Source organism: Xiphias gladius, chromosome 21 (assembly GCF_016859285.1).
Source record: "Xiphias gladius isolate SHS-SW01 ecotype Sanya breed wild chromosome 21, ASM1685928v1, whole genome shotgun sequence".
In the NCBI taxonomy this organism is placed as follows: Eukaryota; Metazoa; Chordata; class Actinopteri; order Istiophoriformes; family Xiphiidae; genus Xiphias; species Xiphias gladius.
In genome coordinates, this window is record NC_053420.1 from 8,066,470 (window position 1) to 8,210,648 (window position 144,179).

General features: G+C 41.6%; 4 protein-coding genes and 1 long non-coding RNA gene across 9 annotated transcripts in view; 2 read left to right on the forward strand and 3 right to left on the reverse strand.

Annotated features, from left to right (window-relative positions):
• The first annotated feature begins 2,826 nt into the window (after positions 1 to 2,826).
• Positions 2,827 to 66,036, forward strand: LOC120783194 (plexin-A2-like). Its single transcript, XM_040115993.1, has 31 exons — positions 2,827 to 4,175; positions 6,859 to 7,041; positions 21,191 to 21,325; positions 28,989 to 29,089; positions 31,809 to 31,932; positions 33,029 to 33,182; positions 33,731 to 33,827; positions 36,466 to 36,580; positions 37,959 to 38,159; positions 38,902 to 38,998; positions 39,832 to 40,031; positions 41,848 to 41,999; positions 43,054 to 43,171; positions 43,610 to 43,746; positions 44,302 to 44,469; positions 46,723 to 46,816; positions 49,198 to 49,437; positions 50,522 to 50,665; positions 51,115 to 51,349; positions 51,912 to 52,054; positions 53,199 to 53,467; positions 55,148 to 55,214; positions 55,623 to 55,769; positions 57,493 to 57,652; positions 58,485 to 58,588; positions 60,255 to 60,351; positions 61,388 to 61,587; positions 61,862 to 62,031; positions 62,604 to 62,816; positions 63,972 to 64,122; positions 65,941 to 66,036. The coding sequence occupies exons 1-31, from the start codon at positions 2,952 to 2,954 to the stop codon at positions 66,034 to 66,036; spliced, it is 5,736 nt and encodes a 1,911-aa protein (XP_039971927.1). The 5' UTR covers positions 2,827 to 2,951.
• Positions 66,037 to 76,645: 10,609 nt separating this feature from the next.
• Positions 76,646 to 95,989, forward strand: si:ch211-286o17.1 (hematopoietic progenitor cell antigen CD34). The gene is made up of 8 exons (XM_040115994.1): positions 76,646 to 76,844; positions 87,770 to 87,877; positions 88,259 to 88,533; positions 89,475 to 89,567; positions 91,328 to 91,448; positions 91,825 to 91,877; positions 93,256 to 93,405; positions 94,457 to 95,989. The coding sequence occupies exons 1-8, from the start codon at positions 76,760 to 76,762 to the stop codon at positions 94,637 to 94,639; spliced, it is 1,068 nt and encodes a 355-aa protein (XP_039971928.1). The 5' UTR covers positions 76,646 to 76,759; the 3' UTR covers positions 94,640 to 95,989.
• On the reverse strand, positions 81,414 to 100,916 carry LOC120783196. The gene is made up of 4 exons (XR_005706310.1): positions 100,811 to 100,916; positions 82,536 to 82,651; positions 82,091 to 82,325; positions 81,414 to 81,852 (listed from the first exon to the last, which is right to left on the reverse strand). It is a non-coding gene; the product is annotated as an uncharacterized LOC120783196 (long non-coding RNA).
• A 14,219-nt stretch (positions 100,917 to 115,135) lies between these two features.
• Positions 115,136 to 122,878, reverse strand: im:7151449 (complement decay-accelerating factor). 4 transcript variants are annotated; one of them, XM_040116560.1, is made up of 13 exons: positions 122,670 to 122,876; positions 121,352 to 121,537; positions 121,086 to 121,185; positions 120,479 to 120,549; positions 120,097 to 120,279; positions 118,992 to 119,057; positions 118,683 to 118,772; positions 118,418 to 118,489; positions 117,083 to 117,121; positions 116,958 to 116,999; positions 116,809 to 116,860; positions 115,865 to 115,940; positions 115,136 to 115,644 (listed from the first exon to the last, which is right to left on the reverse strand). In XM_040116560.1, the coding sequence occupies exons 1-12, from the start codon at positions 122,743 to 122,745 to the stop codon at positions 115,883 to 115,885; spliced, it is 1,035 nt and encodes a 344-aa protein (XP_039972494.1). In that variant the 5' UTR covers positions 122,746 to 122,876; the 3' UTR covers positions 115,136 to 115,644; positions 115,865 to 115,882. The 4 variants fall into 4 exon arrangements, with proteins under 4 accessions (XP_039972494.1, XP_039972492.1, XP_039972495.1 ...); XM_040116558.1 differs by having other exon boundaries at positions 118,683 to 118,775; XM_040116561.1 differs by lacking the exon at positions 115,865 to 115,940 and having other exon boundaries at positions 118,683 to 118,775; positions 122,670 to 122,878.
• A 6,017-nt stretch (positions 122,879 to 128,895) lies between these two features.
• LOC120783464 (membrane-associated guanylate kinase, WW and PDZ domain-containing protein 3) overlaps positions 128,896 to 144,179 on the reverse strand; it is a 127,459-nt gene continuing 112,175 nt past the window's right edge. The window contains exons 9-22 of one of the 2 annotated variants that reach the window (XM_040116510.1): positions 143,348 to 143,539; positions 141,822 to 142,469; positions 139,817 to 139,848; positions 138,918 to 139,083; positions 138,725 to 138,819; positions 138,311 to 138,518; positions 137,423 to 137,605; positions 136,701 to 136,886; positions 136,237 to 136,333; positions 135,535 to 135,640; positions 134,753 to 134,890; positions 132,851 to 132,989; positions 131,317 to 131,406; positions 131,091 to 131,169 (exon numbers count right to left, since the gene is read on the reverse strand). In XM_040116510.1, the coding sequence (XP_039972444.1) occupies positions 131,357 to 131,406; positions 132,851 to 132,989; positions 134,753 to 134,890; positions 135,535 to 135,640; positions 136,237 to 136,333; positions 136,701 to 136,886; positions 137,423 to 137,605; positions 138,311 to 138,518; positions 138,725 to 138,819; positions 138,918 to 139,083; positions 139,817 to 139,848; positions 141,822 to 142,469; positions 143,348 to 143,539 (2,240 nt within the window). In that variant the 3' untranslated portion in view covers positions 131,091 to 131,169; positions 131,317 to 131,356. Of the gene's footprint in view, positions 131,170 to 131,316; positions 131,407 to 132,850; positions 132,990 to 134,752; positions 134,891 to 135,534; positions 135,641 to 136,236; positions 136,334 to 136,700; positions 136,887 to 137,422; positions 137,606 to 138,310; positions 138,519 to 138,724; positions 138,820 to 138,917; positions 139,084 to 139,816; positions 139,849 to 141,821; positions 142,470 to 143,347; positions 143,540 to 144,179 lie in introns of both variants that reach the window. The other variant, XM_040116509.1, reaches the window with a different exon arrangement.

Consider the following 144,179-nt stretch of genomic DNA (forward strand, 5'->3'; position numbering starts at 1 on the left):
TGTCTGAGTGGCGAGGCGGAGAATTCAGCAGGGAGGACTGCGCAGGGCGAAGAGCTGTCTCTATAATCCAGGGTAAACACTGAGCAGCATGACTGCACGCCTTAGACGTGACCAAAGCCGGCAGAACAGAAATGAATGAAACGATGAGGCTTCTGCTTGCCTGCATGCCTGCCCAACTCCGTTTGCCACCAGCACTTCCTATTTTCTCTTCTTGTTTTTCTCCTGTCTTCTGTAATTCCTCTGAGGGTTTTGACTGGAGACTCTCAACACTGAATTAACCTCTGGGTGGCACTGCTGGTGTCTGTTGTTTAAGGTCATGCCAGACTCAAGCCTGCCTTCCCAAATATCATTTGTTCTGCTGTTTGCTGTCGGACCTCAAGAAAACTCTCTTATCTACTATTTCTAGATGGGAAAAAGGAAAGTGCTTGAGGTTCTGATAAGAGTGCGATACAAACTGCACCAATGGTTTTCACCTGGAAACTTTTAGTGTGATTTCAACAAGAAAAATTCTAATTAATTATATTCTGTAGGATGCCATAAAGTAGAGACAACCCTAGTTGATTTGGTTAACACAAAATCACTGCTCTGCTTGTTTTTGTGGCAGCTCAAGAATATGCACAAAGGATTGAGTCATATTTCTGTGTTCTATCACGCCCACTTTCAAACAGCTCTTGACTGAATTATATCCCATTCCAGCATCCCCTTTCACACTAAAACAGCCTACATCAAAAAGCAGAAGAAAGACTTAGAAAAAGGTTTGCACTCCAGAGAGTAAAGGTTTCCATTGACCACTGGTTTAGGCTATTTGTTTTACTGAAAACAAGCATATGAATGCTGCAATCGAAGTATGGAAATGTCCTCTGAAAACATTTCAAAATGCCTGAATACCCTTTCCCGTGGGTTTTCACTTCAAAAGGACAAAAGAATAATAATTGTGGTAATATCAACACAGAAACTGGTTCAGGGACTCATCAGCTTGCAAAGCAAATGATTTGAGGGATTTTCAGAAGGAATTTGTTGGACACCGTTTTGCCCAAAGTAAAGAATCTGTAAATTTTAGTGCCAGCATGTCCTGCCAAATCTTCGCTTTCTGGGAACTAATAAAAGCAAACACAGTTTTTTGTGTCCAGTCAGGAAAAAAGCTCAAGAAAATAAAAAGAAAGAAGCAGTTGTGAAATAGTGAAAAGCAGAGCTGACTAAGATTGATTCTCATAGGTCTGTGGAAATGTTGAGTAGTATAACAAAGAAAGGAAAACACTGAACTTCAGATTTAAATGCAGAAATACAGTGTGTGAAAGATATTACTCTTCGGTGGCTAATTACTGCTGGAGCTGCTCACACTGAGCCTGCCAAATTGAGCAGAGTATGTCGAGCCACTCGAGTGACTTCTCCCCCGGTGTGACTGTGGTGGGGACAGATGGACAGGAGATGCTGGAGTGGAGCTGGAGTCGACCCAGCCAGCTCAGTGTCAGTCCATCCGCTCCATCCCTGGCTCCAACTCAACTCAGCCGGCCGTCCCGTTAGTCAGCCAATGGAGAGCACCCACCGCGTCCTGACCCCTGCATTAGGATCTGACATGGCTGTCTCCATTTAACTTTTACTTATACCAGGAAGTCTCGCTGAGAAAACACCCTGTTTAGGTTAGCTCCAGCCAAAAACGACAGTTGCCTTTGAGCTAAAGCTGTCTAGCATTTGTCGGGATATATATAAAGGACAGTTAGAGCCACTTCACCGAGGCAGATAGACAGATTTTCAAAAAAGTATTATTAGGAGAGTGTGAAGGGGTTTTTGGCGTGGGGAGGACAAAGGGGGGGTGGGACCAACCTTTGGGAGCCAGATTGGAGAGGCTTCTAGTGGCAGACAGACAGGATTTAGGATGATGTAGGTGTCTTAATTTATGGTCTGTCCTCCTATACAGGCAATTTTATTACTCCATTAATGGGCTTCGATGAAGTGAGAGTGTAGGTGAAGTCACTTTATCTACAATGCTCGTGTTGCCATCTGTCTTTATTTTGAGATAACGTGTTTGTTGTTCCAAATGAGCTTATTTTGTCTCATCTACGTGAAAAGCACCTTGTATCCGACTAAAACATACATCTCACAGCAGTTTTGGCAAAGGAAATAAAAACTGTAAATCTATCACACATCCTTTGCCATGTGTCTAACTCATCCATCCTCCAGTCCATCATGTGTTTGAGAGACATAGTTCGTCCCCTGGAAATATCTACATAAAATATGTTAATGAAATTAAACTGGGAAGTGTGAGGGTTGATGCTGCCTGGCTCTGAATCCATAATGACTCCCCGCCATCCTTGGAAAAAGCCTGATTAATTTAGGAATGTCGGCCGCAGTGGAGAGTGATTAATTCTTCTTGGATTCAACCATTTAAACGGACAAGGCAGAGGGGTGAAAGGGAAACAGGGAGCGAAAATATGGACGCATAATTAATACATTTGGATCATTTAATTAGCCACCCAAACTGAGGGAAGGCACAGCTACAGGGTGTCACTGCTTTGTTCAAGTAATAAGCCACAGTTAGTTCTTTCTTAAAGAGAGGCGAGTTATATAATGAGCCCCCCTGTTGATAGGGGAATATTAGACCATCTCTTGGGCTAGTAAATATAGGGAGACAGTTTGAACAAATGATTACTTGTTTCTCTGATGTCTCGTGTGTCTGACTACACAGAGATTGAGGGGAAAACAAGCACATATATTTCAAGGATTTTAGATGAAGTGTCTAATGATACCCTGAAAGCACTTTTTCACTCTTGAAAGAATCAAGGATCTTTTGAGTTTAAAACAAATGTCGCTCTTTTGTCTTTCAGAAGGATGTGAAGATCAGTTACACAGGACGAGACCACAATTCAGCTCATCTTTTTCAGTGCAATCCTGCTGATACACAATCCCAGGTGTTTGTTCTGAGCTCTGTAATTTTTTGGATCCCTGTGGGAATGGGAATGTGCTTGGATAAAGGATGGACTTATTCCGGCCTCACTAAACGTCACGGCCCGCTAAAGGTCATGTCATGGCCCCTGGCACTGTGGCTATTGACTCTAATCTCTGTGAATCAAAAGTCAACGGATGCACAGACTCTGAACACCTTCCAATCAGAGAAGAGGGAGTGGGCGCTGAACCACCTGACTGTGCATCAGTCCACTGGTGCGCTGTACGTTGGAGCTGTCAACCGAATCTACAAGTTGTCGGCTAATCTCACCCTCCTGGTGTCCCATGACACGGGGCCAGAGTATGACAACAAAGCATGTTACCCTCCACTGATTGTCCAGCCCTGCTCAGAGACTTTGGCCTCTACTGACAATGTTAACAAACTGTTGCTCATCGACTATTCTCACAACCGCCTGCTGGCCTGTGGCAGCCTCTACCAGGGCGTCTGCAAGCTGATGAGGCTGGACGACTTGTTCATCCTCGTGGAGCCCACACATAAGAAAGAACACTACCTGTCCAGTGACAACCAGACAGGGACAATGTATGGGGTTGTTGTGCCATCGCAGGGTCAGGATGCCACTCTGTACATTGGCACAGCTGTTGGAGGCAAGCAGGACTACTTCCCAACTATCTCCAGCCGCAAGCTGCCTCGTGACCCAGAATCCTCCGCCATGCTGGACTATGAGCTTCACACTGACTTTGTTTCATCTCTCATCAAAATCCCCTCAGACACACTGGCTCTTGTCCCACACTTTGACATCTACTACATCTATGGCTTTGCTAGTGGCAGCTTCGTCTATTTCATGACTGTCCAGCCGGAGACTCCAGAGAATGGGATGGCTGCAGGCGGGTCCCCTGGCGACCTGTTTTACACCTCTCGCATCATCCGCCTCTGCAAAGGTGATACAAAGTTCCACTCGTATGTGTCACTTCCTTTGGGGTGCGTACACAGAGGCGAGGAGTACCGTCTGCTGCAGGCAGCTTACCTGACCAAGGCCGGCAGGACTCTGGCAAAGTCGCTCAACATCAGCGCTCAGGAGGACGTGCTCTTTGCTGTGTTTTCCAAGGGACAGAAGCAGTACCACGACCCCCCAGATCACTCCGCTCTCTGCGTCTTCACCATCCAAGCCATCAACACACGCATCAAGGAGCGGCTGCAGTCCTGCTATCAGGGAGAGGGAAACCTTGAACTGCACTGGTTGCTGGGAAAGGACGTTCAGTGCACCAAGGCGGTAGGTAGACTGTAGAGAGAGAAAGGCAGACAGAGAATGATGCTCACATCATCATTTTGGGGCTTGTCTGACTTTGCCTCGCAAAGTTTTGGACATACACTTTGCACACAGATGTTTAGACCAACTATAAAACCCACATGGTGGTGAGCAGCTCTGATATAGATTTACTAAAAGTTGGCTATTCAACTATCCACAACCATGATTGCTGCCTAAATAGCTGATAGGCCGGCAGCCAATGCTGTGGTGAAGACACCATTCAGGTTTCAGGATCCCACGAGAGCAGGGGAGCTGGGGGAGATTATTTCCACAATGCTAATCAGAGAGTTTTGTATGGAGCTTTGATTTCATTCAGGGGTTTGGGCACTGACTCCCGCCTTCCTCTCCTCCCCTTTCTCTCCCTCTCTCTCTCCACCTCCATCCTTTTGCTCTAGTCGCTGTCAGCAGTATTTGAACCCTCTGAGACCTCTTCTTGATCTTGAGAAAAGGGCTTACTTGTAAATGCCCAAGTCTATGCCTTTGTTCAAGCTATAATTCTGCATAATGAGTGGCTTTCATGGAAACAAGTTGAAAGCAAACCATGAAAACAATGATATCCATCACATCCACCGCTCTGGTGGTTCCCAACATGTACTTTCATTCCACCGTTCCATCAAACAAATAAGATGTAATGTTATTCATAAGAGCAACTGAAGGAGGATAGAGATACATAATAATTCTGTAATTAACTCTCACTGCGAGGTTAACCAAAGAGCTTTCTATCTAAAATCGACTGTAAATGAAACGCTATGGTTCAGTTTTGTTAAGATGTCATTAGATACTCTTTGGTGACATGATTAATTACGCCATGTGAAAGATCAACAGCCAAATGGTTCTAGAGAGGCATCAATATGGTTTTTTGAGAGCAAGACTGATATCAGAAATGTTCCTACCTGTTCCTACCTCAAGATTTTAGACGTGCCCGATCATTGCTTGATACTACCAAGATGGTTTTATTCTGTTGCTTTACAGACACAGAAAAAGTGACAAAAAAGCCAATTTCACAATATGTCAATCACTGGGGTAATGAGAGAGTCTACAGTGACTCTGTTAAGCTGTAAGTAGGCACAGGGGGGCTTTAAGCTGAACACATGCTAACATGCTCACAATGAAAATGCTAACATGTCGATGTACTGTATAGCAGGTATCATCTGGGAACCATGAATATCATCCAATAGTTGTTGAAACATTTCACTGAAAACCAAAAATGTAGACCTGATGTCTGTCCACGTGTTTGTGTGCAAATCCATTTTGTAGACGTTGAGAAAATTCACTCGATAAGTGAAAACTTTGACCTGCTGGTGGTGCTAGATGAAAAGTCAGTGGATCAGTAAAGTCATCATGATTCATCCTCTAGACACCATGAATATCCAAATTAATTTTCACGACGGCCTATCCTAATGTTGTGGCAACATTTCAAAAAAACAAAAAAAACCAAATTCAACCTAATGGTGACACAACAGCAGACGTCAGTGCATTACCAAAGTCCTAACGATTAATCTACTGGTGAGCATGAAACAAAATTACATGGCAAGCTAACCAATACTTATTGAGAAGTGGTGGACCATCTGACCAACAAACCAACACTGCCACCCCTAGAGCAAGTTTAAAAGCAATATTATTTCAGCACTAATAAATAGAGAAAACCCTTATAGTTTCTGATGCTCCTTTCCAGAGGTTATTATGTACTACTTATATATACTGCCGTGTGCAATATTTAGTTTCAAGAGAAAAGAGTTAAAAGACTACACTTACTAGTCAGACAGAAATGGCTCATTTGTATTTTCTTTTCCAAGATTGGAGGTCAGGCGCAAGAAGATAAAGAGAAGGGTGTGGTGGGATACGAAGTTTGTTTACACTGAGTTCACTTCACTGATCACATTCAGTAAAGCTCATGAACATCGCTTGATGAAAGAAAAAGCACAGTAGGGCTTAATATGTGCATAAGAAGTAGGGGATGTGAAATAAGAAATTAGCTGCCCTAAAGAGGTAGATATATATACTGAGTGACAGGCAATTAGCAAAGGTTTGAGGTGCATTTTAGTAGATGTAACAGGACTGCTTAGCATGCAGCTCTCTTTGATGCTTAATCAAAACCTGACATCTCTTGTGCTGTGTGTTTGTATGATGTCAGATCAAGCGATCTAAAAATCACAGAAACGGGCACAAAACACACAGTGTTTCTTGTGTTTGCCATCAGCAATTAGTCTGCTCCGCAAAATTCGCCTGCTCGGAGGCATGTCGATAAATGCAGCAGCCCAAACCCTTTTGAAGTAACCATTTCTAACGCTGAAAATTGTGCACTTAATGCGTGTTAGGCTTACCAAAAGTCAGTTTGAGTTCTCTTCTTATATTTGCATGTGTCTACAGTGATCTCAGTCATTATACTGGCTCCCACTTACAATCTTCCCTCTCTCTCATTCCCTCCATCTCCCCTCCTTGTATCTGTCATCCTCAATCCTCATTCCTTGGACTCTCACCTTTTCTATCTCTCCTTCCTTTCTCCTCTTCTCCTGATCTCTTCCCACAATTTTCTTAAAAAAAACAAAACAAACAAAAAAAAAAAACACCCATCCGCTTTCTTACTCATAATGCTTTCTTCATCTTCAACCCCACACCCATCTCACCCCTCCCCCTCTCAATGCAGCCTGTTCCCATCGATGATCACTTCTGTGGCCTGGATATAAACCAACCCCTGGGGGGTTCTCAGCTGGTGTCGGGTCGAACAGTGTTCACTGAGAGCAGGGACAGGCTGACCTCTGTCACCTCGTACATCTACAACGGACACAGTGTGGTCTTCCTGGGCACCAGAAGTGGACGGTTGAAGAAGGTGAGAACAGTACACTGACAGTCACTGGCAAGCATGAGAAGCTTTACGCTGTTGTTTTTCTAAACTGAAATCAGACAATCAGGGATTGCCTGGTTGTTTTCAGGGCATTGCGGACTCTCGAGAGAATCAACCAGACTCTTGATGACAAATCACATCCCTTACCTCTTCAAAATATAACAATGATTTCCCGAGGCTGCTGTTGGTGACCCGTTGGCATCTCTGCCCCCTCTGATGGTTGTCTCCCTGTTTTAGGTTTTGAATGCCAATGCAAAATGTAGCCTGGTCCCAGGCCTCTGAAATGCTGCCCACATCTCAGATTTGCGCAGCGGGTCAAAGAGGTCTGATGTTGTGCCCATTGACAGCTTTATGTGCTGCTTGGCGAAACAATCAACTAATCAGAGTTTAGTAGGCTGGATTCAGAGTACGAACGTCATCTTCCGACAAAGCTAGCGAGCTAAGCTCATAGAATACAGGGGCAGAAAAAATGGCCACACGTGTGGCCAAGTACAAGATGTTGTAAGTCAATGGACAGAAATAACAACTCTTAAATTGACAATTTTTTTGAATAATAAATGTGAAAAATGTTAACTGCTCATAGCAACTGTTACCGCAGCTTCCACATTAACTGAAAATGATATCTGTGGAGAGATACATGACTTGATACTGTATGATTAGAGCAAAACAAATCAAAACCCCTTCCCATTAACACAATGTCAGGCTGAACGAATTAAATAAAACAAAATGACAATTCAGTTTGATTACCAGACCACGTGACATGATAAATCCAGAGATAATCTGTTGCTCGTTGATTCCGAAGGATTGAAAACAAAACCTGATATTCAACATTAAAAGAGTAATCCAGCTATTTAGTTCTGCACTTCCATAAAGTCTGGGGACCTGTGAGAGTAAGACTACAAAAAGAATAGTCAAAATAAATGCTGCAGAGACTGAGATATCTTAAATTTTAGTTCCTGGTATGTGGAGTCATGCTCCGAAAATAGTAAAAACCTACATTTCCGTTGATGCAACTTAAAGCATGTTTTTGTCAGACCCTTCCTGTCTTGTAAATACGCATGCCTTTTTAAACTCCACCTCCACAGCTTTCCTTTGAAAAGCTGGCCCGAAGGCCCCAAGCTCAAGCCAAAATAACCCCAATGACATCACTATGAGATGATCACAGTTATTTTCTCAGACTTAACAAATCTGATCCAGAGCCACACCGGAAATTATACAACTGTTTTCACGAGCTGCATAGCACTCCCTGTGACACATAAACTGAACATGAAGTGTAAAATTGGTGGAGTTCCCCTTTGACGTCTTACATCATTTTAAAGGTTTCTGCCGCCAAACTCCACGGAGCCTAATTCATCAGTTGTCCATGAGAAATACACCACCGAGATACATAATCCATAGCTATTTTTGTGTCTCACCACCATGGCACATTTACGTAACAATGATCTTTAATCCATTAACACTAATTAACGGAACAATCTGCCCAATTAATGATCTAATTAGCATAACTGGTTATGTATAATATATCATGATGATTATGGCGGGGCATTGTGCAGCTGAACAAAGGTGAAGTTATCATGCAGCAGAGTGCTCTTAGACCAGAACAAATCTCGTGTAAATCTCCATCCATGACCACTTGAGCCAAAACTGAAGCACTTGCGTGTTACTTCAATTCTTTTCTATTAGCTGAAAGAACAGGACATTATGCGGATCTAGTGCCTCTTGTTTAACAGTGTCCTGGTGGATTTTGGGTTGACTGTATTTTAGCATATAAAGCACTTAAAGGGCCACTTCACTGTACTCGAACGTTATGTCTGTATACTTGACATGAATTTTTTAAATGTTCATAAACATCATTAGACATATGAGTGTTCTCTGTACCATGTAGGCTGATTCAAGTCATTGCCATAAATCTTTTACCTGCTCACGCACAAGAAATTACTATGATTTCCTAAGATAATTTACTTTTTTAAAATATCTTCAAATTCTATCTCATGCTCTGTTAGTTTCTTTTTCTTGGTTTCAAGGTTTCAAAATCTAACTTAAGTTTTCTTTTATTCAAGGGATAGGTCTGGAGATATTCTACAGATTTTTTTTATTGTTAACAAATCCAATGAAAAGACTAAAACAAACCATGCATTTATACTATCAATATTGCCTGTGTACCCAGTGTCTGATATAGCCTATTCTTCTGTGCCACTGATGTCCATTGTTATCCAAAATCTATTAAAAACATATCCGTGAGCATATCACACTGTCGCACTGGGTGAAATGTTCCTTCATTACAATGAACATGGGCACTGTAGTTTATTTTGAGTCAGTCCCACATGCAGTGTTTTGCTGCCTCACGTACCCACCACAGGAAGTTGGTTGACCTGTTTAAAAAAAAAAAGATCCCATCTATGTGTGACCCACTTTTAAAGATTTCTGTCTTCAGGAGGAACAAATGAGTTTAGGGCTGAGAACCACAGACGGGCTGGGAAATTCCATAACTATTAAGAGATTGACTCGCACATTGCTGGTCTTTTCATTGGATTTGTTGACAATAAGACAAATAGAGAATATCGCCAGCCTTTTCCATTATAATCTGATTTTAGTATTCCCTTTTTTAAAGTCTATATTATACTTCCTTTTGTTCCATTTGTATGTTTGCTTTCTCCTGGTTTTAAATATAACTTATTCTGTTTAAGGGATGGTTTAGAGTCTTTTTCTGCTGCTCGACCTGTGTCAACAAGTATGGGGACTGAGGATGAATACAGGGTACTGACAAATGTAAACATACCAGTATGTATGATGCACTTCCCAACCAGTGAAAAGTAGAGGCACAACTGTTTACAGCTGCTCTGAAGAGCCACACTAGGAGGCAGAGCGAAAAGCCTGCTGTCATAGAGAGGCGCGACGCAATACATGTTCAAATGGGGATGATTGTGGACACGCTTTTTAAAAACATTTGTGTTGCTGCACTTGTTTGCACATTCAAAAACTGATGAAGTAGCAGAGTGAAGAATGAAAAATCGAGAGCTTGGGAAAGAAGTTCGAATCTTGAGTACTCAAGCGATATAACTAATAATTATTTTCAGTATTGATTCATCTGTTCATTATTTTCTCAATTAACGGATTAACAGTTCTGGCTGTAAAATGTCAGAAAATAGTGGAAAAATTGCTCCAAAAATGCCATTTGTATCCAATCAGCAGTACAAAACCCAGAGATATTCAGTTTACTATCATGTATGAAAAATAAAAGCCCTAAATCCTTTCATCTGACAAGCTAAAATCAGAGAATGTTAGTATTTTTTGCTTGGACTGAAACAATTAATTGATTATCAAAATAATTACTAATTAATCTCCTGGTCTTGACCAATCATTTCAGCTGTAGACTGCCTTCTCTCCTGCACACACCTGGTCAATCACCGAGTGAAGTGAGTGCGCCGTTCAGAGAGTCACTTACATAAAAGGTACAAAATTGTCGGCCACCCAGTTTCAGCATTAGAAAGGTGTGTGGGGGAGGGGGTTTCAGACACCGTTTTAAAATCTGACAGACACTTCGTTTGAAGCATGCTGACCCCGTAATTGTCTACGCCATGCCTAAGTCTGCTGTATTGAGATAGGTTTGAAACTCCGAAGAGCAACTATAATGTGATAAATTAGGCAAGCAGAGCAAATGCCAGGCCCAGAAAACATAAAATTACCTCTTTTTGAGAGGTTCATGAAGTTGATTCGGCTCTTTGTCCATCCCGTTTCATTTCAAACGCAAACTGTAATGATACGTTGTAATCGAGTTCCTATGTGGGTCATTCTTTAATTTAACTGGATTGACTTGGTAGCACTGTGGGCTCTGTCTACTGCACAGTTGTACAGCATGCAGCTGACTGAGGAAATGTGTGATAGGACTGTTGTGACATTAGCCTGGGGGCGTCGGTCTTACGAAGAGCAAGCTGTTTGATGCACAACACACACACACACACACACACACATACACATACACAAACACGGGTCCAGACTGGGGGCAGAGATAGCATCACTGCAGCTCTTTTATTGGATGAGCCATCAGGGAAAAAGATAAGATAGCCGGACAGAAAGAGAGAGAGAGAAAAAGAGAAACTGACACAGTGTGAGACAAAGACAGAAGAATGGCCAAGGGAAGAGAGAAACAACAGATACAGAGGTAGAAATACAAAGATGTTAAAAGAGAAAAAGAAAGAGGGACAGATTTAGAAAGAAAGAAAAGAAAGGTAGACCAAAAAAAATACCACAGAGGAAAAAGAATATTTTGCATGTGTTCAGGAAATGAGGAGTAAGTTTTGGTGAGCAGAGCGAAAAATCCATCATTATGTGCTAAGTACTGAGTGTCTAATGGCCAGAGTTTGTCATTACACTGACAGAACACACAGCCATGAATCAGACTCCCAGGAGCCTCCGAGGAGCATGGGGTCACCTCTCCAATCCTATTCCATCACCCCCAAATGGACAGGCCGAGAGGAAATGGGGCATGACAATAAATGCCATCAGCGGATCACTCCAGCAGCAGGGCCACTGCAAAGGTCAAGCCTGCCACAGAAAGGGTGTAACCAGGGTGAAAGGTCACAGGGATAACCAACAGTCTCACCATCCAGGCTCCATGCAGCATATGGATGTGTCCATCAACAGCTCTCGATTAGGCTACTCCTGTTCTAGGTGTAAGAGGACATTTCTATCATCATCTGCCACAGTTTTGTTGCCTTAAGTGGTTGATTTTAGCCGGGTAAGATGATCCTGTGGGTAACTCTGAATACAAAAGGAGCTTTTACAGTTTGCATGATATACGCTAATGATGTGAATCCAGGTAAAAGTCATTATCTCTCACTGATCCTTATTAAAATCTATTCCAGTCTCAAGGCAGGAGGTGCAGATACTGTAGAAACAACTTTCAGTGGCACTGACGACACAGGTGCCATTTTTTAGCAAAATGCTACAACGCTAGTGGGAACCAGTGAGGGCGAGATTAGCATTTCAGTCAGTCCAGTCCCATCAAGGTTTTAACCATTTACTGCAACCGTAATGTGCATTTGAGTTTGGCGGAATGGCTCTGCTCATGTGATAGTCTGGTGATGCTCATTTAAATATACTTGCAACATAATGCATGTAAATTTAAAGGGGCATCAACTCATATTGAAAGAAACATTCAAATTCACATAAAGATAAATTCTCAGACAGAGGTAGAGAGAGTAACGTTTAATCTATTAAAGTTACATACAAATCATAAACACTGACGTCTTAAGATGGACTGAACGTACTGAATAATCGCCACTGATCAAATCGGTTGGTTTTCTCACGGCTCTCTCATCTATACAGACTGTATCTTACTTTCCTCATAAAAGCTTACTAGAATGGTAAATGGTAAATGAACTGCACTTGTATAGCGCTTCTCTAGTCTTATCAACCGCTCAAAGTGCTTTACACTACAGGCCACATTCAACCATTCACACAAACGTTCAAACATCGGATTCACACATACTGATGGCACAACCATCAGGGGCAATTTGGGGTTCAGTATCTTGCCCAAGGACACTTGGACACCAACGAGATGTGGAATGAAGGAGCCGGGGATCAAACCTCCCGAGCCACAGCCGCTGAGCTAAAAGACTGCAAACGACACAGAAACAATCATGATACAATAACTCCATAGAAGACAGGCAGCTGCTGAGCAATTATCCTTAAATACAGTACTTATCTATGGCTAGTTTTGTACTGAACTGAAAGAAACTTGAAACAGAAAGAGACTGATGTTATTACTGAACTGCAGACAAAGCCTATGAACTGAATGAACTGAACAACACTATTCAAATCAACAAAGATATTCATAATTTACAAAAATAAGAATGAATAGCAAGTGGTGCAGCATCAAGGACGCAGTGCTTGTTTTAAAGCTGGATTTATACCCACATAAGTGGTTAACAAGAATCCCGTCGTAGATGCCCGTGGCATAGGTTTTGATTTTTATAGCTCATTGTCAGATTTCACCTGTTGATAGCACCCCCGCAACATTAAACAGATGTACATGATCAAGCTGTATTGTATTATATTCCTGACAGTAATAGTTTACAATCCTCCTCTGTTTTTAATTTTTCATCCGCTTTGTGCATTAGAGCAACCTCGCGAAGGTTCACCATGTGTAATTAATGAGTAGGAGACTAACTGCCATGCAGTTACCGCGTACAAATTCTTTCATTCACTCTGATAGAGAGCGACGATCACAGTAATCAGAAGGTATGCAGTGGAAATGGTTTTTGACAGAAAACCAGAAGATTACTGAGGTATCTCAGCAATAGAGGTAGGCTGGTCATATGTGAGTAGAGGGTGTATGGAACTTGCACTTTGATTATAAGACTAATTCTGTGCCTGCCAGAACTGCTGTGACGCTCTGTTTACATCATCCCAGACTATTTTATTTGACTATGAAAAGAATTACTTTTGTACATGACTTTAGATTTGTATATCTAATGATCAGTGGGTATTACCAAGCCAGCTCCAAAAACTATAGTACAACAAACACTGGTCCTGATTTCCCCAGGTGTTGTATTCTATTTCTCTTTCTGTAGTAAAGACAGCAGATTTTTGTCCGTATGCTACTGTGGCCTAGCAAGTAAGTATGCAGCAAACACAGTGTAAAATGACTTTATGTCTTTGCTTACCTTGTGGCAGCCTCAAACACATAACAGGTGTTGAGTGGAATTGATTTTCTGTGGAAATGTTTCTGCAGAGCACGGTAATGCTCAAAAGGACTACAATGGCACACGGAGTGAAACCTGATGCTTCTCTAACATAGTGAGTGTATTAAGAAGATTGTGCAGCTCTATGCCAAGATTTTCCTAGTTTCTGGTTGTATTAGTGTTTCGTGTATATCCCAATTCAGAGGGAAATCAAGGGTATCATAGCTGCCAGAGAGAAATTGCAGAAATATTTTTAATATATGATTAATCCTTTAATTCGTGCCAGAAGACTTCACCTGAGGTCGTGAATGCTTTCGACTGCCTGGAAGGCTTGGGTAGTGGTTTTAGAGACTGTCCTTTAAGTGAAGCATCAGAAACTTGAGCTGCCTCAATACTGCTCTTGAGCAAGCCACTGATGCCTTTACTATTTGATCATTGTAAGAGAACTATCTCAGTGCTGGTAAATATATTTTGGTGGATACACATGCTGTAATATGAAGGGGGTGCAGTGCTGAGCGAAATAAACATGGACCAGCACATTGCCTCAGTGGCTGCAGTTACTCAGTGGTAGTATTTCCCCAGAAATGGTTGAAAATGTTAAGCTCATGGCAAATAAAGCCTTAGTCAAATACTCTCATGTGCAAATAGTGGATTCATTAAAGCTTATTGAGAGTTGACCGGTTGGGGAAATTCTCCAGTGCGTGGATAAATGACTTGGACTTTTCAAAGTCACAGTTTCTAAGGGGGGCCAAGAAGGGGAGATTTGGTGATTGAAATCATTAGAAATTGAGTTTCAGAGGAGGGGAGGGACACTGGCAGAATAGGTGTGTTTGAAAGGCTAAATTGAAAAGATTTTCATAACTGCATGAAGGCTGCTGGGCCTAAGGGGTAAAAGTCTTCAGAGGGATCGCTATTAGATGTCTTAGTACAGCTGAAATAGTAAATGGTATTAAGAGAATTTTGTCATAACTCGTAAAGGTGTTCAACTTCTTGCCTTTCCTGACTAGAGCTTTATTTAGCAGCTCCATCTCTTTTTCCGACGGCCTTTGTCCTCACTTTCTTTTCTTTCTCCTGCTCGGTCACACAAATGGTAACACGCGAGAGGACTGTGACTGCATTGCGGTCAGGAAAATGAAGACCATACGGGTGCCATGAATTGTTCCACTGTCCCCCTCCCACTGCTTTTGTTGGTGGGCCATGGGAACCTGACAAACAATGGGAATGGTTGGAGGAATGGGGGCCGTATGGAGGAGGACAGGAAACAGAGAACAGGAAACCATGTCCTCGAGGAGAGAGAAAAGAAGTGAATATGAAGAGACTCAGAGGAGACTGTGGTCGAGTTGTAGAAAATGTGGTATGGAGACCTGGAAGCTGGCCATGCAGCTGAAGGTTAGCGTGAACTAAATATTTGGCTGCTGCAACTGGAAGGCTTTAAATAATAACCCTGAAAAACACACATGCACGGACACACACACATTCTCAGACACCGTGACCTCTCCTCTGACCCAGCTGGTAATCACATTTAGGTATGGGCACTTGCCAGCATACAGCTTATCTAGTGTCTGTGATCAATTTGCCGCTCTTTGCGACTGTAGTTAATGTCATGGCTGAAGGATTTGTCGTGTCCTGTAATACCCATCACCACCTCGGTGACCCCTCGTCCCCTGAATGCTCTTCGTTTTCATTAGCCGCTGCGGCTCGGCTCTACCCTGAGCTTTGTCTCATTAGCATTCACAGAGCCGTGATGGATATATGGGCTAATCAATGCCCGCTCTCCTCGGCTGTCATCCACGATTGGACCATATGCACGGCCACTCAACCCTAAAGGTGGCCAGTTGTCTGGACCTTATGTCGCTGCATGCCCCTTGTCACAATATTGAGCAAAGCCTGGGAGCATCCACTGTGAATTCTTTGCCAAAATCTGTCTTGCTTACAGTCTGTGTACTTTAGATCTAGTCTTGCGTGTATTTTCATTCTGTGCCCTTTTCCAGTGTAATGGAGGATTTATGTGTGGTTTCCTGCCAAATTTTAACTTCTTTACTTTTGGTGGTTTTATGTATTTATCTTTTTTTAATTATTTTTTTGGCATTTCTGCTTTATTGGATAGCGACAGTAGAGAGAGACAGGATTTTTAAGTGGATTTGAACCCGGGCACTGTAGTAATGACTCAGCCTTGAAGTATGGTGCTCTACCAGGTTAGCTACGGCGGCAACCAACTTTTGGTGATTTTATATCAAAAACAATACTTTACTGTAAATCAGATGTTTGCTTGCAGCAGGACACATCGATTTCCAGCAAAATGACAAGACGAAGAGAAGTCTGTTGTAGAAGAAATAAACCAACCTCCTTGTGTCTGGTTCAAGTTGGACAGACTGGTCTTCAGGGACAGACAAAACCTTGTCCGAGTGACAGATTGGGAATGATTGGTTGAACAGAGTGCTCCATGCCTCCTGGCTCATCATCCATATGTTTAAGTTAGTTGGGTGAATTTGGAGGGCACAGACCAGCTGGCCACATATGGACACAGTTTTTTAAGCTTGGATAGCCATTGCCGCATAAACATAACAATCATCTACTTACAAGGTTTCCCAATCCGCAGCAGAAAATCTGAGGTTCAGGGACATTTACATGTATGCTTCCTCTCAGCATGAATAAAATCATCTCCTGAAATGACTCTTTATTAATCCCATATGTTGATACTCACAGGAGAGACATTTTGGTGAGTTTATTCCTCGTGCAAGTTCTGGCAGCTTGGCAACGACGCCAACCCGGCTCAAGCCAAGTGACATCTTAGAAGTCTGAGGTTTTTTGTTTTCTTTTGCTTTCACAGGATGAGAGTGCAGCTAAGCACTTAAGATGCAAACCGAGCCACGAGGAAGGGAGGCTGTTTTTTTTTTAAGAGCACATGGGCTAAGGTTGCATATCTGTTTGTGGAAGCCATACTAAGCTTGGTTGTTTATATCCATCGCAGGTTCTGCAAGGGAATTTCAGCAGCAGCGAGGATATTGCTGTTATCTTCTTAAATATTTTTCATGGGTTAAATATATATCCTCATCAGCTGTGACACACTGGGAAGAGGGAATGAAATGAGAAGCTAACTGAGGTCATATGAACATGTGGTATTAATGGCAAATCAGTTCAGTTCTTCTGTTATGTGACATAGACCACACAGGGAGAATCTGCTTTAATTTTAAAAGGAGGTTTACTGAAGTTTTTTGGAAAATATGCAGTCCTTGATACTGACCTTAAAGTGATATTTTAACTACTTAAATATGACCTAATTTACATTCAGTCACTTCTTCCATCTTGGGCAGGATCAGATAGATTTTTTTGATATCAGATAGCTAAGCGCAAATGCAACCGTCAAGTACTCGAGGTGGATTGAAATCTCGTTGCCGCATTCTTGCTCGATGTTGGAGTGCAACTACAGAAATGCTCTGTGGAAATACCTACTAAAAGTCTGTCTCCTGTGACCGCAGCACCTGAAGTGACACTGAAAGACTAAATTTAGCCGTTTTCCCCCCCTAAAAGTGATTTCCCACTCAAGATTGTACAAAAGGCGCGCTGAGCTTTTGTAACATATACATGACATATATATCACAGACTGTAAAGGCCAGATGATACAATTTTCTTCTTGCTGTAGTTCATGACTTTTTATTTATAAATTCTAGCTAGTAAGCTTAACTGTTATCGTTGTAATTAAGCTGCTAAACTGCAGAAGCTATTCCTCTTTTGGTGTTTTTGGTATTTACCAAGTAGCTTCAGGTACATTACCCCCACCCTCTGGACTGGAGGAGGTCCAACCCTGGTCAGCATTTGCATGGGAAAACCAGGATAGTGCTATCATACTTATGATCTGGACAATGGAAATGCATACATGCGGCAAAGTTTAAACAAAAATGTATTCAATCTCATCTGACTTCTGATAGTTAAAGGGACAAGTGCAAATGGGGCCTAACATTGCACCATATGGATTGTTGCATATTGGGTGCGTGTTCCTGATCTGACAAAACCAATGGTAGTGCAATGATCGAACAAGTGATCATGCACAAAACTACAACTACAAATTTAATGAGAGCAAGCAACAAAAGAGTGAGTGCTCAGTGTGTAAGTGTGTTTGTATACAAGTTACAATCACTTGTCATTTTATTAGGTACACCTAGCTAAAACTAACTGACAACTGAGTGCGTATGTGTCTTTGTTTTCCTGCCTGTGTGCCTAAGTGAGTGAGTGAGTGTGTGTTTGCAACATTGTGTGTCATCTCCTACAAGCAGGCTGATTATAAAACCAATTAAACCCGCCTTACTCTCATTATGGAGCTGTGGGGCTTAAGGAGAGATTGAGAACCTGTTGTTCTCCTGGGGGGGTTCTGCCTGGTCAGCCCTGTTTTAAATGATAAAACCACTTTTAAATCCACAGAAATCAAGCACCAAAAATTGGTCACGATGGGTCAGCTTTTGAGAATCTGAGTTCATCCCTGCTCCCCTGGCCCTAGGTCAGCTTCATCATACATTGATATTTACAAATGGTTTCACCACAGAAAGGCTTACGTGCTCTGGTTTCTATCTGTGCTATTTATGAAATGAGTATTGTGGGAAAAAAATCATGTAAACTGGCTCCATTACTGCGTGGGACTGTGGTACAAGAGGAGCAAAAGGACAAGGAGGAGGAGGAGGAGGAGGAGGAAGAGTAGGAGCAAGAGAGAAGATGGGGCAAGAGAAAGAAAACAGACAATGGGCGAGAGAGAAAGAAGCTTAGCTCCGAGATAAATCGGTTTATGAAATAACTATTTAAAGGATAGGATTTTGCACGGTGTCGAGGTAATGACAGTCTGACCGGTGAGAGGCAAACTGTGTCTTTTTGTGATCTGGAATCAACAGGCACACATCCCATGCAACTATTGTGCTTGTTACTTTGGTTGTTTTTATATGTGGAAGATGACACCCCACCCTCCTCGTAACCCCACACTATTTACCCTCCCACCCACATAAGCCAACACACACACACACACACACACACACACACACACACACACACACACACACACACACACTCACACACACATGTATGCACAGATTTTTTCCCTCCCTTCTTCATTCTTGGCAGGCAATGCTGACGGTTGGAGAGGCACAGCTGCCTGGAAGGTGGAGGCGTGATTGATTGATGAAGTTTTGGTGCCCATGGGATCCAATCATGCAATCAGTTTGTATTGATTGACTGTCCTGATTGAGAGACTGCTGAGGCTCTGCCACCATGTGTGGAAGCTAGACCTGGCACTCATTCAAAATCTTCTGCAGTCAAATTTGATTTGGGTGGCGAGTCTGGTGGCGAGGATGCATGCAGGGACAACTGGTATAATCGCACTGCAGATGTTTCGCAACACTTACACAAATCTCTGCTCCGATTCCTAATTATCCTGCATTTATTTTAATTATTATGATTGAAAAATTAATTCAGCATTACTGTAATTGCATCACATGGTTAATGATCCAATCTCCCTGGAATTTAAATAGGGCTTCGACCTGGGTTTGCAAAAGCTAATGAGGATTTTTTTCTCTAGCTATCATGCTTTATTCAGGCTTTGCTCTCTCATTTCACACTTCTGACTTAGATTTCAAGTGTCACGTTATCATTACTGTATGATGCAATCCCCGTCATTCCTGCACCAATGGTAAAAGATGGGTTTTATGAATACAAATAAAGGTACTTTTTTGAAAGAAAAAACTGAAGAAGCACTGCCTAGTTTTTTTTTGTGTGGTGAAAAACACATTTTGCAATGGTTGTGCAATCTAAACCAAACAAATGAGGTTTGTCTTTGTGGCTAGTAAAAGAAAGTTAAAACACTTTCATTATGTAGGGAGTACTACAAACGGGTAGTTTATATTGGCAATAACAAAGGGTTTTCGTGCTTTCTCACCATTTCATATTTTTCCATGCATTTCCACGTCTTCACAAGGCTGCCTTTAAACAGCTCTAACATCAGTAAGCCACTTACTACAAAGACAGACCTGCTTATTTGTTTGCTTCACTGCAACAGCACATCTTGTTTGTAGGCAGAGGTGGGAGAAGAGAACTAAAAAAACCCTTCACCAGTGGGCATCTGTTCTCCATGCTTGCATTTAATGAGCCCCCAAAAATTGCTGCCTGAAAGTCATTCCAAAGTCAAATTAAGGCCGAGCTCACTGAACATGTTTCAAAACTCATCTGCGTCATGGCTGGAACCTCGGGGGTGGATTTGGGTCAGAGTTGCACTGGCCAACTGGGCGACTGAATGAGGAGCAGCAGATCAATCTTTATTTCCTTTTCTCAGCCTCACCTTTACAATGAATTTACTGTTTTTGGGTGGCACTAATGAAGATACTTTTGGAGCTACTGCAACAGCACCACAAGTCAAGAATGTGGCTGGATGCAAAACGTGTCGTGAAATGAAAAGAAGTCAAAGCAACTATACACTTATCTCCAACGCCAACACGCACACCCAGTTTACTGTGTACGCTTTCAGTCTCACAGACCTTCATCGGAGTACACAAGAGTAAAATATAATATAATAAAAAACAGCACATACAGTACTAGGAAACCACAGGAAACTCGAGTGAAAAAACCAAATGATAACTAACTTCCTTTTTTTGGTGGAGGCTAGCAGTTCCCCCTGCTTTCAGACTTTGTGCTAAGCTAGGCTAAACAAATCTTGGATCTCTGTACTGGACACAGAGATGAAATTGATAATGATCTATTTATTTACTATACCTCCTAGTAAAACACTAAGTACATTCCCTAAACAATGTTGATTGTTGAAAGTTTTTCTTAACCCGCTTTTTATATACCTGTATATAATGTATGAAGTTGTAGCTGTGAAGTTCTGTTTCCAAGTACTTCTGCTTCATATACAAATGAAAACGCTGTTTTGTGGTTCATTCCACATACTGTAAGCAGCTTCTCCGTTAATTAGCTAATGTTCTGATTGATTGCCATACCTAAGAGAGTATATTTAAAGCTGGTAAGTTATTTTAGGATATGTCTATTTCTCACAATAGAACAAAATGTAAGTGGCATGAGCAAGTGAATGTTTTGTACTGTTGGGATTTCTGGAGAAATTGCCTGACTACTGTGTATAGACTTCTTGTGCTTTTTGATTCCCAAAATACTGAACTCAATGTTATGCAATTGTGAAAACATACCAAACTTTACAAAATAAAAGTAAAATGGCTGGTCATTCGGCTGAAAACATTTTTTTTTTTTTTTTACTTATATCTTATTAGGTTGACAATAAAAGAAAATTTCCTCATAACACCAGTGTTTTGGAGGAACAGTGGAAGTTTCCACAAAGCATAAAGATATACAGTAGAGGACACATACGACTCGACAAATGTACAGTAACCATTCAGTCACTGTGTCCTGCAGCACGGAAGTCACTGTCACTGTCCCTGTGTTTTTCTGTGTGTCTGTAGATCAGGGTGGACGGCACTCTGGAGGGAGGAGTGCTGTACGAGACAGTGACTGTGATGAAGGATAGCGGCGCCATCCTCCGGGACATGGCCTTCTCCCTGGACAGGAACTCTCTCTATGTCATGTCTGACAATCAGGTGAGGAAACGCACTCATTTCGCAGCTGCTGTCAGGAGAAAGGCTAAGCGGTGGGCTGATGTAGTGAGTAGTGAGACCGTCCTTCAGCTGGAAGCCTGGGGGCTCGAGGCCCCGTGACAGCGAGTGTTCGCCATGCTGACACGTCCGTGAGTGAGATACCGTATGTGTGGCATGAAATTTGGAGTCAAAAGTTTTACTTGACATGAAAAGGGAATATTTTTGCCATCGGGTCAGCGGAAACTGTGCTGAACAAACAGAAAAATTTGCATTTATGCACAAAACTATTAAGTACTTTTTATTTATATAGGATTTGTTTTGATCTTATTTATCAGGATATTGCAAAAAGAACTGTTTCGCTTTGGTCTGCACAGATACCAGCATTACTGTTAGCGTTAGCATTAATAAATATACTTTGGGAATTAGCAGCGAAACAGTTTTGAATCAAAAACATTAATTTATGATAAATGCTAAATTAATGCTATTTATTTGGAATCCTACCAGATGATTATGACTTATCCCGAAGCCCAATGTGGCGTCTCTCTACCATTCACAAACTGTATGTCTACAGGAGGGATTGTTAAATATGCAGGCTGTGTGTGAACAGGGATGGACCACTGTTCTAATTACTTAGCCATGCGAATCGACTTACAGTGCATGCATCTTTTGTACGTAACCCCCCATATCTGCTCCTCACTTGGCCCGGCATCACAGAGGCGAGCAGTTGTTGTTGTTGTTGGACGATATTCTCTGCACTCATTGCAGATAAGAGTGAACAGTGGTAATCACTTTCAACTCCCGTCAAGTGATTATTTTGGCGTGGCTGCATGGCACTGTGAAATGGGATTATGTTTCAGCGTGGCCAAAAACAACACAAAACAAAAAACAAAACAAAAAAAAACCCTATCGTAGCTCTCGGTTGTCTTCCGACTGCTGGAATGTATTGAGCCAGAGTCACAGGACAGAGAGGCAAAGGGCAATGGGACAACTGCAGTCGTGTCATTTATTTCAGAGTGGCCCCAAACTCTTTTCTGGGAGCGGGAAAAACAGCCTGAAAACCTATAAAAGCACCAAGTTTAGGAGAACAAGGGATGTCATCTGAGGAAGCGAGGGAGAATAGAGACACACTTGTGTTGGGTACTGTCTTCTAAAACAAATCAAGGCAGCTCTTCCATCTGTCTGATGGACTGGAAGAGACAGGGCATCACTTATTGATGAGCTCTGGTTGTTCAAGGAGAGACACATGCTTCCTTCAAGGAGAGGCCAGCTACTCTCTTCACTCCGCCTCCAGTGACACATAATAACCGAGCAAAAAACCAAACCCAGCTTAGCCAGGCATTTTCTCTCAATATTAGAACAGCTCTGGCTCTGTAGCCCTCAGGAGCTCGGAGGAGAGTAAAAGCTTCCTCTGTCTGTCTCCCTCTCCGTCTTTGCTCAGCTTTCCCCTTCACACTTTGACGCAGCTCGAGTAAGGAATCCCCCAGGGAGAGGGCTTCACTCACAGATTTCCCACATTTCCAGTAGATCCCAAAGATGAGAGATTTCGCGAATTCCTGGGAGCCAAACAATGAGGGAATGATGTGGAATGAGGAACGAGGCACAGACAGATTTGACTGAGATCAGCCGACCTTTGTGGAATAACAATGAGCCTCTCTGTCTCCTGCCGAGTGAAACACGCAGGGTTAGCATGATGATGAAGAGTGAGGAGAGAAGAGAGGGAATCGGTGTGCATGTGTGAGGATATGTGGGTTTTTCTCTGACTGTGTACGCAACAAAACATAATTTGGGAACCATTATTGATATGAAAAAAAAAAAAGCCTCCACAGCAGTTAATCGTTTTTTCTCACTGTGTCCCTCTAGTTATATCATTTCTAAGAATAGAAATGTTCAGTTTCCAAACAGACAACAACCTCACTGAATGGCAGTCGTCTGTCTGTGAAGTTATGGCTAAGGCTTTAAACCTTAGAGAAGGAGGGGGAAACTGCTGCAGGGTTTTTCCAGGGCAATCTCTCAAAGCGCTACTCTGGTAATCATTGGTTGAAATCCCACCCATCCACTTCTTTGTGTCTCTCTACCTAAGTCTTTTCTGTCTGTCTGTCTATCTCCCCTACCTGACCTGTATGTGGGTATACTGTAAAACAGTGCTCCCCCCGCAACCACACACACACACACACACACACACACACACACACACACACACACACACACACACACACAGCTCTAACAGATGAGCTAAAGTACCTCTTTACTAACACCCTCCATCATGTTCCAAACAAGGCCGGGCTACTGACCGGGAAAAAAGGGCAACTGTCCAGGGGCCCCAAAAGCCCCAGGTTTACTCCACATCATTTGGTCTACATAACTTGATTAATCTTAAATTTGTAAGAAATTTGCACCACTGAATTACAATAGGCAATCAGTTGTGACTACTCCTACTACTACAATTATTTTCTTTATGTATCAATTGATTGTCCATTGTATAACATGTCAGAAAATAGTGCAAAACAAGATAATAATGTACTCAAATTGCTTGTTTTGAAAGAAAGCTGTTGCGTTTACCATAATAGAAAAAAGGGAAAACTGGTAAATATTTACTTTTGAGTCAATTTTTTTGTCAATCAACTATTTGATTAATCATCTAATTATTTCAGCTCTACAGCACTGGCTGGTTTCTGGTTGCCGGGGGAAATAAAGAAACTGCTGTGTACAGTGGGGGTCAACTGGGGCCCAACAACACATTTTTTTCCCAGGGGCCCCCTAGAAGGTTAATCCGGCCGTGGTTCCAAATGTGTTCTTCTGCAAGGATTTTAAACTGGATGTTATTCAGCACCGTTCATCATGTAAAACTGGATATAATTACAATATTTGTTTTCATACAAGACATATTAATCCTGGAATTGTTGATCTTTATGATTGGTTTTTAAGGCAATTTTTAAAGACTTTATTATAGACCACGGAGATTCCTTTAAATTAGCTGCAATGGATGTTGCACTACAATATCCATTTGTAGTGACTACAGCATTATTAAACTTTTTGATGGTAATGTTTCGGCACTCACAGCACTCGGTTAAGGTTAGGGAAAGATTATGGTCTGGTTTATCAATGTGTTTTTTTACATTTAACCAAAACCACAGTCTTTCCCTAACCGCAACCAAAGTGTTTTCGTTACCTAAACCTAACCACAGATATGACTGTGGATGCGGGGCCCCGGTCTCTTCTGTGACAGTCATGCGCTTTGTTCACTTGCCATCCACTCCAACCACCTCCTGGCAACTACATGTAGTGCTTCATTCATTCGTTCTTTCATTTAAAAAAAAACAAGAAAAAACAAAAAACAAAAAGTCCAGCTAGAGATTATGTTGCCACCACAACATAATTGGGAAAACAGTTTAGTAGTATATGACTGTAATTTCTCAGTGGTACTTGTTATCATAAAATTAAAGAATTAATTCCTAAAATGTCACAAAACCTTTTTTTTAACTTGTGCACTACGCTTCACAAATTCAAGTCGAAGCAGAATGAAAGTCCACACAATGCGAAATTCAACATAAACAGCAATCTGTGTTATATCTCATCTAGCCTTTAAAAATGTTAATGTTCAGTAAACCCAGACATCCTATACAATGAAATTAGGTCTGGAAGCAAAACATAAATAATAATTGGGTGATATAACAGTTTATTTTTCTTGTCTTGATGAGTCCTAAAAACAAAATCCTGGATATGACCTGATATATCCAGCCACCACGTGATACAAACAATCATGTGATGGGTGTGGATTTTCCAGAGGATATAGGATGACAGCAGCGCAGATGTCTAAAAGCCTGTATGCTCATCTGACGGCATTCGCAAAGTTTCAGTAAATCTGGATGAAAATGTCAAAGTGATAGAGCAAACTGGTAAGATGATAAGGGTGAGCATTAGTGTAAGGGGCTTCCCAGATGTTTCGAAAAGATAAAGGCTGGAAAAGTGGACATGATCATGATCCTGAAATGCAGAAACACATCCAAAACCGGCCAGAGTGAGATCTCACCTCTGTGGTACGAAGGATTTTCATTTGTTTGTTCTTTGTTTGCTCTAAATGATCAGTTTCTCCAGAAGAAATGATCTCGGAGAAGACAAGGCTAACAAAAGCTTGATAAGAAAAATACTAAATGCAGCATCTGGTCATGAATGATTTATGAGGCATCTACAGCACATTGAACATGAACTGAGTATGAAGGCTTAATTCACTGGTCCAACAGTCATATAAGGTAGACACGGTATAGGTATTGTACTGTGGAGTATGGTCATCACTGAAATATGAACTTTCAGTGAAATATACCACTATTTTGAATTTAAATGCAATACAGTTTAGAGGTATTCATATAAACCATTATCGTCACAACATGTAGATGATACCACAATCCTTCAGTTGAGATTGGACCATTCAAGTTTAAATGTAAAGATCACCCCTGTATCATTACAATTATATAATGGTGACTTTCATTGGGCTGGACACAATAACACCTGCATTATTTTATACAATTCAATACAGAGCTGAAGTCCCAACATCACCCCTGGGCTAGCTGCTGTTCTGTCCAATATATTTTAAGATAAATTACCATCCAGTACGGCACTTGCTATTATAAGCTGAACCCTTTGTGATCTGAACAAAGTTTATTTGTTAGCATTCAAAGGAAATTCAGGAAAATGTATCAGTGCAGCAGCGCAGGTGTTTATCTCATCGCAAGTGTTGGCGTTTCCTTTGTCAGTAATATTCACGAGCGCTAAGTAAAGTCTAATGTCATTTTTTAATGTCAGCTTTTTAACTGTTATCTATACACTGTTCAGCCCCGCATGTCCATCCGCTGTCAAAGCCAAGTCTGCACTAGCGACCGTCTCTTGACATGCCTCATTCTGTTAAGATGCTGACAATTAAGCCACGATAATACTTTATTATATTGTTAGTCTTTTTGTTAGAATTTACTGTACCGTCATTTTGAAGAGATATGGAGGAGCCACACAGCATGCTGTTGAGCAAGGCTGTGCTCCAAAGCTGGATTTTTAGTATTTTGTGTTTTTACATTGAACTCGAATGAGGTTTCCTTATTTCTGCAACACAACCTGGAATTTCCAGTTTCACTTCGACTCTCTGTAGTCCTGCAACAAATTGCTACCGTTTTTTCTTATGGCCGTCAGAGGGGATGTGATTCAACCCAAATTTTTCAGGTTATACTTTTTCATGTTTAGCATTTTATCAGGGTGTGTGTACAAAATAACAGGAACTGGGGTGTCCTGGTGGCCCAGTGATTAGGACACGTGCCATATTAATGGCCATTGTGCGACCTTAGCCGGGGATCATTGTTGCATCGTCGTACCTGTCTCCCTCTCTGTCTCCCCATATGTAGTGCCTGTATCTTAACTGTCGGTATCCAGTTAAGGGGAAATGCAAAAAAAAAAAGATCTTAAGACAAAACAACATGAACACCCTACAATGTAATTTACAGAGAGAGAGAGACGAGATCAGCTAATCCACATGCTCAGCATCCCTCTCTATATTTTAGTATCCTGGGGGCATAAAACCCAAGTACATGACTTTTTAACTTATCTGGATTCAACATGGTGTGTTCCTGCTTAGGTCAGTTCCACTAAACAAATCAACTCTGATGTGCAGCGCGAGCTTCACATTTGATTCTTCGCCTGGTAGCAGAAAGCAGAAGATCCATAGCTCTTCCCTTGTAAAGGTCATGCTGCCTAACGGCCACAGACCAGCTTTGTTAGTTTAGATGAGCTCCCGTCCACAACAATTCATGGATTATTCCTACTGCTTCAGATATGGACTTAGAGCCCTCAGCCCCTCCCGTACTACAAAATCATTTTGCTAATGGAATGCACCGAGTGGGTTCTGAACTGCTGGAAAAAAAAAGGGAGAAAGTTATTTCGTGGGGAGCAGCAGATAATCCATTTTGCCAACAGAGACCTTAGAGAGCACCCACTTATGCTATCAAGAACACCGGAGACACTCTAATCCATAATCCACTCTTCATTTGTGATTGCTTACATCAGGAAATTGCTTGCATCATACGCCCAGACCTAGAATAATAACAAAGTCTAAAATAGCCACGCTCAGGCTGCAGCCCCAACCTGGTTTTGTATGCACGGGTGGTGCTGGCTGTGCGACAGCAGCGACTCTCAAGCAGCTAATGGAGAGCTTATGCTTTGCCAGATGTTCACACATGGCAGCGGCAGGACTAGTAGAGTGTGTGGTTGTCTGTCTGTCACTTTGACTGTATACTTTTGCTTGTGTGTGTTCCCGCGTGTGGAAAAATAGCAACATCAACATATACCGTATCCTCACAAGTACTATTGCAGGAGTTCGCACATGCTTTAGCAGTGCCAGATCCTTTATCAAATGTTACAAAGAAAAGTTCAATAAGAATATTCTTGCAAAAAGAAAAAAAAAAAAAAAAGCTTTTCAAATAGCTGTTGTGTCATTTCATGTGCTTTTTGCCATCTGAGAAAATCAGAAAAAAAAAAAAAATCAGATAATTCCTCATGAGGGCAGAACCACAATACTGAATGTTGCAAATATGTGTCAGCAGCAAGAAGCAGAAAAAAGGTGTTGTTTTCCTCAGGGATATTCGACAGTGTGTACTGTGATGACACTTCCATATACTGCAAAATAGACAAAATGATGAACCCGGCTTTGGTCTCTCTTCATCAGAACCGCTTATTATTTAACCAGAATGCTTTGGTTGCGCGCCTTCGTTGACCTTATTTCCAGTCCATAGCACCCACTTTTAACTTCTGTCACACAAAGAGTTGGAAACTTTAATCAAAAGAAATTACATTAACACAAAAGTAGGGTTGCAGTCTTCTGCACAGCAGTGGAAATGAAACGTGTGCAGGTCAAACAAAGTGAAATTGAGTTTTTCTTTATCCAGTTCTCTATGCACAGGTGTATGTTTTGGATGAATTGTATATTATTCTGTATATGTATATAGCCTCCAAACTGTCTCTTCTGAATGACATGTACATCTGATGTTTTTTTTCAGGATGTGACTGTAAATTTACTGCAGTTTTTAAGATGTCACACTGTGTGAACAATGTAATTATAATTCCGTTTCAGTACAAAATCATGTATTTATAGCTAGTGGTCACATAATTTGAGTTCTATGTATCGGACCTGGGATCTGCGATCCTAATTGCCAAGACAGCCTAATGAAGAAGCAGCTCTACGTGTTGCTCACTCTTCCACTTGCGAGAAAACAAGCTTTAACTAGATCGGGAGCTGAGTTTTCTGGCATGGGTCAAGCACCTTCTTCACTGATAAAACTAGTGATATTTTAGAAACAATACAAGGAATTCAGTCTCTCCTTACTAATTCACTCCTTACTAACTACCTAGATTAAGTACAGGTAGCTGCAAAAACCCTAATACTTTGTATTCAAACTGAAAGAACAATCGGATCTATTTATTTTTGATATGTTATCAGAGGGGAATTTGTGAAATGCCAAATGTTTGCATATTCCTTTAAGACTGAATAGGGCGTCCTGGTGGCCTGGTAGTTTCTCTTTGAAAACCTTTGAACTTTTTGCACTTACTGTCTTTGATAATGTACCTGTGTATCTTTATTTAGCGTGTGTTACTACAGATTTTGAGCCTCCCTGTCATTTTTCTGCTTTAGGTGGCCCAGGTCCCTGTGGAGGCCTGTGAGCAGTATGGTACATGTGCCGAGTGCCTGAGCTCCGGTGACCCCCACTGTGGCTGGTGTGTCCTGTATAACATGTGAGTCTGCTCCCTTTATCTTGTCCCATTCTCGCATACACACATCGCAGCTGGGATTAGAGGGATTAAAACCACATTAATGTTTACTAAACAGTTCATAGAAAGTTATAAATAAAGCTAAGCATGTGGTCATATGATCTGTGCAGTTTGGATTTCAGCCTTTCAACAGCTGGTGGGACAAATGGAAAAAAAAAAAAAAGGAAGAAAGTGTTGGACAGTGTGATCCCTCTTAAATAGCGCTATTTAGGACAGCACAAATTGCATTCCCACCAAATTTTATATTGTCTCTCAGGCGAGAAAACGACTGGCATTAATGGAGGAGGGAGGGATTAGCCTGGCAGCCACAGCAGGTGTGCAAACTGGACCTCTACATACCCGGGGAACATTTTAGACCTGACGGAGCAAGCTTATCTCTTCCATCTTAATTATATGACCCCCCAGGTTAGCTTGCATAATACCTCGATATGGAGCAAAGGGGATTGAGGAGATTAAAACCCTGTGTTTCTGAACCAGCCGCTGTGTTTGAAGCTGACCTCAGCCAGGGATTTACCCCCGTTTCATCATCTGACGTCTGCATTTCAGCGAGCAGTATCTTGATGATGATCAGCATTCTTCAAATTGCAGCTCTCACTGTTATCAAATTGCCATTGAAGTGAGAAGAAAAAATAATGTTTTGTTTTAATCTAAATTACCTCATTAAACAGTTGTTTTTCCTTTTTCCCTGAGTGCCGACTTTGTCTCCAAGTCCCATTACACTGTTTATTTAAATTAATGTCTTACACTTATCAGTGAATAGATAGGCTGCTGTTCCCTCAAGTAACCCAAAGTGAATCATGATCCCTCAAACTGCTGAATGAGGCTACTTTATTTTTCTGTCCATTAAATCCAGATTGGGGTCTTTCTCTAGTCCCTGAATGACTCTCACAGAGTGTCATGTACATCGCTTTCAGGATCTTACTTTCCCACCCCTGGCACGGTGCACCCAAGCACCTATCTGAAAGAGTGTGTGTGTGTGTGTGTGTGTGTGTGTGTGTGTGTGTATGTGGGGGCGGGGGGTGTAGCTGAACATGTAAAAAGCCTGAAGGAAAAGAGAACAAATGGCTCCATCAGACAAAACGCGGTGAATAAAAGAGGCAAAATAAAAGGCAATGAAAGACAGTCTGAGATGAAAGGCGACTTTTTTATTCCAAGGCACTTCAGCTGATGAGTGGTCAAAAGGTGACTGTCTATACTCCTGTGGCTCTGGTCCGCCTCAAGGAGCCGAGCCAGCAACAGCTGTCACCGCGTTTCCATTCCGCCTTTATATTGTGTTGTAATTACAGCAGAAGGCCTTGGTACTCTCTGAGCTCTCTCAAGAGGTGCCACCCCCACAGCCGCATCTGAGAGTGTATTAAGAACTGTCTCCCCTCGCTGTCAGCATTACACTTTTAAAAGAACAGCTAGAATATTGCGCAACTTGTACAGTTACAATTTAACTCTACAGCTGAGCGGCTCTTTCGTTTTTAATGCAGTGTTTATTTTTAAGCCTGCCTGTTGCTTCCGAGCCTGCAGCGAATTCCTATACAGCCTCTTTCAAAGAAATCTGTATTAATACAACGACATTAAAAGCTATCTCAACAACAGCCCCGAATTCTAAAACTGGACAAATTGCTAAAAGTTTTTAAAATCCTATCTACCCCTTGCCATAACTTTAAATGGACTTTTACTTTGCACTTTCTGTCTTACAAGATTATTGTAAAGGTCACACTATACTGCTCGTCCTTTCACTTCTTAATTTTAATTGCGTGTTGGGACCTAGAAGTTTGACTTTATTCTACCGTTGCACTCAGTCTAATTTGCTCTGCAGAAAAGCACAGTAAAAATGTAAAAATGTAAAGAGACTGATCAAACCAAGCATCTGACAGCTGTGCTCAAGAGAATGACAATGTTCATTTACGTATTTGAGATATACATTATCTGTCCATATTTTATCATACGATTCATGGCGCAGTTATGCGTGACTACAGGTTTCACCTGAAGTTTGATTCAGACATGACATTCACCTTTAGCTTTATTGGCAGGCTGTCTTTGTATCTATGATGTAACAAGACTCTCTATAGCCATGCTAGCAGCTCTGTGAAGCTGCACTAACAAGTTCTCCAGTCTGAAGGACCATATAGGTTGTTTGTCTCTACCCTCTGATATCACCCGTAGACGTGGCTCCTGAAGTGGCACTTTTTGCTAATGCTAATGTCAGCATGCTAGCAATGACAACGCTAACAAGGTGATTTTTAGCAGATATTCTATTTACTATATTCACCATCTTGGTTTAGCATTAGCTTGCTAACATTAGCTAGTTAGCATTAAGCACAAAGTACAGGTGGGGCTCATGGGAATGCCATTAGTTTTATTCCTGAGGGGGACATGAAAGCCTGTAAGAATTTTCCTAGCAATCCATCCAATAATTGTTGAGGCATTGCGTGCAAAACCACAAGGGTCAGCCTCTTGGCAGCTGGAAAAGTCGGGATTCATCCTCTGGGAACCATGAATGTCTGTGCTAGATTTCATGGCAATATGTCCAGGCGGTGTTGAGATATCTGAGTCAGGACCAACAGACACTGCCATATAGAGCCATGCAGCTAGCGTAAAAATTTGCAGAGAGTTTGCCGGCCATATTTCATCACTAAACTTGCTGCACTATTTTATACATTTTTAATTATGTGTCCCTTTTGGTCGACAGGTGCTCGAGGAAGGATCGGTGTCAGAGGGCAGAAGAGACCTTCCGCTTCGCCACTGACATTGATCGCTGTGTGAAAGTTATCGCTCACCCTGACAGCATTGCTGTATCAGCACATAGTGTCCCTGTGAGTGTGCATATCATTCCACCCATTACTGCACTGCCATGCCACTCCCGATGCTGATGTTTATGAGCAATCACTGTGAGTAGCGTTGTAAAGCCTCGTGTACAGTAAGTATAAGCTCAGGAGAAAAGATTATTTTTGGGGGAGGTGAAGGGAGAGAGAGAGAGAGGTTATTCTCCCTGTATGGGATCCACTCTATTTATTTTGGTTTAAACATATGTACAGTGGGATGGGAGAGAAATGTGAAGAAAAAATTAGGTGGGAGTGGCAATGTCATAGCAATGAGCTACTCTATCTGCATCTCTGATGCATCTGCCAAAAGGTTGATTACATTTCCTAAACGTTTAATATAATTGTTTTTCTACGGCAGCCAAGAGAACGGCGGAGTGAAGTACAGTGGGAATTAAGGAACATAATCTTAAGAAAATAGTTTAACATTTTGGAAAAGACACTTTAATTTATTTAAATGTTAAATACAAAGCTGGAGCCAGGAGATGGTTGTTTTAGCACAAAGACTGGAAACAGGGGAAACAACTAGCCTGACCCTCTATGAATGTAACAAAAACTGCCTAACAACACCACTGGAGCTCACTAATTAATATTTTATATCTCATTTGTTTAATCTGTACAAAAACAGAAGTTTAAAAACAACATATCACAGTTTTACAGGGAGCTTATTTGCAGGACTCTATTTCTTGGCCAGGAACATAAGCTTCCTGGAGTTATTTGTCTTTTTTTCACTTCAGCGTGTGTATGGATTATGAACAAACGAGATATTATGTGTTAATTGGTGAGCTTAGAGGTGCTGAAAGTAGACTTTGCTATCCTGAGATAGACAGAGCCAGGCTAGCTGCTTCCCTTTGTTTCCAGTCTTTGTGTCAAGCTAAGCTAACCGACTCTTGGCTGTAGCTTCATATTTGAGAGTGGTATCAAACTTCTCATCTAATTAATCAGATTTCCTAAAATGTCAAACTATTCTCCTAACTCAGTTATTTGAAAATACGGTAGAGCATGTTGTGTATTACTGGCAAAGCCCTGTCACATTCCTCACCACTGTAACCTCAGTACGTTACAGTCTTCTCCCTTTTCTTTCACTTAGCTTCTGCTGGAGGTGAATAATGTTCCGGACCTTTCTGCTGGAATCACCTGTTCATTCGGCAAGCAAGCCCAAGTGGAAGGTCACGTCAAAGGGAACAGGGTTATGTGTCTGTCCCCGGCCGGGAAGGAGGTCCCTCAGATACCAGAGGGACAAGGTGAGCTCAGATATCAGGTCTCAAAGAAAAACGAAAAATAAAATGTTACACGTTGCCAATGACAGGTGAAAAACATAAATCAGTATTCCAGACACACTAACAAAAAAACAGCCTTCTTTTCAGATCGACCACCCTGTATTTTTAGTTTACCCAAAGAGTTTGATAAGTACCAAGGAGCTGCAGAGTTTCCTCTGAGCATTTACTGTACAGTAATCTTTCAACTGAAGTTTCCGACTGAAGGTTTTCTCACGACAACAGCAATATGCCCTTGCAGAGACGCAGACACCAGGTGGCTCTTTACAGGATTGTGATAAAAGTATTAACATTTTTCTCATTTTGACCTCCTCTTTTCGCTCATTGTTTTCGTTCTTTCCCTCATCCTTTTTTGTCTCACTCTCCCTGTCTCTCAACTTTTTTCATGCCGTTCTCCCTCTCACATATTTTTTCATTCCCTCGCTCCCTCCTTTTACTCATTATGCTCACTCTGCCCCCCCGCCCTGTCTCTCTCTCTCTCTCTCTCTCTCTCTCTCTCTCTCACTCTCTCTCAGACTGGGCTGGCGTAGAGCTTCGTCTAAACTCCAAGGAGACTGGTCAAATGGTCGCCAGCACGGAGGTGAAATTCTACAACTGCAGCACACACCATACGTGAGTCAAGCTGCCGCTGCCCCTCCCTCTTTCCCCCCCGCCTTTGATTTGTTCAATAGATTGTAGAGCACAACTTAACTTAGGGCAATGATGCACTGACACTCACAACCTCACTTAAGACTGGGCTGTTAGATAACCTCTGAGTTCAATTTATCTGTCAGGTTTCATTTGGATTAACATGATGCATTGGCCATGGCCTTTTTGTTTTGAGTGTGCTTAAATTTGCAGTTTGTGAGCTTGCTGCGTACAGCTTTAAATTCAACTAAGCTACAGTTTTTCTGTCAGTTTATTCTACCCCCACCCCACATGACCATTGTTTTTTATTCAATAACATTTTGAAAAGCACCAATGTACATATTCACACCTGGAGGGCTATCCGGGAAGAACCTCAGTATTCATGAATCAGCATCTCAACTGGGTGTGCTTCGCTGTAGGCGGGCGGTCCCTTAGGACCCCTATGCAGATAACCATTAGACTTACACACCCCCTTTTAACTTGACTTTGTCCCAAGGGGCCTTGCCAGAGAGTTGTGTTTGTTGTCAGACATAAGACATATGACTTTTTAGATTTATAGCCTTGCTGTAATGCCTTGACGGTAGATAAAATAATGTAAATTAAAAAGGATTTCATTTTAATGCTCATCTGTTTTACTTTGCCAATATAAGCTTCCTCACTAAGGAGGGAAGCTGCTTTGACTTTGATCCATTATGCTAATGTCAACTGTATTTACCGTAACAGTAAACTTGATTGTTTCTATCTGAATAACAATTACAAACACTGCTACAAAGGTGGATCTTATTAGGATGAATGCCAATTAGCAGCATTTGTCAGCTTTCAAAGAAGTCTGCAAATCAGCAACTTTATGAGTTTTCACGCAACATGAGACAATAAAACTCCAAACAAGCCAAATCCCACAGTGTGGAATATTTACTTCAAGGATGTTTATCATGAAATATATCCTTTTTTTCTATGAGTGGTACAGTAACAGTTAAGAGTAGGAAAGTAATATTTCCTTTCTTTTTGAGGTGTTATTGAGATTTGGACTGACAACCTTACATGCGCACCTTGCTGACCTTTAACTGTGCTGTTAATTACACTGCACCATGATTGCACCAAAGCTTGATTCAGGGATAAACAATAAGTTCACTCCGGGAGAGAACATTTGACTGATGGAGTATTCAAATCCAAACCCAGGAAATTAGTCCACATTGAATACACATGCCATCTATTCAAAATGCTCTTTGACTGCGACATGAATGCCCCAGTATAACCATATTAAGCCATTAGCGAGAAACAGTCGGAAGCTCGTCACATCCGCCCCACACCAGTACAGCCTCCATTAGCAGCGGGGTGACCTGGTGCACTCCTGTGATTAATATTTCAGGCCAAACAAACTCCTAACCCAGCACCTCTTCCTCCACCTTCCTCACCACCACCATCACCTCAGCATCACATCACCCTCCATAATTAATTATCCAATGTTTGCAGCAACCTGCCAGTGGTTCCCGACCCCCCAAATTTCTTTCTCACAAACAAGTGCACATTTTTATGTCCATACTGGAATTAATATCAAAATTTTGTGGTCCAGCACTACATTTATTGTCATTTGTATCTTGCTATGAGCTGCAATATTGGAGCGCTGCTAGTGGTTTTATAGTTTCCTCATGGTTCCAACTTATTGCATGGCCACATTCAGGAGAACAGACTCTGATAGCATGGATCTGTTTTCTGCACAGCGGTACACTTCTATTATTCGCAGCAAAGTCCATGCCCCCCTGCCACAGGAAAATAGGACATGATCAATTTTCAGCTCTACAATTGCTCTCTTTGGTATATCAACAGCTGTGCACCATCAATCTCTATTCTCTCATCTCTTCATCTCTCAATTCTTCTACCAAAGTTGTATCACCACCACCTCCCTGTTTGTTGACCAAAACGTGATTAAATCCAGTCCGACAGGGTTGTCTCAGCTCAACTTTAATCCATGACTGACCGCTGCAGTTGACTAAATCAGAGCCAAAGATGTTGTGCGATTCTACCCATCAAATATTCATTTGTCACTTTCATTCCAGGGTTTGTTATGATCCAGAATTGCACGGTTGACTTCAAAAATGCACTGTTTTCATTACAGTCACAAATTAGAAACAAAATGTGAGGGGCTATAAAAAAATTATGAAATTTAAGACCGTACATCTAACAAAGATACTACGTCCCTGATGGATATACAACATGCTTTTATATAACACTGTTACATGTGTTTAAAAGTGCTTTAAGTGACTGACACTTGAATACTTACTTTCCTGCCAAGATCTCATCCTTAGAGTCATTTATTGTCATCTACGATAAAAAGGCTACCATTCATGCTGACTGCATAGAAACTGGGGACGTCTGATCTTTCCATGAAACAGACTGACAAGATAAATTCAGCAGAAAGCTATAATCCTTTATCAGTCTCCCCATTTCAATCCTTTTACCCAGGAGAGGAAGATGTAGATGATGGATAGAAAGTAAAGAAGGATTCATCTTTAACAAATTACTTACTGTGTAAATACAAAGCAACTCATTATACAAGCAGTGCTATTAAAATTTTGCAGGCTTAATGTACACTATGTAGTAATGCATTCATTTCATCCCGCAGGTGTCTGTCCTGTGTAAACAGCACTTTTCGCTGCCACTGGTGTAAATACCGCAACCTGTGCACCCACGACCCAAGCAGCTGTTCTTTCCAGGAGGGCAGAGTCAATGCCTCAGAGGTACATTAACATAGAGACACTGCAGAGTTACAGTTTCATTAGCTAATTAAATTGTAGCTTTCAAGATCACCATTTGTCTGTTCCAGTGTGACACTTTTACCTTGAGGACACAATCTACAATTTAAACTTTAATCTATAGCCCAGACTAAATGTCAACAGCCATGCTAGTGGCTCTTTGGAGCAGTATTTAGGTATACTGTTGCTTTGTGCTAAATGCTAATAGCAGCATGCTAATATGCGCACAACAACAATGCTAACATGCTGATGCTATGCAGGTATAATGTTTACCACGGTCACCATCTTAGTTTAACGTGTTAGTATGCCAACACTAGGATAAGTATTGGATAAATTAAAACTTTGTCCCGAGGATGGCACTAGATGAAATTCATGGGATCACCAAGTCTCTATCAAGTAGCACATGTTTTCCTGAGAGGGACATGAATGTCTGTCCTAAATTTCATGGCAATCTACCCAATAGCTGCTGAGAGTTTTATTCAGAACCACAAATTTCAACCACATGGTGGCACTAGATGAAAAGTCAAGGCATCACCAAAGTCAATAGGGTTCATTGTCTAGGAAAAATGAATATCCATACAAAATTTTATGCCAATCCGTTCGCTAGATTTTGAGATATGTTACTGGATAGCTGAAAACTTTGACCTGCTGAGGGCACTAGATGAAAAATCAGAGGAGCACCAGTGTCATAAGGATTCATCCTCTGGGAACCACGGATATCTGCACCAAAATTCATGGCAGTCCATCAGTAGTTGCAAGGATATTTCAGTCTGGACCAAAGTGGTAGACTGAACTGTCATTGTCTATCCCTAGAGCCACGCTGCTACATATTACTGATCGGGCCATTAAGAAGCATACAACTACGCTGCAGAGAAAATAATAATAAACTATCAATAACCAAATATTTAATGAATACACTGACAAACATAAACATATTGCCCCTAATCTAATATATGAGTATACAGTACATAGTTACAACAGGCCAAAATCTTATATGGTTTAATGTAGTGGAAAGTTTAACATGTAGCAGATGAATGCAAATAACATTCAGATTAGCGATTTATTTGCCCCATTAACCCCAGTGCTACATGAGTCCTTCATGTTTATGTGACACATTCATATGTATTAATGCAGATTAGATACCGCAGAAAGAAACAAATGTAGACACAGACAGATAGATACAGTATATACATTGACAAATATAGAGATACTATATTCAGATCAGCCAATTAATTAATGTACTATTTCCAGTATGTACTCTGCAGAGGGAATCTTACAGCAGAAAAGCATGGGTAATTTGAAAAAAGTAATGTCCCTTACTTTTAATAGAACAATTACATGTGTTTGTATGCTGTTTTCAAAGGACTGCCCTCAGCTCCTTCACTCTGGGGAAATCCTCATCCCGGCCGGTGAGGTCCGACCCATCACCCTGAGGGCCCGAAACCTTCCCCAGCCGCAGTCGGGCCAGCGGGGCTACGAGTGCGTGGTGCATGTGCAGGGTGTCAGCCACCGTGTCACGGCGCTGCGCTTCAACAGCACCAGCGTGCAGTGCCAGAACAGCTCGGTATGACCTCAAACACTCCCAGTGGGAGTCTCACAGCTGTCAAATGAGGCAGACGGCTTGTATGCTGTGTAGGCAAGGTACATAGGGTACATCTGTGAATACTGCCTGAGGTGTTGACCATATTGAGGAGAAAGTCGAGGAAAGTGAGGGTGATGAGGAAAGATGGAAAAGCATTTGAGAGAAAGGAGAAGAGTGACAGGGAAGGACGGAAAGAAAAGGAAAGAAAAAGGACAGGAAAATGGCTAAATGTTTGCAGACGAAACCATGACTTCAATACGACCGTGTCTGGTAAGAGAGATATTGTGAGATTAACATCAAGGTGTTCACATCATCAAGCCTCAATGTGATCTTCCAAACCTGTGAACAGAAAGTCACAGGTTTGGAATAAATACAGGAGATTCCTAGCAAGTTTTGTTGCACAATGCAAATGACAGGATACATTTCAATGCAAAGCATTCCTTGTTACTCTGTGACAATGAGTGAAAAGGCCATTTTCTTAAGATGTGGATGATCGGCCACCACAAGCCAGGGTTTGCGTCCCTACTTGTCAAAGAGAGGAGGAGCAGACAACCATGGCAGAAATGACAGATGGTTAAAAGCCTCGTCTCTCTGCTGCCCTTTCATCCTCTCATTTTCCCCCTCTCTGTCTTTCTCTGTATTTTTTTTAACTCTATCCCTTGTCTCTCTTTGACTTTCTCTTTCCCTGTATGCGCTTTCAGCACAGTGTGTTTCTGCTTTTCAGTACATGTACGAGGGTGTGAAGATCAGTGACCTGGCAGTGGACCTCTCCATCGTATGGAACGGCAATTTCATCATTGACAATCCAGAGAAGATTAAAGGTAACTCTGCCATCCATCACTGCCAGGCCAGAGAGGTGTAAAGCACTCAATCCACGGGGGATAGATTGTTCGCAGAGAGCACTTCAAGGCTCCCAAAGGGCCTTGAGAGAAAGTTCACAATAGCAGGGAGTGTTATCATAAAGCACCCAATCACTTGTGCACCCGGAGGGGTGAAGGGTGATTCTTCATATTTGCTCAGTTTGGCTCTCATAGCTGCTCTTGGTTACCTCTCCATCATCGCACAGGAAAAGGTGTTTGTCAGGTATCATTATGGGTCTTACATTACATACGTCCCCATAGTCAAGGATATACACAGTGATGGCCATAAATTTAAATAGGCCTTGTCATTACTCAGTTAGGTTAATTTATATGGGCATAAATTTAGGCTACTTACAGGAAAGAGGATGTAAGACACTGGACTTCAAAGAAAGGTTTATTGGATTACTTTGGCATCTTTTTTTTCCTTAATACTCGGAAGAGGAATTTACACAAACATGCCTTTTATGAATTTATTGAATTCACATGGTGACACTCCATTGCTGAAGTTAGTTATTTTTGGAGATGACTCTAAATACAAGCTGTTTAAGTATGTGTTCTGACTGGTTGATCAGTTTGATTAAATTTGTTGATTTGATCAAATTGTAATAGCACCCGCTGTGTATACATTTTGCTGTGTTTCTACTGTATATTTTGTGGGTTTAATTTAATTTTGTAATCTATAAAAAGGAGCGATATCCCTCATCTTTTGATTAGCATTAAAAGCATTAATATTGGCATGTGAAATTACTTGATATTTTAACAACTGACCGGTCGTCCTCTGCGTTATCCCACAGTGCACCTCTACAAGTGCAGCGCTCAGCGGGACAGCTGTGGCATGTGTCTGCGGGCGGAGAGGAAGTTCCAGTGTGGCTGGTGCGGCGGCGAGGGCCGGTGCACCATGAGGCAGCACTGTCCTCCCATCTCCCCCTACACAAGCCGTTGGCTGGACCTCTCCGCCAGGAATGTCAAGTGCACAAACCCACGCATTACTGAGGTTTGTTGTTGCCCAGTCCGTCATTTGGTCAGCCAGTCGCACCACCAACCTTAAATATACCTTAAATATATATATATATATATATATAGTTAGCTAAGAATTTAGTTTAATTTAGAATAAGCACTTTCTGCGGTATGTTGTTATACACAATTCTAAGTCTTAGTCGTCATGCCACTTAAAACAGAGCTGCAATGTGACTGCTCTATGTGCTTTTTTTTATTCATATGTTCAATTTATTTTCTCCAACAGCGGGGTGATAAAAGTTTGAAACCCTGCAGGGATTTGTTCAGAAACTTTGAAAATGGAGGTGAAGACTGCACTTCACTGTTTTGTTAGAAATTTTAGAAAGTTAAGGATTGTTGGGTAATGTTGTGCTTCACCAGAAATGTGCGAATAAACATCATTTCTTAAAAATGTAGTTGGAATTACATCGTCTTATGGCTCCCGCAGGACCCTATACATTAATTCTGTAGCCCTGCTTTATTGGCCCACTGCTCACACCTTGGTGGATATATATGGTCATCCCATAAGCATAATTTTATCTGCGGCCACTTTCCATTTTTTCCTCCGAGTTTCTGCTTACCTGAGACTATCTCCGATTTTATTCAATGACAGCTGAATACCTTAAGTGCCTGACAGCTAAACGAATTCGGTCTGTTTAGAGAGCGGTGACGAATCTTTTATGTCACCAACTTCTGTTCATTCTCTAGGATGAAGCACAGTGGGTCAGGCACAGAGATGCAAGGCTCTCCCACTTCAAAGAGCCGCGAGCCTTTGATGTCCCCTTCACATTATTAGTGTTTCTGAAGGAGCTGCAGCAGAATGAATCAACTATTGAGTGCTGCTCGGGAGTGGAGGGAGTGTTGCTCTGGCATTGCTCCTGTTCTGCTCTGCAGGTCCAAAGGTTTCCTGCTGGGGTAGTTAACTTTACATTGGAGAGGACTGTGAATAGCTTTCTCAAGGCTTTGTTATTCGCTGCACAATTCATTAAAGTTTGTTTTGAATTACTCCAGATCTCGAAGCCTTTTGAATAACCCCAATCAGTATGCGAGTTACGTATTTCACACGCATAAGGTAAATGTACAGTACTTAGAGCGTGCTTCCTGCGATTACAGAGGGATTACATAGAAACTGTACTAAGTGTGTCTAAAGATCCTCAGTCGTCTAGTTCATGGTATGTCTGGAGGTGCTCAGTCAAAGGCAAATGGACCTAATTTAGATTCTTGAAATAATCTAAAGAACTGAGAACCTAAAGCAAGCACAGTTACCTTTCGTAGCACTAGATAGAATGTATTAAGGTTTTAGGTGTTATTAAACCAATGTATATTTTAAGGGCCTGTATTTTTAAGGGCTGACAGTGTGATATTTTGTGACTGTTCTCCAAATCTTCAGTCATATTCATAACCAGGTCTTATCAAGAATCAGTGTTTCACCATAATTGTATTTCTATTGGGTTGGAAAGACTTGTGCCTCCATGTGACTCTCCAGTAAAACTGTAACTAGTTACATTGTTTTGGAGTTAAACTCTCCTTATGGGACATTCATTTCCAATATGTATAACTCTGGGATACCACTGCTTATTTATAAAACATTAACATACAATTTTTTAAAAAAAATGTAAAAAACTGAAACAAGAAAAGGCACTGTTACTGCAGGTTTTACTGTCTTCACCTTGTAGATAACAGTAAGTAGCTGTGGTCATCAAGGAATCTCACTCGTAAGGTTGTGGACTAAACTGACAAGCTGATACTGTGTCTGAGAACCACTGTACATTACATTTGACTTCACCTCACTATCATTTTGTTTTCATGTGTAGGTGAGCCCGGTGGCAGGGCCTCTGGAGGGGGGTACACTGGTCACAATCCAGGGCCTGAACCTGGGACTGTCTTTCTCTGAGCTGGAGGGTAACGTGGAGGTGGCAGGAATGCAGTGCACCCCACAGGAGGAGGGTTACATCACTGCAGAACAGTAAGAGGCTCCTCCCCTCCTCTGCTCAGACACGCATGAATTCAAACTGTACTGTACATAGACATACTGTACACACACACACACACAGGAAAGTAAACACATGTAATCTCTCTTTCTCTTTCACACTATTTTGATCACAGACACCAGCACAGTCTGTGTATAAGCCGGAGCCCAGTGATGCCTCATCAGGTTGTAGGATTGTGTGGGGGGCTTTGCGTTGCTCTGGTGCAGGCAGAGCCAAAGAAGGAGACAGTCTTTGTGTCGTTGTCGTTATGAGGCTGTCGGCACAGCTGTAATTGAAATGCGCTGCATGACGCTGACTGGAGGGACAATCTGTTAGCCGTGTGTTTCTCTCACAGCCATGTAATGCGATTGGGCTCAGGCAGCAGGACTTTATTTATATCCTTATAAAAAAAAAAAAAGAAAAGAAAAGAACATGCCAGCAGAAAATTGGAAAACTCGTGTGATGTATGAATAGAAGGGTTGGGCAGGGACGAATCATTGGTTGCTCTTATTGTGTCGGGGAATGCAGATTTTCTTGAGCAGAGCAGTGCGTTTGGCGAGGCCATTCATTTGGCACACACAGTGCTTTAAAACATGGCATTACAGCTGTAACAACCATTAATTTCAGCATGGGGTCAGTTGCTATAATGACTTATTCATGGTGCACTTTATCTTATTGACCTGACAGACAATACTGATTTATCGAAGAAACCCCTATGTTGTCATGGCAACCGGAGGTAATGGTGGGTGGCAATCGTGCTGGAGATGGGGAGGGGTGTAGTTTATCACTTGAGTTATATTGCTGTTATAGGTTTCCCATTAGGAAGAAAGATGACCCGCTGTATTGACCCACAACTTCCATGAAAGTCTGCCTCAATCACACTGGCAAGCAGAGGCCATCTTCCCCCCAGTGCAATTCATAACAAATGTGATACAGTGCGGTGATTCTGCTGTGTGTCCCCTGGTGTTATTACTTGTATGCATGATGATCTGCTACATTGCTGTGTTTTTTTTTTTTTGCACCTACATTCATATATTTGTGTCCTGGCAGGATTGTGTGTGAGATGGCAGCAGCTCCTAAAGGAAGTGCACCAGGTCCAGTAAAGCTCTGTGTTGGCGAATGTAGACCAGAACTACGTGCACAGTCCACCCAGATCTACTCCTTTGTGGTAATTTTGATCCTGAAACACATTTACCTTGCTTATTTGTTCTGAAACAAACATTAACCAGTTTGATCTATTGATGCCACAGCAATCATTAACTTGATTTTTTTAAGTGCATCATGGATTTTGCCTAGGAGAGTTTAAAACATCATTATGAAGGAAATTCTAATGTTTTTTTTTTTTTTCATTTTATGGATAATGAAAAGAATGTGTGCTTTCTTGCACTCGAGCCAAAAGAGGCTTTTGTGTGCTTGTGAAGATGCACTGTATTATAACAATCTTTACTTCATTAAATTTTTTCTTTATCTTTTGAACTCTATTTTTGTTGCCGTTTTTAGTTCTACATTGGTTTATTCAGCCAAGGCCGGTAGAACAGGGCTTTTCAGAATCAGACAACTAACACCTGTGTTGACAGAAACATTGGTGAATTTTGGTTCTCCACAGATCCCTTCGATGCTGGCGCTGACCCCAGGCAGAGGACCTGAATCTGGGGGCACCAAAGTCACCATTGTCGGGGAGAATCTGGGTGCTGGCAGCACTGTAAATGTCTACTTTGGGAATCAGACCTGTGAGCTGTACAGGTGAGACTGATGATCACGTAACCACCTGATGCTATCTTACCCACACATGCCTTAAGACTCCAAATTCACGGACACTAGAGTGAGACTGCCTTCACACAATATTAAAGATTTAGCCCTCTCTAATCTCCATGAAACACAGTAAGAGATTGCTCTATTTAAAGAAGCACACTTTAGATACAATTAAGTGTCTCCGTGTTAAATGAAAAGTCTTAAAATGATTTGTGAGGAGGTGATACAACCCAGAGCGGTAGGTACTGTTCTGTGTATTTATAGATATCTACTTAAAGTTCAAATGCCACACATGGTAGGAGTCAGGAGGGTGAGGCGAAGAAGCCATTAGCTAGAGCACCCTTTAATTACAGTGTTCCATTCCTAATGTGTCCGTAACGAGGAGGAGATGGGACAGACTGTAATGAACTATAATGAATCCTCTCTCCTCATGGTAATGTGCATGGCTCATAGCTGTGGAAGTCAGGGATTTGCCCCTGCAGCAGCAGCAAATGGGCAGTCACAATCAAAGGCGCGAATAAATCCCTCTTCTGGTACTCCCGCCAGGAGGACCATGTCGGAGATTGTGTGCTTCTCGGCGCCATCCGTGACGGGAGCGGGGCCAGTGCAGGTCAGTTTGAGTGTCGACCGGGCCAGAGTTCCTGGGAGTCTCGCCTTTGAGTACATAGAAGACCCCACGGTCCAGCGCATTGAACCCCTGTGGAGCATTACCAGGTAACACTGAGCAATATATACTGCTGGTCAAAAGTTTTAGAACACCTCCATTTTTACGGTTGTTATTTAAATTGAATTCAATGTCGCAGCGTTTCTGATATTAAAGCACAGAACAATTAAACAGATGTAGATTTTTAAAATTAGGAATCGTGGAATCTCCTTGTTGAACTAAATTTAAACTAAATTTTTGACTCATTCAGCAGCTGAACACCTTTTGACGTTCTTTCTACAATGGAAATGAAAGTTACCACAGGAACAACACAAAATTTGTCTGCAACACTGTTGCAGAAGTTCCCACAAATGTGTTGCACTTGCAGGTTGCTTTGCTTTCACCTTCTGTCCATTTCATCCCAAACCAGCTCCATGGGGTTTAAGTCTGGAGACTGCGCTGGTCTTCCATTATTTGAAGCCACCGTCCAGTTGTTTTCTTCTAATGTTTAGGGTCATTATCTTGCAGTAGGATAAAGCCCTGACTAACCAGTATGTCTTCCGTTGTTACTTGCCTTTTTTCTCACCATTCTGAAAGAAAAAAAAAGCAATATACAGCACTACTTCCCGCAGTACTAATAAGGCATCAGCGGGTGTAGTAACACGGTTTGTTCCAACACTGCCTGTGTAGAGACAGAGGGTTTGTAAGTAATCAACTGCTCAATAAAAACAGGAAGAATGGGGTTGTTCCAATACTTTTGACCTGTAGTGTATACAGATAACAGCCACATGGCACAAATGGTATCACTGTTGTGGTTAACAAATAATTGTTGTGAAATGAAAAAAACAAATGAACGCGAGAGGAAGTGATCTCATGTTGCAAGTTGCTGTTTGCGTGTTTTGCAAATTTGGTTTAAGGGGCCCCAGGTTGATTGGTGACCCTTAGTAGGTCTGAATGGGAGCTTGAACTGGTCTTCACATCTTCTGTTTTTCTGTATTTCTGATTTTTAGAAGTTAACGTCTTCCGAATACTCGTAACGCCATCATCACCCAACAATTCCAGTGTTGCATAAAGGTTAAAACAAACATTATACAGAAGCTTGCAAACCTATATTTTTTATGAAGTATAACGTTATTTCTCTTAGATTTGTTACATGGTAATATACAGTGCATAGTAATTTTTCTGTAAAAATCAAAAAAGTTTGAAAAACCCCTTCTGCCTAAATATGGCTGTCTGCCTAGTACAGATTGCAATGGGGCCAGGCAATCTGTGAGTTAGCTCGTGTGTCAGGGTTACAGGGAGAGTGATGCAAAGAACTGAGGTGCTGTTGTCAGTTATAACAAGGTCGTTAAATAATGTCTAATCTGTGATCGCAGCAGGATGATTTATATATCAACAAATGGAAACGATGCTCCATTTAATTGAAATTCTCTGCACGGATTCTTACCAGAAATAGTGTGATGCTGGTAATATTACACTGAACGTGAATTTGCTGCATAAATATTTCTATCACAGTTGAACAGTGTGTCACCTGTATTCCGCAAAATAAAAGATGGCACTTGATTTGGGTTAGGGCGAGATTAACCAGCACTACGTCCCTGCAGATTAGACTTCAGAGAGATACCTTGGCCCTTAGCCTAGTGACAGGAGGAGCTTTGTGGAGCTGCAATCAAGAGCCTTCATCATGAATGTGCCGTCCCGCTATGTGGCCCTACAAGCTTAGGTAGCCTTTGAAGTGTGAGAAGAGAGGGATTGGCACTCTGTCAGGCTCACTAGACTGGCCAGTTTTTTTTTTTTTTTACAAAAACATTTTTCCCTCATTTCTCTCTTGTATTTTTCTCTCCGTTGTCTCTCTTTTTCTACTTCTCAATTCACTCTGCTGTTTTCTAAGCGTACACTGCCGCACAGGTTATGCAAAGATTAGAGAGTGTTGTTTATTTTTCATCACATCTAGCACGGATATGTAAACAAGCAGCACCGGTATCCGTGCCATACCAGCCTGACAGTCATGGATGAATATAAAATAGCAGCCAGCTGGTTCGCCCGTTTGATCTGGCCCTTCTGCCCAATAACAAAGAATGAGCTACCATGCCAGCTATATCTCCCCAAACCCGCATTAATGCACCCTCTCTGGAAAATGTTGGGTTTTCAAGTTAAAAAGATTGATCTTTGTGGTCATCAGTCTAATTAAATCACGGCCAAGAGGCAGTTTGCATTCATATATAGGCTGCCTGGGGTGTGGTGTGCATGTATGTGAATCTGCGTGTGGGTTTGACCAATGATTCTTCTTCCTTGTAAATTAAACATATCTTTCTTGCAAACAGCGGACACACCACCCTGACAGTGACTGGGACCAACCTGGATGTAGTTCAGGAGCCGCGAGTCAGAGTCAAATATGCCGGTCACGAATCTGTCAATGTGAGTGTGACTACTGCTAATATACTGCACTCAGCCTTTATTGATGGTGCTTACTCAAGCTGATACAAAATGGCACAATAAAGCTGTTCTTTATTGATAGTTTGCTAGGGGTGTAACAGGGTAGACTTAGCGATGTGGTTTTTTTGTTTTCACTAACTGATCTATAATGACATGACAGGTTGGTTTAGAGCCTGTTTAGTTTTGAGTGCTCAACACCGTATAACCACAGACCTGCCAAAGTCTGAACAAAGTCAGACAAACAGTCTGTCAATGCACCAAACAGTCTGCAGGATGGATAGCAAATGAACAGTAACAGTAGCTAGAAATACAATGGCACAACTTAATAGTCAGAAGATTTTAAGATGTCGTTGTTGATGTGGTTGTAAAAATTCAGCCATACGTAAACAGAGAGGTTAAAAAGAGGGGCCAGTTTTGGGAGGTGATTTATGGTGCTGCTTCCACTTGCCTGAGCTCCTCAGGCAGGTTGCTTCAGAATGATTGATTGCTCCAGAGTGTTAGGGGCCCAGATGGCAAAAGTCCAGTCACCTTTAGCCCCAAGTTTTCCACTTTGGACCAGTCAGAGAATCGCCTTAGGGAACTGAGGGACGAAACTTTTAGGGGGGAACTTTTGGCTAGACCTTGAAAGAGCTCAATACAATCGTAATAATCAAGTCTAAAGAGGTAGCTAGTGAAGAGGCGCCAGAAATGGAATGATGCATTTGCTTTGCTTGTACCAGCGTGAGATAGAGATTTTAAAGACGTTTTTTTATTGATGCTGAAATGTAGACAGAAGACAGAGTAAATATGATATGAAAGAGTTTTTGGTCTCTTCTAGGCCAATAAATTATACACTCATGTATTGTATGTCAGTGTGGGAAATTGTAAAACAAACGCTCTCACCCGAGGGCAGAAAAGGTGAGGACAGTCTCAAAATGACTCCGTTTGTGTCTTCGGCTTTCAGTGGGTATACCTGTATGGCTGGCAGAACAGTAATGAAAGACATGCTGTACTTAAAGAGAATATAGCCCTGGTAGATGCATGTAAAAGGAAAAGAAGATGAGAAAAATGAGGAAATTCAAATGCGTTGAAGAAGAGGAGTTTTTTATGTAGTCAATTTGTGTGTGCGAGAGGCATGCCACCAGCCAATTAAATGGTGTGTTTATGATGCCAGCCAGAATTTGAGCCAGTCAATTAAAACGGCATGTTCTACAGTGTCACTGGCAGAACTGAGATCCAAGGGGATTAAAGCTGAACTTTCACCCGAATCAGCTGCTAAAACAGGGTCATTGGTAAATTTAATGAGGGCAGTGTCTTTATCGCACATATCTCGAAAACATAACTGGTTCTGCTTAAAAATGTTTTGAATCACAACAGCGGTTAATTGACTTCAAACAACTTTCTGCGAAACTGAAGTTTCTGATAAAAACGGAAGCTTAGACATTCGTTTGGAGCTGGTAGATTTTAAGGGTGCAGCTCGATTATGGGGAGTTTGAAGAACAGAAGGCAACATACTAATTAAAGACAATTATTGGTTATTGATAAAGTGCCCATAACTAATAACAGACAAAGACCTGGTTTAGGAATTTGGTTATGAGCCACATCAAGGGAGTGAGTGATTGGCTTCATATGAGATACAGTTTAGCCATGCGGGAAAAAAAAAAAAAGGTTTCAAAACAGATACAAACTTTGCCTATTTACATAACACCATTACAGGCAGGTCAAAAATGTGAGAGCAGATGGGTGAACATGTGGATGCGAAATTTTGCTAGAAATACTGTAACAGCTAATTATTATCTCACATTATGTGGGTTAACGTCATAGAGACCCTCAGTACATTTCAGTTAATGTACAATTTGAATTAGACTAAATGGCTCCATAAGATTCCTAACATCTGGATGTTTCTGCGAATATTAATTCTATCACATTTGGCCATGAAATGAGACATCTGTTCAGATCAATTATGTAAAGGTGGTTTCTAGATTTATAAAAAGTGAAAGGGGCCCTTAATTTATTCACCTTATTTTAAAACTAATATATTCACATGGGGTGGAATTACCAATAAATCAGAAGATTGAAAATGTTCTTAAAGTAAGGGGCAATTGCTTACAAAAAAGTTTCTCTGAGGGTAAAATATTGACTCGTGAATTTCTGGCAGGGATTTAAAATTTGACATTTTTTATAATTAAACTGTAAACGGATTAGTCTTTCAATAATTTATGCACTTATTAATCATGAGGGAAACAATACTGTAAGCCATTAAATACGTGTGTGATGATATGTATAGTCTGCTTTCCATATTATGTGTCAGATTAGGTGTGGTTGTGGGCGCTGTATGCACTGGGACATTCGTGACTTGCACCCCCGATTTGATTCCTCTCCAGGTGTGCAAAGTGCTGAACACAACCACTATCAGCTGCTTCGCTCCCTCTCTGAAGGCGGAGTACATCGCAGACCAGGAGACGATAAAACGCGTGGACGAGTTTGGCTTTGTCTTCAACAACGTCCAAGCTCTGCTCACGTACAACAACACAAGCTTCGTCTACTACCCCAACCCTTACCTGGAGCCCCTCAGCCTGTCGGGTGTTCTGGAGCAGAAACCCGGAGCTCCCATCATACTCAAAGTAAGTTAGAGGAGATCTGACCTGCTGCTGGTATCATAGTTTCTTTCTTTATTTCCCTGCAGTAGACGGAAGGCATATTTTCAAGCCAATAACTATTCAGCATCAACCAGGACACTGAATGTGCTGTATATGAGACACAGTATTCATCAGTCCTGTTTAATGTCAGCTACGCCATGTCCTCATTGCTGTAATCTTCCACTGTTCCCTCAATGACCAGTACAGTCCTATCTGGTCAGATCTTAGCAATGCTACACATAATATTCCCGAACATCAGTATAACATAATCCAATAAATTCACAAATTTAAGATTATAAATTCTTGAAAAGGAAAAGTACAAGTGGTGGCTCCTACGTCACATTTCTCTAACTATTACTGCTTTTCTGAAAAGTACATTTCGCCTGACAGTCCCTATGAAGTGCTGTACTTCCTGTCAAAAAGAGGACATGGTTAGTTTTTGCAGTTTTCCATCTGCCAATCACGTTTACGACATGTGCCAATGCAAGAACTTAAATCTTTAGCTCTGTTTGCCTTCGAGGAACAGCACATGGCACATTGGTTTGTATCTTGAAGCAATCTGCCTTTGTTAGATAAAACAATTAAGCAGATTTCCTACAAAATATGACTCAGTGGCTCACATTGCAGAATGCACCACGGAATCTGGCTGCTAGTCTTCTCCAAGATGGTTTATTACAGTAATTATACTAATGCCTTTAAATTACATGGTAATAATTTATTGAGGTTAAGATGCCACAAATATTATCAGCACAAAAAAGTGATTTCTTGCCGAACAGAGAAAAGTCCCAAAAGGGTGAAGACCTGCAACTTTGCATTGTTTGGGAAACACGTGTGATTTGTTTTTTTGCCCACTGACATTACACACCAGTATAATGCAGTTAAAGTACAGTCCATACATTTTAAAAGAGGTCTCTTCTGAAGCCTGAGACCAGAACTGTGCTTGTTAGGATCTCAACTAACTGTTTAGTTTTTGCTGTCTAAGAACTGCGTTGTCTTGAAATGCGTTTTATTGTTTGATATATCGTTGTTTTCTGCAGTCATGTATACTGCTTCTCTAACTATGTTGCAGGGACGTAACCTGGTGCCATCTGCATCTGGTGGAGCCAGGCTGAATTACACAGTGCTGATTGGAGATACGCCCTGTTCTCTCACCGTGTCTGACACTCAGCTACTCTGTGAACCACCAAACCTCACCGGGCAGCACAAAGTCCTGGTCGGTCTAATGCGCTCTCTGCCTATCCGGTGGTTTTCAGTCTGTGCATCTGATTTGCTGTCTGCATGGATGTGGGTCACTGTCTGTGGGTCAGCACTTGCCTGTATGTCACTGTTTGTGGGTCACGGACAGGCTTTCAGTTACTCACGGTCTTTCTTTCATTGTCTGTCACTCATGGTCTGTTAGGTTCCCAATTACTGCACATTGCCCTCCAGAATTATTGACAGGCACTCTTGCGAACAATAAAAAAAAAGAGCTGTAAAAAGAAAACTAGGCTGCTGTACCTGGAACTTATTTTATTCAAAGGCAGTTGTTCGGGAAAATCATCAATATCTCCATTGCAGTTTCCAATTTAATTCTTCATCGACAATGTTTTGATGTTGCATTATTTGAGCATTTGCCACGGTGTTTTGAAGTCCTGTGCTTCTACCTGTATTATTATGATCCAGGTCCAAGTAGGAGGACTCCACATCTCCCCGGGAGAAGTTCACATCCGGTCCGACAGCCTGCTCACCCTCCCTGCGATCTTCAGCATCACAGCAGGAGGAGGGCTGCTCCTCATCATCGTCATTATAGTCCTACTGGCCTACAGACGGAAGTCGCATGAGAACGACCTCACTCTGAAGCGCCTGCAGATGCAGATGGACAATCTGGAGTCCCGAGTGGCTCTGGAGTGCAAGGAGGGTGAGCGAGACTGATTATAAATCCTGTTTATTAAAACTCATTCTACAAAAGAACATCTGATTTGTATTTGCTTTACAGCGCCATCTGTTGAGAACTGATGTTTTGTGTGATTATATTGGTGGCTTTATTTACAAAATGATTTATTCGAGTAAAAACTTATTTACTTACATGTATTGGCAGGGGAGTATTGGAGAGACTACTTGAATGTCCATTAATGATAGAAAGCTATGCAAACACTGGGCCATGATACCTGTATTTTGAGTTGTAATAACACAACAAAATTATTTCACACCACAACTCTTTTTCTATCTATCTAGTAAAACTCATAATTAACAAACCCAACATTAAAATACCATATACACTGTCAGATCCATTAGACGTGTGGTTCCAAAAATGTTAGGGTGCTCTCTTAAAAATACAGATTTTAAATCTACAAGAACATATACTGGAAACAGTCAAGAATGGAAAAAATATTCTTAATTTTATTTCGATAAACAGTTAAAAAGATCAGTGTTCCAAAATGTTTGGCATAATATTTAAAACACCCCTCTGTCATATGCAGCCTTTGCAGAGCTACAGACTGACATCAACGAGTTAACCAGTGATCTGGACAGAGCTGGCATCCCCTACCTGGACTATCGCACTTACGCCATGAGGGTTCTCTTCCCCGGCATCGATGATCACCCTGTGCTCAGAGAGCTGGAGGTGAGGCACCCCTGAAGCAGGACTGCACTACTTGAATCCAGTTCCAACTATTTTTCTGACGTCTAGACCCTTTAGGCTCCAGTATACTCCAAAACTAAATTGATTTTGGCTTGTTGGCAATTGCTGTCAATGTGCTGTTGAAGTGAGCGGTGAGAGCAATTGTCAGTCTACTCACTGTGGTGTGATGTCTGTTTGTTTTATGGTGCCCTACTGCCTGAGGTGTGTGAGTAGATTTTCAGTGCCTTAGCAATGCGCCTGTTCTGAGTCAAACTTTTCTTGGTGTTGGCAACGGTATTTTTGACTCAACCTTTTTTACATGCAAAACTTCTTCACGATTTCCAGCACATTGCTTTTCTACAGCTGATCCCAGATTGTTTATTTTTCTACGTGGAAACTTAATTTGAGGACATTGTAAAGTGGTTGTCAAATGCCTGTGTATTAATTTGTAAATATACTATTCATTAATCGGTTACATGTTGAGGGATACAGTAGAGGTCCTGCAAATCTAGATTTCAGTGGAATTAGAAGATAATCATTATAATTTAAGAGAAGTAGGGTTCACTGCTTATATTGTCTCAGTCTTGAATGTGTTTTGTTCTGCTCTGGTCTTGCTCTTATCCACTTCTACATCCCTAAGGACCTCATTTTGTCTCAAAATCAAGAAAAACTGGTGTTAAAATTTACGTGGATTGATTTTATTATTGTCCTGATCTGAAGGGCTTAAATGCGAAGCACTCTATACCCAATTTTGAAGACACTCTGACGACAAACCACTTGTCTTTTCACAATGTGCGGAACAAATTGTTTTCTACGCGAGGTCAAAATTGGGTTGGTGTTGCCGAGGATAGCTGATTTAATCAAGCCATTATTATGGTCACAGTGATTTCAAGAGATCTGTGATCAAAACAGCCTCTGATTGCAGTTTAAACATCCTGACTTTTTCATCAAACAGGCCCTTCATTTTTCACGTCACTGGTACTGGGCTAAGCCTGTGGCAACACTAGTGGTTCTGTTTTGAACAGAGATGGTTGATTAGAATTTTTGTGTGTGTTTCATTTTGTCTTCCTGCTCCTCCATCTATGTCATGACTTTTGTTACCCCTTGAATGAGTATTATCTAACCAGCGAATGTGTGATGCGTGTAGGTGCCGGGGAGCGGACAGGCGAATGTGGAGAAAGCCTTGAAGCAGTTTGCTCAGCTGGTGAATAATAAGGTTTTCCTGCTGACATTCATCCGCACACTGGAGCTGCAGCGCTCTTTCTCCATGCGTGACCGCGGTTACGTTGCCTCGCTCATCATGACCGCTCTGCAGGGACGGCTGGAGTACGCTACAGATATCCTCAAACACCTGCTCTCGGACCTTATAGAGCGCAACCTGGAGAGCAAGAACCACCCCAAACTACTCCTCCGCAGGTAAACCGAGCGAATAACTGCCGAAAAGATTCATTACAAAGAGCTGGTTATACATTTAAAAAAAACAAAAAACTATTCTTTCTGTCAACCAAGGATTTATTTATTTGTTTATTTATTTCCTGTTCTTTAAAAATCGTCATAAAGTTTGTCATTCTGGAATAGTGTGTGCCATTTTGTTCCGCTGAATATCTCAGTTTGAAAATAAATTTTATCTAGAACTGTAAAAAGGTGAGTTCAAGTACCAAAAAAGAAGACATATACTTGAAAAGAAGGAGAAACCACTTTCTCTCGAATGAAGATATTACTATTTTTAACGACACTCTCGGCAGCTTTAAAGTTTGGCGGATTATAGGTATGAAGTTTTAAAACTCATAAAAGGGTTCAACTTTTGATGAAAAATCAAATATATGGTTCAACACTGCCTTGTGAATTTCAGGAACCAAAATTGGACTTCTCTTCTACTTTGGTCAGAGAATTTAATTTTGTCACAAACCTGACCAGTTCTGATCAGCGCCGCTCCTCTTTCGGCATAGATAATTCCTTTGCGCATTGTTCTTTCTAGCCCAGTTACCGCACTTCTGATGGATGAGTAACTAGGCCAGCGAAGGGAAGCCCACCTCTGTTCAGCTTTGTTTTGTGCAGCGGCGTGAAACAGCCCTTACGATTGTGAGAAACAGGGTGCCTGAGCAGACAGGTGAAAGACAGGAGCAGTAAAAGTGATAGAGAGTGGGAGAGACCAGCAGAGGAAGAGAACCTAATGGGGAAGAGTGAGCGCAGCGGCGGCAGAGTTGTTGTCAGTCTGACTTATCTCCTGTGTGCCACTCATGAAACATTCAGCTGTAGCTCACATTTCTTTCCCCGCCACCTCTCCTCTCCTCTCCTCCCTTCTCTCGCCTCTCTCCCTCTCTCCTCCACCTCTGGTTATCTACTGATTGTTTTCCCAGTGCTGAGACTGGCTTACTGAATGTTTCATGAGTTTTTTTTTTTTTTTTTTTTTTGTAAAAAGTGGGCTCTCCCAATCTGAAGCACACTCATTAAATATAAGGATGAGTTCACATGGGAGCCAGTAGTACAAGAACTTGTTAGCCCAAACATACTGCTTGTGCAGAAACACTCTAAAATGGGATGCCGTCAACAGCAGAGACAGTACAAGTTAGGGCTGTAATGCAGGTAAGGACAGAAAAGGAGTGACAAAGAGACAGCAGGGTAGGGATAGAGACCAACTGGCTATAATGCTGCAGGCTTGTATTAGATTCAGATTTAAAAAGGGCACATGATGTTTTAAAGGTGCTGTTACATGATTTAAAGGATTCACTACACTAAATCATAAAATCTTCCCATCTGGGCTCACATAAAAGTAGCTAAGTGCAGACGCAGCAGTGAAGAAACAGAGTGAAAGGACTCAGAAGTGGACCTCTAAGTTCTGCACATTTATGTCATGACCCAAATATGTTGTGCACCAGCAGCACTTAGCTACAGTATATCGCGGTATGTTTCCTTTGAGACCGAGCGGCCGAGTAAGGATGTAATTCTCTGTAAACTCTCCATGTCATGTTTTTTTGGTTCCAACAATATCAGACTCCTCTACATCTTAAATTATAAAAGAATAATCAGCGCACTCCAGCTCTCTGCGGGACGTCCATTGCTAACAAATAAGTGTGCTCTCTTCTTCTCTTGCAGGACAGAGTCGGTGGCAGAGAAGATGCTGACAAATTGGTTTGCCTTCTTGCTCCACAAATTTCTCAAGGTAGCACAAAATCTTCAATCAACTCACACCTTATTGCTATAGGTGTCGATGTGATATACTATGACAATGCTTATTAAAATTGTCAGCATTGATTTTGAAATAGACTGCTGTGTATATTTTTGTTGTAGCTGTGACTTTAACTTTCTAATATTGACGTGTTTTATGGACATTACGGTGGGATAAGGGTACCCTGTGGGGGTCACACATATCCTCAGCTTTGTAATTCAAAAGTGAGAAGAGAGAAAGCTCCATTTTATTATGTTTGATGTGTCACGCTCTAGATCCTGAGTCTCATCGTCTGCCCTGATGAATATAGATTTCTTTCCTTCCCATCCACTTCTTGCCTATGTCTTATTTTTCTTTCTCCCACCTTTCACTCTAATCCTTGGCTTCCCTTCCAAAACAAAGGAGTGTGCTGGCGAGCCTCTCTTCATGCTGTTCTGTGCCATCAAACAGCAAATGGAGAAGGGACCCATAGACTCCATCACTGGAGAAGCACGCTATTCCCTCAGCGAAGACAAGCTCATCCGACAGCAGATTGAATACAAGACGCTGGTGAGTCATAAAGACATTAATAATGACGGAGAAAAGGAAGTTCAAACTTTTGTCTGTATTCATTTTGGCAAAGACAGATCCACAGAAATGTTGCATGTGTGGAGCCTGTGTGGTTGTAATTTTATGAATCCTTTGAATGTTTGGATAGTTTAAATAACATGACAGCAGTGGGCAAATAATCCCGCATGGGTAGATGTTCATTTTAATCAAGCTCAGGGTGACTCTAGACAAAGTTTCTACAAACAAACAATTTGAGAAAATGAGACCTTAGATTGTTGACACAGCCACTCAATTAGCTATGACTTCAACGCCAACTCCGGCTTCATTTTCTTATTTGCATAAACATTAATGTGTTTGTCTGCATTATTCAAAATTTGAGATTCCTGTTCACTGCGCTCCATGTCACTGCTGACTCCCACTGCTGCAGAGGGTGTAGACTGCCATGTGTCTTCTTCTAGCTTAATGGGAAGGGCATAATAAACTACGAGGTTCATTCAATCACCTCAAAAATCATCTACGTGCGAACATCCCAAATAATCAGAGGGAGTCTCTAGTGTCAAGTCAAGTCAATTTTATTTATATGGCGCCAAATCCTAAGAAAAGTAATCTAAGGGCACTTTCCGTATAGAGAATGTCTAAACCGTACTCTTTATAACAATATTTAAAGAGACCCAGCATTCCCCCATGAGCGAGCACTTGGTGACAGTGGCAAGGAAAAGCTCCCTCTTAACAGGTAGAAACCTTTAACAGAACCCGGCTCCTGGTGGGCGGCCGTCTGCCTCGACTGGATGGGTTGAGAGAGAGGGAGAGAGGGAGAGCAGGAGGAAATAGAACATAACACAATGCAGGTTCCACATAAAGATGAATAATAATTATAGGACTAATAATAATAATAATAGTCATAATGAGACTAAATATAACAATAATAATTGAAGCAACAGGATGATGGGGGCAGTTGATCCCCAACTGGCTTCCCATTACAACACATTACATTAATTTGGCTTTCGTCCACTTTCTTCTGTACACATAAATTGGGAGGAATCGGAGATTTAGTGACTTGTTCAGTGAAACTTCAACATGTGCACACGAGGAGCCAGGCACCACACCACCAACCATAAAATTAATGGTTGACCTGCTCTACTACCTGAGCTACACCCCGAGCTACCACGCATAGTGTAATTTTATGGATTTTAAGTTAAAGAGCTGTCTTGGCCCTTTTCCCACAAACTTAATGCTTTAAGTTGAAGAAAAATTATCAGCGAAATGATGAAAGAGTGAAGGTACATACATTTTGTATTATCACGAATACGAATACAGAGGCTTCAAAATTCTGACTGTTCTACTCTAATCAGTTTGAAATGCTTCTCATGAGGTAGGGATTCCTTCACCAGCCCACCAGGATAACTTCCCCCTCAGGCTGGGGCTCCAAAGCAGAGACAGCAGGCAACAGGATGACACCTCTCTGATCATCATGTCGGAGAGTCTGAGAGTCTGTATCTCATTACTTGTTTAATGCCCCTGCTAGAGCTGCACAGCCACATCCTGGAGGTGTGAAATTACCTTTCTGGCCAAGATCCTCTCCACCAGGACAGTTTGTTGAGGAGTAGGTAATGAAAGGACTTTCCTAGCAAGCAACACCTTTCTCTCTGTCTCTTTCTCTGTACGCCCGCCCCCACCCACCCCCCACCCACCCCTCCCTTCTCTCTCAATATTGGATCCCCAGACGCTGAGCTGTGTGAACCCAGACAATGAGAACAGCCCAGAAATCCCTGTCAAGGTGCTCAACTGTGACACCATTACCCAGGTAAAGGAGAAGATCCTGGATGCGGTGTACAAGAACATGCCCTACTCACAGCGACCACGAGCTGCAGACATGGATCTGGGTGAGACTCCACTGGGTTGGAATCACACTGTGTGCAACTAATTGTTTAATTCTACTTGTATTATATAGTCTGAGATAAAATACAGAGGGAAAATTTGCCATGGCACAGGATCTGTTGGAGTAATGACAGGAGGGAAAAATCCAGTTGAGAGTGGGCATGTCTGGCGAGTTATCACAGACATTTCAATGGGGACGAATGACAACAGCAAAGGGCTCAATATCAGTTTCTGAAAACAACCCCCTCCCCATACCCGTTTACAGCCCTAATCAGAGCAGCACTCTCCGACACTGACGTTAAACCTTACAAACAGTGCACCTACACTTGGGCTTACACCCACAGCATGTCATCCAATACTGAACGACTCGACACAAATCCAGCTGACATGCACCTTTATAGGGTGTACATAAGGTACCTTTTAGGTAGTGGCTGATATTGCTTCGGGTTTATAGTTTTATACCTTAACAGGCTTTTATAGGTTAGGGATTTGGAAAGGATCAGTTTCTCCTTGGTGCTTTGGGCACCTTAAATCCCTGAGAAGACACTGTGTCATCTGTGGTTTGTTCACAGAATTACAATCACTTTAATTGTCAAACAGAAATACGCAGGAAGGTGTCTTAGTGACATTTTGGCTGCCACGCTTGACATCTTGCAAAGTTTCAAAGAACAACAATTAACACAGTACACAAGGATAACATGACCTCAACTGCCGCACAGATGGACAGCGTGAGACAAACAAAGGACATTGGACAATGTGTAACTGTCGGGCACTTGGCAATCAGATATTCTCCGAAATGCCATATGCCACACATTCACTATTGTTATTTTCCCACAGAGTGGCGGCAAGGCAGAACGGCTCGTGTGGTCCTCCAGGATGAGGACATCACCACCAAGATAGAGAGCGACTGGAAGAGACTCAACACACTCATGCACTACCAGGTCGGTTAAAAACATTAATACTAATCTGCAGATTAGTTTTCTCGATTAATTGATCAGTTATTCAAAATGTCAGAAAACTGTGAGAAATGCCCATCACAGTCATGCTCAAATTGCACGTTTTGCCCGACCAAAGCTCCAAAACCCAAAGATATTCAATTTACAATGACAGAAAAAAAACTAAAGCCGAAAACACTCAGTTTCATAAACTTGTACAATCAATTGTTTGGCATTTTAGTTTGAAAAGCGACTCAAACGACTAGTAAATGATGACAGTACCAGCAGATTATTATGCTCTGACAATCTGCTAGTCATTTCAGCTCAGGTTAACACTGTGTCTAAAGAGCTATTGCACTCTAACACCTGCAGACCCTCAATCTTTTTCAACCTTATTTAAAAACTGATTACCCAGTTGTTGAAGGGCAACACAGCAGATGCTTTTGATGAAGGACAGAGCATTACTCATTCATATTCACATCACTCGGCCCTGCCAACATTTTTTTCAACATCCCAGTCACAAGCACGCTTAGTCAACCGGACATGCACTTGTGTGCCTGTGTCTTTAACAACATCCTTTTTTCACTCATTAATACGACTACATAGACATGACTCTGATGAGTCATCCTGTTCCTTCGTCAGTCATGTTGGTCTCTACAGCCGATATTTCAGGATACTTGTTCAAACTAAGACAGAGATAAAGACAAAGGCAATCTGCAGTTTCTGCACTAATAGCAAGTTTTGACAAGAGAGGGACGTAAGCCCTATTTTCATTTTTAATTTCCCCTGCTGACGTGGAAATGTTTGTTTGGTTTCTATGCTGGATTTGTACGAGCTTCATTTGTAGCTCATGCAGAACAGCAGCGTGAATTTTGCTCGCGCTGCGGATGATCTCGCATTGTCTGTCAAGCAGTATGCCAACAGTTTACGGTATTTACCTGGAACCAGTGCATGGACAAAATGTAGGACCCACACTTGCCATAAGCCTCTGCTTAGCCTCTGTAACTTCAAAACATTCAGCAGTCGGTGAACTACACATGAAGATCACATACTTATTTCACTACCAGCCAGGCAATGTTGAGTTTCGGGAGGGCCAAGGCATGCTTGAAGGGTTTAATCTACATTGAGAAAGACTATGAATTAATTTAGTTATACCAAAATTGTTAGTAACACGTCACTGAATCTTTAATGAGAAAAGGGGGTTGCCACACACCAAGTGTGAGACTAGAGCCAAGTTCTGGTCTGTGGTAAACCTAGTTTTGACTCCTTCACTTTGACTGCATTTGACTATCATCCAACTGAATTATACTGCAGTGCAGAAGATTTTCTACTTTTGTCGCCGACAAAATCTTCTTAGGTGTGGATAGGTTTGGCCCTATTTTGTTGTTGAAGCTGTTCTTGTCGATGCCGTGTTGTCTGCATCCCTCTACAGTTGATGATGGATTTTTACATGTTTTACTTGAACTAAAAAGCGGCCCTTTACAGGTTTATTGTAAGTCTTGTGAATCAAGTGCCCACGGCAGACATTCAAAACCCGTGATTCATAATTTCACAACTACCTGGATTTTAATCTCAAACATTTTTTAAATTCCAGCCATGATTACTTTTTTACCATCTGCTGCAAGCTACAAATTCCTGAAAATAATAGACAGGCTTTACCTTTGTCTCCCAGGTGTCTGAGCGCTGTGTAGTGGCCTTGGTGCCCAAACAGATGTCCTCTTTCAACATTCCCTCCTCAGCCAGCTTCCCACGCAGCATCAGCAGATACGGTCAGTACTGTTTACGAAATACAAATGCTTACTATTCATCCAACATACAGCAGTGTTGCACCATCTGTTGCTGTCACTCATCAGTCTGTTGTAGAGCATATGATCACAAACTTGCACATTAAACAAAGAAATGCAACATGAGTTTCAAAGATATCCAACAGTACAAAATCAAGACAAATTCTGTCTATAACTTCAAGTTGGTAAATCTATGTTTGGACAAGCAGATCAAATATGTGTTATTTCAAATAATCCACTGCGTGGTGTATGTTTATGATCTATAAGGGAATTGAAATACTGTCTTATCACTTTAGATTCGTATAATTTACATCCCTGGCTGATATAAAATGTAATTCAAATAACATCTCTGAAACTGCAACTCCACCTTTGACATTAAATTCTAGTGATTTCTTTAAAAAAAAAAAAAAAAGCATGAGACATTTGTGATATCACACAGCAAAACGAGAAAAGAGCAGGAAAAAAAAAGACATAGTGACAGAAAGCAAGGAAAAGAGCCTGGATAGATAGCATGCCTTCAGAGACCAAGTCCGTATCATTACTATGACAACCAGTAATATAAATTACAGCAAATGATTATACAGTCTAAACACACACATCCAACCTGCCCACTGCAACCTGCAAATTACAAAAAGGACAGTCTGCCTTAAATTCAGATCCGAGAAACAAATGTGACTTTCTCTCCATTTGAGCAAGATGTTGTCTGGCAAACACATCATAAGATGAGATATATTCTTTTACAAACAGCATTTAGAACATTTGGAATATATCTACATACATATATACACATATATATACATACATATATACACATATATATACACACATATATATATATATATACACACACACACACATATATATATATATGTATGTATATATATGTATGTATATGTGTATATATATGTATGTATATATATATATATATATATATGTATATATTATGCATATATCTATATATTATATATATTATTATTATTTTTATTATTTATTTTTTTTAATCTCAAATTTGACCATCTAGGTGTGGACGTACCCTTCCGCTCCACCCCCACCAGCCCCGACAGCCCCCACTCCCGTGTGCCCATGCTGACCCCTGACCTGGAGAGCGGGGTCAAAGTTTGGCACTTGGTCAAGAACCATGACCACGGGGACCAGAAAGAGGGGGAACGCGGCAGCAAGATGGTGTCCGAGATCTACCTGACGAGGCTATTAGCCACAAAGGTTCAATATATTACATACAGTATATTCTAGTAACAACATATTGGAGTCACATAATGGAAGACAACATCTGCAATCAGCTGTGTTGAAATAAATGGTGCAAAGTTCTTACGGTTATATTTAAGAATAATTTTGGGCACTTTGTACCTGTGAGTGTTACGTTAATTTTTGTTTTCTGCAGGTCAACATTTCAGGCAGTTGTAAAAGACTTAAATTTACTATAAACACTGAAAGTAGCAGAACTATGAGTCTTAACTTCATATGCTGTTTTCTACAGGGCACACTGCAGAAGTTTGTGGATGACCTGTTTGAGACTCTGTTCAGCACAGTGTGTCGGGGAACCGCTCTACCTCTGGCAATCAAATACATGTTTGACTTTCTGGATGAGCAGGCTGACAGGCACGGCATCCATGACATGGATGTTCGCCACACGTGGAAGAGCAACTGGTGAGAAGGATTTCTGACACAGCACTGTGGTTCATTTATAAGAGTTTTAGCCATTTTGCAATGGCTTCCCGTGGAACTCCAAATTTAGTTTTAGATTTTACTCATCACCCACTGAGGAGTCAGTGCTCGGCCCTCAGCATACATTGCTTTCCATTAAACCCTATATGCTGGTGTGCACCTTTAGGTCTGGCATTAAGTCCCATTTCAGTGCTTAAACTACATTTCAAAGATAAACTTGATCTGACACCTCATGGTTAACTTTGTGTCTGCCTTTAAAACCCTCATTTTAAACATCCATCTACTTGATTCCTTTGTCTTATTCTCTTGTGTTTCATGTTGTTTCAGCTACTTTATACCCCTCTAGAGCTCTAAAGCTCTAAAGCTCAAAATGAAAGATTTTTAAAAGTCTTTTTAACTACATCTACAACCTTCTCCAACCTGAGTGAATGCGATAGGCCAATGAGGGACTGATCAACTGGAAATGAACATTTTGTACACATTTTAATTAAATAACTTAAATTAATTAAATAATATCTTAAATAATTCTCTTTACGTGTTTTCAATATCTGCAGCTTGCCACTGCGTTTCTGGGTAAATGTGATCAAGAACCCCCAGTTTGTGTTTGACATCCATAAAAGCAGCATCACGGACGCCTGTCTTTCTGTGGTGGCCCAAACCTTTATGGACTCTTGCTCGACGTCCGAACACCGTCTGGGCAAAGACTCGCCCTCCACCAAACTACTCTATGCCAAGGACATACCGCATTACAAAAGCTGGGTAGAAAGGTGTGTATGTGCGCTTGCCTGTGTGCACAAATGCAACGACAAATGTCCTCACATGTACAGAAAGATGAATGAAATTCCCCCAACTAAGGACTCTTTGGTTGTCATCACTTCCTCACAGGGCTGGTTAAGATCAGGGCCTAGGTCAAAGTTAGAACTGACATTTGTTTTAGTCATTGGGGGAATTTGGTTCACCTAGGATTAGGCCTGTTATGTTACAGGTTAGTGTTGATTTAAGGCTTGGTTTTAGGACTAAGTTGAGCCTTATAATTAGATATAGAGAGGTTTTAGAACTGCACGCTTACGGATAAAATGAGAATCATGATTTTCTGCCTCAGAACTGTCTCTGTAATCACCTTGTTACTAGGTTGTCACGTAAGGTGATATACTACATAGTATGAGTTTTTTTGTAACATGGATTGCTTCATCACATCGTATTTTGTGGTAGTATCAGTATCAGTTCAGCAACTACGTCCAACCTTGGTTGGGTTCCTAATTGGCAGATGAATTTATTTACTATCACCCAACATCACCAGAGAGGTTTTCTTAATTTTGACACTTTTTGTTCTTGTTTGTCTCCAATTTTATCATTGAAGTGTTAAGATGTTACTTTTCTGTCATTTGGTGCAATGGACTTTTGTCTTTTCTCACTGCAGCTTAAGAGATAAATTAGGGGTGCTTGGTTTGGTGGAACAGACCCCCCCTGGTTATGCAGTTTTCGCACTAGCAAATATGAACGCTTCAGATACAGATGTGATTTCGTAAAGTTATGAATCCAGATCATGATAGGTTTTAATGTAATTAATCATGAACAAAATAGGGTTAGGGAAGACAGAGTTAATATTTATGTAGCCAAATGATGGTCTTCATGGTCACTTGGGTCTGTGTGTCTGACTATAATAAACAGTGTGCAGGTGTGTTTTGAAGGCACTGGGAGCAATACTAAATGACTGAACCTGTGAGTGACACATTTCCTTATCTTCCTGCCAAAACACCTCTGATTTACAGATGCCTGTAACATAGGATATTCTTTGACTTTTCACAACAACAGACTGAATCCAAGTGAAGAGAAAAGCTCTGGTATGCATGACTGTACCCTGGAAACTGACAGTGTGTGTGTGTGTGTGTGTGTGTGTGTGTGTGTGTGTCTCCTCTCAGGTACTACGCTGACATCAACCGCCTGCCTGCCATCAGTGATCAGGATATGAATGCCTATCTGGCTGAACAGGCTCGCCTTCACTCCAGTGAGTTCAATGTGCTCAGTGCCCTCCATGAGATCTACGCCTACGTCAGCAAGTACAGCCAAGAGGTGAGGCGTAGTCAACACACTGTAACATGGAAATGTGCTGTAGAGGTCCTTCTGGTGTGGTAAGCCGACTGTGGTTAGCATTTTTTGAGATTAAAGCAGCTATAATCAATATTTTTATATAAACAATGGATCAAATGACTGTGTGTAATGTAACTTGTCACTTGTAGTGATGAACCTGCGGAGACTCGTCACCCAACACTGCAGTTCCCCACATTCTCATAGCATTTTAATATCTTTCAACTCATTGTTTTGGGTTCACGACTCACAGCTTAACTGTTTTGGTTTCTCTCTCACTACTCTCATAGTTCGATTTCTAGCGACAGCAAGCGGCTGTTTTCAGTGAAAAGCTCAGATAAATCCGCTGGACACTACCTGCTCGGCACCAAACAGCAGACAGACAAGGTTATCGATTTGCCGGTGAACATAGTCGCGTATTTAGCAGCTAAAGAGAAGGATTGATTTCCCTTGTGAGTTGGTGGAGGTCGAGCTAAAACGAGAGTGAATATTTGGCTCAAATTAGTCAGGTGGACACACACAACTGAAGGCCAATATTGCACTGTGTTTGTTGGATTTGTGGATAGGCAACTGTTTGCTAACAAGTTCACCATAACATTTTTATCAAGGTTATTATAGCCCCTTTTTTGTTTTTTGTCCATTTTGGACAAAAAAACCCACTAACATTCACTAACATCCGGCTTTTGCCTTCAGTGGGAAAGGGTACAATCGGCATTCCTTCCCGGGTCAAATGACTCTGCAGTAAGCACAGGTATTATGAGCTCCAGCTCCGATTGGCAGTAATGGAAACATGACATCCAAGTGGACCCGCCACCTTTTGCCCCTTTTCCGGCGCAATGCTATGACACGCATCCAAGACCCAGAAGTTGGCACGTAAATAGCCAGGAACATTTATTGTTTTTTTACAGTCTATGGGAACAACTTGCAAAAGTGATTTTGTTCATCATATGCAACACTGCGTGCGTTGAGTTTGAAGAGACTGAATTAAAAGATATAAAAAAGTAACCAACTCAGCATAGTCACTGGCCTCCATGCTGCTTTGTACTGGTAACGAACCCTGTTTTCTGGCAAGCTCGTGATGTTGAACTTGACACACCAGGAAGAAAAAAAAAACAAGAGGAAAAAAAAAAAAAAAAGGCAAACTTGTCTATTGGCAATGGTTTTCCCGCCTTTAAAAAACCCACACATACGCACTCATTTGGGTGTAAAATGGGTACAAGTCTCAAAGTTGTCAGCTTGTTGCGCTGCCTCCACGTGGCCAAAAATATCAATTAATGCAGGTTTAAAGCCTTTAAACCTGAAGGTAGTTTGTTCAAGTTGCTTGTATAATCAGCCAACAGTTCAAAACCCAAAGATATTTCGATATTTTATTGAGAATGATGGAAAACTGAGAAAAGCAGCAAACCCAGCAAGTTGAGGTTGGCTTTTGCTGCTTGATAAGGTTTAGCTGAACCTGTGTCACACAACAATCTTTTGCAAATATTTATACATATGCACTGAATACTCAATAATCAAATCAGTGATAATTAATTCAAATCAATCTGCTAAAATAATTTAGAAACTAAACTTTATCAAATGCAGTAAAACGTACAATATATTTCATCATCAAAGTAGAGTAAGTAAAGTGGAAACTGCTGGTGTTGTAGGTCTTTTGTGAATTTCTTTGATTCATATTGTGTATGTGCATACTTGTATGATTCTTGGAGCTGACCAGTGATATGCCTAAAGTCCTTGGTTTCACAGTTTGTGCCCGTGTGTGTGTGTGTGTGTGTGTGTGTGTGTGTGTGCCTGCGTGTGTTTTAGATCACTGAGGCACTGGAGCAGGATGAACAGGCCAAGAAGCAAAAGTTGGCGTATAAAGTGGAGCAGATCATCTCAGTCATGTCTATAGAGAGCTGAGACACACACACACACACACACACACACACACACACACCTACATACAAACATAAACATTAACATACAGTATGCACTCACCAAACACAAACACATACACACACACACACACACACACACCAAAACATACTGTAACAGAGGAGTTACAAACCCATCAGCAAAACGTGCGGCGCTCACTCGTGCACATGTACAAGCACATTTTGTGTACATATAGGATCACACATAAACGCACACACCAATGTACGCAGAGACACTGCAGATTTTAACGGACCTACTGTATAAACAAACAATGCATACACAAAAAGATACATACACATGCAAACACACACATGCAAATGTACATACACAAACCACAGCACACATCAAACAGCAGATTGTCCCAAAGCACGATTTTCGAATCCAATGTCATCGTTTTTTCAGAAGAAACTCCAACAGGCAAACATCCAGCTAATAAAACGCTACTACAAAGAGAGAGAAAGACAGAGGATTTGGGCTATCACGGTTGCTGAATTCGCTCCCAGTTCTTTTCCGCTGGGTAATGGTTTGTCTTTGTAGTTGGTGCTTATACTAAATGTCATAAAACAGCACTTAACAAAGAATGACTCAACTTGAAAAATCCCTGGAGGAGCTCAACAAGGACAGGAGCCAATTTAATGGGACGGCACACGTGATCGGACAAGACGCAAAGTGCTTTTTATATGTCGAAGATGACGGACACTTATTCGCATTACATATCACAGGCTTGGAGTGACATTGCCATTTGGAGCCATTGGGAGCAGAGATGTGTAACTTTGTGTTGTTAAGCCTTTTCCTGTTGCCTTTTACAGGCTTAAAAAAAGGAGAACACTAAAGACTCTGGCATTGTTACTTTTCATTTTCCTACTTGAAGCTCCCTGTCGTAAGGTACTTTTTGTTTAAAATGAAGGTTTTCTGAACTCCAACTCTGCGAGGGATGGAAGAGTATACAAACAAATTTGTCATTTAAAAAAAAGGTGAGTGTCCCACTTTAATAATCCAACACCAAGAGGTCAATACCTTCACACTTGAAATATATGTAGATATATTTCCAGACCCGGTCCCTGGCCTTTTTTGCCAAATATAATATGTCCTATGTTTCATTCATGTTAAATGGTCCTGTAGAAGCCATTAATAGTACATGCCATTGTACGGAAAAGATCCCATTTAAGATAGGAAATTTTGTACAGTGATGATCTATAGACCACTAATTCAGCCATTCAAAGATAAGTGGAGACCAAATTGAACTGTAGCAGAAAGCATGATTAATGATGCCATAAGCCTGATCAGATTAGCCTAACCCTGGCCAACAGCGCCACCCCCCCCCCCACCCACCCCGTCTCATCAGTCATTGTTTACATTGAGCATGATACTTGAAATGCACCAAGTGCACGGGATATTAAGAACACCTGCTGCTCCTGAGGAGTAATCCGGTCAGATTTAAGTTCGATGAAGGCTTTGATGCCTTATTGATTTTCCCCAATAAAGCCGCTGTGAACATAAGCTGGAAATTAATCATAGGAAAAAAGATGAAAACGGATGTCTAACCCCGGAGATCTTGAGATGTGAGAAGAGCTGTAGTTTAGTGTAAAGCAGGTGTTCCTTATATTCTGTACACAGAGTGGATATATGATTTATGATATATGTGTTAGGATCAGAAGTTGGTCCTTGTAAAGTTCATCCATTAAACCTCTGCTGCTTCAGAGTGCTGTCTTCGCTTTACAGCCTGACTTTGTCCATGTTTCAGCATATAATTCACAAGTTTTCATTTCACGTTCGGTGGATATTTTACCTGAATGCCTCTTGTCTCCTTGCTGCTGAATTTATAGAGTGCCATATCTAAACTTTAAAATGATTATCATGACGAAGATTTCAGCCTGAGGCATCGCGCTAATTCAGGACTTTCAGTTTTGATTGTTTTGTCCGTTGCAATGATGAGGCTGTTTCATCGTTCCATAAAAAGTCACTGCAACCGTCTATCAACTTCATTCTGGAGAACTGCTCTTTTTTTACCATTTCAGTATCAGTGGGGTTAATGTAATCCCACGGGACCTTGATTCATGTTAATTCTAGAAGAACAAGATAAAATAAGATAAATAATAAATACATTTCCTGTTAAGTGTTGAAATATGACAGAGAACTCATCTGTTTCATGTGTGGTTTGATGATAATTTATAAACGTGTTGTGCAATAAAAACTGTCAGACATTTAAACTGTAATGTTTTTTAAACTATATTGTTGTATAAATACTGTACATAAAAAACACTCCTATTTTGCAAGCAAAAGATTCACTTTGTACTGTTGTTATACATTAAATGCGCAGCTGATTAAAATGATTTTTGCCTGGTTTCTTTTGTGGCGATGCCAAATAAGTTCCGAATAATCGCGCCGAATGTAAAATATTGTAAATAAAATACTGTGCCCTCAAAGTGCTTTATTAGTACTGAAAGTAAATTTTAATGTGAGACTACAGTCTTGACCTTGTGTTGACGTCCTCAAATTCATGCAACATTTTATATTAGTGCATTGCACAAAACATAAACACGTTTGATTGTCCAAAGAACCATTATATGACTAATAATATATGACCACTGAGTTTCTATGTTTTGTATTTTGCAGACAAAATGCTGCTGCTCAGAGGTGAGGTTACTTCCAATCCAATCTGCTTTTAGCCACGCATAACTAGATAATCTATTGTTATTATGTTAGTGGACCACTAGCATAATAATTTAATAAACCGTTATTGAGTTTCCATGGGAAGGCTCTGAATGCAAGATGATGTCAGACAAACTGAAATCCCACGGGTACATCGATCATTTAGTCTTTCTACTTAGAAACTAACATAATCATTTGCCCCCATGCACAAAATCACGTTAGCCCTCCAGTGGCATCCACTAATAAAACGGAGGTAAAACAAGTGGTGTTCCAGCTCTGTAGAGAAATGAATTATCTAGCAAGTAAGTGACCCCTTATAATTACATTACCGAAACTACAACATTAGTATGGTATCATAAGCCCTTAGCAATATTTACTAGATGGAATTATTATTACGTGCATTATTATTTATAATTATTTTAGTTTTAGTTGTAAATGGGGAGCTCCAGGACTTATCTTTTATTTTCAAAACTGAACTTTGGTTTTTGGAGTCAAATAACCACCAGAACGCCCTTTTGAAAAGGTGTTACATGAAGTATTTTAACGTCAATTAACAACACATTTTGGGAAGTTTTAGTGAAGTTTAATTTGTGTAAAGAATGAGATCATTTTTGAGAAGATTACACACACTACACGTGGCAGAGCTTTGGCAGCGTGTTTGGTTGCATTTCCTCTTTAACATATGTCAGGAAGTAGCAGAGTTTGTGGGAAATATGTTTTTTTATTTTGTCAAAAGCCGCCAATAATTTTGATGATGAGTTAAACTATTTATTGCTATCATACTGAGGAGAACTGATTTTAGTTTACAAATAAACAACGTACCACTATTAAGATACACCTTGTCTGGTGAGAGAAGCACGTTCAATACCAAAGAGCAGCCGAGCTTGTAAAACAGCAAAGACATATCCTGGAGGAAATGACTAAATCCCTTTGAATTTTATAAAAACACAACTGTATGTGACGAAAAGGTCCTCTCAGAATGAAGACTAGTTTACTCAGCTGTCATACTGTGACAGTATTTGGTATGGCACGTGAGTAGCATATAGGGGCTCCCGAGCATTTGCTATATAGAGCCAGAATTTATTATTCATGTTTAACCCTCAGGGCCCTGGGCGAGCAGAGCAGAGGGGGGGATGAGGAAGGAGGGTCGTATGAACATCCAGGCCTCCCAACCCACACCTGTCAGATCTAGGTGGGGGTTGTCATCAGTGTATCTAAGGGTCCTCTGTACACCTGCCAGGCTCCAACCCCTCGTCTTTCCACTCTTCTCTCTTCGCTTGTCAGAGAGACTACACTCAGCAGCAAGCAATTCGTCCTCTCTCACCTCTCTCATTCAAACAAACACACCACACACACACACACACACACACACACACACACACGCACACAGTGGAGGATCATTAGGACTCAAACCTGCTCTACTGACAGCTGAGCAAGCCGCAGGGTATCTTCCTGATAGACTGTGTGGTTGGATGGTACCAGGGCAGGTTTATGGATCTACTACAGCCATTTGAAACCCATTATTCTTCCATCAGTCCCTGACAGTTGTCAGAACATCTCATTCTGCTCTGACCCATGATTGATTTAGCTACATTATATATGCGATTTAGAGCAAAATAACACTGAATTTCTGTGAAATCGCTGGCTGAAAACTGCCAGGTATAACAGAACCCCAGCTTCTCCCGCTGCCCAAAATATTTGATTCAGGGGAAAACGGACCCTACGCGTGGACTGCAGATCTTGAAGAATAATTCAAACTGTGACTCCAACTGTGGAATGAATGATGAATGGAAAAGCCCTTGGACTTTCTATATACCTTGAAAAACCCGGTGAGTTCGAGTTAATAGTCAGTGGCTGAGGCTCTGCTTCACTGTCCTTCAGCGCAGAGTGGGGTTTGGCACCAGCTGGGCTTTGTCATATCGTATTATTACATGCTTTAAATAAAGATACTTTTTTTCATGTACACTATAGTTCAAAAGTTTTAGAACACCCCCTTTTTCCATTTTTTATGGAAATTTGGGGATGAACAAATAGTTGGGACAAACTTCCCAAACAATGTTTCAACCCCATTGTAGAAAGAAGGAAACAAACGTGTTCGGCTGCTGAAGGAGTCATACATGTAGATTAAGTTTAGGATTTAAGATTCCATTTAAAAAAAAAATCTTTATTATTTATTTGTTTTATGCTTTAATTTCAGAAACCCAGAGACATTACTCTATGTAAATTTCAGTAACAACTGGAAAAATGGAGGCGCTCTAAAACTTTTGATGGGTAGTGTCCGCGTCTTAGCGCCGGGGAGTGTCAAAGGGCTCTTCGGCAAACTTGAGGGGTGCAATAATGGTTTTTTTGGGTGAGCAGTGGCTTCCTCCGGGGTGTCCTGCCATTGACACTATGCTCCATGATTTGCATATGTTAAACTCATGAAAAGAGATTTTAACCAGCTCCAATGATTCCTTTAAGACTTTAGCTGTTACTCTGGGCTTCTTTTTTTTTACCTCAGAGTATTCTGCTCTGTGCCTGCGTCGGGTCACCTTAGCTTGGCATCCACTTCTAGGGAGAGTAGCCACAGTAATATAAATGAATGTAAAATGGTAAAATGAATTTATGAATTCTTTCAGATTATTCTGTAACCCTTTCCAACTTCATGCAAAATGCAAAATAACTCTTGACTGTAAGTCTTCTGAGATCTGTTTTTGCGAGGCATGGTTCACCTGAGCAGGTGCTTCTCGTGAACAGAAAACTGAAAATGCTTTAGTATTTTTTATTAATCAAAGTAGCTGTAACCCTCTCGTCCAATCTGGTTTCACCGATTGGACTTAAGGTTTGCAAACTCCTGACTCCAGTTAGCTTTCGTGATGTTAGTGAAGTCATTAGCCCAGCCTTCACATACTTTTTCCAACGTAAACTGTGAATGTTTGAAGGATGTATTCAATATGGACAAAAACAATACAAAGATTTGTGTGTTATTAGTTAATATAAACCGCATTTCATCATAAATGTAACTTAGATGAAGATCTGACCATATTTTCAAGTCAAATTTCATTCACTTTTTCCTGCCACTGTATTAAGGTAAACTGAATTAAACAGCATTAAATACTACCTGACTAAAGCTTATATATAAGGATCTGTTTTCTCTGAGACTCTGCCAGAGAGGTGCTGGCTAAAGTCAGTGGTAATTTTTGAGGCGTGTTGTTACGCAGGATTGCATGGTAACTGCGCACACGTTAAACGCATACACTTCTTTCTTTTGAGAGAATTCCTTCTCTTTATATACGTATACAGATACTTTTCCTAATGGGTTGTGTTCTTTTCAGCCGGGAAGAAAACCAGCAGCCACTGTCAGTGCACATAGATCCAAGTGGGTCTCCCGTTCATAATGTACATATCCACTACCGTACAATCAAGCATCAAATTCCCATAAGCACTGCTGGAACACAGCTTTGAGGCTGTTGAGGTCGGGGTCTGCGAGCATCAGTCTCCTGCTGCTTAAATTAAACGCATACTGCATTATCAGAGCCCACACAATCAGACAGGCACTGATATGTTTGTTCTTGCCAAGGACAAAAGACAGCTGTCCAGACCAGGGAAGAAATCCCTGATGGCTGTATAGAATAAATCCTGAATGGCCACAGCTCAGCCTCTAAGAGTAACAACTTGTTTCAGGATTTATTGAATGAGGTAATCCATGACGACATTTTATTTCACCAATTTGCTGTAGTAATTTCTCTTTTGTCCACAAGCAGCGACATGGTCACTTGTAGGCTTTATGGTCATAACTGCCTTCATTACTCACTACCTAAAAGCTGGAGTCTTTAAATACATGAAATGATTTCAGTTTCACCACAATGTACAGTATAAAGCAATAAATAACAGGTTTAATGATGTACTGATGAAGCAAATGTCTAGCCCGGTTGATCGCGACAGCACACCAGTCTGGTGGTGCCATCTTCTGGCCAAAGTTATTATCACAAGCTGATGGGAGCCGCCTGACCGAGACCGGATGGCCATTCTTGATTCATTCATTCAGTTTGCACCAGTTTGAGCACAAACTGGGATGAGGGAAGGAGATCACGTGAGAGACTGTGAAAATGTGATGCGGGAAGAGGGCAAAGGGTAAGCATGTGTCGGTGACAAAAAGTGCCTGTTTCAGCACTGCCGCCTGAGGGTGTGTGTGTGTGTGTGTGTATGTGTGCAACATCTGCAGGGCTATGCAGCAGTCCTGGAGGTCATGACACACACCGTACCGAGACTGACATCGTGAAGAGAACCCGCACAGAGACACACATTTTGTTTAGGGAAGAAGTGACTTCATCAATCCAGCTATTTTTATTTCGTGTTGCATTTTTCCTCGCTGCTCAGCCCAGAGAGGTAACGGTCAACATGTCCTGCAGTTTGAAATGAAAACCCCTCCCACTACTCCTCCTCCTCCTCCTCCTCCTCCTCCTCCTCCTTCTCCCATACCTACCCTTCCTCCATCTCGGCTTCTCTCTGTTGCACTCATGAAATCATTTCAGGTCAGGCTCCTTCCTATGCGGCCGTTCTGTGAACTTTGTGAGATTTATGGCTCCCACTTTCAGAGCTCCATAAAATGTACATTACAACGTGTATGTGTTTCTGTGACTATGTGTGTCTGCACGTGTGTGTTCAAATAAATTAACCAAATGAAATTAAGAACTCCAGTTCAATAAGGACTTCCAAAATGTCCACACCGTTAATTTAACAGTGTACATTGATTGTTTTTTGCCTGTTCTTGTGACTAAAGTCAAAACAGAGCCATGAATCTCTGAAGCTATACTGTTAATTGTGAACAGGTGGCAAAGAAATTCTCCTGCCACAAAGGATCGTCACATTAGGAGAGTCACTATTTTACAACTTCCTGTTCAGAGTTCTGCCTGGGGCTCTTACAATTAATCCATTGCTGGGGGAATCTTGCTCTCAGACAAACACTGCACACACTGCTGGTATTGCAAAACATTTTGAAGATTTACATTCCGGCAAAAGCCATAAACAACAGCTACTGTCTGTCATAGGATGCTGACCTCATTACTTTATTCGTCATGCTTGGAGTTCTATGTCTGGAAACCTAAAAAAAAAGAATATACTCCATGAGATATTCTGCTAATAAGCTCTCTGGTCTCTTTAAAGTTTAAAAAGTTACCATTTAAAGTAGCCAATGATTCATCAGTCAAACCTCAGTGTCCAACAGCTTACACTTCTACAAAGTTGGATAAAACCCCAATGACCTTTCATCTGAAACGCATCCAAGAGGTGAAATTAACAGTCAGATTCAAGCCAGGCTGTTGGATGCACCTTCATCAGCACAGTTTGACTAGTTATACCCCACAACGTTATTAGTAATGCTCACTGACATATTTAAAAATTGGCGATCTTAAGTGACCAAATTAGCAAAATGACCACCCAGATAGGCTAGATTCTCATCTGTGCCCTGAAGAAACTGGTTGTAATATATGCTAATTTATAAATCTGTTCCAATGGTTCCTACACTGAGAAAAAAGGCAGGGTAGGTGTAGTTTTTTTCAGCCGTTTGCCCTCAGAACTGAGGAGAGTCAGTAAGCTTTGTTTTGTTGTTTGCTGTCTGAGATCAAAAACAGGTTTACATGCGTGAATGCATTTCATGTTTTGATTGTTAAGAAAAGGAGAAAAAAAGAAAAGAAGTGAGACAGTGCATACTTGCATGCAAGTAAAAAGAAAAAAGAAATATGTTCACATAATGCTTGGCAACAGATCAGGATTTTTGTGGTCTTTAAAAGTATAGGGTAATTCTGAAGGGGACTCCTCGTGAGAAAGTACAAAGACACTCCATCATACATTTCATAAAGTATTTAACACAAATGCTCCAAGATGTAGATGCACAATGCATGGAACTAAAAAACGGAACCATCGAATCTGGTTAAAACACAGTTGAAAATTTCGACCAAAACACACACTGCTGTCAGGAACAATCTACGACAGCAGCAGATACACTGTATGCTGATTGCAATGTACTGTTACTGAAGAAACAGTGCTGCTGCTAAAAGGAAAGGGGAGGCTATATTTTCAAACTCCATAAGCTGCAACAGATGTGCAGTCAATATACTATAAACAAATAAAGCCATATGAAGCAAAGCCTATAGGCTTTAAATCCAAGGATGCCAGTGGTAGAAATGTTTTCCAGATTGGCTTTCTGTAAGGTCTTAGGAGGTATGCACTTGCTGTCTGTGTTGGTTTCCTGCTCTCTGACCGTGACAAGCTACTCTGTGACACTCTGAGCCGTAGTTACCGAGAAGACAGATAAGGAAATGGGTTGTCCAATGACTGAGAGTAAAGGAGTTCTGACTGATTTATTTATCATCACCATCAGAATACAGAAACACCAGAGACCAGATTAAAATAATAGAATTTAAGGGACATTCCACCGATTTTTCACACGAAGATCAGTTTACTCATCATGATTATAATCAGGATATCTCAGCCTCGGATATTCATTTTTAAACCTGTCTATTGTGAATCAGCTTTATGGAAGTGCAATACCAAATTGATGGAATACCCCTTTCACATGAATACAATCCCTGTACTTAAGTCACACAAAACTAGGTAAAAAAAAAAAAATGAAAGTGTTAAGCTCTTTGCAAGAAGGAACAAAGAAATGGTACATGAAAAACGGAAGAAGGAAAAAGGGATTGTCCTGCTCATGGTTGAGGGTCTATTCTGTGCCTTACTGCCATCTGAAAGGAAGCTGTGATTCCTGGGTACTCAAGTAGCAGAAATACCTAACTAGCTAACAATCTGATGAATGTTTGACTGGAGTGACATGACTGCTGCTGTCCAGCTGTGCCTGCTGTAATGGGCTCACCGCTGCTTTTTCTCTTGGGATTTTCAGCAAAGCTCGTCTTGAGTCACAGTGAGGGGCCAATTGCCCACCTCAACGCCCTGCTGTTTAAGCTGAATGTTTGATAGGGGTCTGGCGAAGAGGAAGGGGGGTAAACTGGGAGGAAATGGGGTGATGGCGGGAAGGATGGGGCCAAAACAAGGATAGGGGAACTACAAGCACCGGAACTGGTATCAAATTACAAGAGCATATATGATTTAGCTGCATTTCGGTTTACTTCTCTCGTCTCACTGCTGTTGCTACTTTTTTCTTTGTCCAATAGGGTGGGGCTTATTGTTTAACAGCTAATTTAGCATACCTTCACCAGTGGTTCCAGATGTGTTATTTACACAAACCTTTTGAACTACTAGCAAAAGAGCTAACAAAAGTATTTCAAAGATCCTCAAGTTGCCGGCAGCGGCGGAGGGGAGGGAACCTGTGGAAGTGTGAATGGTTTAAGCGGATCCGCTGGTGTCTTCACTACTGGGATAGGCGTCGTTGATTGATGGCCTTGCTGAGTAGTGGGGGCTTTGGGTCACTGAAATGGATGAATACCATTAACATAACAGTGGATCGCACCTTTGTTTTGAGTATGATTATTCTGCCCTACAGTCTATCTCCATAAGCCTATTAAGGACCAGAGTGTGACAGCCTATTGTCAGCTATCACCTTTTATTGTGAGGTGGATTACTGGTCCCGTCCAGACAGGGTTCACAGTTCAAGCAGACATAGTAACCCAGTGTGAGCAAAGAAACGAAATAATGAGCATTGAGCATTGCCAAAGTATTTTCTGCAGTGGTATAACATAGATCACACACGCTGCAGCCCAGTCATAGTGTATTTAGGTAGGTATCTGAAGAATGCTTAAAAATAAACAACATCCAAACAAGACCCCATTCTCCTCCTTCCCTTCGTCTGCCTTGCTTCTTCTAGAGGGGTGGGGGCAGAGAGGAAGGGTTAAAGTAACCAGTGGAAGACAGGGTGTAGGGCAGGGCCTTGGTAAGGGAGAAGGGGGGGGGGCATATAAAAACTGAAAGAACACAAGCGGTGCTTTATCCACCCTGTCCTGCTCTGGGTAAGAGGAAACCCTAAACTGCTCAGGCTCGACCAGCTTCAGACTCTTTCTTTTTCTTTCCCTCTCTTTTCACTCACTCAAACCCATCGGACGTGTGCGCGCTCAGGACGAGAATGGCAGCATCATCTGCAAAGAGAACAGAACGGCCCTGCAAAATGTTTGCTTTTGCTTTGCTACTCATCAGTTCGCTTTTAAATGGTAGGTAGTAAAAAAAAAAAAAAAAATCTAAAAAAAACGGTCATTCTCAGAGATTGTACGGCCATCTGCATGGAGGGAGGGAGGGCCAGGAGGGGTGGGGTTGGAGTGGAGGAGTGTTTGTTTGAATGGTCTTTGAGTTAAATCCACGTTTTAACCCTACAACCCTTTGACTCACTGGAATGCTAACATACTAGCTCCATTCTGAAATCTATAACATATGAGTCTTTATATGTTGCGAAAAGGGTTTGATAGATATGTTTTTGTCCCCAAAGATGCTGACAGAGAAACATTTGGACATTGGCAAACAAAGCAATCATTTCAGAGAGAGTTGTTTTTAATGTTGTGGAGGCATAGGGAAGTTTCAATGATGATTTGAGGTTAGGATCCCTATTGTGAACTTATCACTTACACTGACAGCGAGTGCTAAAGCTGATCTTTCTGCATTTTTTCACACATTTTCTTTTTGCCTTTTACTATTAAGTTTTAAACAATTTGTGGACTGTGGCTATGTTTGCTATTTCATTGACCTGATTTCCCATGATCTTCAAAGGAATGAGAAGTGTGTGTATTTATATTTAGCTGGTTGTAATGTGAGGCCAGTCGAAGCGTGCGTGAGAGGAGGGTGTGGAGTTTGGTTGTGCATTTCAAACGTGGTTGATGCTAAACTACACGTAAAGAAAACAGGGCTGACACGGCCGAGATCCGTATAAGAATAATTATAACAACAACATCAAAATTGTTGATATCAGATAATCAAAATGATTTATTGATCATCTAAAAGCAATAGTCCCCTACAGTATCTTAACATGAACTTAAGCAATCAAAAGGGACAGACCACTTCAAGCTTAGGTAAAAGTTGATGTTTGTTTCTGAGAAATTACAATTTTTGCACAAAGCATTCAGTTTGTTCGTTCACCAGTTTGATATACTTATTCTCTAATGGTATGTTCATCACGATTAACTTCTTTATTGATTTGTGTGCGGCAGAGGGATAGTGTACTGCCTCTGAATTCAGTCCAAGTTTAAACTGAGTCCACATTAGTTCAAGCCAAGACAAAGTCAACACTAATTCAAGAGGAAATCAAGTCCTAATGAAAAACTGAGCCAGATAAGGTAATGGGTTGCTGTATATGTTTTTACAAATGTAAAAATAGTGCTTGAATAGTTGCTTAAGCATTCAGATGTAGATCAACTAAGATGTCCGATTGCATACAACTCCAGTTTAGCCAATGAATCGTCTGCAGTGGCGGGAAGAAAATTAAGAGATGGATCGTGCGGAGAAAAAAAATATCTGTGAAACTTCTTAGATACATGAGTTCAGTAGTAGAGTTTCAGTAGTAGACAATACAAGGCAAGTTCAAGATGTCAAATAATTCAGCTGAACTACAGCTATGCCATCATTTGCAGTGCCCTCTGTTGTGGCTGGAAATGAACCATACACTATATTGCTTAAGTCAAACCTCCTGTCTTGTTCATGGGATATAGCATATTGGAATGAGATCATCAGTAGTGAGAAGCAGCAACCTCTGCTTTGGAAAACAAAACTGCCTCGACATCATTTCAACCTATAGATTTTAAATAACAGGCAGCAAAACTTTTATTCTGCTTTTGAGAAAAAAAAATCCATCTCTTGATGTGCCCTTCATGTGCACTGCAATGTTTATCTTCCCTGAAAATCACAAACAAAGCAACTCAAAACATGTGAGACACTGCAGTCGGGCCAGATGTGTGTGTCAAAAAAGATGAATAGCAATGGAGAAAAATATCAGATATCATACAGATGGGAACCTAGAAGATAAACCATCCTTCTCTGAGTCAGACAAAACTCCTCTTGCTGAATTATCTTGTCAAGCCAGGAGATGGAGCAGGGCAGAGTTATGTAAGTAAAGGGAAGATGGGCTTACTGAACAACTTTACCATGATGAGGTCAGGGCGGATTCACAGATGTTGGTGAGCCCAACGGTTATCCAGACAACCTGAAGGGAGGGGGGGTCAGGGTAGCAGAGGCTAAACAGGAGAAGATCAGAAACACTGGGGAAAAACCCCTGTTGAGACTGTTTAGCAGACTTCTTTTGGAAAAGCGGCGAGAGTCGTGAGCTTGAGCAATGCACAGGGAATGAAATATGCTTAGATTTAGTTTGTTGTCAGCGACATGCCTGGAGCGTCTCATGCTTGGAATGTCTCACTTTGAATATCCGAAAACTGTACTTATACACAATTTTCGTAATACGGTTTAAGTTCTGCCTGTGCTGTGAAGTGGTTTTAGGAGGCTCTCTCGTTAAGCAACAAACCCTGCCCAACCTTGCTGCCAACCCCAGAGCATGTAATTATGTAAATCATTGTTTGTGTAATACCCATTGAAGTAACAGATGCACCAATGAATCACAGAAACAATGTCAACAACTGAGTGCTCAATCCTCCCATGAAGAAAGTAGCTCAGAGTGAGCCGGTGTTGGCAAGTAGACATCCGGGTGCACACACATTTACCGTACATAGGATTCTTATTCACTTGGGATAGTCTTTTTCATCCTCTCCTAATATCAGAAAGCTGCTTTTCGACTCAGCTCTTAACGGCTTAGTCGTTAACTTTTTCCTGCCTATGTACTTGTATACTCAAATTACGCGGTATGTATTCACAAACAATACGTGCTGACAAGTTACGGATGAACAAGCTGTTGTATCAAACAACCAGAAGGTGCGGGGATGTGCCCTGATCTGTAGATTGGATATAAGGAAGGGAAAGGGAAGTCAAAGCTAGAGTATCAGATGGCAACACATACTGGAAAAAAAACCCTAAATGAAAGAAACTGATGTTTTAAAGCAGAGAACAAATCTTTGCACGTCAACTAAGTGCACTTTAGTTCAGCATCTTTATGGCCTGTTGTGGCTGTGTTTCAGTACCACCCCTGGATGTGTGTGCAAGCAATTACTCTGGTAGATTTTTTGAAAGATATAGTATTTCTCAAATTCTTTCTGGACAAAATCAATGTTGAGCCTCTGAGCTATTGACGGCCAAATATGCCCCTCTCTGCAACACGATCCCCTAACAGTCTACCTGCGTACACTCAAAACAGACAGGCTCATTCAAGGTAATGCACAAGGTAGTGAAACTGTAGTGGTCAACTGTGAATGTGTGTGTGTGTTGGGGGGTGGGGGTAGGGTGAGGTTGGGGGTGATACAATACTGCCAATTGAAAGCAGATGTCATGTTTCCTGATTGTGGTCCCCAGAAACAGGCATCATGCTCTCGATAAGGAGCTGCAGTGACCTCAGGGTTGGGTTGGGGGAATGCTGCAGCTGGGCAGCGTTGGTGAAGTAAGTGCGGCTTCCAGCGCCTGATTGAAACCATGAGATCCCGTTGCTTGTCTGCCAGGAAAGGAGAATGGCCTAGGTTCTGCTATTAATCGCTGTGACAGGAACGACAGGGGTGGGGGTATTGTGGGGGGGGGGGTCAACATAGTGGGGTCAGCAGTCTGTTGTTTCAAGGAGGGTAGAGTTGCAGAGCATGTTTTACCCTAAGGGACTGAGTTTCAATGTCACATTCCTGTGCGCGCTCTTAACTCTTAAATTTGGATTCTTTAACAGCAGCAGGATATTAAACTAATGAAAACACTCATTAAGAAAACAACATTGACTGAATGGTGCGTTCGTTAATGTGGAATACTGCCTAGAAAAGCCAACAAGAGGGAACCACTTAGGGGGCTGAACAAGATGAGGAAAAAAAATAACATAGCACATGTTTTTTTTCGCAATATTTCTACAAAGTTTCTCAATATAATGGATTAGCTTTTGGAGCTACATTTGAAAGAAAGTGAATCCAAGTATAATAATTTTTTCTGCACGTTCTTATAGCGCCCACATAGTACCACTTAAAAAATTACATAGCTCAAATAATAGCATAATTATGTGACACCAGATTGACAGACTTTAAATGAAAAGGTATCACAGGGTGATTATAGGCACTGTTTTGTCTCCACGTTATATTCAACTTCGAAAATCCATGTTGGGGTGAGTAAGTGAGGGAAGGGTGGGGTTGGAGGAGGTGTGCACTCGGATTAGATTTCTATCCAACTGATCCCAGGGTGATGTCAGAGAGCCTCCGAAGAGGTACTTTGACATTAGAAATTTGGGCCAGGACATGAGGCAGCAGAATAAGGAAAATTCTACTTGATGGCAGTAAACTGAGGCAATTTTTGCGCAATATAACATTGTTCACAAACGCTGAAATAAGTCTTACACTAAATGTAATGTAACCACGTTTGTAATTAAAAAACACCTACACTTAAGATTACCTTTTCAAAATCCAACTTAAATACTACTCTGAAAACATAACAGTTTTGTAATTGATTAATATTGGCTTTTGTTGTCCCGATGGTGATCAACCAGCACGCGAGTTCCGGACTGGGGACGTTAAGGGGTTCACGTGCTGGACCATCACACCACAGACCCCACTCACTCATGACTGTGGAACGCATTCATACATATCCTGTAGATAAATACACAAGGAATATTTCCATAAATATGTACTAGAATAGAAAGAGGAGAGGCAATGTGTCTTGAGAGTGTTTATAGAAGCCGTCGTAGCTCAACAGTTAAGACATCTACATTTGGCTCTGGTCAAAGCTGCCAAGTTAATTTGTGAAACTCTAAGATAAAGGAGTGTCTTGGCTCTGCGAAAACATTATATCATATGATACCTATAGCATGCTGCATGTGGCAGGGTGTTAGAAGAAACTTGAGCATTGGGACTGTGACACGGTGGCCCACTAATTTGTGCAGACCATTATCACCTCACCATGGTCCATTACACAGCACAGGGGTTTTCTTAACAGAAACAGGGAGAGGCCAGGGGCTCCAGGGATATAAGGCCATATCTTTGCGGTTTGTCCAACCTGAATATGTAGCACAGGACCTCTCCGGAAGCCAGGCTGAGACTTGAGACCAAAGCCATAGGAGGGCCTACCCACTGGAAACATCCCGCAGCTGGTTCGTGTTTCACGTATACAGGCCTAAAGTCATTAAGAGAGGCACAAGAAGGACGAATGCAAAGTTATGTAAAGGAGACATGTGCATTCATGTGGAACTTGTGCATGTTTAGCCATTAGATACATAAGCAGGCCTAAGAGACTGAGCGTAGGAAAAGCTTTCTGGGGCCATGGGAGAGAAATTAGCTGTTACAATATGACTCTTGGCACGTTTTTTTATATTACACTATATGGTGTGGGAAGTGAGAGGCCTGCATCTCACCTTGATGGATTCCTGGGATTAGCTGTGCGTGAGTGGGAGAGGGCGAGCAGATGGGGAGAGTTGGGAGGGAGGAAGGCGTGGATCTCCAGGCTTGTCGTCTTCCAAAGCCTGCCGCATTCCTCCATCAGAGTCCCAAGAGATGGGGGTGTGGGGTGGAGCTTTTCCAGACCACAGCCGTCCTTCAGACAAATCGGGTGGGAAAATCTTCAAGAGAGCAATGAAGTCAAGTCCCACGCTGTGTAACATATGGAGTTTGGGCTGATTAGGATGACTCGGTTAGGTTTGTTGTGTTTGTGCAATAGTGGCATGACACGCGACCGATGACTTATATTTTGGCAGCTTTTTAACAATACACAAAGAGAAGGAATGAAAGACAAATCTGGTTGGGTATTTGTGGTGATGCGCAGCTCAGAGGGGTTCGGTAAGAGCAGTGAATAATAATCACCTCTAACTGTGGCTCCAGTTGAAAGAGTGAGTGGAGGGCGGAGGGGACAGTGAGACAGTGATGGGTTCAGAGGTCTCACTGTGAGGAAGTGTGCTGACCTCACGCAGGATGCAGGGCTGCAGAAAACAGTGGAGACACCACTGTATTCATTACAGCACAAAAGGTACAGCCCAAGACTACAGTTTAATTTCAGAAGAACAGGAAAATGAATCGCAGTTGAACCCAGACTTGGGACCTGTATTACATAAACAACTTCAACATACTTAGGACATCTTTTTCCGGCAGTGTCAAACAGACTTGGGAGGAAATAAAAAATAAACATAAAAACATAATTCAAAACGGAAATAGGCTAACTTTTTTAATCTTATAGGTAACGTCTCATGATTTGCGCACTGAGCTCCACTGGATCTTCTCCGAATGGTGAGGCCATTTCCCAAGGGAATTGATTGGTCAGTAGGCAGGGCTTTTATAAGCGTTGATCTGTTATTTCGAAAATAACCTGCTCCGGAGCAGGTTAGGTGTGCAGCATAAGTTAGCATGGCGATGTATCCCAGTAAGAAGTGAACCAACGTCGTAACCCTGGGAAACCAAGGGTTAAACGTGAAGTGACCTTGCTAACCCCAAATCCTGCTTCACAGTGAAGGCCTTTGAAGCTTTTAGTTCTACAATCAAAACAAAACAATAAAAGACAGTCACTCAACTCATGCTGTCTCTGTAAATGTTGGTCACCAGGGGCAATTATATGCAGGGGTTTAATTCCATCTGGGCTCTGGTCTGTCAGGATAGTTTGCTTGTGAGAAATGAGGGATGGCAGTTCAGATAGCTGGACGGAGTTTACTGGCTCTGTTGGCAGTGCTGCAAAAAAAAACCCCAAAAGAACCCCAAAACAGGCCTTGTGCTATTGTGTGTAAAGCTAAACAAGCATGGTTTGCTCCATGAAAATGTAGCAGGCAAGACAAGTTTTACAAGTGTGCTTTAGCTGCCATGACATCATTAGCACAAGACTATTAAAACACAGTTGCCATTTACAGTATGGATGTAAAATCCTCCTGGATCCCTCAAACTCATACATGTGCTGTATAAACAGGGAAACCGTTTTTGAATTCCGCCAGTGCTATTCTGGTTCTCGAACGAGTTGAAATTCCCTTCCAGTAACTCACCACAATATCTCCCAATCACAGACTGCCGGAAACTCAAAACTGATACTCAGAACTCAAAATACTCACCAGCAACGGCGTCAGTCTTCAGACTTTTTATCTTTTATTTTAAAACAACACTGACAAAGGTTTTACCTTCCCGTCCGCTATAACTCATCCGATGACAGAAAGTGATCAGAGCTGAAACAACACATTTTAGCCTTTGCACTCCGGCGCTCCGGTGTGTCAGATTTGTATGAAAAAAGCTGATTTATGCCTGACCATCTCACCCATTTTGAACTTCATCCTTTCCAGTAAAGTAAACAAACAGACCACCCAGAGAAGGAGGGGGGACGGCAGCTGTAGGCTACAGGATGGGGAAGTGATCTAAAAGACAGACTTACAAGGTTAGGGAGTCCTTGACCTGTTGCTGGTCCACACCCACACTAATGCGCCTGATAGTATACTAGAGAGAACAAGCACACTGGAATGAGACACTAAATTTGGCAACAGCCTGGCTCCATAGTGAAACTTGAGCATGTCTACAAGAGAGCTTTTATTATAGATTTGACATCGGTAAAGAAACTGCAAAACTGTCCAAAGGTTTTCACATTCAAATGAAACTAAGTGTAGAAGATTTATTTCCCTTGTATAGATACCGTATGAGAGACAGCTGCAATGGACAGTTGCTAACACTAAGACCTCCTTGGAGATCACTGCCCCACCTGCTAGCACGGCACACACAGCGTTTACTCAGTACTTGTGGCACCTGTCTGTCACAATGATTTATCGAAGGAAGTGGCTGGACATGTGTCACAGTGCCACCATTGTGTGAATATATGTGCCCCATGTGTGGAAACCTCAAGTAGTGACTTCAGACAGTGAGGTGAGAACAGCGTGTAGCAGAGGAGACAAACTCAAACTCAAATTGTACAAGTAGCAAAACAGTTTTTTTCAGGCTGTAAATCAAACAAAAATCATTCAAGTAAATTTGAATTGATTCAAGTTTTTGTGTAATATCTTACAAAAATGTAATATATTGCAGTACTCAGTATTGTTATTCCAACAAAACTGAGTTTTTATAATTTTGCCAAGATCCTTAGAAACACTTAAATGTTCTGTAGTAGTATAGCATGAAGTTAAGTGATCCTTTTGGTCTATCCCAGTATTTTCCAACAGGAGCAGGTAATCTTATTATGTAACTAGCATGTACTACACTGTATTATGATTGCCTATGAATATCAAAGTAGGAGTGTATCATGTGTATGTATATATTATATGTATATATATATCCACGTGTAGTGTATTTTTATTTTACCTGAGTATATAGCATAACTTAAACAATATGACCACACAACAATTTATAGAAGTGAAAAACAAGAAAGTAAGCACAAATTAAAAAATTAAAACAAAGGGGAAACTGTCTAACATACATTTGCTGTCTAAAACTCAAAAGCAGAACTTCCTAGTACAATTGATCAAAAGGGTTTTTAATACACAAAAAACCTCAAACTAGGCATCAAATAAATTATCAGCTAAATAAGTTATACATGTTTTCTGATGCTGTCAAAAATGTTGCTGTCACTGGTTGTATTTCTAAACATAACAGTCAAACAGGTACGTAAATAAGATACTATACGATTACATGTTTGAGTGTAACTGGAATTTAGAGATTCGTTGACAGAGAATTTACAGGCTGGGCCTCTAAAGGTCATTACAATGTACACAAATTTAAAAGTCATATTTTAAGGTCATATTTGAAAGTCACACATGTACAAAATTATAACTTATAAACTCTATATTAAAAAGAAGCAGTAGTAGAAGTAAAATCTAGTTCAAGATGCTGCAGTACACTGCAATTACAAACCGAAATTCAATCACAAACGTAACTCTGGCAACCCATAAGGAATAACATAATGAGAGAATGAAAAGAGGTAAGGCCTAATGGAAATTATTTGAGAATGAGGAAAGGTTGTTGTTGGACAGAGAGAGCGAGATCTGGTTAAAGGGAATGCATTCTGGGTATTCTGGTTTGACTTCAAATTCTACCCTAGCAATTCCACCTGGGCAAATAAAACCAATAATGACCTGAGGATCATCAGCTCAGTGACTGCAGGTTGTGGTGGCATATTATATAAATTAGCACAAAAAAATAAAACATGCCCTGAAAGCTTGATAATATTCCAGGTCAATACAACAAATTTTACAGCTGAAAGAACCTGACTAGACATATCCTATCAAGACTTTGATTTAGTATTGCAATTTATCAAGGACTTTTAACTCAAAGTCATAATGCTCCCTGAAAATGCAAAATGTTATAATGGTCTACTACATAATTCAAAAATTTGGAAACAGTCATGTTTTCTAATTCATGATTACCTGGCACCTTTTAGTAGCACATTTAATCAGGGAATGAACAGTTTATAAGGGGTTGATGAAAAATCATTCCACTCACATTAATATATTTCAGAAACTCATTTTTTATATCCCAGTTGTACTCAACCTAAAGTGAGTCACTGTACCCACAGGATCTTTTGAGAAACCTCAGTGAGAAAGATTGCATTTCAAAGCAGATGACTTCATGACGCGATCCATGGATCTGAGAGCATCATTTATCTGCTGCAATAAGATCTGTTACCTAATCATCCCCCACTGCAGAGGCATCTAGGGACACAGAAATCTTATGTTGAGCACATCAAAGAGCTTTCACACACACTGCATGAGTTCATGCATCAGGGCGATAATTGACATTAAGATAGCACACTGGTGAAAACCGTAGACCATCTGAGCTATGAGCTACTACCTCACATTACAACTTCATTAAATCATGCCCGCAGAATGATAATGAGTTGATGTGGGACGATACCTCACGAACCTTCTGGAGAGCTGGACTTAAGACAAGCACAAGGCATGATACAATTTTCTTATCAGCCTAAATCACAAAATAGGTTGCCACAGACAAGACCATGTCTCTCTGCCCTAAGGTGCCACAGATCCCACCCTTTATACATGACAATCTGGTGTTGGGTATGAACACTTCTTTGCCTTCAAGAAGTGCTGAATTAAAACAAAGGCAAAATAAAAAAAATGGAAAACTGTCCTCTAAAAATTAGCAAGGGAATGCTCCATTCAGAGAAAGTAGAGCTCACTATTATGGTAGACATTCTTCTTTTGTGATACAGTGTTCTCAGATTGTCCACTTTGGTAAATCTGACCTTGCTGTGTGCAACTTACAAACATTACTAGATGCCTGGATACTGAATTTGAAGATGTTCATAAATTCATGTCTTGCCATCATTTGAAACAAGTAAAGTGCAAAGTTGCCCCGTGCAGCTTCGAAAGCATAAACGTATTAATTTGAGGGCCATATGCAGTGGAAACCCAACTGCTGGTACTGCTGACCTGATCAAATAGTCTTGGCAATAATTGACACAATTCACATTAATTATTCCAGTAGGGTTGGTGGGTTATGGCGCATAAAATGTAAACCAGAGCTGCAGACAGACAATTACATAAAAGCATTTAAAAACTCGGCAGAACTCTTTGCTTTGATTGACAGATTATCAGTCTATCTAGTGTGAACTGCATCAGTCTGGTAAACAACACATTTTATAGTAAAAACCTTTTTAAACTATTTGGCGCAAGTCCATCGTGTAGCTCACAGCATGTTTGCCATGAGCCAGTTGATTTCCCTGAGAAACTCATAGCATTCGTCCCAGTGGGAGTGAACAGGAGGTCAGAGCTTTTGGGCGGTTCAGGTCTTGTACTGAAGGACGGTTTATTTGCTCAGGCTGTGCAGAGGAATTAGGCCACCAGTGGGTTATTAATTATAGACAGTTCCACAGTGCTGAGACTCACTGATGTAAGGTCACACTGTGAGAGTTGTTGTCTTAGTGCACAGCAAATCCACAAACTCAGACCTTGACAAAACCTTTAAGAGTAACATTGTCACTGAACTTTGTAACACAAGTACATTAGTCATTGCGGTTGTCACTGTTTACATGACATGCTACTGCCTCTACAACTAGGCAGTTTCATTTAGAACATTTCTCTGCCTTTTCAAATAAAGTGACACGGTACATTATTCTGATTTTACAGCAGGAGTCATGGCACAGGAAGAGGAAGATGTTGAAACAAAAGTGCCACCTGTGGAAGCAGAGGCATATGTACGAGGAGACATGATTCCAAAGATAACGGAAGCCCCTGGTAAGAAACACTGACTAGCACTACCATCCATTTATAAAAAATATTTTAAAGGTTTACTCTGTAGCTTGATTTATAGTCGTGAACAAAGAGTTGCACTAATGGGAGAAAACAGCAGCCTATTTCAATCACATCCTCGGAAAAAAAAAAATCAATTTGTTTGTCAGTCAATCTAGGAGTATGCATTAAAAGCCACGGAATTAACTATCAGAGTTAATGCATTAAAGGTTCAGGCCCTTCCTCTTTTAACACAGCCCAGCTCAACTATGTAGGTACCCCTATATATGAATCATCAGAGCAGTTTGTGTTTCAGTAACACTGAAAGTAATGTGTACTGTTTTAATATCTAACACACTAAACATTTAAGTTAAATTGCTTTTTCAGAGCAAGAGGATCCACAAGTCCAAACCTTGGTTTTCCCTACTATGGAATCTCTAGAACCCACTGAACAGACTACAGACGCACCAGCTATGGAAGAAGTAGAAGAGGCAGGAGATGCGGGACACAACGAGGTCAGCAGCCCCGCAGCTCCAGAGGAGGCAACTGATGAGGGAACTCAGTTCACAGCTGAGGCACATACTGACATACCCAAAGTCATGGAACCAGAAACCCAAGCACCTATGCCTTCCAGAGGCGATGGCCCGAGGAACATGCCACAGGTAAGATCAAGCAGGGCCTTCAGATGACTTAGTGTGTCATAAAGTAATGTCATTTATTTTAAATACAGAGCTCAGAATAAACAAATCGGTTTTTCTGGATTGATTTTATAAAGTCTGGACGGCAAAAAAACCACATGAAATGCGATTTTTGCAAATTGGATCCAAACCACATTTGGAGTTGGTTTGAAATGCGATTCCAATCCAATTCCTACAGATGCCTCTGAGACCGGATGCTCTGACCACTCAAATCAAATTTCAAAGTTTCTTTTGTGTCTCTCGCAATGGGACGCAAAATGACTATGTCAAATCGAGATTGACAGAGTGAGCAGAATCTATGCTGCTATTAGCAGAGTGCTATCAGAGAGTATAATTTTTTGGCGCTATGCAGAACAACGACGGAGGAGCTCTGCACCGCCACTTGACAGTGCTATTGCTTGGACCTAGCTACACCTATGTTGTTACCCCAGCAACCCATGCAACTAGGCTGATGACGTCTGGACACACAATATCCGATTTGATCATTTGCAAATAATGGTGCGGACAGGCTTTCCTAAAGAAATGATCTGTGAAATAAATCAGATTTGCCTGCAGTCTGAACACAGCCTTTGACTTTCTTTAGTTTTTTTCTGCAATGGTCAAACAAGTTTGTTATTAACCTAAGTATGCTATGCTGTAGGTACACATTTGGATTTCCTCTTTGATTGTTTTAACTAGAATCAAAACATAGAATAAAAGAATACGTGTATGGTAGAGGAAGAAGTCAGAGGTACTGAGATTTAAAATGTCCACCAAATGGCATTCTGTGTGTTGTAACATGTTAAAGGCACTCGTCATTAACCTAATAATTCTGTGCTATCTGGCCTTTGCCGTACAGCAGCCATGAGGCTAACGGTGAACAGAGGAAGTCATGAGATACTTAGAGTTTTGGTTTCTCTCTGCAGCCAGTGCCACAGGATGATGTTGTCTGTGTCAGCAAAGAGGCGGTCCAGAACAAAAACGCCGTCAATCTGAAACTCAAGGCCTCCTCCAACTGTGTAAGTTTAAAAAACATCTCCTTCTGTCTGTTTCTTAAGTATCTACTTATGTGTGATATAGAATAAAAATCTGTTTTTGAGACAGAACAGAAACAAAAAATAAAGTTTGTGTTTAAAGGCTTAAATATTACTGGTACTGCCAATATTCCTAGAGAGGAAAACATTTTTTAACATTGTTTTGATGCCAATCTCAGTTGGCTATCAGCTTGCAAAAATGAACGCTGCGGGAAATTCTTCACTATTTAAGAGGCAGTGACAGATGCCCATTAATAAGAGAAGCTAGAGAAGAACTGTATCCATCCTTTTGTAATGTCAACGTCTTACATGAGAAGGAGAGTCCAAAACATTTCTGGTGCAACCCAGCCAGGGCGTGGATTCAGATGTGAGGGCAGAAGGAGGGGAGCAAAATGGGTGGGCTCACTGCTGGTGTAGAATGTGTAATGTACAGTATTGAGGCCTGAAGAAGCAGTGTCGGTGTGTGTGTGTGTGTTTGTGTGAGGATGTGTTTGTGTTTTTGTTTAGAAACACAAATTCTTCAGTCTCTTAGAATAACAGCTTTGAGGTCCACAGGGATCACAGCTTGTATTTGGAGGCCTGAACTCACTAGATGTGATTTTAGCTTGCTACACTTCTCATAGCCTGCGCATTAAATGTATTATTTAACATTTAAACATTGCATAAACAGCTATAAGCCACAAAATATACATGAAAGGGTCGGTGTGTACTCAGACAAAGACATCAACTATATGCAACAAGCCCAGAATTACCATAAAATGTGGCTGGATTGTATTTCCCTTATGTTTTTCCCGAAGAACTCAATGGTTTGGGCTCAATCCAATCAAATATTAAGCCATTTTTGTAAATCAAACTAATATGAATATCAGTTTAAGGTTTATCAAAAGTTTTCGCAATTAAATTAATGCTAATATAGATTTAGAGAGAACAAAACAGATCTAAAATGAACTCTGTTTCAGACCAGGTTTGATACTTGTTGCAATGTAATTTTAAAATAAATCCTGGTTAAACTTCATTTGGTGCAACCTGCCATCCTATACGCTTGTAAACTAAATCTTTCATAAACACGTCTTTATGTAATGTAACATTGCTTAATGAGAAGGACTGAGGCACTGATGAGAGTCTGAAGGCTCTGAGATACTGTATGAAAGGATGACGGAGTTGTAAACAAAGTACGTCTTGGTGATATCTCACATCCAGCCAAGTAATGGAGAGGCTCATCTAGTGTCTCAATGTATGCAATTTTGGTGCCATAGCAGAGAAAATATTAAGACCAAATGTCACAATGTCTTGAAAAACACAGAGCTCACATAATCGATTTCTTCAGACAAAGGGACCCAGATAGAGGTCACTGTGTCCTGCCCATAGTGGTAGGCTTTCTTTTAAGAAAGCCTACCACCTACTCCTGAACTGGGATCAAGGGCTTCTACAGTGTGGCAGATTCTGAGGTTTGGATCAGATTACATTAGGGAAAAGGTTGCGCACAAGGTTGTGATAGGCCTTATTGGATTAAAGACCAAAAAAACATGAAGAAACAGAGGGAGAAGGGATTAGAGGAGGAATGGAAGATTTTAGGCAATACTGAAGGTGGAGTATTTTGATATTGTAGGGAGCTAATTATCTGGGATTGGTAATGAATGTGACATTGTGTAATGTGCAATCTAGAATCTGACAAATGAAACCTTTCACATGCCAAAGCGAGAACGTTTCAAAACTTCTTATCTTAAATCTTGGTCTCCTTGCAGAAAGACACCAAAGTGAAGATTGAAAGTGTTCTGCAGGAGCTGTGTGGTGAAGACTGTAAACTAGAGATCTACCAGGAGGACAACTCGGATAAAATCCTTGTGTCTGGAAAGTATGTTGAAGGTCAGTAACATTAATGTGGTAATTAATACGATTTAAAAAAAAATACTGACAAAACATATTGATACACCTCATAAGCCTTCAGATGGTATTCGGGGTTTTAAGCCTCTGATGAACAGCCTTTATTAAGGTCTGTAAGTTTTCGTAAGTAGTGATTTTTGTTTCCTCTAAACCTATACTAATATCGGCTTCATTACTCCAAGCTTTATAAAACTCCAATTTAATTTACTAGCAGTTATGACTGATTATCTTTTTCATCACTAAAGGCTACCTTTGAGTCAAGTAGTATGAGTTAAGTCGCATATCCACCTCCGCGTCACTGTGAATAACAAGGTGCTGTAACAGGATACACTTTTTTTTTTTTTTTTTTTTTTTGCAGCTGATGTTACAGGCATGGCTAACAAGTTCAACAATGACAACATCAAAGATAAGGTAAATTACTACTTATATTTTATTGTAGAAATGTTCTACACATGTATATTTATCTCTTCCCTGTAATACTATTTTTAAAAAATACCCAGTTCAGTTGGGATCTGTGAAGTCATGTTTAGAAGCGTGACTGCGATTCTCCTCCAGATGCCCTGAGGTTTGTACTTTTTCTGTGGGCATGACCAAAGCATGGACGAAGCTGGTAATTAATGTCACATATCCAGCCAAAATGGTAAATCATACTGAGCACAATGAAGGTTCTGTAAAATACACATACTATAGCAACAACTTACATACACTAGACTTGGCCACTGTAAATTTGCTGGTTGACTGACAATGGGACTATACAGTAGGCAGATGAAAAACACTCCCTGAGTTTTCCACAGGCAGCTTCAAGCTGCCATGCTGACAATTTGTGTAACAAACAAAAAGCCCACAAACAATCCATTTGTCAGCGGCAAAACATTTTTTTCCTAGTACCTAGGGAACAAATTTCGGGTTAAGGGTGTGCCTGTCACACCCATCTGTCTCTTTGTATATGATGTACTTTGAATTTCTCTCCTTGCTCCAACATACACTGAATGACCTTATTAACAATTTACCGGTGTTTCAGCGCAAACAGTCACTCTTCATTGTACTGTTTACGGCCTCCTCACTGGCATCTTTTTGTTTTGCTATTTGTTTTTGCTATGAAGCCAGAGGAAATAGTATCAAATCTGTGGGTACATCTCCATAAACAAAGGCTTTGGGTAGGGTTGTTTTTTTTCTTCTATTTTTCAGTTACGATAGATAAAACAACAGTAACCAGATAACGAAGGTGTCCCTCTGCAAGTACAACAACTGCACACAGTGCTTATCTTCAAAACACATCTGCATTGAATCTCATGCCTTCATGTGTGTCAGTTTCAGTTTGTACAGAGTGACAGATAATTTGTTTGGCTTGCTAAAAGCACTATAGCCATGACTTGGTTTAGACCCACAAAGTCTTCACTTGACTAATGTTATAATAGCCCTTTTTGTACAGCCTCTTCAAGGCAGGAAAGTTGCGCCTTTATTCCACCTCACCGTCCTGTATAAAAAGTATGAACACATTATGGGGGTGCATTGTTGTTCTGCCTTAAAGCCGGAAGCAGAGGTAGACACAGAGCCGAATCAACGTCTGTGTAAAAGGGAGATCCGGGGTGGCGGGACAGATGCCGACGCTGTAGTGTTACACATCACGGCAGCATGTTAACTAAAAGCACACATGGGGGCAGCATTAAGCCAGCCTTGTTTGGTTCAGGGTAAACAACAAAAACCCGCCATAAAGAAGGGTCCTCATGACAGCAGTATTGTGGGACTTCTGTTTAAAAGAGGCTTTTGTTGTCATATTTGGTTTCAGACTGATGTGGAGGAAGCTGTTCCTCGTTGGGGGAAGAACTCTAAGTTGGTACTGGTTTCCTTGCTACTGACTGGCCTGCTGCTGGCTGCACTGCTGGTAGCTGGTTATTACCTCAAGACCCACCGCAAGAACTCCAAAGGAGTCAGACTGGTGAGTAGATTAGAGGAGGTGTGTCATACTGCTAATGCCAAATGACTCCAAAATCTGTGGTTGTTAAAACTACAGGAAAACAGGAGAGTTATTATTCACATCATTGACATCATTGTTATCATCTTGTTACGCTGAATTTAAATGCACTCATGAGGTCAGCTATTAGAGAAAGTGTACTGACAGAGACCCTGGCTACCTTAAGAGACGTCCCAACTGGACCAACATTTTCTTTCTATCCTGTATTTCCCCCTTCAGTGCTACTTTGTGAGTAATGAAAAGCATTATTTGCTGGCAATGAAGCAACCACCTATGCCGGCCTGACCTAAATAGCCTAATTTGGCCCCAAAAGAGTCAGTTAAATGAGGAAACTTTATACTGTGATTTTTTTTTTTTCTTTTTGGTTGTTGTTGAAAAAAAGTACATATGGATTTGTGGTTACATGTACAGTCCGGTCAATTCCTGACTCAAGGGAGGACATGCTTGACTCCCATTTCCCTTAACTCAAAGCAGCATGAAGTCATTGAAGCTGTTTCTACTTCCACCCCTTACCAGGGGTTCTACAGATGGTTGCATTTTTTTTTTTTTTTCTACAAAGCTCATGACATCATTTAAAGTGTTTACATATGGGGGCACACCCATTTGATGGTTTAGATGAGACAGCCAATAAGGTTGTGTCATAAGCATTAAATATTATCCACAAAGTCCTTACTGACAGGCAGAGCACCTAACCAAACTCTTACAAAGTCTCTTACAAATGGTTGATATTTTCAGCTAGAAGCAAAGGAAAACATATTATCAACCTCTCAATGGTAAAAGAATTACCAACACCCTTCCGAGTGCGCACACAGCTGAAACCCATAAACCTCACTGATGAAGAATGCATTTGTTTATTTTTGAACACCACCTACAAAAACAAATAAATTTTCAATCACACACTTTCCTGCACGTTTGTATGTCATATTTGAACAGTAAAATTAAACTAGTCTGTGTTGAACCTCTCCTACTCAAATATAAACTCTGATCTCAATTGATGGCTCTCTACTTTCCTTAGGCCGAGTCTTTCCAGGTGGATGAGGAGAACCAAGCTAATACCCTGGTGTCTGTGGCCCCCCTTCCCCAGGAGCCCCTCGACAAGCCCACCTCCAATGGAGAGTCCCCACCAGAAAATGGGACCAACCCTGCCCCCACCACTAACGGACACTCCCAGACCCCAGTGGCTGACACTGAGATGTGAATGATGACCACCCCCCTCCGAACCTCCTGTTCTACTCATCACCCACTGGGAAACACGATCCACAAGCCCCTCCGCTGCCTCAGAAACTGTCCACACACTGAGACAAATTCAACATGAATCCACCAAATAGATTCAACTCCCCTCCTCCTCTCCTCAACTTGTACCTCCCGGGACAATGATTACAACAACGATGAAGCTCATCACTATGATGATGATAGTGACAATGCCTGTAATGTGAAAAGCTTGGGATCACTGGCCTTTGCTGGTGTCAAGAGGAGCCTACAGACACTTTGTTTGGGACTGAGACTGATCAGCAGGTCACTGACTGGGATTTGTTAGCTGCCCTGACTTCAGTCTAGTAATCATTGCAAAATCACCAAAATAAAAAATGCCAAATATGTGCTGTTGATCCCTGACGAAGAAGCAAAGAATGGTCTATTATTTCACCACAGCTGTGGTGCAGTGAAACCAATGAAGCCAGGCAGGTGAATGGAGACCAGTTTCTGTACTGTTGTAAAAAGGACTGACGCACACTGCTTGACTGTTTTATTTTTCTCTATGTGATTCAGTAAATGTTCGTTTTCGTAGCCTCGCTATTTGCCTTGACTTTGTTAGACCTATAAAGTGGGAGAAGGGCAAAAAATAAGAAAGTTTAATATTTTTTTTGAAATAAAAAAAACATGCCATTGTTAACATTCTTCATAAAAACCAAAGACCAGGTATTAGTATTAGCAACATACAAAATACATAGCAAGCAGCAAGCATGATCTTTGGTTTCACTGAGGAATTAAATAATGTTACCAAGCTATTCATAATGTGGAAATATCAGAAATGTCTGAAAAGTATTAGTATTTTCCTCAGTGCTTTATACTGATAGCAAAATGAACAACTAAACCTTGTTAATTACTGACCTTTGGTCAAAGTTTAATTGGGATAGGTTGCCAAGTACATTTCTATTTTTTTGTGGTTGCATAGTGCTTGTCATTAGTCTACAGTTTTTTGTTTTTGTTTTTTAAACAACTTTAAGTATTTCCTATTGTCACCACTGTCTTTGAGAATGGTGAAGATCTGCATCATTTTTAAATTCTGAGAAAAAAGGCATTGAAAACCACACACACACAAATAGACTTTCAACTGCCCAGGCTTGTAAACAAAATCCCTACCATGAATTCCTACACAACATGCAGCAGGTTTACCATTCCAAAGACTGCCTTTATCTCTTTGTTGATATAAAAAAAAAAAATTACGTCAGTGGTACACATTTTTAAGCTTCTCTTCTGAACAACTGGTTGCTTTCATTATGTACTGCATGTGTAAATAAGACTGCTGTCTCTGTTAGTCATATCTGTGCCTGAGTCATAAACTGTGATCGTTGACGATATGTTTGTCTTTAGCTTACTTCTCTTGTGCTTATTTGGTTTAAAACATTTGAAATATACTGTACAATATACTGTACATACACACACAAACATTCTCCAAACCAGTTGCACTAAAACACTTTTTTCGAGTTATAAAATGCATAGCTGTACTCGGGAAAGCCATAAGTAGCATGTCTACACTGTTGTCTCATGAATTAGTCTCATGTTCCAAAACAAATCCAAAAGCAAATTTTTTAGTTATGTCGTGGTTATGACAGTATTAGTCTCATTAATATTATCTTAGCACAAAGTAAATGCAACCATCAGGGGCTAATGTTAACGTGAAGTTGGCACTTTGGCTGAGGAGCTCAACTTATGTTGTAAACGTTGGCAAAATGGTAACGTTAGTAACCTTAAACAAGAACCACAGCCCTAACATCAGTAATGTTATACAAGTAGAATTTGGAATAACAAGTATGCTAGCTAACTTGGAAATAACGTTAACACTTAATGTTACATCCAAATTGTGATGGCTGGCGTTCGCTAATTCAAAACAACTCAACCTTATCACGCTAATCAACGGTGCTAAGCTTGACATTGTGGGCGTGGTTCTCATTTCATTTACTCGGTCTGTCATCACAGACCCATCACATTGGAAAAAAACTATGGAAACAGTGGACGCACCCTGTCAGGCAAAACAGTAGTCTCTTGATCCTCGAAATCTAATTAACAAAAAATGTGATTTATTGCAAGCAAACTATTCCGGATTTAATCTCCACCCTAGGCAATGACAAATTAAATTACCTTTTTTTAAAATAGAAACTTGAACTTGACTATCACTCAAAATTCAATATAGAGTAAATGACTCTTGTTATATTAAGCAAATATCAAAGATTTAAAGGAATAATGGAATTTAACACTGGCACAAGAAAACTCTTTCCTCTATGATTACATGTTTATATTATGCAAGTTTTCAGTCATGGTTTCTACTTAACTCAAATCCATATTTTTGACCAAGACAGAGCAGAAAGTAGCCCACAGAGCCAAAGGCTGTAATTTGAATATTCACAGTGAAAAAGCAAATGTTTTATTCAAAACATACCATTAGCAACGTGCTTCAGTGAAATCAGTCGAGTAATGGTGATTCCTGAGTTGCATGTCCAATAGAAGAAGGAGGAACCCCCAACAAAACACACACAATTTTAATATTTGTCAATCTCAAGAGCTCAGTGTTCATACAATATTATTTTAAAGCTTGTTCAAATCTAAATGATATTGTCTGAGAAGTTTATGGAATTGCACTAATCCAATTTTACAACCTCAGTGACAAAGAAAAATAATTTAATGCAGATCAGTCATGTCTGATTGAGACCAGAAATAATGCCTCTATCAACACCAATGCTAATCCAGTAAATTGGCTCTGTGCAACATGTATATGCATTTTATACAGGAATAAAGCAACTGGCAGAAAAATACACCATTTTAGACTTAACATCTGGTGTCTTCACTGTTATCTGGTCTAAATGTGTGGGACAGATGTTTGGGAATGGCATGAATACTTAGCAACAAATTTAAGAAAACCTTCAGTTCATTCTTCCCTCAGCCTAATTTGGGAACATTTGAATGCCCTCAATTTGTATCACTACACGTGTGTATTGTCCGGTGTACCTTCACGAAAGCCTAGGATGCTCTGTGAATGGGTGCTCGCTGCTCCATCTAGTGCCCTAAAGACCGTTGACAGGATGACATAATTCCAGAGAAGAGAACCACAACATAAACTCAGGATGGAGAAAAGTGTTATCAGGTTTCTTATTCTCACAGGTCTCTTCAAGGTGGTCCTCTATGCCTACTTCAGCTGGAATATTTATGCATTATAAAAAACAGTGCTCTCACAGAAGCCGCCATTGTGAGGCCATCTTAGTGGAAGGACAGCCCTGGGACAGCCGGGACTGTTTGAACAAATTAAAATTTGTCTGCTATTAAAATACTCAGGCATGTCCTGAAACATACTGTGCACACTGCCATGTCAGTAAATGTATGACAGTCCATCTATTTAAACAAGGTATATAAGTTGTTGTATGTACGTATTCTTTCAAGATAATAGAGAATATTCTTGTGTTATGAGGGTGTGCTGGTATTTGCGACTTTCCACAGTCAACTTGTGTTTTTAAGACATGATCGGGAAAGGAAAGATTATAAACACTAAATGTCCGCTGACTGAGTGACTGATATGACATCTAACGATCGTTATTTAGTCTGGTATACTATCCCAAATGAAAGATAATCAAACCGTCAAACCGTATATCTTTCCAGCATTTTCAAGGTACTATTTTGAACCTCTTCATATCAAAATAGAAAACTGTTGGTGTCAAATCTGTATCTTAACAACAAAGTACCAACGACAAAGAATTGTTGTTGTTACTGTTACTGTCAGTAATGGTCCACTGCTAATGCCAGTGAGTATTTAGGGACAAAGAGACATTGACCTAGGGACAGGCCCCCCATCAGGGGTTTCAGTGGGTACAGATGATCCCGGCCCAAGGCCCACGCAAAGGTCATGCAAAGGTCTAAGGTTCACCCTTAAGTGGGATCAAGTTGGGCAATTTATTTACTGACAATAAAATTTATATGCATTTACATATAAATGTATGTTGAAAACACATTTCAACTTATCATCCAATATCCCATTCCCTGTCATCATTTAAAATGGTGGTGTCCCGAAAAAAAAACACAAATGAAAGAAACAAACATGTGCTGTGAACTGACTGCTGCTGCCAAAAAAAAAATGCCAAACAATCAACAATCAAAAACTTTTTCTCTCTATCCTGTTTTGTTTTAAGGTAAAATGATATAACTTTCAATCTAATTTGAAAGAAACATTTTTGATATGATTGACCTTACCTTTTGTGCTTTATAAATCATGTTGAGTATAAAGCATGTATGCAAAAACAGCAAGGCCTGGATGGGTCTATAACACTGGATTTGGAAAAGGTTTGTTAGAGACTCCATCTGTGTCACTACAAGGCTAATGGCCCAGAGCTTATTTGAATTTGACCATGTTGGTATATTGGGCCCAATTTTGGAAATTTTTCCCCCCCTGTCCATATTTCCTAATGGCTGGCCTGCCTAGGGGCTCCTGATGGCTGTGAGGATTCAGTAACACACCACATGGTCACAAGGTCACCTGTCAACCTGTCATTCTATGTGTGGATACGTTGGACAGGGAGTATGCATGTGTGAAAAGCCTGATTCCGTGTGTCTGTGTGTGTGTGTGTGTGTGTGTGTGTGCACATTTGGTGTAGCCACAGCAAATTAACCACTGCTGTCATTCCAGCTGATGTGACCTTTTTCAACCCTTGTTGTTACACTCTGACAGCCTATACAGTACATGCCTGCTGTAACGGTTCACTTACCAAGCCCACTGGGGTAGAGGCTACCACCGTCTGTACAGCTGCTGTAAAGCGTTGCGGATGCAAAGGTCAGTGCGGTGTTTGCCGATAGCAGCTCGGCAATGACTCTGAATAAGGCCTTACGTTGTAGACGCTTCCTACAACAACATATATCCCGATACGTTCCTCTGCCAGTGCTTCTACATCAACATCAAATCTCTCATTTGTCATAAAATTAGGTCTAAAGTTTGCAGATTCCATGTTTTACTATACTGCTTGTGCAATTATTCCAAACATTCTTACCGCCACTAACCTAATGATTAATGGCTGACCCACTCCGCCGTCTGACCCACAGCCACCCCAAACATCTTTGCTAGATGGAAATGACCAGACAATCCCAGACTTTCCAAATTTAGCCAGGCAGCCTAATCTATAAGCAGTGATGGAAGAAGTATTAAGATCCTTTACTCAAGTAAAAGGATTACAGCAAAGTAAAAGCCCTGCATCAAAGATTTTTCCTACGTAAAAGTCTTTCATATGTAAAAGTATGGAACTATTGGTAACAAAATGTACTCAGGTCTTAAAAGTACGAGTAATCCATATCCAGAATTGCCCCTTTTACATTGAGGCATTATCATGTACACTATATTATGGGATTATTATTACAAACTCACAAATATTCCTGAGTTGTAGTTAGTCCAAAGATAGGTTTTGTATCTGAAACCCGAACATGCAAACTAGTAACTATAGCTTTCAAATGTATGCGGTAGGGTAAAAAGTACAACATTTCATGACTACAAAGTTCTTTTTTTCTTTTTTACTGGGGTAGAGGTATAAAGTAGCATGAATGGAAGAATGCAATCATCTCGATGAGTAAATTACTTTCCACCTCCGCTCATAAGTACCCCGATGCACGAGAAAAATCAATCAGTTCGACCGCATGGAAAAACAACCCGTGGAGCATCCGATCTGGTCAAGGCAAAACTTCATCCATGCACCGTCTCTCCGGCGAAGCGAAATTGTTGATACTGTATCTCCACCTACTGGGAGTCCTTCGTCATTTCAGCTATTAGGTCGCTATTAAACAACCACGGGGACTGACTGTCCCCGCTAAGTCCCGGAGAGACTACGCGGAATACTACCGTAAAAAAAATCAAACTCAGCGTGGTGTTATGGTCGACGCGGAAAGTCGAGTTTACGGCCTGCTCGATGTCGAAGTGGTTTATGGCGTAAGGACGCCGTTGCTGGGCGACCGTTAATACAGACGTTTTCTTGTTCTCTTTTCAAACATTTTTTGACCGTTTTTGTGTTTTTCTGGAAAAATTTCAACCGAAAACAAATTAGGCAATTTTCAGAGCTTTGTTTTTAAAAATTTGTCAGGCCCGCCCTTCGCGAGGCACCAGTTTAAACATAGGTCTACTTACTTGAAAGGCTCTGAGAGTTTGTGGATCCAAAATGGACGAGCCCAAATTCCATTTAAAAAAAAAAGTGGGTCCTCCTCTTATTTCTATAGTAGTTTCAGCAGCCAAGTGATTTCCCGCCATAACGCGAGGGGCGTGACGTCACGTGCAGATTACCGTAAGGGAGAGTAAAGTGGGGCAGTGAGTCACGATCAGTTACCGTAACTGCTTTAGCTGCTTAAACCACAATGAAAGTTGGCTGAGTCAAAAGAAAGCAGCATCATGTAGCCCAGACAGTGTGTGTTCGTGTTTTGGCTTGGTTGTTTTTGTTGTTGGGGGGCGGGGGGGGGCTCAGATGTTTCATCTTTAAGTGGTTTCTTGAGTCACAAAGTGAATCAGCAAAACGTCACGTCTCCTCAGGCCACTTGGCCCAGTTGTGCCCCCCTCAGATCCGTTCCGCATCCCGATCTTGGCCCCTAGGACGAAGTGCAGCAGTCCGTTCTAAGTCATCAACATTGAGTGGGCTAAAGCCTAACCTACATAAAATCTACACTCAAGGTCCACAAGGTCCCTTCAGACACATTATAATCCACCCATATGGGAATGTAGTGACAGCAAAATGACAATCCACATAAAAAAAAGCCACTGCAGACTCATTCTGCCGAACCAAGCTTGGGTGTTACAGCGCCATCTGTTGTAAGAAAGAAGACATTTCAAGGTAGGCGATTTTTTTTTTTTTTTTTCCTCGTCACCTCACAACAAAGTGCTGGAGCTATATGGATTACAAAACATTTCTGACGAGGACCATTGTAAATGAGTAAAACGAGCAATCCTTTAGTCATGCTGATATTCAACAAATAGGACCATTAAACTCCCCTGTCCTGGCGTGTTATGGGGATACAAACTACCAGGAGGTCAGAACTAAGTGTCGAAAACAGAATAACTTTTTATATATGTAGCAGTTAGGAATATATTATTATTTTTGTCCTTCATCTAATTAAAACTGAAAGGCAGCTCTAAAAGGACAGCAGTTCCAACCCTTCTTGGCCTTTGACCCCTTTAAAATGAAGCAATTACTTGTGGCCCCTTATGGGTTGTGAGCAATTTAACCGAAAGGTTCTCGGGTTTGTCTTAATTTGTGGGATTTGTGGAAGCGTGCATAAGCGATTAAGCATCCAATATTTCACGAGTAAAAACAAACCAATGAATACATTTTCGGCATGAGATGTTCATACTAGGTCTTATTGACCCGTGTGTGGATCCACTGGCCGACGGTTAAGTGAGCGCACGGTTCCTACCCTCTATATCCTTACAATATGCCATATAATGGCGCACGTCTGTCCTATAGGCTTTCGGCCATCGGCCTTCCGTGGTAGGCCTCTGCGCTGCCCGCGTCCGCTCAGCAGACGGGGCTGCTTGACCTGTTCCGTTTTTCGTAATGCTGAAAAAGAACAATGGGCTCTCGGCACGACATCTGGGAGCTGCGTCAAAGGGATGTAGTTTACGGTAAAACGGCGCCCATTACCATGTGATTTCACCGATGTTTGTAAACATGCGTCAGCCACATGTGATTCCGGCGATGAGGAAAGACTCTCCAGCCGCCCGGCCAACCAGCGACCGGGGGAGTGTCAGGGGCGGGGTTCCCCGTGTTGCGCTATGGAAAATCGTTAGGGGGATACACTGTGATAAACGTACGCACCGAGATTGTTAATAGCGACAGCAACGCTGAAACGGGGACCCACCGGACTGACCGTTGACCGGGGACCGGGTCTGACTGGCGCCGGCCGTGAAACGGAGGATCCGATCCTCCGGCACCGGAGAGAGAGAGAACGGACTCGGGATAAACACGTAAGTTATTTATGTCATGACAGGGCGAGCGCGACATTAAGCTGCGTATGTTGCGTAAGGAATACTACGGTGTAATTCATAACCCCCCGAGATCGCTGGGCGACAAGGTGGGAAGAAAAGCCCAGAGGCGCTGCTGTAGAAGTGTGAAGAATAAACAGAGAGAATAAAAGTCCTTTCGGTCCGTTCGCAGTCACACGGTGCGCGGGGGCTGGGCGTCGGGAAGGGTTGTAAAAAAACTTGTTGTAATCACGAGTGTTTCATCACCGACGTGACAACAGGTAAATTAAACTGCGTCAGCGCGAACGACCGACACACCGCACGAAATCCAGTGGGAATTTCCGCCGCGACGGGGGTGGTGGTGGTGGCGGTGGTGGTAAGGGGGGGGGGGGGAGAAACACGCTGCGGCGGCATGACGGCTTAGTTGTGCTCGGCCCTGAAACTTCAGTTGTGCCCGAGTCTGAGGTTGAAAAAAAAAAAAACAACAACAAAAAAACAAAAACGGGGATGTAAACAGAGCGCGGAGTCGGCAGGGATGGCGTGCGAAGGAAGAGCTCGGAATAGGATGCTGCGCAAGAGATGGATAGTGCTTAATCCTGTTGTGGGAGAGGACGATGTTACGCAGTTCTTATTGGCACGATCATGTAACACTACATGGCCTCGTTGTCCCCCCCCCCCCCCTTTTTTTTCTTTTCTTCTTTTCTTCTTCTAGTGTTCTCAAAATGAACCGGCAGTTTTTTTGTTTTGTTTTTTTTTTTTTTGAATAAAAATCGTAACACTTTCCAACCCCCCCCCCCCCGGTCACAGATTGACGGACGGAGGGCTGCACACTGTCGCTCGTGTCGTTTCTGGGCGACGCAAAAAAAAAAACCAAAAGAAAAAAAAAACCCAAAACTTCAGCTTCAAGTGAGCAACACGGCGGGTGACGCAGCTTATGTTTCAGGTGTCGAAAAACATTTGCTGCGTCACAGAGATCCCAGGAGGTCCTCGGTAGTAATCTGGCTCTTTAGTGCGCACTTGATACGATGAAAACAAGCTCTATTTCTCAAAGACAGGGGGTGCTATCGAGCGACGCAACTCCTGGTATCATCTGCTGTGAAGGGGATGTTGACAGAAAGGTATTGCTCATCCCTCCCTGAACAGTCACTGTTTTTACTTTTTAATCTCTGGGTTCTACTCTACCCCGTTTTGTATCGATGGCGCGGACAAAAATGACGTGATCAACTAACCTAAGTAAACGCCACAAAGCTGAGTATAACTGAATTGTAGTTTCTTTTTTATTCCTCAAAGTTGTTGCTGCCGTCTGGCAGATTTGTCTCCCTTTTGCTAGAGCTTGTCACGCACGCCTGCCAGAGCACAGTGGGACACCGAAACGCCTGATGTGAGGACACCGTTGCCGACGAAAAAGCCGAGGCCGCCGGCCTCCCGCGCCCTCCCAGCGACCATGGCAGAGGAGGGTGTGGCGCCTCCCGCCGCTTACCTGCCAGAGGGACGGGAGGTGAAGTCATTGCTCTCACCTCGCGGGGCTTCTGAGGGTGAAAATGAGACGGCACGGGAGGAGATAAACTTCTTCGTGACAAGTGGAATTTGTTCGGTCAACGGGTGAATCAGCAGTAGGCTTGATGAGTTGCTAAACGGCTGGCAAGGAAGAGGACAGAGAGAGAGAGAGAGAGAGAGACAGAGCAAGAAGGGGAGGGGAAAGAAGGGGAGCTTTAGAACTTTAATTATGTGTACTGAATAGAAACCTGATTCCCGAGGGAATGTCATTATTAGTTTTGAAACAAACAGGTAAAGGTCACGGTAGGAAGTACAAACTGATCACTGAAAGAGTGTCAGGGCTGGCCTTACAGCAGAACTCCCCTCGTGCTTCTTCTTTACGTTACTCTGAAAAGACGTATGAAATAATCCGATCCATATCAGATGCTTTGGGCTGCCGAAGCTCAGCTCGAATATCTTTTTCACAGATTGTGACTGTCATGGCCTCTGCAGTCACAATGTTTACCATGTCTTCCGAGGCTGACCATTAGAACAAGCGACCCACTTTTCACAGACAAGGAAACGTGACCTCAATAGTTATGTTGCTATTCTTTCGGGGAGGGGCGCTGCTTCTCAAGTCAAACACACAGAAGAGCCCGGGACAAGTGGGCTAAACGCGACGCTTTCAACCTAGTTTTATTCAGGGCTCTTGGAGAAATTTCTCAATGATCCTGTTATTCACTTCTAAAAAGAAAAACACAATCCCTTGTTTCTTCAGCCCAGCACATGTAATTCAGCAGATACGGTGGTGCCAGAACCAGGTACAGCAAACAAGCTTTTAAAAGGCCCACCGAGGAGAGGCAGAGTGAATCTGCGTATGGATGTATGTACAGCGGGGGGGGGGCCCAGCATCACCGGCAGCCCGCTTGAGTCTTCAGAGAAAATGGTGAGCGACCCACTGCTTTTTAAAACAGACCCCTCCTACACACAGATTATAGAATAGGAGGTGGCACAGAGTCGAGAGATGACAGTGCTAAAATTAAACTCGGAGCACTGCTGGCCTTGCTCGATGATGTTGTATTAATAGACAAGTGTGAGGCAGCATTCATTCGCAGGTATCATTAGCAGCTAGACACCTAACGTGCTGCAAAACGGAAAAAAAACCCCAAAAATTCTGTAAGCTACTATGCTGAAAACTCAAAACGGACGTCGTCTTACTGCCGTTATTAATGGCCTTGATTTTACTTTGTGCAGAGGTATGTATTAACTTCTGTAAATATTTCTTTAAGAGAGACAGTACACAGGAGGAGGGTGAAATAATGAGACATCTTATTGGTGCTTCAGTGTTTTTTGTACAGCTTTACTGTTAATCGGAGGGGGAACGCCAGCCAGGTTTTCTCTCGCTTCCCGAAAACCGGATTCGCTTTCACAAAGTCACTCCATAGCCGCACTTTAGACCTTTATGTACGCTCATACCTCTAGTTATTCAACTCATAGAGTCACTCCGGGTTACGGGCGAGTCATCTGATATTCCGAACGGCCAGGTTGGGATCCAGGAGAGAGCGACAAAGGCTAAACCAACTCTCCTGTTTCCGCCCATCCTGCAGCAGATAGAACAAAGTGTCAGGCTCAATTGAACGTGTTAAGGCTCTCACGTCGCCAAACGTTTTGCAATTTGCTGCACTGAAGGGAAGATGACGCAACACAGAAGGCGTCATCCAAGCTATTAAATGATCCAAACACAATTGGTACATTTGGGACATTGTCTGTACAGGCAAAATCGGCAGCAAACGAATTTTTTTGCCGCTCTTGTGATTCCTGTACAATTCCACCGGTTTGATAGTAGCACATTAATAACAACTTTAAGAAACCCATTCGTTCAACTGTTGTGAGTTTTGTAGGTGATCACAACTCACACATACAAGTATGTCCGAGCTCATTGTGTATATATCAGGCAATATGTACAGTACACGATGTAAACAATATGCTGAGAATTTTGAGCTAATATATTCCGTAGTTTTCCCTTATTGAACAAATGTTGAGGGGGTGGTTTAAAAACACATTGCATCGATGAGTTTGCCCCTCTCACTCCTGATAAATTAGGACCTCTAATCTGTAAGAGGATTAGCCACCTACCCTGTTTACACGTGCGCACATGCACACAACCCCACCCTCCGCTGTTACGCACACGCGTCACGCACATACAGGCATTCTGTGTTGCATTTTACGTCACCTACTCTAATGTGACCCAACCCAGTGGCTCTCCCTGTGACACACTTTGGCCGACAACAGTCTAGCCTGTCTCATGCACATCGGGATTTGTTATTGCAATGGATCGCTAATCGTTGAAATCCTCAGGGGTATTTTATGTTGTCGCTCTCTCTAATAGGAAACATTCGATGAATGTGTTTCTGATTGAAAAAAATACTTGTGGTGTTGACTTTTATGTAACTGTTTTTGTGGCATCTGTTCCCGCAATTTGATCCTAAAGGTGGACAGGGCCTGCGGTCTGATATAGTGGCTAGAATTTAAACCAGTGCTTGCATACTTGTACTTTTGTTTTTGGTTCTAACAGGGGCTGATGCGCCTTTAACAAGATGGTCAGGTGACTCGGCAGAAAAAAAAAACTGCTCCGATGCAGAAAGCAGCCGCTGCACACACAATAGACGGTGAAAAGAGCTTATAGTAAAAAGAGCAAGAGAGCAAGAGAGAGGTAGATACAGAGTTCATAAATAACACTGTTACATGGGAGGAGTCAGATTAACAAGAACAAGGAAAAGACAGACGACAGAGGTGTTGCGGCCTTCAGACTGCACTGTCTGCCCGAGTTACTCTCGAAGCTGACACTGTATTCGTGTAAATACTGGGGAGTGTTTGTCGAAATCGAGGATATTTTTCGAGCTTTCGTTTTGGGTGAAAGTCCACGTACATAAAACAATGCTGGCCATCATGTATGCCCAAATTTGATTATCAGCGGCGAAAATATATCGTACAACAAGGGCTTTTGTTTTAGAAGCCAAGACACTAAACTGCCAGTGAATAGGATTAGGGAGTGACAGACAGGGAAATTGTCCCCGAAAGACACATGAAGGTTTTGGATTAGTTGCTACGTCACCTTTTCCCATCAACAAGACAACAGCGTCTGAGACACTGACAAGGCAGGATAATGCCAGACCTACAAATAGGATCCAGTGAGTTTTCCACTTTAATTGTCTTGGTATTGTGTCGTCATATCAAAAGAAATAGGAACGGTAGTAGTGACAGAGAGAGTCTCAAATGTGCTCCCTGTAGATACACTGAACTGTCATCCTCATAGGGATGGACAACAGGGGTTCATACTAACGAATTCTTACCTCTTTCAGGACCTAGTTTTTTTTCCTCCCGCAACACAGTCAACCCCAGTTGGACCAGAAGCAGGACTGGATGCCTGAGGCAGACCCAGGAGAGGACACAGTATCCTATTGTGCATTACAAAGAAGTCTAAAGGGAGCTGCGGAGATCTATTTTTTCACAGTATGATTCATAGACGGTTTTTGTTGCGGTTCACATCTGATGCCAGTCTGCTGCCGTGCCTTTTCTTATACTCAGATCCTGGTCATCTGGTGCACTTGTAATGCAAGGAATTGAGCTGCTATGTCATTCTTAGATGTGCCGGCCATGACTCAGTGATTCCTCTGATTGGTCTCGGTGCCAGCGAACAGCCTGCATCTTCTTGAGTTTGTGGTTCTTTCTCTGTCGCTCTCTCTTAGGGAAAAGCTGGGACCCCAGGTTTTACCAGACAACAGTGTCAGCTCAAACACGGACTTAGCAGTGTATAGACAAAAAAAAAAAGCCATGTCTCTGTCATGTATTAGTTTTTGTGCCGAGTAAAATGTAGTTCTGCGTAGAGATTTCACTTCACGGTGCATGTGATAGAACAGGTGGGTGTTCTCTTTTCACGTTTTCACAACCAAAAGTTGAGATGATGGTTATCACACATTCTTTGATGCCGTTTCAACACCACACCTAAACTTGAAAGACAGTATTTCAGACAAACTGCAGAAGTTAACACAGGCTAAAGAGGTTTTTTTTTTATTGTGTGTGACTGAGAAATTAGTGTTCTCCCTATCAGATGGCCATGAGAAGAACAGACATGTGCCCTAAATAGTTGGGATATGCTTTCCTTTGCCAGAACAAGATGGGAAAGGCAATACAACAAACTGCCCACATGGCATTATTCGGTCCTACTGCAATCAGAGCAAGTACCAGCTCTTTTCAGTGTTCACTGAAATGTGGCTCTATAACGATAGTATTCTCTCAAAACATCATTAAGCAGTTGGGCAAGACTCTGGAGAAGAACAGCTCTCTGAGGGAAAATTAAATTAGTATCAGTTTCATTTTATGTCCTCACACAAATCGAATGTACCCACTGATGGGATGATCCGCTTTTATTATTTTTTCAAATTTATTTTATCAGAATAATTTACTTGGAAAAATGCATTCAACATGTTGATTCCTGTCATATTTGATTGACTGTTTCTCCCCACACAGATAATTCAAATCATTCATGAAAAATATTCAAAAGTGATGTTAGTAATGGGCTTTTTGTTTTTGCTTTTCTAATTTCAGGTGGGAAATTGGCTGCCGAATCTTTTTTCTTAAAGGCATCCTCCCCAGGGAACTGGTTTCAGATGGTGTCTTAGAGTATAAAATCACATCTAGCACCATTTGAAATCGGTGTTCTTGGGCGGGAACAGACTTCAGGAACGCCGACAGCGTGTGCCCTCATTCACGAAGTTACCAGAAGGTTAGGGAGTGCAGTTTGGTGGCAGTGTCTTCCGTCTATAGTATCACAAGCTATTCCAGATTTATTACGCAGTCAGTAAATTGAACGGATCGAGGGATTAAAAAACAAAAAAAAACAAGATACTCACTGATGATGGCGATTTTGTGTGTGTTGCGGCTCTCGGCCAGCTCTCCATACAGCTCAGGCTCCGCTGATCAGGAGAGAACAGTGGCGAAGTTCAGTCCTCTGACCACCTGACACCCCTCTCACCAAGGCTGACCGTTTTCCTCTGGTGTTCAGAGTTTCCATCATGTCTAGCACCATTTGAAATCGGTTACAATGTGGAGGGACTATCAACAGCAGATTTTGCTCCAGCAGCTGCGCGACGAACATGCTTAGAGTACCAGGAGATGGCGGCATTGAGCTGCCTTGCCTTGCTATGATCCCAGGCTACTAAGGTAGTTGGAACCCCTGAAGCAGTGAATGATGACCGTGATTGGGTATAAGATAAAAAAAAAAGGTACGCAAAGGAGTTCCTCTTCTTTTACCGTGCTGCCCTCACTCCTGCTCTGTCCTTTTTTGTCCAGGAACAGGTGATAGAGAAAGAGATTATCTGGTTAAATGCTGTCGTTGTTCAGAGGGTGTTAGATTTATGTGAGTTTTTCCTTAGATTTAAATGTTTAAAAAGTTAAAAAAAAATTCAGCTAAAGTAACATAGCTCCGTCCTGTATTTCCAAAATACAAACTGGTTATATTTTCAAGTGTTTCTTTAATTAAGTCTCATTGTCTAAATGAACCTTGTTGTTTGTTTGTTTTTTAATAGAAATACGACAAACAGGTTCTCTGTGTCAATTGATATGACATGCAGATTATTTAAATGATTTTGCAGTTCAGTTTTTGCGTCACCACCACCAGTTTTAAGGAAGAGAGACAGATGTTTAACATCAACTACTGCCGGCTCTCTGAGTCATTTCTAATTATAACCTGTCGCTTCTTCAACCCCAGAGCAGAGGCAATTCTTTTGAGTTTTTCAGCTTTAAATTAAATTTAATTATAGCGTGTAATCTTTTAATCCATGCCTGTCTGATGTTCTCATGCTCCATTACATGGAGACCAGACGGCGAATAAGGGCCAATATTAGCCTAAAACCTCAGGCCTGTAACTGTCCACCCTGTTACACTGTTATCGTAATTAAAATGTATTGTGTAACTTATGTAACTGAGGATTTTTTTTTTTTTTGGTTTAAGTAACTGTACTTTATACTATGTTCTTCTGTTCATGTGCACCTGCCCATATAAATGCTGTTTGCTTTTAGGGAAACGATTGCACTGACTGTCATGCCATATTCCCGTTTTGTCCTTTGTAAGAAATAAATGTACATTTTCTGTACATCCGTCCTCATCAAACGATGATTGCACTGTGGCATCGTGTCAACTCTACGGTACGGACCACCTACAGTCAGTGCCTGCGCACCAGCCCTCTTTTGCTCCTTGTGTTGATGGAGAAACATTTTCTTCGGACATAAACGTATGTGTGAATGAGCGGTCACAGTCACTGTCCTGTTTCAGTTGTTATGTCGACCCCTTGCTTGCTCTACCGTTGGAGCTGTGAATGACAGATCTGCAATCATTCTCAGCATTATTTTGACGCCGTCGAACCACCAGATGTGGAAAAGACTCCTTAAAGCTTTTCAAATCCTCCTTTGACATTTTCTCTCACAGAAGAGTAAGAGCGCACAAACGGGGTTGGCCGCTAAGTAGTGCTATCGACCACGGCCTTCTAATGACTCCCCCGCTACCTGCTGCCCTTCTCAAACAGAATTAATAAGTGTCGTTGAGCTCAGTCAAAAGCTGGTAAACTGCAAAAGCTTAAAATACCGAACGGCTGGTCCTGAAAGGGGTGGGAATCCCCACCACCAGCGTGACCTTATTTATATCTCTGGTGTCTGCCCTGGCGAATGCGTAAGGACATATTCATGGCAGAGTGTGTGTGTGTGTGTTGCCATATCGACAGCAAACAAGAACGTGCTCACCCCAAAGTGCCTTCAGTCCGGAGTGAATGTGAATCATAGGAAGTGTCTCAGTGGTACGTCATCATCAGCATAATCAATTTCTGATTCCTCACAGCCCTGCTTTGACTTGCCGTGCCTGTTTTAACTAAATTAAAGATTGGTCATAGTGGGCACAAAGACAAGAAATAATGTAAGAATAAAAAGGGGATCCTTTTAAGTCAATGTGTGTTTTACTTTAAAGCGAGACTGTGACTTTTGTGTAGGAGCAATAGCATGCTTATTCTCTCACTAATGAAAAGTTGACACACGTCCTCGCTCCACTCGGTACCCTCAGGTTTTTGCTGCAACAGCCACACTTGGTCTGGTATGACCCGCAGTTAGAACTTTAGATATACGTTTTTGAGTTACTGCACTTTTGAAACCTTATTCTACTTGTGCTACTGCCAAGGTCAGAGTATAATTGAAAAAAAACTAGTTTTTGTACGGCATGTTGTCCAAACACGTTGGAAGGCAAAAGTGTTTATACGCGTTCCAGACAGCCACACCCGACGGGGAGGTGCAAAGCCGGCTGTCATAAAGAGGGGCAAGACACGATCCTCATGTAAATATGGGCATAACAATACACATTTTCTTACCCGGAAGGCATTCAAAGTGGCATTACACGCCAAAAGTGACAGAAATATGTCAAGAATGAAAAAGAGCTTGAGAGAGAAGTTCAAACCCTCCTTACTCTCTCACCCTCCACACGCCTGGTCATTCTTTGTGTACGGTGTATGTGAATAACCGATTGCCACTTCATGAAAGTTACAGAAATTGTCAGATTCAGTACCAATGCCAGAGAAGTGTGTGTGTGTGTGTGTGTGTGTGTGGGCGGGGGGGGGTCAGATGCTGTTCATCGATCTTACAAGCTTCTTCATGTTGCATCTTTAACATTTGTCATTAATCTGTAACTGCTTCTTAAAGTTAGAGTGTCCACTTCAGCAATACGCACATAGGCCTGCTTCAAAATGACACTTGTGTTTCGGTCCCTGAAAATACCAACCAGCATTATCAATATGTCTGTGTCACAAGTGTCAGTATAAGTTGCTGGACATTAAGTCCCACAAAGGGTAAGGTGTTGTACTACAGCTGATGTTCCTGACCTAATGTCCACATGTTCTTTTACTGAAGTAAATGTGGGAGTAGGCCGCTTAAAAGAAAATGAATCCAAGGCGTTGAATGTGCTTACACTGAAAGCAGCTCTGTTAAAAAACATAAACATTTACTGTGAGATCACTGACAGAGTGTTGGTAGGGTATTCGTGTGAAACATCTGTTTCTGGTCTAATGTCGAGGCCTGAGTGGGAACCATTTATGTGTGGTCTGTCTTAAGCCAAAAGATCTACATCCACCCTTCTCATGAGAGCATCTTTAAAGTGGAGGCTATTAACCAACAAGGGGTATTCTCCTTTTTCATTTCCTTTTTTTTCTTTTCTCATTTTTCCACAGTAAAATCTGTTGTGCCATAACCACCCTAACCACACATACCGCAGTACGTGTTGCAATGTAAGCGGCTCAGTGAATGAAGCCCTTTGTTCAGTCAGCCTGCCAAGTTTACTCTACAGTACCAGTACCACACATGAGTCAGTCTGACTGTGTGTGTGTGTGGTGTAATTACGTTTCTTGTTTACCTCATTTGTAAAACTGCATCACTTCCCCCCACCCGGAGTCACTTTTGACCATGTGACCGAGACGCGTCATGGTCTGGGCCTGATGAGAGAGCAGAGTTCCTCCTCTCTGTGTACTGACACCATTTAAAGACCGATCATGGGATCATGATCTTGTAAAGTTAATGTGATGGGAGCCGGTTAAAAGTCCAGCTGTGATACATTGTACTCAATTTAAAACTTTCCAAAGGAGAGTGATTGATTTTTGACACTATATTAACTTTATTAATCCAACTCAATTGCACTTAAAGTAGACCCTGCATAAGTATAAATGCGTATTTACTGTCAGTAAATGTTTGGAAACACACTTACATGTAATTGTAACCTCATTTAAGTATATATTTTGTGTTTTTTAATATATTTATAAACAGAAGTATTAGCAGTTGTTAAATAGTTTATGACAGACATAAATCTCATAGCTGTATTAAAGTGACATGAGTTATATTAAGTGGGGTATACACACAGAGTCCAGTGTGTATAGTAAGGCACTGGCAATCATCAACAGACAACACAGAGACATGCACTAAATCAATTCTTGCATTGTCTCACGGAAAGTTAAACTATTCCAAGTAATTCATACCTCCTTTGGTCAAACTGAATTTTTTTTTTTAACGCTCCATGAAGCATTAGTTTATTACACAGTCAAACGGCTTCATAGGAGAGGTTAGAACTCTTCTGCAAATGTGTGAATAACTACCTAAAAGATGCGTACCCCTGTGTGTTATGTTGTACTACAACATGTCAACTAATACATGACTTATACCTGCTTTACATGAAGGGACACAATTGATCATAAATGTATGCATGTAAATTGCTTCTATCCCGATATGCTGTTACAATTACACTATGGTGTTTTCATGGTGACTATTTATATTTTAGATCACTTAAAGTAACCCTTAAAAGCCTTATGTGTTAGACAAGTCTTGTTTACCTCTCAAGAGTTGAACATTAATAGCCTCATCATCTTTGAAGATGTGTTATAAATGTATAGATGAATTCCCACAATATGATCCCCGAAGAGAGAATGGACAGATTGTCCTTCACAAATGGAACTGGGATTCACACGAGCTAAATGGGGGGGGGAGCACATTCCCAGCAACATATTACTGCTATCACGTGAAAATTCAAGAGAAAACTCAACAAATTCTTGGGCTTATGAAACCTTTTTCAAAGGCGATTGGATACTTTTGAAAATGCCTGAGTAGTGTTCAATGTCAAAACAAGGTCCTGAAAACCTGATATTTAGGAGATAAAGGTTTGTCAGGGCTTTCCGTGACAGTGAATATACAGTATGAGCCATGATGGGGTGTGGTACTGAGCTAAAGCAATGGAAAAACAGGATTTTAAGGAAGAGGAGGAATCAGTTCCTCTCCTTTTTTTTTTTTTTTAAAGTGGAAACTCTGAAAAGGGAGGACACCCAGCATGATTCTTGCTGACACTCAGGTTTTTCACTTGTTACGCTGAGGCCACTTCCGACAAAGGATTGTTGGGGCTAGAGAAGTGCACCCGCAAAGGTGCTTATTTATGATACTGCTGTGAAAAAGTGTGCATTGATTGGATTATACCTGCATTGTTATTTATGTGTACAAAATGGCTAGGGGTTGAAAAGCTGAATCTCTGGGCCCGAGGCTGTGGCGAATCGAAAAGGAAAGCCACTAAGCCACTTTGTTGACTGTAGGTTCACTAACCATTTAGAAAGATTGCCCTGTATTGTGACTTTCATATGATCCCTCAACTGTCTCTGCGAGCATTCTTGTGTATGCGGAGGGGGGGAGGCTTCTACAAATACCACCGCTGTGGTGGAGGCTTCTCTGAAAAAACACGGCAAACCCCTCCGCTCCGGTAATAAACTGTCTGTCCACATAAGTAAGATGAATAAGAATTAAGAATAAGAACTGTGGATGCATACCTTGTTCATGACCATGCTTTTCACATTTCAGAGGATTGCACAAACCTCAGTCCAGATAAAGCCCTAAAGCTAAAGTTTTTTCATAATCATTGAAGAAAACTAAAATCTGACCAAATGAAACATCTAAGTTCTTCTGAAGCAGACTCCAAACACCTTCTCTTTTGAAACCGAAAGGTCAAAGTTCAGGCAGCAGACCAGGGTACAATGAAACAGTGTAATCACATTTTATTACGGGGCTTTTCTCTGTACTGCGCACACCCCCGCCAGGATAATGGCCCGGTCCTTCACTGCCGCCTTGGCTGTGAATGTGTTCATTTAGTTTCTCCTCTAAGAAACAAAAACTGCTACTTTGTAGGATGTAAACGCTCCTTCAGCATGTGCCTCAAATGAAAAAGATCTTCCAGATGTGCAGTTACAGTTTCATATATAGAATAAACTCTTTTCATTAATGGCTGCATTAAAAATCAGCCCTCTCCACATAGTTCCACTTCCCCAGTAGTAGTTAAATGGTTCGCCGATGGTAGGTACTCTATTGAATTATTTTCGCATGAAACAAAGTTTCCCATTATTTTGCACAGCTTACTAAAAGGACGCCAGAACAATAGACAATGGCGAAAAGAAAGTCAGGAGGCGAAGAATTCAGTTGATTGTATCTTTATCAGAAGCCATTTCAGTGGAAAAATTGAATTAACCACATTGTATGCCTCTCGAATCCCCTTTTTCAAAACAGCACATTAATAACAGAAACCTACGGCCTTGAGATTTCTCAAAAACTCAACACATTTTTTTTTCATAGAGAAAAATCACTTAAGACATGGAGGAAATGCTTACCATAGTTTTTACATAAATACAATATAAGTACAAAAAAGTAGTGGCATAAAATATTTATAACTTTTTGCTGAAATAAATTTGTAAATAAAACATAAAATACATAATTTCAAAAAAGTGCTTTTGATCACTGGAATGTGATAATTTCCAATTAAATTGTTGTACAACTCAGCAGATTTGATTATCTACCATTTGAAGTGCAATACTATTAAGCGAGTTCTCCCCCCCCCCATCGACTCAGGGAGGCACCGGTACAGTCGGCTGGCACATCCTTCTGGGTCACGGATGCTCCTCAACAGATGCAGTCGCAGTTGCAGAGCTGGTGTTGGCAAGAAATCAAGAGAAAACCATTTGGTTTGAAAAGGACAATGGCAAACAATTCATGATTGTTTGGCTTCACTTGTAACCATTTATGTTTCCACTTAATAACTGTATGTTAGCTTTTTTATGAGAGGTAACAAGTAAACAATACCAAAATATATATTTTTAAAGGTATTTGATGTCTTAATGGTAATAAATACACAGGAATTGACAGATACCTGAGGGAGGAAGGCAATCTAAACATTTTGGAACTGTAATAACTCCGGCTTCAGGTCTTCTTGGGTGTCATATGAGCTATGGTGTCACCAAATAAGGAATTTGTGTCAGAATTGTTGAGTTATGTTGTTTTTATGTTAAAATTTTAGTAGTTCACCAAATGTTTTACTGTTGCGTTCTTAATTAGTATTTCGCAATGTTAGTGTTAGTCATTGCAACTTTGAGAGAATTCTGACTTTTTTTTTTTTAAGCAATCGTGGATTAAGGCCAAACGAAGTTTGCATGAGTATCTAGCTAATGAGAGACAGAGTCGTGTTCAAGGAAAGTTTATCCTAACTATTTGGTTTGTCTGGATTACAAATTAATTTCAAAAGAAGAATATCAAGTTGTTATTTCAAAGTTAAAAGCTTTAACTACCTTGGTCTCTGCACACGTTTTTCAAATTCAGTTTACATGAATGTCTAACAAAAGGTTGCCACATAAATCACGAAATATGCCACCCCATTTCTACATGGTTTTGACTTATACAAATTCCTCCATATTTAGTGAACTTGATTATTAAAGAAATTCCTTCCGGTTTATTCTGGCCTGAAGGGATTTACAGTCCTAATACAGATTTCTACGTCATAGTTGCTTTTATTAAAGGATTTCCTGTTGACTTTCCTCATTCCTAGGCACAAGTCCGGGAACACAGACATCCAGATTTCCTTATACAGTTCAAAAGCCAAAAAGCAGTGCAGAAACCGAACCTGCTGCAGAGTTCCCGCACGTTACTTCACTGCATGTGGCACTGCTCACAGAAATATGCGCTAATATTGAACTATAATTTACTGTGCATTCATGTAAAAATCCGGAAATGCAGAGAGAAAACGCAACAGAAGGATAAAAAGCATAATCAAGTCTGAGCCATGCATTAAGCAGTTAAGAGAAAAATATGGGATCTTACCCTTTTCTCCTCAGATTAAACCTGTACAAAACGAACACAGCTATACATGCAGCTGTAAAGAAAATAAGTTAAAAAAAATATTTTATTTTGTACTTCACACGCAATATTTAGTTAATGTGTGAATTTCAACAAGAAAAATAATACATTACCTAATAACACGCATGTCACAGAAAGTATAACAGGCATATATTCTGAAAGACACATTCAAAGTTAAATGCAGAGCATATAATCACCTATGTTCATATCTATTTAGGACTGGGAATCAATAACTCACCTGTATCCGTGGAAGGAGTTACAGTCCCGTCATTTTGGTCTGCAAGTATAAAACAGTATTATTACTATGTAAACTAATGAGACTGCCATGGACAACAGAACTGGTTCAAGCTGCATCAATCAACACATGCATCAAGGTCTGTTACAAACTGGGCATCTCCTTTACTGATTGTAAAGTCAAAATCATTTTGACAGTTTGCTTTTGTATGCAGAAGAAAAATCTATGCGTTTTTTTTCACTGCATTCATCTCACGGTCTCTGTGTTGGATCAGTGAAGGGGAAAAAAGCCCCCAAATTAAAATTGTTACATTAAATTTGAGAGGGAATAAGGGAGGGAGACATGTCGGAAATTATTAAATTACATTTCTCCGCAGTCAGTAAATTAAAATCATTATTATCTGATTTGAATCTGCTTCTCTCCGCAGGAAATAAAAATAACAAGGCAAACTTAGCGACATAAATTACAGCGTCAAAGGAATAGTTTGACATTTCCGGATATACACTTGTTCTCTTTCTGCCGGAGAGTTAGCTGAGAAGATCTCTCTCTCTCGTGTGCCTGTTAAATATGAAGCTATAGCCAGCAGATGGTTAGCTTATCTTAGCAGAAAGACTGGAAACAGGGGGGAAGCAGCCAGATTGACATAGAGCGAGTTACAAGTCATCTGTTTAATTTGTGCAAAAATCAAAGTGTAAACACACAATGACCCCTCCTGTGTGGGGTTATGTGCCGGATTATATCTCGGTCGTGAGCAGTAGCTTGCCGGAGCCTCTGCTGGTTGTCTGGCAACTGCTCAGAGGCAAGAGCTAGCTTGACACATAACCCCCAGTTAAACTGCAACTGCTTGTTTGAGACTTCTGCAATTTCCCAAAATATCTAATCATTCTTTTTAGAGTGATGGTGACTCATACCTGTCAGTTCAGGTAGTCAAGGAAATGTCTAAAAAGTGAACTAAATCACTAAGGACTAAGAGTGCCATTCAACGTGCTTATGAGCTCACGTACGCACTAGCCGACCTGTCTGATGGTTTCGGGTCAGTCCATATTATCATTCTCCTCATAAATGTGATTACCTAATTAAATAAAGTTTTTCTTTATATGTTACATGATACATATCATGTTATATAATAATAGATAGAACATAATAATAATAATAATAGACAATAATCTTAGTCCAGACCTGAAATCATCCAACAGTGATGACAAGAAATGATGCTTTCCCTCCACTGAGGCGACCAGGTAATGCAAGTGAAATAACGAATTACAGACCGAATAGATGAAAAAAAAAAAAAAAATTGATTCAAACTCTCAACTGCTTCTCTGAGAAATCTCTCTATACCTTGAAATGATGTTACTTGTGTTGCCCTGGTTGTGTTGGCTTTATCCTCCGGCGTCAAAATGTCTCTGCCACCTTTGAACAGAAGGATCAGAAGGTTTCTTAATTCTTCTCGAGCTTGGAAAGGACACAAGTGTCTTGTCAGGCTGAGCAGCCATTTCTGGAACCCGCAGAGCATGCACATAATCCATTCATGCTGCCGAGCGCCCAAAAGGTTTTCGTCTCAATTACGCGCCGGTCGGCTCGTTCGGAGACGTTTTTTTTGTACCTTTTGCTGGAGATGGGAGAGCTGATGTCGCACTGGTTATTTCATTTCTGTGAGCTGTGGACGTTGCAGCTCCAGCTGCGGAAGTGGACACTGCTGTGACATGGAGAAAAAAAATCATTGTTGTCAAAATATTTCTGCCACCCATAAAGATAAGTCTTATTAATGTACTGAACTTCTTGAAGTGAGGGTGATAAAAGTGAGAGAGTAAAAATGATTGAATACTGTATACATCAATGACTTTCTTGAAATTCTTCAGTGTAAAAATATTTCAATGATTTCTTGATTTCTGTTTGTAAAATATTTCTATACCTTGTGCTGGAGGCCTATGAGTCGTTGCTATTTTTTTTGCTGTAGTTTTTTCTTCTGTTGTCACACCTGCGAATGAGAACACCACTGAATTTACCGGGGGTTACGATAAATATACACGCTTCCCGATGCACTCCATGCTATGTCAGAGGAGAGAAATCAAACGGGAAGAGTCATCCACTTATGTCTCACGCCATCCTCTTGTAGAAAACTATACCCAGTGTAGTGTTGGGTTGAAGGGCAATTTGGACTAATGACCGGCCCTTTGGGAGAAAGGTTGCTATGTCGTCGGTACAATCTTTACACCGTTAAAGCTTGTCGTTGTGAGGCCGGAATGTCGGAGCTAGAAGAGCGTTTAGAGAGAGGATAAGCGATGATGTCTCAACACATCAGCAGTGTGAACAATGCTGAGTGTCCCCTGTGACACCACGACAACACCTACATCTACTGTATGTGCGCTCTTTTTAATTGAAAGCCACATATATCACAGGACGACATTTAGGTGCTTGACGCTGCGCCGCAAACGTGCTAGAGTACCGATCTTGCGAGCCTCTGTTTTATGCCCATCAAGGATTTATTAAGTTATTAAAAGACCGCTCCTTCGGTTTGGCATGTTTTAGGCCATTTACTATAAATCATGTACCTACAGTACAACTTGAGACTTTTCAAAGCATAACAGAGGTTTTCTGACTGACTTACTACATTCCAGACAGCCACTGTTTTGATTTGATTTCACAGCGGAATGAAACCTGCAGAGCCTTGAAATATCCTTGGGAATGGTTGGTACAGTAATTCACCGCAGTGAGCATTTCACAGCCATTGTATTGTTTCCCCTCTCGAGTCAGTGCCTAGTGATTTCCATACTGCAGTGCAAGGAGTGGAAACCAGTGGCTTGGTTTCGGCCTAGAAGACTGGGAAACCATCTACACAGTTACTGAATGGTTTGAAAATGGTCAGCCGCATTCGCAGAGAGTCTTCGTAAATGTGTTAAAACATGCAAAACCCCCCCGAATGGCCTGTGGGCTTTGTCCACCTCACCCTGCCTCTCATCAGCCTTACCTCTAATCTGCATAATAACAAGTCAAAATCATGGATGCATTCTACTTACGTTTGCATTCAGGAGGCTGAAAATCGAATTCGCCAGTTTCGCTGCAGATAATGCTTTCTTTACCAATGAGGCTGTATCCTACGTTGCAGGCAAACTTTATGACGTCTCCATATATTGGGTCATCCTCAGAATCCCACAGGCTTCTGCCGTTGGCCACCTCATCAGGTCGCTCGCACGTTACAACTGAGGAAACAGACGAGCAGGTGTTTTCATGTTCGCATCACAGTAGAAAAAAAAAAAGAGGAAAAATTCACATCGCTGTCATATAAACTGTGCTACTTGCCGAGCGACATTGTGAAGAGGGAAAAAAGCAACTGGACAAAACAATTGTTTTATTGTCCCCGGTTGTGGTTGCAAGAAATAGAAAAGGGGAGACATTTACGTTCACAGTTGGCTCTTCCGACCCACCCCGTGGCATAGCATTGCTTGAAGCGCGATCCAATGATCTGATATCTGTTGGAAAAAAGACAGCGGGAAAAAAGAAAAAGCAGAACTGTTTATTTGAGGCGGAGTTAATATCGCAAGGCAACGGAAGGGTAATCCCAACTCTGAAACCACATTCCTACAGAATTCAGTCGAGAGCTTTTTTTTTTTTTAAAAAACCAACAACCCTCTCAATGCTGGCAAAAAGGGAGCCAAGTTTCTAATAAGTGAAGCTGTCGAGTAACAACGTCTGGCAGTGTCTCTATATGTCTTTCAGGACTGTGTTGGATTTCTTTAGAGATTAGGTGATCCACTTTGACTTCAGTCATCCATCTGCCAGCGGCACTGTCCGGTAGACAACTGTTGGTCGCACAGGCAAAAGGAGATGCTTCATAGTTTATGAACGAGAACGCCCACTGAGTCCCTCCCCTTGTGTTGTCATCGTAGCGGCTGAATGTTTAATACTTGATTCTCTAAGTTTAAGACATAGCTATTTAATTTCAGATGTAGTTCAACCGGACAGCGGCGGAGCGGCAAGATCTCATACCTCTTACTTTTATACTCACCCTTTTTCACATGCTACTGTTACTACAGCACCAAACAGGGTACCAGCTTCGATATTAAAGATCATTCTGGGCTGAAGTTTAGGGTGACCACAGTCCTTCTCTGTAATATAAAAAAACAAACAGAACATTGCTGCTGAACTTTTATGACACGAAAATCCAAGTCCAAAATGACAGAATAAAGCTGTTTGGCGCTCAACAGTTGAAGACTGTTGACAAGTGTTTCAAAGGAGTCAGTAGAGTCGTAATGAAGGTTTGGCAGGACTCACTTTTGCAGATGAGATCTGGTTCAGTCCATTTCCCGCCAATGCATTTTATAACCCCAGAGCCACTTTCTTCAATATATCCATTAGCACACTCCACGGTGACCTGAGAGTCTTCTGGAAAATGATTCAGTAGGAGGGCTTCGCTCGTTAGGACAATATTTCCCGTTCCCTGAGGCCCAGGACAGTTGGCTGCGGGGGGGGAAATGAGACGGAGAGGCAACATCAGCAACAACAACAACATCTTGTTATTTGAAAATCCGGCATAATGATCCAGCTCCAGTCAATGAAACAGTCTAAAGGAAAGCCTGTAATATAAGGAAATAAGTAAATAAATAAATGATCATACTCACCATATAGTCATTTTTGAGATGACATAATGCACGTGGGAAAAATGCCTTACAAATCCTGATTTCCCTATTGTGCTAAACTTTCAGTTTGTGTCCATCTGACTTGAACTTTTGTCTTTAGCTGAAAAAACACCTTAATAATTCCCCCTTTATGAGGAGTTTGTAAGTTTTTAATTAATAGTGTAGTCATTGGTTAATAAACGATTTACTTCTGCTTTGTAGCAAGCTATCAATAAGAGAAACCCTCATTTGCAAGTTATAAAGTGGAAATCCATTAATAAATCCATTAATAAATACTCATGGGTTTCTCGCATTCTAGTAAGTCATTAAGTCTGAAGTTTTAAATGTTTATAAGTCATTAATAAAAGGTCTTTAATCTGAAGACTGAAGACTGAAGTTGTTAATGAGGGGATTTTGCTAAAGTGGTTCCAAACATTCAAGAAGACTTTTCATGACCTGGCAACTGAAAAAGTTGTTTTGTTTTGTTTTGTTTTGTTTTGTTGTGATTAATGATTTCCAACTGATCTATAAAACATTAGTGAACGACGCATAAACCGTTCCTAAAGCCGTTGAGAGTAGAGGCTGGCTTAGACCGTGCTGAGGAAAAATGACAGAAATCCAAGAGCGTAACATCGTGATAAACGCAATAACACCAACGCAGCAGTGCGTCCGCGGGAGCCAACTCTCTTCGCGCAGGCAGCTCCAAGTCTCTACTGGACTCCCAACCTAATATTTGATTCCATCGGGAGATCTGACTCTTCTCTTGACAGCTCATCTCCCACTTCGTTTCTAAATTCAACTAAAATGTAGTGGAGTTCAATACTGAATTTACGGCCCCGGGCTGATAAAGCTGATAAAGTACTACGCATATTTAAGTCGTGCTGCCGGTTCACCCCGTAACTTGGCGTGAATTTTTTTTTTTTTTTTTTTTCTTATCTCGTTAAGGAGACCGCGACGCCGATGCCCCCACTGACCTGCTGCCTCCAACACGAGGAGACACAGCAACGGCAGATATCTGCGCCGTCCACAGGTGTCCGGCGAAACGTCCATGCCGGGCTGCTGCGGAGGGGGGGCTGTGTGGGGTGGGGGTGGGGTGCGGAGACCCGGAGCGCTCGTCCCGGTCGCGGCGTCCCTTCGGTCCGGCTTCTTCAGGGGGAAATGCTGAGACGACCGTCGCTCCGCAGCTTTTTTTTTTTTTTTTTTTTGCCGAGGCGACCCTCCCATGCGCGGACCGCAACTACTCGTCAAGTTCACGCCGATAGCCACGGCAGGAAGTCAGAAGGAGTCTTCGCAATAAAAGCAGAGAGCTATTCTTCCCAGGGAGACTGGGTTGTAACACTTAATCGTAATTAACATTACTGCTCCTTAAAAGTACTAATTTGTTACAGTCTGCAGATTTTTCTCCCCCATATTTCTCTATATAAAACATGTAATGGATCAGTCGTACCATTGATTTGTCTGTTAGCTACACATACCTGCACATTGCATATCTGTACATACATTCCCGTGTATTACATACAGGCACTTGACCCATATATTGACTCACTGTCTGGTTAAGATTTTAGTCATTTATGTTGTTGTTTTAATTTCTTATCTGCCTCTTTACGTGTCCGAAATGGTGTTTGTGGTTCACGTGTGACTTGGCTGCTGTAACACAGCGATTTCAGACTGGGATTAATACATAATATTACATGATAATATACTAAGCTATCTATCTATCTATCAACGTGACAAAAATAAGTAAGTGAACCCTTTGGAATTACCTCTTCACATTTGTCTTAAAATATCTTCATCTAAGTTACAATTGTGACCAAGCGCGATCTATTTTCTCTAAAAACACACATTGTACTGTTCTTGTCCATATTGAATAGGTCATTCAAACATTCACAGTGTAGGCTGGAAAAGGTACGTGAACCCTGGAGGTTAACGACCTCAACAACGGCTAACTGGGAGCCAGGAGATGTCAAGCATGGAGCCCAATCCATGGATCAAACATTCCGAGTTTGCTATTCGCAAGGAGCATCGGCCGGTGTGAACCGTGCCTCGCAAAGAGACACGCGGGAGACTTACGGTCAAGGCTCGTCGATTTGCGTAAACCTGGAACGGGTTAAAAAGTAATGTCAAAGAGTTTAGACATTCATCAGTCCACAGTTAGACAAACTGTCTATGAATGGACAGGCTTTTTTTTTTTTTTTACTGTGGCTATTCTCCCTAGAAGTGGACACCAAGCTAAGAACACAGAATAATCTCTAGGTGAAAAAAACAAAAAAAAACAGAGTAACAGCTAAAGGTTTAAAAGAATCATTGGAGCTGGTTAAATGTTTAATGGGTGTGTTCAATAAAGACATAAGCGATTAGAATTGTTTGTGCATTTTAAAGCTTGTGTTTGTCTGCACTTAGACGAGGATCAGAACATGGTTCCTGACCACTCAACACAGGACACCAGGGTAGCTCCAGAGGATTCACGCACTGCTCCTCGCCACCGTGTGCCGCCAACAACGTGTCTTATTTTGGCAAGCGGAGCAGGAAGTGTCCCGCCTTTGAAACGCTGCCGGCGCTTGACAGCGAGTCGCTCTTTGACCGACTCGCGGCAGAAAGAGGGCACAGGCGGCGGCCTCAGGGGCGGACGAGACCGAGTGCTTCCTCGGCCGAACATGGCCGGGACGTAGGTAGGAGACGCGGGGTCCGCCCGGAGCAGCGTCTCCCAGACACAAGCTCGCAGCGCGTCCGCCAGTCGGAGCGGCTCAGTATTCCGCCTCCTGCGATACGCGGGGACGTATGTGGAGAAAAAAGGGGAAATATTATGGGTGTGTCCTGGAAAAAAAAGGGTGGGGGTGGGTGGTACTGCATCTGTGGTCCGTCAAAAGGCGAAAACCTTCATTATGCAATTCTGTTCTACTTGAGAATCTTTTGTACACCAGCAGATGATAAACCACTGAAGAATCAGGGAATTCCAATGTGTGTGTCCTTGGTAAATAATAATAACAATAATGATAAAACAAACGAGTTAAGTTAGGGGACTGTGATCGGGACGATTCCTCTGTTTCTCCTGGCACTTTACACCACGTTAAACGTATCCATGACAATGACCCAAACAAGGGGGCCGCGCCTCATCGGCCTCTTGACACTCCGAGGAGCCAACGCCGCCACCCTCTTTAAATCATGCAAGTGCGGTGACCGCAGCTGTCTGGGTCCTCCACCCAGAGTTGCCCGAGTAACCCCGCGCAAAGTACAGAGACACCTGGTAACAAAGAGCTAACAGAGAGCCCCCCCCCCCCCTTTTTTTCTCTCTCTCTCTTTTGAACCAGTGATGAAACACTAGGATGTGGGATATTTTTGGCGATACGCATCACCGAAAAGCAGGCTATAAAAAGAAGCTTGACGTCCGACTGGTTTGGGAGTGAGTGAGCGTAAAAGTGCCCCAGCACGGCCGCACTGATGTGAAGCCAATAAAAACGAGACCTGTAAAAAAACAACACGCGGCGCACCTCGTGTCCTTTTAAGGCGTTTACAAAAACCAGCGTAAAGTAGGCAGCTGACGCGACTGTGCCAAGCCCGGGGCCTCCGAGAGCTGTGGCTCGGCCCCACTCCTCTTATCTCCCCGAGCACCGTGTCGGGGCGGACTGTTTTAAGGCAACTCCCTTCTCGTCGACCGGTCCAGAAGGCTGCGTCTGCGTCCCCGCAGGTCAGATAGCGTGGAAAAGAGGCTCCAGCCCAAACATTGATATCTGTCCACCTGCCGTTTGTTGCGTGCAGGCATGCCCAGGACGTGATGAAAGAGTTACGACTTTTACGCCACACTCACCGCACGCAGTATCATCACGCACGCGCGCGCGCACACACACACACACACACACACACACACAGTGCATATCTCTATGGCAGTAGGATAAGTTTTTTTTTTCTTTTTTCTCCCCGATATTCACATTTCACAGAACTGCGAGGCCAAAAGACATGTGACTCATAAGAACTTATTTCCTCCGGTCACAATCAGCAATCGCCATTTTTGATAACGATGACCTGTTCAGAAGACAACCCCTGACACCAACTGCAAACCCTTAACCCTACAAAAGTAATTTATTTCAACGATGATAACTCATCCACATCTAAGCTGATGCAAACCTTCCCTCAACCCACGTGGACCAAACGCTTCGCTGTAGGTCCGCGACATCTAGTGGCGAAAAACGCGAACTGCACGGACACGCAAAAGGCTCTGATGGGGGGGGGGTCGTATGGATGATCCCGATGGAGCAATACAAAAAAAATCATGCGTTCACAGACCAGGAAAAAAAAATAGACCAGTGTCTATCACATGAATTCTCTTCTCTGACATTAAACAGAAACACGCACGCGGAGGGTCACCTTTGTGACACCTCGTCTGGCTCAAGTTATTTGACGAAGTGACATCACCGATACGTTTAAGATAGAGTGAAAATATGCTCTTTATGTCCTGAAATATTTATGTCTACTCCTTTGCTCTAAATTTACATAATTCTAAGTTATAAATATCCGAGATCATCCTCTTCTTCGTTCATGGTTGCATGGCCCGGAACTGAGAAAATTATCTTTATTCCTATAAAATCTAACCCACGTCTTATCTTTTTTTTTTTTTTTTTACACATTGAAACAGCAGAATTTAAAATTTTAAGACAGAAAAAGCATTAAAAACATAATGTTTGGGCGGAGGGAAGATTCAAATTTAGATTTTCTTCCTATTTCTAAAAACACTGACAGTGTAAAATTGTCCTGAAAAAAAGTGAATATTTGAATTGTATGGTACAGGTTAAAAGGGAAGAACAAAGACAATGGCTCTCTGCAGAACATTTACCTCCACTATGAAACTGTCAGTACGAGTAGCTCCACACATCATTTCATGTTTGTACCCGAAATAGAACACCAGACTTGTCATATTACAGCCATTTTAAAGCAATTTAGTCAATTATCACACCGTGTGCAATTACCAGTCGCTCTGTGGCAAATAAAGCTGCTCATCTCCCAATTTATCATGACTGAGCAGGTCTAGCCCAAACCAGGGGTGAGTCACAGATAAACTGCACGTCTGTGTCGGTGGAGCACTCAGAAACAACTGTTAAGATGCCCTCAACTGCTCGGCTGCAGCCGGCCAGTGATCAGCCGTGGCCACGGGCGTCTAATGTATGGATCTCCAACTGCATGAACTTGATGGAAAGCGGTGCGGAAGCGCATCACATACACACGAACCCTTAAACCCTTCCTTAAGGAAAGGTTAAAAAGGTTGAGAGTGAATACTTGGGTCTGTTCCCCGACAGCGGACCCAAAAACATTCATAATTTTAAAGTAAAGTTGTATCAGCCGGGGCCTGATGCGACTTCCCTGCCGCTAATCCAAGTCTGATTTGCAAAGCGCTTAAAAGATCCTGTACATGAGTAACACACAAGAGCAAATATGCAACAGAGCGTTTGACAAACAGCTCTCAATTGATGTTTTTCAGTTAAACCCGTTTGACTTGTTCCTCATGCAGTATGTGCCATTCATGCGTGCGTTTCAGCTTTATGTAAACTGTACAGTAAGGTACCACCAGATTCATGGCTTATATAACCTTTTTAATTTATACCTCTCATAGTACTGGAATTTCATTGCGCATTTCAAACCAGCGATAGTTTCATCGGGGCTCTGAGCAGATTAAATTTGTATTCTCAGTCCAAATACAGCCTCGTGATTCACGACGGCTTTTGAACTACGGATATTTAATGGATGCGATGCATATGTAGCATGAGATGCCCCTGAGCTTTCTCTCCTAATTGAAGAGGCATCCACTTCGCTCTGTTGAGAAAAAAGCGGTGGGCTACCATGACAACTGTAAATCTGCCATAGTAACAGCGGCTGCTGCTTTGTCATATGAAAAGGGCGGTATTGTTGGACTGTAGTGTGCAACAAATTGATCTCCGTGAAACGCAAACGATTATTGTGTCAACAATTATGACTGTGTTGGCAGGACAGTGGCATACAGTTCAGAAATAGAATAGCATGGTTTTAATCTCAATATTATGTCCAATAGTTGTCTCAGCTTCAGTACAAGAAATCCAGAATGTGTCGTCAGTAAAACTTTATTTTTCAGTGCATGAACGGAAAACCATGTAAAGGTCATTGCCTGTCCTTTTCAATCCATTTTTAAATATTTTCTCGTTTTTTTTTTTTTTTTTACATAAAAAAATAATGGAGCGATTTAATATAGTACCTCTATTTTTTTTTCTCCCCGAAAGAGCACTCAGCAAGTATTTATAAAGGTGCTGTACAATGTACAAACATTTACATCTACTGTCTACCTACAGAATGTAGAAGATACCACAAGGATTGTTTTTTCTAATGAAGCGATGCAAGGCCACAGTATGATACAGAGATGAGATACAAAATCGTCAAAATAAAAGTGGAAAGGAGTCCAACAGTGCAAGAGACATACAATAAGAAGGGCATTAACTGATTCTTGACCAGAGTGAACTTGGAGTTACCCATTTAACCAACCAAACTATTGCACAAAAACCCACCACTGACTTGCTCATCACCTCGCGCATCCTCTAGACATTTTTAACCTGGAAACTCCCTTACAGAAACACAAACTCTTATCAACCATCACTTATATCAACCGTCACCGATATTGACTTTATCACACATTTGCTACGACACTGGTTCCCTGAGCTAATCTGAATATGTCTCAATCTCATATCTTGTATAAGTAAGTATGCTGAGTGTATTTCATTACCTCAGACTTTACAGCAGAAGCTTGAAAAATTTAGTAAAATAACAGTGAAATTAGGCTATTTCTCACTTTTGCGGATTCCACTTTTAGAACCAATTGTTTATCTTGGCCATCAGCTCAATACCCCCTTTAATTGAATTAAGTAAGAAGGTGGGATCTCTCTATACCTGCTTTACATCAGCAGCGTGCTCAGTATCTCAGTAAACCACATCACTCTCTAAATTCTATTATCCTTCAAGCTACCCTGGCACATAATCACACGGCAGGATCGACAAACACGTCAATTTAAAATCCAAATTTTTCTTTTCTTAATAGGGTAAAGTAAAATGACCAGGGGTATGACCCACAACTCGCGCAGTGTTATGCAGTATAAATTGCAATTTTTGCCCTAAACAGTGAACCTTTTAGAGAAAAGAAACAGCTTTATATATTAATAATAATAATAATAATAATAATATGGAAATGTATTGGTGGCAGGTCAACATCAAAAATTAAATACAACTCATGGTCATTCTGTTACTGTTATGCTACAAGGGCAGATGCAGTGCAATGAAATTCGATAGCTAGTTTAAAGTTTAAAATCTGCAAAACATGACACATTCAAATATATATATTATATTTCACAATGAGACACGTTTTGAGCGATTGCAAACATCTGGTACAGCGGTTTGCACATTACCTATACATTTCATGAACTACAAAGATCCATGGTAATTCCTACCACTGAACTACACTGGAAATAAGGTGAAAGCTCAAATAACATGGGACAAGTCTTTGAAGTCTATATCAAAATGTGGAATGGCTGGGTACAGCTACATATACATATATTCATCTATTATCTCAATAAATTACACACTGGTTGGTTATCATACACATGGTAAACAAGATCTCAAACCACAAGTTTCTGGTCTTTTTGATGATGCTGTTTGTATGGAGGAGAGTCATGTCTATAACCATAGAACAGTATAGAGTCCCCGGTAACGTGAGCGCTTGCTGGGTTGTATTTGAAATCTGCCTGGGGTTCAGAATGAGAATTAGAAACAAGAAAAAAAAGGATCATTCTCAGTGATGTGCAGAACACGTGCAGTAAAACAAACAGAAGGACGGACTGCATGCAGTTGAGCAACCTTTTAAGAAAAAGACAGTCAAAATATCCCACAATGAGACCGAGAGCAAAATTAAACCCCGGATGACAGTCACACTTGGTGTATACTACAGGCGAGAGGCGGGGGCCTCTCTCCTTTCTTTGCATATGGGTCATTGCATTGTAATGGGTGAAGCGATGTCGGTCGTCGTTGTTCCACAGGAGGCTCCCAGGATTGGCACATATTCACATTTCAAAATGTCTCGTCTGACAAGGCCCCGAGCATGCCGCACATGCTGAAAGTCCCACATCAAAGATGCTGAAGCAGCGGACAAGGCAGAGGGGAGCTGCTACATGCCACTCGTGTTGTCACAGAACTCCCAAGAAAGACCTTGTCAAAAGACAAATCTGCAAATGATCAAAACGGTAATAAAAGTGGCACCATGTTGCACTTCTCTATTTTATGGAAGAACTCAGAAAAACATTCCACTGAAGGTACTGTTAAATACTCCACGGCACAGCTCAAGCCTGGGTGATTCAATATTCCATCACAAAGGGCCACGGAGAACCTCTGCCTGGGAGAGGATTTTGCCTGAGCTGGGCACTTTCCAAGGGCCAGGGCTAATACATCCCTCTGGGCTCTGTGGGGTCCCTGGAATACTGTTTAGAGTGGCCACCAAGTCTCCCTTACTACTGTCTTCTTTGGAGTGAGGAAATCTGTCTTGTCTTCCTTTCGCCTCTTTTGGCGAGACTACGGAACCTTTTCTACTCCACGTATCTTTAAAAGCCAACAATGATTCTCTTTTGCTGTTAGTCTCTTTACTTCTATTCCTGTCTTCTGAAGGTTTGCTCTTGCCATTAGCATCTCTCTGCCCTTAGTCTTTCCCTGTACCTTTCTCGCGCTCTCTGACTGTACGTGGAGATGTCCTGTGGTGATGAGATTCTCCCGCCACTCTCCTTTTAAAACTTTCGTGGTCATGGCCAGGCCTGATCCTTTCCCCTCTCCCTTCTATCTCTCTTCCTTGTGTGTGTCTTCTGATCTCAAGATTCCGCCCTTTGCCATTTTCCTTTTCAGGACTCAAGCTCTCTCTGCTGGAGGCGTCCTTTAATCTCCTCTGAGGGCCTTGTTGATGCTCTGCACACTGCAGGGTTGAGGCCACTTGCTGTCCAGCTTGAGGAGACTTCTTAGGGCTTGTGGATGGTGTTTTTGTGTGTGTCTGAGAGATCCTGTTCCTGCTCAGCGTTGCTTTCGGTGCCTGACTCTCAGTCTTTCTGGGACTGTGATGTTGCTCTTTGGCTTTAGGAAATGTCTCCCCGGATTTCTTTGGGCTGCTTAGCTCTCTGGAGTCTTTTGAGGGCCTGGTCCTCTTGTAGAAGGGCATATGCTCAGGGGAGGTGGGAGAAAGCCTTTCTGCCTCCTTGTCTGCCCACTCACCACTCTCCTTCACTGAGTCTAAACCCCTCCTGCTGCGGGGCTTGAGGCCTTGTAGGGATATGGGGCTCCAGCTGAGGGAATGTTTCAGTTTGCTGGAGAACTTAGAGGAAACAAATATGGAAGCGTCAGCGGGATATTGGGAGGACAGGGTTGATGTGTCAGAGGAAAACACCTCTCTGGAGGAGCTTGTGGGTGAAATGAGTTTTGGATCATGTTGACCTGTAAGAAAAGCATACATTTTACATGTAGACACCAAGTGCACACAATAATATTAGATGTACCACACACAAGACTGAAAGAAGGGGGGAATTTTAGATTATATTTTAGAGATTAAAAGAGGGAAAATGTGAGAAAGAGACAAATTACCAAGTTAAAAGAGATGAGGCCAGTAAAAGCAGTGAAGATGTTAGTGTTGGTGCTCAGTGTAGTAGCACACAGTAGAGGAAGCTGCACTACCTGCATCAGGGGCAAAAGAAGAAGAGCCAAAAATAAGAAGATGGTTAGAAATTTAAAGAATACATTAAAAAAAAACTCAGCAAAGAAAGTACAATGAAATCAATAAGAGTGGCACTACAAAATATGCTCCATCAATTAACAGACGGATGAAGTCATTATCATTAGCTAAACATTAGGCGGATTTATGGATACCGCATTTATTTTACTACTGTCAGCATCCCCTCTGTGTCAACCAGTAAACACATTTATAAAATAAATACAATGCAGTTGCCAACTAAAGTTTTATCGTAAACATTAATCAAACAAGCCATGGCTAAAACTTGAGTATGAATGATATGCTGTAAAATTTAAGAACTTTTCAAATTCAAAAATACATTTTTGTGAAATACGGCAAGAGTTATGAAGCTACAGCGAGGAAATGGTTAGCTTGTCTTGGCACGAAGCTAGGAAAACAATAAGCATGAAGGGGGAAACAGCTAGCCCGGCTCTGAGGAAACAGCTAGCCCCGGCTCTGGGGAAACAGCTAGCCCCGGCTCTGGGGAAACAGCTAGCCCCGGCTCTGGGGAAACAGCTAGCCCCGGCTCTGGGGAAACATCTAGCCCCGGCTCTGTCCAAAAGTAACAAAATCGACCTACTAGCACCTAGAAAGCTCACAAATAACATGTTGTATCTCATTTGGCTAGTTGAAAAAACAAACAAAACATAAAAACTAAATTAAAAAAAAGAACAAAGTATAAAATGACAAGTTGTTGTAGTATTGGGGTGTGCTTATTATGTGCGCTTGGTTGCAGTGACTTCTTGGAGTCTTGCTGACCCCACGAAGTCTCCAGACAAGGAAGTTACTGCTCCTAACCAAGAAATTGTCAGGCACATAACCACTGTGAAACTGCAACTTTAGTTAGTTTCACTTTGGTTTTCATACAGACTAAACAAAGAAGATATAACCTGTTAACTTTAGGGATGCTTGTTGGCAGATTTTTACCTGTGGTAAGAGCCAGACCAGCTGTTTCCTACTGCTTTCAGTCTTTATGCTGAGCTACGATAATGAGTGGCAGGCTCCAGATACATTTTTATTGCAGAAATACATGAGAGTGGTATCAATCTTTTCATCTATCTCTAGCAATAAAGTGCATTTCCCAAAATCTCAAACTATTCCTGCAAGAGTTTATAATGAAAACACTAAAAATGTACTGTATATTTGAGGAAAGAAATCATCATATTTTATGTATATGATGATTTCTTATTATTTCTTCAACCAAGCTCTGAAGTTGCCTACTATACTCCACATTGTACTGAAATAGGTTTTAAATTTAGCAGTAGCAATAACTTTCGAGGCACAAAGGAAGCCCAAGCTATATCAAAAGGCCAACAAAAATTTCGGGGGAGATCTCTGTTTTGCGTAATAAATCTCTCATCGTATACATTGTTTAAATACAGTACTTACTGCCATCTTGGGCCAGGCCTGCCCCAGGTCGCAGCAGCAGTACCACTTTGTTTCCTCCAGCCTGGATCAGTTCAATAGCCCGTGTATGGGAAATGCCACGTGCTGGCTCCCCGTTAATTTCCACTATCTCATCTCCAACCTGTCAAGTAATGCAGAGAATGCATTTATTAAACAGACAACACCTATCAACGCTTAGCATACTCTGGGTGAGCATGCACACATATTCAAACATAGGGAGGATGTATGCTTACACACAACCACTCATAATCAAAGAATCTCAATTTTATGCCACTCACAGACACGCGGACACACAGCCTTGTATTACCCTGGAGGTACCCTCTATTATTGGAGATGACATGTAAACATGTCAGTCCGTTAAGCTCTTATCAGTGTTGACATTCCTCACCACCCTTGGATAGGCAAAGTCATGCCCAGAGATCACAGGCTGGCAAGCCTAAGATTGATTCCCACTGGGAGCCTCTATTCATTTCCCTCACTGCGCCGTCTCCCTTCTCATCCTAATAATAACAAAGTGATAATTTCACCCCCATGGGGAAATTCTAATTCTGCTGAACCTCTTCCGTAGAGATAAACAGTGGGGGGTCAGTTACGACGTGATCTTCTTGGAAATGGTCAGTGTCTTACTCAAGGACACTTTATAGAAAGAGGGATGGTCGCTCCTGTGAAGGCTCAAATCTGGATGGATGGACAGATAAATAGAGACAGAATAAGCTGAAAAAATGTGGTTTACAACAAAAATATATATTTAAATAAACAATAAACAAGAACAAAGTAAAAAAAATATCCAAAGATGGAAACTGAAATAGACTCATAAACCATCTCCGAACGCGCTGCTCAGCTGTGTTCTCTATGTGCTGTGTAGAGAGTTTGACTTACTTTGCTAAATTAAAATCATAGCTGTAAGCATCTACAGCATTATTCCCTCAACACTGTAAATGGCAGCTGTTTAAACAAAGTTCATTAGTTTAATCTCCGATGCACTCAGCACATGGCAACAGAAAATCATATTTTCTCTGAGTTACCTCGCTCCTCCATAAAATCTATTAAATCCGCAAAATTAGATTTCAGCAATGTAATGGTTTGCATAACAGCATACCAAACTGTATGTAACAATGTTGAGTGTAACCGAATGAGCCTCCCAAGATGCACCGACTTTTTAGTTAATTAAAATTAATCGAGTATCAAGCTGTTTTCTAGATAAATCATGTTGGCTACAGGCCCTGACGATGGGGACACCCGTTTGTCCATCCAAAACTGTGGTCCAGACTGAGACATCTCAAGAATTACTGGCTAAATGCACATGATTTTGGTGACCGTCCTGACCCCTCCTGTACAACCACCACCAGGCCAAAATTTCTGCTTGGGGGAAATTCCATGAGCCTTCCCCCTAGCTCAACGTCTCACGCGGGGTATCTCATAATCTGATATTCAGATTTCAATGAAATTCTCTAACAACATTAATTAACCCTTAAATGACCCCGTGACCTTTATTTGGAAACCCTGTCAGGGCAAACTTTACATTTTCAGGTCACCATCCAACACTGAGTGTTGTGAATGAATACTGCAGCCTCTGGGGGCCACAAGTAATGCTTTAGACGTTTTAAGTCTGCCATCTGGCCACAGGGGCAACTCAAACTTTCAACAGGTCAAGGGGGTCATCACACAAAAAAATTTTCTATCCAGATAATATAAAAAAAATTAGAAAAATATCAACAAGTCCAACATTAAATTCCCTCAGATTGTCTCCCACATCATTTTTTTTTCCAGTTAGCTCCAGCAGCCAAAAACCTGTCGTCCCCAGTTCAAATTTGATATGAGGACATTTTTAAAGTTAAAAAATAACATTTTAAATATGAATGTTATTATGACAAGAGCACTCACATGGATCCTTCCATCCAGCTGAGCAGGTCCATCCTCCGCGAGTCTCAGGATGTACAGGCCCATGTTGTACTCTGTCCCCCCTCGCAGACTGAAGCCAAAGCCCCTGGGACCCCTCTCTAACTCCACTGTCAGACAACCCTACGCAGAACAAGCACAGAGTAAACTCTCAAATCATCGACGCACTCACATACAGACCCCCAAAGGACATGCAGCAACGCTTCCGCACACACAAACAAACACAAACTGTAAAAGTAGGGCTTAGTAAATGTTCAGGTGATAAAACATTATTGTTGAAGATGCAGGGTTTTATTTCCATTGAAGATATTACTGAGACACCTTCCTGTTTAATGATTGCTTTGTTTTTTAATCAACTGTGTCTGTTTAGCCAAAAATTGCCCCGACATCAGGGCTGTCTCATCAGACTCTGGAGAGTTCTCTATTGATTAAAGATGTCCTAAATGATCCATGCTCTTCTCTGAATGGTATCATTCTTTATCTATATTGACCCTAAAGTTGCATTATTTGAAACTATAATGAAAGCAGTATGCATTAATTCAATGTACCTGCGCACTGTATGGAACAAAAAAGAGCTAAGAGCTGTATGTGATGCAAACAGCATCCTATACAGTAAGCAAACAACACACTGTATTATTTCTTTTTATGTAGTCATAGAGATTGCAGCTTATATCCCTAATACATATAAACTTTTGCCTTGAGCAGCTTTAACCTTCAGATATTTGCTAAGAAACATATAGTGGAAAGAATAAGGGGATTATTCTTACCTGGTTGGGTCCTGTCACACACAGCGTTCCCTGCTCACTAAGAGGAAGAGTTTTGTGGTCGGACCAGTTGACTCCCTCCCTTTTCTCCTCCAGGTCAAGGTTATAACTAAATAAAAACAACACGTGTATTTTTTTCGGTAGTACATGTTGTAAATAGTATGCTGCAGGCCACAAACTGAAAAACCATGAGGCAAAACATAAAATTTAATTTCATACTGGAGTTTAAATGGAAGAGAGATGCATTTTTTAAAATGTAATTTTGTTCTGTACATGTTCTGTGCTGCACACATTATTATTTATTATTAACACTTTTATGTTTATTACACTGGTTTCTTTGTTGAGAGCAATTTTCTCTAGCTGTTTGCTCCGAGGCCAACGCTGCCTCTTTCACACTTTATTTCATGTTCAGTGTAATTACAGAGGATCTTTTGTGGTCTCATGAGAATTTGTCCAGGCAGGTAGCAACACCACTGTATTAATATCACCATAACCATGCCATAATGTGATTTATTTTCACTTTTAGAGGAGGTTCATGTTGCATTTTCGGTCTACTTCTGTGTACACCCTCCTCGGGCCAAAAGTGGGGGAGGGAGCGGTAACTTGGTAATGTTTGGACAGTTTCAAAGGCCCTTTTTTTTCTGGTGACTGAAAGCTTTGTCTGTTGCTTTTATGCTTTTATTTTGTGTTTGAGTAGACCCTTACCGTTCGTCCTGAAGTGCTGACCTTTGCCCCATGGCTCTGTGCTGAAGAGCCGGACTCTGTTTAGCTGAACTTGCTCCAGATGGAGGGCCCTTGTATTCTGAAATACATTTTGATGTTTCAGCAATCGGTATAAAATCCATCTACATCATGTTTTATACTAGTTTTAAGATAAAAAGTTCATCATTCAAGAGAACTGAATGATCCATTCCTTTCAAAGGAACATGGGTACCATATTTCAAGTTTGGAATACCCCAATTTGGAACGAAATTCTTAATACTGATACTGATAAAATATTCATAACTTCTTACAATAAGCAAGGTTGACTGCTTTGATTACCTGGGAAAACCGATTTCCCCCTTAAAGACAATAAAGTTTACGAATTGGATAACAAGGCACACAGAACCGATCACAAGGCCCAAAAACAACAATACCAAATGCAGATGTGGGCACACAAAGATACTCACCATCCTCAGGAACTACAGTGAGGGTGACAACGTTGCCGGCATCCTTGATAAGCTGAACAATGTCATTGTGAGAGAGCTCAATGATGGAGCGCCCGTTGACCGCTGAGATACGATCTCCAACATGCAGCAGGCCACAGCGGTCGGTGGGACTGCCTTCAATGATTCGGCCAATTTTGTGTGGGATAACTGAAAAGGCAGAATTGAGAGATATATTTGAAATTTAGTCATAAGCCCAACACAATGGTAGACTCTGTTGACCAGCAAATCTGCTTTGTTCTGGTTTAACTAATATCTGAATATTTAACAGCTATAAAAAAGAAACACAACACTTCTTGCATATAACCATTTTCGTCTATACCTCTATGAACTGGATTAGACCACTAAATACACATCAGCTAACAGAGAATAAGTCTTTCTCCTGTTGTGATTGATGTGTATATATTATTGCATTTAATCATGATTTTAGTGATGTATTGATAATTAGGTTACTGTGGCTTCAGCCATTTTCGCACTTGTAGAAAGTCAAACATGAGATATGATGTGGATTGGGATGTTAATGGTTAGTGTGGTTAAATGTCATGCTTACAGAATATTTATAAGGAAGATCAAAAACCAAAAATTCTAATTTCAAAATCAAAAATTACAAAAATATACTGTGAAGGCTTAAAAACAGATGAAAATCTTAAAATTTTGATGCAGGATCAAAGCGAGTAGACTTTCACCTCCATGCGGGGGTTTGCTCTTGGACGTGAGGATGACGAAGCCAAAGCCCTCACTGTCCTTGCGGTGGAGAGTGATGTCAAAAGACTCGTGGTCCAGAGCGCTGGGCATTGGTAGGCGAGGTAGCTTGGGAGAACCGTTCACCAGCACTGGAGCCATTTCCTGAGCCTCTTCCTCTGTGGCATCTGATGTGAAAAGGATACAGATGCCAACGCATTTGTGTTTAGTATAATTTAGTGTGCATTTCTGTGTTTAGGTGTATGTATTCCTGAGGGCTTTTACAGAATAGTGTCAAGTTTCCTTGCGTTCTTTTACGAGAAATGTGCCAATAAAAGGAATGGAGTGGTGTCTTGTAACTACATATTACAAAGTCACAGTGGAGCAGTTGGATCTACAGAACCTGGATGCTGAGAGTGGTTACCAATCGCTACCAGTGGCTATGTTGGTAGAGTTATAACTATTTAAACATTATATGCAAGACCACAGATCCATAACTGAGGTGATGATTCTCGAAGATCATTTCAAGATTTCACTTGTTATAAAATAAAATAAAAAACAGCATATCCAGTACTGAGACTCTTTCTCTGGGTTTTTTTTTACTAATTAACTATGAGTTTTTGAGTTGTCCCCTTTTCTTTTGTCAGCTATACCGGCTTTGTGCTCAAGCTAACTACTACTGAGTTCATCATCTATTTTTAACAATCAAACTGCTGTTGTTTGTGTCAAAATATAATTGTTTCTGTGTCAGAGGATTTTTCTCGGGAACGTCCTGTGGGACATCTGGTGTTCAGAGCAAGAAACGTTTTCATGACCTGGACGCAATCTAAGCTGAAACATTGTTATTTTACCAAGAAACAGCTAAACATAGTGTTGTTCTGCTTGTTACTCACCTCTGTAGATGACCTTTCTGCGCACAGTCAACATTACTTGACCGTTACGGGCAGCGTTGGTCATCAGATCCAACACCTGCTTGTGCGAACGACCTTTAACCATCACACCATCGATGCCAATGAGCTCGTCTCCAGCTCTCAGACGACCATCCTTCTCTGCAGCTCCACTAGGCACAATGGCCCCGATGTACACCTGGGGAAAGACATTCTGATAGAGGGTTAGTTTAATGGAGAACTGGACATGAAGAAAATAAAAATCATAAGAATTATTAAGGCATACAAAGGCTTTTTATTAGCTAGCAAATTTTGTTATTTTGGCGTTCCGCATCAATAGCTTTCTTTATAGTATAATATTTTCATAATAAAAGATTAAAATGCTTACAATATGCATACAAGAGTGTTAAATATACTTACTGGCTGTTGTGGACCTTCTCCTCCCAGGACACGGAAGCCAAAGCCTGTTTCAATGTCTCTCTTTAGGAAAACATCTATGTCTTTGGTGTGAGGCTCTGTGGATGAGTAATACCCTATGACTATCGGACATGTTGAGCAGGACGTAAGGGCAAATAGCGCTTTATGACGGCATGCAATTTTGGTCTACACTTACGTCTGCTCTCCAGTAGGGCTTTGGACTTCAGGTACATCTCTGTGGCATCTCGTTTGGGGGAGTCGGCAGAGCGCAGGGTGCTTGTGTTGGAGTGGTAAGGCAACGCCTGGGGAGCTGAGTCAGCAATACCATCCAAAGTCTCTGTACTGGCCGTCATTTCCTGTCTCTGAAAAGAAACACGTTTCAAAAACACCACATGTTGCTTCAAGTATAATTATTTTTGGACAACATATAATTACAATCTTGATTTTAGATTTTGATTAGATCACACGTCCTTTGGTATTCACCTATGAAGGACATCAGACATTAATTGATAGTCTTTGCAGCTCATTATTCCAGAAAAATGGCTGAGCATCTGATGGTAATAGATCCAAAAGCAATAAAGGTCAAGTCACTGGGTCTCTTTCTCGCTCTTTTTTTTTTTTTTTTTTTTTTTAAACATAGACTGTTCTCACTTTACATTCCTTCTATTGTTTTGAGGGCTAAGCCATGGGGATTTGAATGTAATATATAATCCACAAGAAAAACTAAAGATTTCCCTTTGGCTGTGACAGGCCTATTCACGGAGAAAGGGCAACTTCTTTATCTAAAACTGCTGTATTAATAATACCACCACATCTAAAGAGGCTCATCCATGCTTCATTACCATTGCAATCCCTTGACAATAGCCCTAAGAATACGAATACTGAAAGGAAGTAATTAAGACCGTTTTTCAGAGCAAACAAAAGGAGGCGCCCAGAAACATAATCAATATTCAAATTTATTGCTATCATTTAATTCGATGCAACAGAGGCTTACTGGTTAAGCTGAAGGACAAAAGGCTTTGAAAGTAAATTGAAGGATGAGTCCCCAAGAGGAAACAATAATGAGGAAATAGGAGAAGATATGTTTTTACTCACAGGCTTTAGACTCTTCACAGGGGATGTTTGACCTATGGAGAGACACAGATAGACAACAGAAATACGGTAAGAATGCAGATATGATTTGGAGCAGCAACAACCATCACTGATGCACCATCCACCAGATGGCACTGCCTCTCTGAATGAGAAAGAGCAGCCGTGAGCACAAAAATAAACCAGTGGGCTGCTCTGAACTTGGGAGGTGTGCTCACTAAAGAATGCTCCATTAGGGAATATACATCCATGTGCGATTAAAGATACATAGAGAATATAAAAGTAGTACATGTGCTGGAGTGCTGACTTCATGGTGCAAGCCCGATGCAGGGCTAAGGAAGCGTGTGAGAGCATTAGAGATTCATGCATATAATTCAATGACCAATAATTCTGTTCCCTCTCGCTGTACAGTACACCCACACGTTCCATTTCAAGAGCTCAGATTGTTCCCTACAGATCGTCTCTTACAGCCCCCTCCTCCCCTCCTCCCCTCCCCTCCCCTCCCCTCCCCGCGTTAACTGGATTAACAAACACTCCTCTGGTGCCTACAGCCCTGTGGGGCCGGACCAACACTTGGCACGATGAGGGGTTAACGGAGCCTGATGTAAAAGGGGAGACACAGCAGCATTTACGTCGAAATTCCCAATCCAGCATCTGAGTCATCGAAGGCATGACATCAGACAAGCGTTCAAGTCACACACCTGGAACACACCCAACCGTAACACTCTTCCTTCCATCCTTTCTCTAAGGTCTGCTCTTCTTCTGTTCATTGATGCCCAGCACTCTACCACGGGCATCCTCTTCAAAGCCAAAGGCCATTGTCTAATGAGGGTTAAAACTGGCATTAGCTCTTCATTTGGCAAGGCTGAGTGAGGCTGAGCCCTGTTCTGCTTCCACTCTGAAGTCATGCAGTGCGTCAGCGGAGTAGGACGTGGTGATGGTGGCACAGCAGTGAGGGTGAGTAGTGTGGGTGTTTGGGAGAGGAGAGAGCAGGGTTGGGGCGCAGCTACAGGGAGGAGGCCCCGGAGGACCTTCTCTCTATAGCCATTTAGCCATGGATCTTTAAGGGGCCATGGATATAGAAGCATGCAGAAATCCCCTGCGCTCTGCTGATGATCAAAGCCAATCCGGAGTTCATCGACTTGCGCGCTGAATCCCTGAGGCGCCTGGAGATGGATGTAGGAAACATTTGAAGGGTGCCTACCCTCCTCCCTTTCTCCCTTGGAATCAAGCACATCCCCACACTTATGTAATTCCCACTCTCAGACTTGTAACAGACTACATTACGCCTCAGTGGGAATCATCATAAACAGAGGCAAGAATGCTTGAAAAATGCTTGAGATGTACGGTTTGAGTGTGTAAAGAAGCTGCACCTGATGGCAAGAAGTATGTCTCTGACAGATTGGGTCTGACCATCATTTGCAGCAGCTACAGAAATGCAGGTGGATTTATTCAGCTAAGAAACAGCAGCAATCTCTACTGTGGTGACCTTACACAGACCGCAGACACAGTGGCATCGCCCAGGCTTCTATAAAACAACAGTGTGTGGTCAGTCAATGCCCCCCCCGACCAGCCACAACACCACCTCACCTCCTGTCAGTATCAGCACTCTGACCTCACCTCCCATGGTCACTGTTGAAGTTGTATTGACAGCAGCAGCAAATTACGTCACACGCAAGAGGGCACAAAAGCATAAGAATAAATGAATGGCTATAATGATAGGAGGAGGAGACAGATACACAGACAGAGAGAGAAACAAAAATGTGGATATACAGCCATCCAGTCTGCCAGATAAATAGACAGATACATAGTTAGACGGATACAGGGATTACAGAGAGTGAGATAGCCAGATAGATGACCGACAGACAAATACAGAGATGTTTACACAGGGGGAAGGAAGCGCTGCATGACTCTGGCTGATCCGACAGGTACTCTTTAGTGAGGCAGGTAGAAGAACGAAAATACAGGGATGCACAAATAAAGAGATATATTGTTTGTTTCAGTCTCTCACCTCCTCGCAGCACTAGCACACTGACTTCACTGCCCACTGGTAAGTCTTTAAGGATGTCCACCACTTGAGCATGGCTCAGAGTTTGGACATTTTGCCTGTTGATCTCCTTAATGACATCTCCTTTCTGCAGGCCACGGCACCACTGGGCATCCAGGATCATCTTCACCTTCTGGCCCAGCGGGCAGTCGGCGATAGCAAACCCGAATCCTCCCGGCCCCTTCACCAGTGGCACGCTCACCAGCTCCGGCTGAAGCATCCCCGGGTTCACCTCTCCTCGCTCCCCCTGCCTCCCGTTGGGCATGGCTGCCACGACGGGCCGGCCGCTGGCATCCGTAGTGACGTAGTGGAGCTCCTGAGAGGAGCCATGGAGGACGTCACCTTTCACGAGCAACGGCTGCCCATTGATGAGGGGCACAGCTGTCACCACCTCTCCACCATGCAGGGCCTGCTGGGGCTGGGCAGCCATTGGAGGAGGAGGAGGTGGGAGAGGGTCGTCGCTGTCTAGATCCACATCGGGGGGAAGTGGGTAGCCACGGCAAAGAACCATGTCCACGTACTGGTTGATGGGAATGGACTGGAACATCTGCACCACCTCTGGATGGGTCTTCCCCAGCACACACATCCCGTTAATCTCAACAATCACATCACCTAAGACAAAGGGAGAAAAGAGAGCCAATGACACAGGGAGCTTCCCCTCTGGTATTTAATCAAGACATCACTTCTCTAGATTTCTTTGGAAAACACTTATTCTGTTCTTTCTCAGATGAATCTTACCTCCAAAATGTCCCTTTCCTCTTCTCTGCTCTCATAATTTAATTTTGGCAGCTCCCTGTACCTCTTCCATTTTTTTTCAGCCTACCATTCATTCCTACTTTATTCCTGTCCCTCCTTCACTCCCTCCATTGTTGAACAGACCTGAACAGCACTCTCTGCTACAACTGCAAGTATGGGTGTAGATTTCTGTCACATCAGACCATTGTAACCATCACACTCACACACACACACACACACACACACACAAACACATACGCACATGCATGCGCGCACACACACACACACACACACACACACACACACACACACACACACCTCACGGCCGTTGGTTTATGTAGACACCCAATGCAACACAATGCAATGGAAAGATCAAAAGCTGAAAAACAAAGAAGGTATGTGGCTTCACACCCACCATAATCAGACTGTCTGCTATTAAACTATGGCCTTGACAGAGCTAGAGTTGTTCTTATTGCCTTTTTGAACTCACGGGACAGCATTATGTTAAGTGAACACCACAGAGGTAAAATTGTTACCTCTAGGTGCATCCTAGCTCGTACAAGTTGCCCGCAAAGGATTTCTGTAATATTGAAGAAATTGGCAGATATAAACTCATAGAAATTCCTGCCAGCTGAATAAGATTTTAATGTTTATTTAAACAGGAATACCCTTCCTATTTTGTCCTTTTCTGTTGTAATTCTCGAAATTGTGAGAGTACATCTGCAAAAAACTTTGCAGATTGCAATTTTGCTCACCGGACGCCATCTTGTTGTCATGGGCAGCAGGGCCGTCGCTGAGTACGTTTTTCACCTGCAGAAACTCATCTGTGCGGTCACCTCCGATGATGGTGAATCCAAATCCCTGGGAGCTCTTCTTCAGCGCTGTGTGGTACATTTCCCCCTTCAGCTGGCTGGGGTCCGCAGTGAAGCCAGACGCACCTCCCTTACCTACGCACAAAGTGTACATGGGAGCACGCGTGTGTAAAATGGTTATGTGCGTAACGAGTGTCTCAAGAGGGAGTTGCACTGTGGAGGGAAAGCCAGAGTGAATGACAAGCTTTATCAGACAAAAAGTGAAATCTCCAAACGGTGCTCAACATCAAACAAAGCAGCACTGATTAATGAATTCATATCCTTCTTGAAAGGCAGCAGAATCCATCCATGTCTGCATTTAGAGTCAATTATACGCATTATGTGCTGAGGATCAACAGAGTAATTAGTCATTTCTAATTAACAGGCATGATGTACATACCTAAACTAGATAAACCCATCAACAGAGATCTTTTTGTACAACCCCACTGAGAGAGGAGCACAAACAGACATATAAAATGATATAAAATGTTAGCTTTAGATGTTAATTTACTTTCTTCCTCCCATGACAAAACCATGGAGGAAGAACAGTGATATAACACCTCTGACAGTGTCCAATTTAGCAAGATGTCCTCTCTTATTTCGTCCCTACTGCAGTCAGTGACTCAGAAAAAAAGTGGTTTGTCAGTGTAGACTTTTTATAACTTGAGTTAGGAACAACTTAAGGTCAATGGCAACATCAATATGGACCAGGCTTGGCTGTGGCATACGCAATATT

Coding starts and splice junctions, on each gene's coding strand:
- im:7151449 (XM_040116559.1), bottom strand. CDS start 122,745: ATGGACGTTTCGCCGGACACCTGTGGACGGCGCAGATATCTGCCGTTG. Junction 121,538..122,669: donor CCTCGTGTTGGAGGCAGCAG/GTCAGTGGGGGC, acceptor CCCCCCCCGCAG/CCAACTGTCCTGGGCCTCAG. Junction 118,490..118,682: donor TCTCCCATCTCCAGCAAAAG/GTACAAAAAAAA, acceptor TTCTGTTCAAAG/GTGGCAGAGACATTTTGACG.
- si:ch211-286o17.1 (XM_040115994.1), top strand. CDS start 76,760: ATGGCAGCATCATCTGCAAAGAGAACAGAACGGCCCTGCAAAATGTTT. Junction 91,878..93,255: donor ATGACAACATCAAAGATAAG/GTAAATTACTAC, acceptor ATTTGGTTTCAG/ACTGATGTGGAGGAAGCTGT. Junction 93,406..94,456: donor ACTCCAAAGGAGTCAGACTG/GTGAGTAGATTA, acceptor TACTTTCCTTAG/GCCGAGTCTTTCCAGGTGGA.
- LOC120783194 (XM_040115993.1), top strand. CDS start 2,952: ATGGGAATGTGCTTGGATAAAGGATGGACTTATTCCGGCCTCACTAAA. Junction 21,326..28,988: donor ATGTCATGTCTGACAATCAG/GTGAGGAAACGC, acceptor TTTCTGCTTTAG/GTGGCCCAGGTCCCTGTGGA. Junction 38,999..39,831: donor CAATCCAGAGAAGATTAAAG/GTAACTCTGCCA, acceptor GTTATCCCACAG/TGCACCTCTACAAGTGCAGC.